The 144,179-nt window shown below is 32.8% G+C and overlaps 2 protein-coding genes across 2 annotated transcripts; one reads left to right on the plus strand and one right to left on the minus strand.

Annotated features, from left to right (window-relative positions):
• The first annotated feature begins 5,142 nt into the window (after nt 1-5,142).
• Nucleotides 5,143-112,483, plus strand: LOC124366109 (putative fatty acyl-CoA reductase CG5065). The gene is made up of 9 exons (XM_046822375.1): nt 5,143-5,313; nt 57,638-57,837; nt 90,503-90,751; nt 101,948-102,093; nt 102,930-103,039; nt 106,882-107,074; nt 110,069-110,317; nt 111,370-111,627; nt 112,050-112,483. The coding sequence occupies exons 2-9, from the start codon at nt 57,643-57,645 to the stop codon at nt 112,201-112,203; spliced, it is 1,554 nt and encodes a 517-aa protein (XP_046678331.1). The 5' UTR covers nt 5,143-5,313; nt 57,638-57,642; the 3' UTR covers nt 112,204-112,483.
• On the minus strand, nt 29,233-37,346 carry LOC124366824. Its single transcript, XM_046823426.1, has 4 exons — nt 37,197-37,346; nt 31,690-31,786; nt 31,211-31,337; nt 29,233-29,773 (listed from the first exon to the last, which is right to left on the minus strand). Exons 1-4 carry the CDS (start codon nt 37,344-37,346, stop codon nt 29,233-29,235), a joined length of 915 nt encoding a protein of 304 aa, XP_046679382.1.
• Nucleotides 112,484-144,179: the final 31,696 nt, after the last annotated feature.

Below are 144,179 nucleotides of genomic sequence, written 5' to 3' on the forward strand. Positions count from 1 at the left end.
CCTGCGCATTTTTTATAAATATTAGCTTAAAATATACTAAATAGAGCTTCACTATCTTATGGAATTATCGAATTAAAGATGCATTAAAATTACTGGTTTTATGCTTTAAAAATTGTACAATCAACTATAGCATATATGTAGTTGGATTGCAAGTTAATATTGAAATAAAGCTTAAAAAATTTGTATTTGATATGGGGATTCTAACTATCTTGTTTATTATAAATAATACATTGTTAAGTAATCCGATTTGGTAATAAGATAGTGTGTTAAGTTTAATGGCGTAGTTCAATTTAAGAAATGTCAGTTCATTCAGGGACTCCATCAACCTTAAACATTCTATAATGATAAAAGTTTTAAAATCTCTCAACTCTCGTTTCAACCTCGCGACTTTTATAACCGTGTCACACTACGTCTATATAAAATATTCTCGGGTCGGTGGAAATTATATGAATGTCATATACCCGGCCTTATAAAAAGTACCCTTTATTAACTTAATTCACCTTTCAGGCTTTATCCAAACCGTGTTGGGACCTCATCTAGGGAGATTGGACTAGCAACATGATCCAATTAGGTCGCTTGATTTTGCCCATTGGTCACATCATGAGGAAGTGTGAAAGTAGCTTCAGGCCTTTGTAGAGGTCCGTATTGACAGGGAAATACGATCTGACACTCGAGCGAGAGTGGATGTGGACAGGGCCGTAACAAAATATCGAATATCGGCAGAGGTTACCTCTTGTGGTAACTTAACCGTACGTTCGCCTGCCTGCAATATGATGTAAGATGGAAGAGAACTTGTGTTGCAATAAAGAATAAACCGATACAACAGAGGAGTATCGGAGGATCCAACAGAACGAAATGAAGGAGTTTTAAATATACGGAGAGACCATTCTATTTTTGCCCCCCAAAATATATAACTGTTCCTTGGATCAAGCGGAACCTATATACCAAATTTTGAGTCTCTAGGCCCTTTCTACCAAGAATTATCGCACAGACGGGCTAATGGGCAGAAAGATAGATGGACATACTTCACTCTAAATTTTGACCCCCAAACTCAAAATGATTCTCCTTTGGAACAAGAGGTACCTATATACTAAGTGCTTTCTATTTTGAGTTTTCTCACAGACGGATAGACAGATAAAGAGTTTATTTTCCAAAAACCGAGGCGGGTCTTTAATAATTATATTATATTATCTACTGTTCACCTCCCCCACATCAAGACACGCCACAAACACTGCAAAGTTGCACTTCAATCTTAATGCTATACTGAACTGAACTCATATCAAATTAATATGTAATGAATTAATATGTATATGAATTTAATATGTATTTTAAATTTTTTAACTAGCCACAATTACTGGTAACAGTGGTTAGTAATATTCCATTATCGCCATGTCTTGTAAAATTGCATTACTGTAGAATAAACTTCATTTATTCATAAAGATACAGTTGTACATTTAAAATTTACCTTCATAAATGTTGATAAGTAATATCCCTTAAAATTGCTACAATATTGTATATGCAGAAATTATATAAAAAGTGGTTTTCATGATAAAAATGTAATAATATAACTGCAACAATCAATAATCAATTCTGTATTTCATTCACTTTATCTTTTATTAAAAATTTACCATTATCAGAGTTTACAGTACACGATTTGCATGTGTAGTAATATCAACTGGTAAAATAGAGAAAACTGTAACCAACTCATAAAACACAAAAGATGAATGAATATAAGAACATTATTGGTACACGTAGTAGAATCCAAGAAGTGAACAGTGGAGTTAAGAGTAACTAACTTCCAAGTTTTCCGGTTCGCAACACGTCAAAGCGTTAGTAACAGAGTAACAATCCTCAGACATCTCGTCCTGGCTGAAACATCGGCCGTAATTATGTTAGCAATGTTTTTATGTGTAAAACGTGGGAGATTGGTACTGACCAAGAGTTAAGAATGGTGTTATAAACTCCGGATGGAAGTCAAAATCAGAATCAGTTAGAAAGAATCATTATACTATATTGCCCAGTAAGTATTGTATTTTGTCAAGAGTGTTCACTTCAGCCCAGTACAACTATCACTAGACACAGAAATATCTGATTTGTCACATCTGGGCAACCCAATGGATATTCGTGAACACATGAATAAAAAAATGGAGAGATCGAAAGATGACTTCATCAATAAGTCTAATTTAATGGAAAGGATATTTCCTGGGATGGGTAAAATTCCCTTAGAGGTGAATAGTTTTAAAAGCCCAAACCTAGGGAAGTGCTATTTCCTGCCCATTTTGACTGTTGATGCTGAAATAGAGAAAACCTCCCTAAAGTTAGCATTAAAGAGATAGTACCCCCTATCTACTACCTCTCTTCATGGTAAATGTATTATAGAATTCCTTCAAGAGGAGGCCCGAATATCCCGTTGCGTGCAAAGTGTCAGGTCTATAGCTTATTTATTTCGCAATAAGTCCTGCTGATAGATCGACAAATACACAATCACAAATATACATTTTTCACCCTCAACAGACAAAAGAAATTGTGTTAGACTTACTCAGTAAGGCTACTATAACCAAAATAAATTATGATAAAATATGAAACTAAAATTCTATTCCACTAGTCAAAAACTACGAAAATTTATGTAACAGCCTTTATTATATTGATTATTTCTATGTTTTACTAAACAGCAGATTGCAGTGTGTGCATTGAAATATAAGTTAAGTTTACAAACTATCCAAATAGTAGAATAAAACTTCCCCTCACACAACCATAAAACACGGGTTTTTATTAGTTATTTGATGATAACAACGAGGTAAGTATAACATACATAGAAGTTTTGAAATCATTAAAATATCTAATTTCTTTCAATTAGGTAAAAAATGGATCATTGCATTAAACAAATGTAATATATATTCTATTTGCTGGTCTTGAAAAATTTATCATTTTAATATTAAAAAACTAAAAGAGATTTCGTGGAGATTTCATGTGGGAAACGTTTTGATGTAGCTACTAATAAGAGAGCTATGACAGTTTGAAAACTTTGACCAGAACCATTTTTTTGAGCATAACAAGTGAAAGACGCAACCATTAATCAAATTAACCACATTAATTAGTTGGTCTTGTTATTACGTACATCTTTGCCAATTTAATCTTTACTATATATCTTATAATTTATTATAATCCCTTCAGAGTACATAAAGCTTAGTACACACGGTATAATGAGGTAAAGATTTTTCCACTCTTTTAGAATTTATGTTTTTAACGCTATTCATTAAGTTTTTATGTGATATTATTGAAAACTTCTGAAAACGATGTACAACCGCATACTGAAATCCTTATGGAAATAATTTGTTACCATACGATTTGATAGATCAAAACACTCTTTTATTTTGTACTGCAATGTCTTGTAGCTAATGCGATGTAACCATTCGCATTTAAAACAACTCTGAACTGACAAACTTAAAGGTTCAGATATGTAAAACTTGTTTGTGCCAGTACAAAAGTTATTTCTAATATTTTATGGGAGTAAATTCAAATTTTTGTTTATATTTTTCAATATAAGAGATAAAAGTACTGGCTAATGGCCGTCATATTCAAATTTGGTATTGGTCATAAGGAAATTACCGTAAGATTTATGTTTGAATAAACGAGAAACTACCTATCGTATTAAAATACATGCGTCATATTGCATAAATTCATAAATGTATCCATAAACACAGAAAGTACACACATCACTTAGAAAACTCGGCATCAGTTTGATTGAAGTAGACAGATTTCTCCTAAACCTACTTAAAAACAGTAGAATATTTACCACGTCAACATCAACATTCCTTACGTATTGGTCGAAGCTTTCCAGACTACCATAAATGGATCCATCGTTACTGCTAATGAATGTCCGTGGAGGGCTTGTATCTAAACGTTTTTATCTTGTGCAAGATACAATCCACAAAAGAAAGAATAAGGCATCGATTCATTGTAGTAAGAGAAAAAATAGTTTTATAAGAAATTATTAAAATATTATGAACCCTGTAAAAATAGTACGACCAATATTCGATCACTGTAAACGTCATAATAAATTCCCCATATCTCAATTTTTTTATGTTCCTTAAACAAATTAAGTGCACTATAGATACATTTTTCATCAGGAATTAATATGAAAGGTTTCTCGCTTTTTGGTGATACGCAGTTTTGAAGCTAATCAAACCAACCTCTTTTCGATATTTCGAGAAGTTCTAGAGTTTGAGTAGTTGTACTGACGTTGAATTTTAAAGTAACACCCTTTTTGAAATATATAGACAGGAGCCGAGCGCCAATTTCCGGTGTATGAGAAAGAAACCCGGTTTCTTATCGACAGAGAAATTATACCTAAGAACAAAATTGTTCGTCACTCTATTTTTGATAGAGGTCGAAATGGAATAGTATCAAAAGCGTTATACATAGGTCTTAACAAACATATTATATTCTTTAAGTAATGAGTTTGAGTGTACGTTATCTGGTTATGAGAAGGAACATAAATATTATTTATGTATCTAGCGAATATTATTTTTAAGTAAACGAAACTAGAAATGTAGAGTCTGAACGAAGACAGACTTGCCGTTTAATATTTTTAACACTTTTGATACCCACGTACCAATTTCGATCTTTACCGAATCTAGCATGGCTGACGGTTTATTTACTTCTTAGGAAAAAGTTCATTGTCGAGTTCATCAAAACCATATTACGTGATTATAAATGTAAAATTGATTCTTGGGTTCTAGACTAAAATTAGGCTTTTATTTTATTTAGGAGCCTAATATAATTATTTGTAAAATACAAATTTGAATGTCGCTTAATTGTTTAGATGGAGTTTTAATTACTTATTTTATATTATATATTTATTATTAACCATTCCCTTAAATAAGAACAAATCAAGATATTAGGATTTAAGCAGTACTATTATACAATGTAATTATTCAGAACATAATAACAGTAAAATGCAGTTACCATTAGGATTAATAAATGTGTAGCACCTACAGACATTACTCATTTCGCTTCCGCGTTAATTTAGATGGATAATTAGCGTACAGTAAGTACTGAACAATTGAGCTTGTGACACTGCTGACTCGAGAAGCAGCGTATAATGCACTGATTAGCGCGCGCACAGTCAGTCACCACGTGTCTCCCGCCTGAGTAAGACCGGTGCATCCGCGGCGAAACGTTCTCACTGACGAGCCTTCCAAGTTTTAACAAGCCTCTAGCAGAACCGATACCGTAGTGTTTCTATTTCCAAGACGTTTTTGTGAAGTGCAACGCCTCGTCTCCTTATAAAAGTGATCAAAAGTTTGTACGGTAAGTAAACACATAACATTGCCGATTTTACTTTTTAACCGCAACTCTAAATTGTAATTTATACAATACAGATATATATACACAAAATTATTTTTCATGTTTATATACAAATTATCTATATAGGTGATCCATTATGTTAGCTACTTTAATAATATCTTTCATCGATGTGGGAAGTAACGTATTAAAATAATACTCTGAGTTTGCAGACAAATATTTATTATATTGTATTTAAAAAGCGTAGTCTATATTAAATAATTTGAATTCTCTATTATCATCAGTGGCTGTAACGTAATACATTTGATCAAATTTAGGAGAGTATAACAACGTAAGATAATTTATCTTCGTTGTTACCTTGTTTAAATTAGGTGTATTGTCCAGAGTAAATAGAGTACAATTTTGATAAGCATATTGTCAATTTAGACCACTACATTACAACATTAAAGCTTCTTGTCCAGAATCATAAAGTTTTATTGAATAATTATAGCAACCCAATAATTTGGATTGTACGCCATTAAAATGATTTTTCTGACACAAAACATTTACCCATTTCACATTATACAACGTGTTATCACTAAGATCCGAAACTATAATAAAATAAATAATAATGTAACAAGTCTTAATATAACTATTTAAAGTAATTTAAAAACGCATTTAAAGATTCCCTGACCTACCATCATTTTAGTGGAAGTTTGCCTAAATAAAGTTTACACAATAAGAGAATACAGTTGTAAAAATTTCCAGTAAAAGTTATAGAAGCAATAAACAAAAGATATCTTAGTTAGGTACAAATATTTAAATCTCTGCGAGAAAAATACAATTTTTCCAAAATAATATATACGTAGCATATTATTTTGTGTAAAAAATTACATATTTGTGTAAAAAATCAAAATATTATTTATTTAAAGAAGATTTATAACATTACTCACAAAACGTCTCGCTTGATTATTATTTGGATATGATAAATTTTCATTGAATAATTTAAATTTTAGTTAACAATAAATGTTATACCAGTGTTGAAATGAAAAAAACCACATTACATGGTATGAATTGATGGTTGTTAGATGTTGTAGAATAGTTTGCGTGGATATTGCCTTTCTTTAAATTGTCAATTTCTACTCAGTCCACTATTATCTCATGCATATGAACTGTAATGACCATAGCAGTAAACATATGAGTAAAAGTAGTACTGGATCAACCAGTTTTTATGACTATAATGTTCACTGCAGCACACACTATTGAGGGCAGCAGCTTAAATAATACAGCCCATGTGAAGGGATAACGGAATCATAGACAATTACCATCGCTACTTGTCTACAAAAAAGAAAACAGTATTTCAAGTACTTGTCTTTTCTACAGGTGTAAAAACCTAGGACATGTGGTTAAGCGTTCGTGAAAATTATCAGCTCCTCAAAGTGTAGGATGTATAATCCAATATTATTTTTGAAAACAGAAATTTTGGTAGAAAATCTAATATTTATCTGAAACATAGCCTAAAAGGTAAGGGAATTACAAAAATCGCTTAAAATACATAAACTTATGAAAAATGTTTAAAATATTGTAGTGATTAAAATTATACATGAGGTTTTTTGTCTACAATTGACACCTAAAGAAGGCAGGTTTTAGTTTTCAAAACAAATTTTATTGGAAATATATACCTCTGAAATACAATAAAGTACAACTATTCTTTCAATCTGTTAATCCTGAATAACATGGATTACAAAAGGGATTATTTCTCTTCTGTCATAAATAGACTTGCAGACAGGCTACTTAAAGAAGCAGGATCGATTCATTACAAAAATATGTAACCCAAGTATACACTCTTATACACACTTTACACACTTATAAGAGGTATACACTTTTAAGAGATTAAAATATATACGATAAGTACACATCGAATATATGGCTTAGTGCCAGCGAATTCTCTCACTGGAGTATAAAAGTAAATTTCTGCCTGTATAGACATATCCGATATCTAATGATATTTAATGAACTGATCAATAGGTTTGAAATTACGTGAATCCTCATTTAAATTTGATAGGCAGCACCGAGTTCAATGATGTGATTTGGCTGAGCGTCAATGAACATTTTTACATTGGTCTTATGGCTAACCATAATAGCAATAATAAAAATCAAAGGAGATATAACTTTGTAAACGTACGGCATTTTAACATGTGACATAGTAGCGCATGTAGGTGCAATCTTGAAATTTTACCTGCAAACTCACCGAATCCACTTGATGTTACGCACTTATAAGCAGACTACGTCTATCTATTTATCGTTACAGAAAATCCATCATCCAATACCATAGAATTTGAAATCCAGATAGAGATCAGTGCTATAACGTTATACGGTTTAATCAAGTCTGTTTACTGGTTAACAATGTGTACTTTGTCATTGTGCTTACTGGAGCTGCCTAATTTAATCCTTCCAACATAATGCGGTGATATAAATAGATGGGGGTAGATAAGTACTGTACTCAGCTACAATGATTTGTCCGTAGGGCTTAGCAAAACGCTTCAGAGGCTTAACAAGACTATTGTGTTAGATTCATATCTCGTGGGCAGAATAACCATCTTGTTAGATTAACTTGTATGGAAATCAAATGTACAAAAGCCTTATTTACTGAATAGTTGCTCTCTTCTCTTATTGTATATCGAATAACAATAGTATTAGTGGTCTAGAACAAACAGCAGACTATGATCTCAGTCCTATTATATTTTACTATTATTACTACATATATTGTATAATTCTTCTAGATTTAGGTGAAGTAGAACAGCATGAATATAGATAAAAAAACATACAATTTTCTAGTTTATATATACTTGTTTCGCTCGAAAGAGTAGTTTTCAAATTGAAAAAATGTTTATTTCATCAAATTATTCGAGTCTTCTCGTTAAGAAGGGACTAAAAAATTATATTTTTTTTTTATTTGAAATGCTATACTCAAAGCAAAAGATGGACATATAATATATGATCGTCTGTGATCTACATTGCCAAAGTATTGCAATAATAATATTTTTTTTTATATACTAGTCGAGACATAATTTTGTTTCTTCTGCCGTCGAGTTCTAGAAAGTAGAAGTTTTAACTTACTATTTTGGATTCTGATAGTCCCAATTGTAATCTAAGTCAAAATTAAATATTTCTAACATTTTCAAAGAATTGGTATATGCATTTTCTTAAAAAATAAATGGTAATAATTTAATTAACAACCACTGGTGATACTGAAAACATAAATAAATTTTTAATTACAGATTTGAAAGTTATTAAATCGAGTGCAATAGAATATTTTAAATATCATACAATCAATGGGTTCTCTAATTTTTAAGATATTCATTAGTAGACGAGTTACACCACAATTAAAAAAATTTGCATTTATCACAAGTTTTGTTATTTGCAATAAAAATAAAAATGTGATATTTATTTATTGTTTAACGTTGAGCGATAGTTTAGGATGAGATTATGAGCATATAATACTAGAGTAATATGCAATTATGTTGAAGGATATACCAGGAAATATATATATATATATATATATATATATATATATATATATATATATATATATATATATATATATATATATAACCTAGCCCGAGTTGTAATATTTTTTTCGTAAAATTTCAGTTTACTTAACAAAAAACATGTTTAATATAACATTTATTTATTAACTATTTCTAATTAAAACCAACAAACTTAATATTTATTACAACATATGCTCATGATAATTTAAGTCAATTATATATGATCATAAGGTTACACCTGGTATTTGCACATAGGTAGCGTGGAAATTTTCCAAAAACCACGTCTTTGCTATGAAGTCTCTAAAAATTATATTCATTACCCTAAAAACTTTATATTTTAGTACTCTGTAATCATAATTTTACCTTTATTAAATTTCTTACTAATTATTTACTACATTAAATTTTACATAAAACGTACGGTAAAATATTTGTACATTTAAACAAGGTGGAATGTACCACATTTAGTTGTTAAATTAAGAATAAAACCACTAAACATACAATGTTATAGGGTCAAACAAAATAAAGAATGTTAAAATCTGAATGTAAAAAATCCGTTATTAAAACAGCTAGGGGAAACATGTGCTACTTCCCGGCCAAGTGTGGCTTACTGTGTTCGTTTCCTATTCTGGTATATCTCCGCTGCCTACGGTTTTTATAATCTGCGAACCTTGTATACCTTGACATAACCTGTCACTAGTTTTTGTTTGATCTACTCCAGCCTACTGAGCTAAATTATTTCACAGTTTTCCTCCTCAAAAAGATTAAAGACTCTCACCGATTGAGTAATACTGGACGGTTATTTTTAGTATTACTAAACAAGGCTGTATTAGAGAAAGAATTTTATTTTATTTGCATGTAAAATTTACAAACTCGTTATCATCATAATTGTATAAATTGTTTTAAATGTTTGTATTTACATCAAAGCTATGATTTGGATTCAGTGGTTAAAGAATGCTTATTAAATATAATTCGTCACCTCACTTGATTAGTATTAGCCAATATAAAAAATACTGTACTCGTAATATGTCTATTTTACGGTGCTATATATTAAGTTATTGATTAAGAAAACAAAAATAAAACAATTGAAGTACGAGGGATCATTGGTAAAGCCTTTAGCCATGGAGGTGTTCTGATTTTCTGATCGCCTTCAATCCCTCGCTGCAATAAACGCAATTCATGTTAATTAAGTTCCTAAATAATATTTCTTCGTTGCTTCTTTTTCATATTTCAACGCACGTGGTTACAAGCAAGCTACAAGTATATCACTATTAATAAAGTTTCTAATATTTTGGACCTCCAAAAAGTATGTCGTACAACTTTGTAAAGACATGGAATTGTTCGCGAAATATCAGAATACTCATTTCGATTCATCTCATGCAATATATTTTGAGCTTCTAGGTCGCCGATTTTTTTGGTTATTTCCAAATGAACATGACTACAGATTCTAGGTGTCATGTGTTGATAGCGTGATATTCTAGAAGCTGCACTAAGAGGAAAGTGGAGCAGTGCTAAACTCAACATTCACAATGAAGTAACCCTCTCTACTATAATAGCTCTCTCTGTTTATAGCGTATTTTTATATAGCTTTTGGACTAATATTGTGTACTCAAATAGAATTTGATAATATAATCAGCACGATAATATAGTACACATGACGTACTACAGTTAATAACGAATAGTCGCCAACGAAATTATGAAGACCGCTATTGCAATAGTATGATATATTATGTCACTACTGAATAACTGTTTTCTATTATTATTTATTTTATTGGACCTATGTGTATTTAACTGAGTCAGCCAATTATTATATTATTCACTAAGCGTTAGTAAAGCCTATCACTCAGAGCAAAAATTCTGTTACGTCTTTATGTCAGCTGAATATATCAAGAAGGGAATACGTGTAGAATAAAAATTTCCCCTGAACCCTCACGTTTTATTACTCTATAATAATATAAAAAATAGTATATTCTTCATTATATCCTGAGCAATGCTTGTTACATAATCTTATATAAAGGAAACCGAGAATTATTATTATTTAAAACATACCGAAAGTAACTGCCTTGTATTTATGACTGATTAGTTTGTTATTGACTCTTCATGTAAATACCAAGAGTAGTAGGTTTTATCTATGATTAATTATTATAAAATGCTTTATTGACTTATATTGGAACACGAAAAGAATATCGAAATTTATTATTGAAAGCTAGTATTTTAAAATTTAGTTTATAGTCCTATATGGGCAATTGTTCTTGTTAATTGTTAAGGTGCATTTAAAAATATTTTGCAGTAGTAAAATATATTTTTTTTATTCTAAACTGTACAATCATTGCGAAATAGATCCACCGTAATTACCATGCATTTAGTTTGAGGTTATGTCGTACATCTCCCGTCGTTGGCGGGAACGATCAGCTGATTTACAGCTTTGTCATTAGCAGCCCTGTGTTGCCAGATTTATGACGCGGCGAGCTTTGTAGAAGCAGACCGTGCATCGGGGCTAGACATGTCGGAATTGTGGAGGGTGGGGATAATGGGTTTTTTATTATCGCGTTTGCTTTAGAATACAGGAAAAGCTTTATTTTAGTCTCAGGAACTATTATAATATACATATATATCTTATACAAGTGTGTTTATTACATATTAGTACATGTTTTATGTACCTTAAACATAGTAGCCTACATATGAATACATTATACAAGTTATAATGTGACCCGTTTTTCGTACGTGTTTATAAAATAAAAGTTATTTTTAGTTTGGCATTTGTTTTTATTTTTGTGTCTATCTTGTATCAAATATCTTGGATTAAAATTTGGTATTAAAATACAAGTACTATTGTATTTTTTTAATTTTTAATTGCTGTATTAGGAGCTCAATAGTGAACAAAGTTGTTGGATATGTCAACGTGTTAAGAAGAAACATGCAAATTAACAAATCTGTAACTAAAAAAAAACTGCATATCACCTTTTTATTTTGACGTTTTTTAATGGAGGTAGGAAACGTTGTTAAAATAATTATCCACGCTTCTTAACCTAGTAAGTGTTTTAACATGCTGTGAAGAATTTGTAACACATAATACATTTTTTAATTTTTTTTAACAGTACTGTACATGTTGTCATTGAAAATTAGTAATGTCCTGGATAATTTTATACTAAAACTTCTGTAAAGAATTACAAACTTAAAACTAATAATTTATTAGTTTACCTTTATGTATATAAAAAAACATTAACAGATAGATGTTGTGATAATAACAATTAAATATGGACAGAAAAGATTTAACCAACATGTGATTTTTACAAGTAGGCAATTTTTTTTCAAATTATAACATTCACAGATACGAGTACATGTTGTATGGGAAACTGACGAGTGAGTTCGTTTTTCAAGTTCGCTTGGTAACTCACTGTAGTGAATATTTTATCTCATAGCAGATTCTTTCACTATGAGTCACATCATAACTTAAATAAATAACTTAAATAGTTTATTTAGTTACTTAATAAGACTCATTGTTAGACAGGTTCCGTGTTCGTAAACAACGATGCATGGCATCTGTATAGCACAAACTACTAAAATATTTCAAATATGTCCTGGTTATATTCTAACCGAAAATCAAAACTATTCTTATTCAGTGCAATTTATGTTTTATAAACACAATGTGTTAACAAGTACTTCTGACTTTCGAAGTTTTTCATGTATTCCAGACGTTATGAACACAATGCATATACTGCTATGGTTCAAAAACATTAATTTGTTCCACACATTTAATAAACCTACTACATTAGTAGTGGAAGAATCTTTTGTTGTGATAAAGATACGTTATTAGTTAATGTTGTTATCTCTCCGCTTTATGATAACAGTGTTTCTTTAGATATTTGGTCTTATTTCTTTTATAATATTTATTCTAATTTAATACACTACTTGCAACGATACCAACTATGTCCTGGAGTCAAGAATTCGAAAGTAAATTGGCATTCTTTAAATACACAACTCGATTCTCCTTGAAGGCGATAGCTGTTTATTCGTAAGAAAGAAATCAATCGTAAGCCATGCTACTTGCCCGAAATTGGTGGGCACGAAAGGGGTGATATAACCAACATTTATGTGTGAAACATTCGATTTTAGGTTTAGTGAGATGGACTATCAGCTGACTATATTTTTATAGCTAATTACGAGTCTCATTCCCAAGTGCACTAATTATCGTTCATTTATGCAGTCATTCATAATTCGTGTAACAGTGTGATGTGAAATTGTGCACTTATATTATACCTAAGATGAAATGTAATATATTGTTTTACACTAAAAGCGGAACATCACTTTATTACTGTTTTTGAAAAATAACAACTTTAATATAGTAATAATATTATACGATGTTCTCATTTTTTAAATTAAATCTTAAACAAGTGGTATATGTGCCATATAGTAATGGTTGAAATAATTATTACCAATTAATTTGCGAACGATGTATATGTTTTGATTAGAAGGCTTGGTTTTATAATAATCTTGAACGCATTAAACTGGTTTAACAAGATATGGATATTACCATTTATGAGTATCACTAGATTGTACTCTCATTTTAGATTTCTCTCTTCTTTATGATCTTGTTTAAAAACAATTTTTATCTCTTTGTTTAAACTCTTTTTGAAAAAATTTATAAAATAAAAGAAGGATGATTTTAAAGGAGATCAATTTTTTTTAAGATTTCCCATTGTATTTGCTACATACATAGAACACAAGTTTCAAAAATTGGAACCTATTTTTTTCTTTAGTTTGCGAAAACCTCAATGCATAAGAATAAGCATAACATATCGAGTGGATCTGAACTCGCCCAGGTGAAATTTGACTACAGGTTAAGCTGTAAACCCGAGGATCCATAGCGATTAGATCAGTGACCGAACATATCATTGCACACTGAACATGCGCTCTGAACCATACTGCCGTACACACCAGAGTCAGTCTCTCGCCTTCTCTCACCAGTGTTGTGCATGATAAGCCTTCAGTAAGGTAACCAGTTCGTCTTGTACTCCCTATATTACCCATGTTACATTTTTGGTACCTTTTACCAAAAGTTAATGTCCTAGAGGCTATTATTATCTAATTATAATTTACGTACTTTTATACAGTGATAACTTGTTTAAATTTTATTTTAGCAATTCAATTTAAAACGCAATTATCCTATAAAGCTTAAAAATTTTTATTAAATATTTAAACATTTTAAATTAACAACAGAAAACAAATTAAGTTTACATTGTTATATACACTCCAAACAATATAATTGAAAACATTTAAAAAGATAGTGTAACATATTTCTGTAAAATTTGTATTTATCCGTAAACAATTTTTTTTTAGTTGACGTAAAATAGTTTTTGTGTTAAAACATCTAAGATTGCCTGCAGCATACAGAAAAATTTTTTTTTATTTTGTCTGTTACCGTATTTAGCCTCTAAAATCTATATTTTATCAGTACAATGTAGGTGCACATCACAGTTTCAACCGGCTTTTACACTAATTTTGTCTATTACCGTATTTAGCCTCTAAAATCTATATTTTATCAGTACAATGTAGGTGCACATCACAGTTTCAACCGGCTTTTACACTAATTTTGTCTATTACCGTATTTAGCCTCTAAAATCTATATTTTATCAGTACAATGTAGGTGCACATCACAGTTTCAACCGGCTTTTACACTAATTTTGTCTATTACCGTATTTAGCCTCTAAAATCTATATTTTATCAGTACAATGTAGGTGCACATCACAGTTTCAACCAGCTTTTACACTAATTTTGTCTATTACCGTATTTAGCCTCTAAAATCTATATTTTATCAGTACAATGTAGGTGCACATCACAGTTTCAACCGGCTTTTACACTAATTTTGTCTATTACCGTATTTAGCCTCTAAAATCTATATTTTATCAGTACAATGTAGGTGCACATCACAGTTTCAACCAGCTTTTACACTAATTTTGTCTATTACCGTATTTAGCCTCTAAAATCTATATTTTATCAGTACAATGTAGGTGCACATCACAGTTTCAACCGGCTTTTACACTATATTTCCGTAAAACGAGTCTTTTCAAGGGCTCCAGTATTGAACTGTATGAATTTTGTTTAGTTTTAGTATATGCATTTCCTTTTCACTAGTTATTAAACAAATTTCTGATCCTAGGCAATACAAAACTAAATAAACTTATTTGTTAATTTCAATATAATCGCACTATTTTACAAACACAATACTATGTAACATGAAAACAGCACAGTGAATGTGACTATTTCTGCTAATAAACATTTAATACCAATGTGACCAACACCAAAATAATAGGTTATTTACTTTACTATATGGCAATGAAAATAATTAATATCATACATGTAAGCTTTTGCTAGGTGTTTATTTGGTAAGGTGGTCTTTACAAAAACCGTTTATGTTATAATACTTTTGAATCAAAAGTGCAAGTATTGTATATGAAAATGTTTGAAATGGATTGGAAAAAAAATTAATAATAAAATAATAATTAATAACTTTCGCAATTATCAACTTCGAGGTCACCTTAAAGGTTTGTGACACGTGAAGGAAAGAACAGTCTTAATTCTTAAACCTTTTTTTAAATTCTTTATTTTATAATGTGCAAAATATCCAAAAACCTTTTACAATTTTGAAATACAAGTGACTGAAGTACTTTTTAATTTCTATATTTTCGGACAGGCAGTCAAAACAACAATAGTGCTATGTACGATTTATAATTTCTCGTATGTATAATTTCTATAAAAAGGAAATAAACATCAATTAAATAGTGAATGAATCAAACTAAAAACTGGACACAAATTAATAAATTAATGAACTAGAATTGGCTGCTGCAGCTGTTATTACAATGTGTGATATTATACCATTTTACACCTTTTTATAGGTAGCGGGAAAAAAGTGAACCACATCGGGTTCTCATTTTTCTCCTAACTCAACGTGATATTTACTGTCTCTATCTACAGCAGCCATTGTCTCCCTACAATAGGACATACTTGGGGAGGTTACCGACGTGGCAGCCTCATACTTCACAGGACCTTTATCTGCTGGCCAGCTGGTCATTTCTATATCTCATCCAGACTTTCAAATATATCCTCTGTTTCCTTTATCATAAAAGCTCAATGGGAGCAGCCCTTGGCAAAAATAGCTCAGTATAAGGTGTACTGTAATTTCCTGAATTATATACGATAATAAGGTAAATATTGCCTACATATCTGCTTGCAATTAGTGTCTTAGTTATTATATTTAACCCCCAAAAACAAAAAAAGAATATTAAAATAGTTTATATTATTATATTTTTTCATTGTTTAAGTCGGAGTTCTAGGTCGAAGTTTTTTTTGTTTCGGTCTTCAGTTATTATTCAATTTTCTCAAACGCTTTAAGGAATGTGATACTTAATTTGAATTCCTATACCAAAATGGGACAATTTACGAAAAACTGGTAAATAAACAGCATATGCTATATATACGATTTTATCCTTCAAATAATCTTTAATACTACGTGAGTTTTTATTTCCATAAGGAAACAATTGATAATTTACATCAAAATAAATTGCAAGCTGTGAAAAATCCCAAAATATTCTAGAATCCGAATATGAAAGAAATTGATATATAAATATTAAAATCATGTTGTTCGTTTATGATAGAAAAGAATTTATTTTCTCAGTAGAACCCATAAACTGCAATAACTTTTCCGATACAATAAAAATTATATCGATTCAGGTGATTAATAGATATTGAAAAACCAGAGGTATACTAGAATTTTAGATTCTCAAAAATCCAATATTATCTTCAAATAGAATCCATTATAATGAACGTATTATCTGTATCAACTGTAAAGGGCCATTATTAAATATATGACTATATTTAATTGAAGGATGAGCTCTTCTTATTGCAAAAAATAATGTTCAAATATTTTATAAAGGAAAACACTCAATTATCCAATAAATTTTATATTTTCACACGAGGCTATCTACATTAAAGATCCCATCGTTAAGTGTGAATCAACAATTTTAACATAATTATCAGCTGAGTAAAACGTAATACAAGATTTATATAGTTAAAAGTAAAATAAAATAAATATTAGTATATGTGTAAAAGTTTGGGTCTAAAAGAATTTAGTTATCTTTAAAGGAATGGTGAATTTTGAATCCGTCTAAAATAATAGTGTAATGTTTTTCTTTATGTCTTTTTATGTATAATGTTTCATAATCGCCGAGTTCTCCTTGTTTATGGACTTGTTTCAATAGTTATTGTTTTTAATACAAGTTTTTAAAGGTGTGATTTGTTTTAAATGCATGTTTGGCAATAGCTGATTTCTCAGTTTGTCCGTATCTACGTATAATATCTTTCGTGTTCCTAAAATCTTTGTTTAATGGTTTTTTTCTAGCCAATGTAAATCAGAATCTTCACAGTTAATTTTGAATATTTCACTTTAATTCTTATCTAAAATTCTATCTTTTGGATTTTTAGATTATTTATTTTATTTGTTGTTCAAAATGTTATGTTCATGTCAACATTTTTCCTAAATATTTTTATTATTTCCCGCAATGCCTATATATTATAAGGTTTATAGATAATAATATATTGAAATATTTTATTACTTTTTACAGTTATTTATATCTGAGGTCTTTAATAGCAAGATGATGAAGTGCATATAAGCCGGACGAGCCATCAGCTTAGACACTGGAACCCTCGTTACTAAGTGTGTACAGAGAACACTACATCAGTGTGCACATAACCTCACTGTACTGACTGACAAGCCAGACTGAGCAAGTACTTGTCATATTGTCTGCATGAACTGGAGATGCATGATAAGCTAGAACACCGCTCACTACCAACTACACTTGGCGAAGTGGATCGGCTGTTCGATTACTGAGATAGTCATATACATTTTGCCATTCTCGTATCTTTTTTACTGATCATTGCATGTTATTAATTTACGTACTGTAAGTTTTTTTTTTTGCTATTGGTTTCAATAGCATTACATTTTTTTAAATTATTTTAAAATTGTATTATTTGAACTTAGTATCATTTTAAAGCTGCTCATGACCTTTAGTGTAGCTTTTATTAGTTAAGTAATTTATATTGTTAACTTCTCATTCTATTTTTATACAATTTTATATAAACCTTAAGTTACGTGACAGTTGATTACTAAACTAATATAGAATTGGAACTACTGTCGACCAATATACCCATCACTAGATCCAAAGATCCAAGGATGTATTAACTGATATTGATGGTTTATTTTTCCGCGACGGTGATATCGTTAAACTGATATCATTACTTTTTAGCTAACACATGTATATTATTGCCACGTATGGAAAGAGCTGTGTTAGTAACATGTTCGTTATTTTAGTTCTCTAATGTCACAAGTAAACGATCTCTCTAATAAATAAGGTGAGATGATCCAAGAAATTAACAATTTAAGTGACAACCTTACTTTTGCTGAGAGTCGCTTTAACGCTCTAAATTCAAATTACAAGGAAAAATCGATAATGCGTGGTGAGTTAGAGGATCAATATGAAAATGATGAAATGATGAAGCGTCTCGGTAGTGAGTTAAATAATTGTAAATTAAAGAACAGTCACTTAAAAGAAAGACTAAAGCAAAATTAAGCACTGGATATGACTGCACTGACAGCGGATTCAGATGAGAGGATTGTTGAGCTGGCAGCTGATCGACAGCGACAATGGTGTTAGAAAGAGCGTTAGAGGGGAGCTGTGGTGTGCGAAGTCGCGGTCGAGGCAGAGGCGGTCCTCAGTGGGAGAATACCTGTTGACGGAGCTTCGAGCAATGGAGAGCGGTAACAGCAATTCTCCTGCACCTGTACTAGTCATGTTACACCATCAACTCGGATAAGTAGTGCATGCAAATCGGTATAACATCTACAGAACAACACTGTGGCGAATAGACAAGAAAGTGACTTTAATAAGGTACTAGTCATTGGAGATTTCCATCACTCTGCTAAAGGTTGTAAGGAAGGAGAGGCATATGTTGAGTTTCACCCTGCGAAAGGATTGTAGACATTAAGAATATATTTCTAGGCTATGTAGGTGTAAGGGTAGCCGCGATCTTAGCAACAACCTCAGCTTCTCTTTTTGGCCTCAGTGAAGACTAACCAAATCCTCCCTCAGCTATGGATCCAGTTTGTGAGAATTTCCTTTGTAGTGACTGTTCTAAGCATTTACCATTGGGGTCTTCTCATTTATCGGGAAATAGATGAGCCGGGGGGGGAGGCCAAATTAATGTAAAAGTTGCGTACCTAAACATGAGGTCTCTAATACTGGGTTTTACGAAACGAGCTCATTCATGCGTGGCTTAATTTGTAACGTTCTTGCTGTTGGTGCAACACTGCTTCATACTGGCAATCCTTCTTACAACAAAAATTTACCAGGGTACAATATGCTGAGGAGGTACCGGAGTTGATATGACGGCCCAATCTGACAATGAGTCAAGTGGTTAAGGTTGTGGTATTGTTTATCAAGCAGGATTTTACTAATCAAAATTGTTTATTTCCTAAGGAAGTGGATCCTGGTATTTATCTTCTGTGTTGTCATGCATTTAAAGGGAAATAGGCTTGGAATTTGTGCCCTTTATAGATCCCCTTGTTTGAGATATACTCTTCTTGATTCTTTACCTCGCTCTTTCTTCGTTGACTTGGATGTTAAAGTAAATAGTTGTAGATAAGATTTAGAAGATAATGTAAATTTTAAAAAGCAACGACGATAAGTATTTAAACCGATTCTGGAGAGAAACTAATTCGATACAAGTTAAAAATAAACCAGCCAGAGTTATATCTTCCTCAGTCACTTTTTTAGACCACGTTATCGTAGACTGGTCGCCTGAGGTCAAGAGGACGAGATCTTGATGCATCATGTATCGAAACCACAGAGGGGTGCAGATGGCGGATCACAAGCTTGTTCACTGCAATATTGTATCTGTAAAGGAAGGACACGTTTAAATATCTGTCTTTTTTAAACCTCGGCTTCCCCATATATCATTTAGTTATAAATTCCAAAATCGATTGCATAATATTGTTGAAAATATAGTACATATACTTGCAAAGCTTAACGAAGTTTACTAATGTTTAAAGTGAGACAAAAAAAATTATTGAATAATTCGAAATATAAATTAAACTTGTATAGAAGTGTTATACAGGGCTTAGCACAAGTCTTTACCCACTAGAACCTTTCACCCCGGATTAGTATTTTTTCCTCTACCTAGAAGGTTAGATTATATACAAAGTCACTGGCACTTTTCCATCAAGAGATATCATACATGTACATACGGGCAGACATTGGCTCTTTAATAATAGAGGCTTTTGTTTCTTAAAACTGTCATAAAACAAAAAAAGCCCCAAATTGTATATGTTTAATAGGGAATACTAAATACTTTATAACGATAAGTACCTAAGTCAGTCTATCCTTTAAACTGTATATCTTAGAAATAACTGTATAATTACTTAATAATTTAATAAAAATCTGCAACTGGCACTTTAATACAGAACGATATAAACAAATTTCTTACAGTGAAAGAATTTTGGAGCGAAATTACGAGATTTATAAAACAAGAGGCTGGAGTTTCTCATTTTGCTGGTGGCGAAGCGTGGGTAATCTCGTTAGTTCTAGTTGGGGAGCACTGTCAAGTTTGCAACGCCTGCCCGGTGGAAATCAAATTAGAGAAACTAACAGACAGCTCCTCCTCCTTGTCGGAGGACACTGACGTTTGGAATTTTATTCTAGGGGTTTTTATCTTACTTATTTTACATGAGAATTGTGTATACATTTTTAAATGTTAGAAATTAAACATAATTCTGAATTTTAATTGAGGAATTTTAGTAGTGAGAATTAGAAATGCAACATATCAACTCTCAGCAATTTACTTTACTTGTATGTAAATTTACTTAACAACAATAGGTAATTTAATACTTACAGGAAATATTGAAAACTAGTAGACCAAGTATAAGGTTTATTAGGAAGGCCTCAGTTTCAGCTATCCCATTAGTTTATGAACTTTGGACCTACGTGAATAATTTAAGAAATTTCATAATTTAACGCTTATTTATGTATTTCTTTCATTGTTGCCATTAATTAGCCAGTATAATTTGCATCGGATTTGTACATTTAATAATTTACTGAATAAGGGCATTTTCACACAATTATTCAACAAAGTTCTCTATTAGTTAATTATAAAAAAAAACAAGAGCATTAAAAATTATCTTTTTTGAAAAAATAATTTCATTTTCGTAAAAGAAATGTAGGAAAAAAGTGCGCTACTTTAGTCACAAAAATTGTTTAACTTTTATTATTGTTTAATATATGTCTTTAAGTATTATTCGGGTAAACAGCGATATGTAATAGGACATAAAACGGCATAATCGTAAAGTTTAGATTCAGCACAATTAAATAGAATTATTAAGATAAGGCAAATAGAATATCTAATAAATGATAAGAAAAACGTTGGTACTTGTGGTATTGGTAATGCAATATATTCCCCCAATTACGGGATAATACTCTCGTTCTTCACAGTATGTGAAGGGTTCGAATGTCATCTGAAGGCATAATTATGATGATTAGAGTGTTAAAATTATTGTCATGTTTTAAAATTTTGAGATCCCAAATAAAGGAAAAGATTGAATGTGATTGATGATTCTTCTAATAAGCAAACTGGATTTATAGATCATTTATACGTTAGAATTTCCTGAATGTATATTTTAAATAAGACTGTACTGTATGCGAAGGGGTAGAAGACATTTTGTATTTACTTTATAACTTATCTAATGAAATGAAATTTCTGGAAACTATTGAAGGGTAAACAGTATAAGTATAGCTATGAAAGTTTAAAATCAGTAAAACATGCACTTTGGCTACACTTATATTAAAATTTTATTAAATTTATATATCTAATAGAACAACATAACATTTTCAAAAAAGTAACTGTTATTTCCAGAGAATATAAAAAATATATAGAGCCATTATCATCCTCGTGGCTGCCATTGTATAGCTAGCGAGCAGCGCTGATGTACAGCGTGTGTGCTTTCGTCGGCTTTGTTTCCTCACAATAGCTCCTGTGAGGTTTCTCCCACGATCTTGTCTTCTCCATGTGTCCATTACTTTATCCTGGTCACTCTTGTCATAGTGACCGTTAATGTTCGTTAAGCCTGGACGTCTCCTGTCTTCCTTATTCCCTTTTAAGTAATTCCAGTAGAGGGGAATGCCAAGTTTTAAGATTTTGCCCTTTCAGCTAAAAAAAGCGTTTTATAATACAATATATTTTTATATACGCTCAAAATGTCTCTCTGGCTTGAATCAATCCACCGGATTTGATCAATTTAATAAAATCTGACATTTTAAATGGCATGTGTAGTTTACATTTTAAAATATCACGGTAAAAAATTTATTATTATTACGTAGTAACAATGTTATATTTTACGAGAAATAAGAAGCATATTTCAATTGAAAATACATTCAGTTATCGTTGAGCAGAATAAAATAAAGTTAGGTATATGTTGAGGGCATAAATCTTTACTTAAAGATAGATATCTTATCTTTGTACAGCCAATAGAGTTGTATTGAAACATGTTCTGCAAAGAAACCTACTAAAGTCACATAGTGAGTAGTGCATACGAGGTGAGTAAATGCCTTCATGGAAGCGCCAAGAGGCAAAATAGTTATGAACAAATAAAAAAAATTTTAATATAATTAGCGTACTAGATATGAAGATTCATTTAAATGTATTGTATGTAAATAACTTGTACCCACAAAGATTTGTAAATGTATAAATAAAATTTTAATGTTCCTAAAACACAACGAAAATGTCAATTTTCTTAATCCATGGTTTCATTAAAATATGATTATTAATAATTGTACAAATAATTTAATGAAATTCTATACATGCGCCACCTTTTTACTAGATTCTTAAATGTCCTAATCCCAATAATATTATTAATGCGAAAGTGTCTTTGTTTGTTTGGTTTTGCTTTTACACGTAAACTATTCAATGATCGTAGTACAATTTTAAATATACATTCATAGGCTCCCTGGGATGAATGTATGCTTATTAGCACTTCGAAAATCGCTCCGGGCTACACCTGACGTGACAAAGGTAGGTTTCTCTGATATATGTATATACATATATTTTCTTAATCAGGATATAAGGCAAAACCAATCATGGATCAAAATGACTAGGAACGAAGTAAATTACATTGGTCGTAATTATATCCCTTTTCACGTATTTTGTTGATCGTGGCAACATGTCGAACCCATTGGCGTCAGAAATATAATTCGCTCGAATCTATTTACGCTTATTAAACTGCTTGCAAAGCAGCGGGTAGCTGCTAAAAGTGCAGATGCAAGAAACTAAAACTTTCATTATACGTTTAAATACTGCTATTAAAGCTATCTCAATTGGGTTTTGAAAGAAGGCTTTTCAGAGCTCTGTCTACATATTTGCTTGATCGAAGAAAAACGGAAAATTGACTGTGGAATAAAAACAGTAATACAGAAGTAAATTAAACAAAAATATACACTCTTAACAAAGTTCCTCGAATACGGTAACAAGAAAAACTTAACATTGGCGTCGAAAATATATCATTCATCCAAACAAGAAGTGTCCATACTTGTGCAAAACCGATGAAATTGTGTGCGATGCCGTCGGTAACTGCTAGTGATTAAATACATAAAGAACATAACATAATTTAAATAAAAGTTTTTGAAAACAATTTAAAATTTCACTATACTATAATTTAACTACGGTAGAATATTTATTAAGCAATTAGATCAAATTTCAACGCTCAACAGTGTTTAAATAGGGACACTCGTTATTTTAATATGAGAATCTTATAAATTTGTTTTAACTTGTTCGTTTATAAATATAACTAATATTATTATATTCCTACCACGTAACGACGCATTGTCAAAGGCAGCAAGTTTTTAATAAATATTTTTTCCATGTTTACTGACAAATATACAATTTTACGTCGGTCTATAAGGACATACTGTATAAGAGTAAATATTTAAAATGTTCATACATTTAAAAAAACATGTATTATAGTCAATGGATTAGGAATAAATAGTCTCCGATAGACGAGAACAATTTCAATATATAATGGATATAATATTCATCAATTCTGAGATAGAACATATAATTTAATTTAATTAAACAAATAATAATGGGCTAAGATTCTTTAAAGTTCATTTGGGATTTGACAAAACTAAGAAATAAAGTATTTAAAACGTCTTCAATATAAAAGAGTGATACAATAGATTTGTAGTGAAAGTATTTGCTGGAATCACTTTTTAAACGTCAATTAACTGGATAAAAAAAAAACTATTCACGAATTCCGGACGCTTTGTTTTGATTGTTAAATCTGTATAGATGAAGATTTTTTTTATTAACGAATCATATTTTTACACATAATTAGTTTGTAAATATTGAATTTTTAATTTATATATATATATATATATACTAGCGGACCCGGCGCGCTTCGCTGCGCATTTCAATAAGTTTCCCGCGGCTTCGCACGCAATTTCCCGTTGAAAAAAGTACACTATATTCACTTATTCATTTTCTATCACATTCTAAACATTGCTGAGATAATTGATAGTCGTTCCTTCGTGAGCTTCTTGGGCGCATTATGAAGGTATGTACCACATTCCTGATACTTCTGTCAAAAAAAAAAACAACTAAGGTTGATTTTATAACATTCTTTATATTTGTAGCCAACGTAAGATAGTAATTATGATATCTGCATTGCTCTTCTGATCAAGCATGAGCATGGTTTATATTAAATAAATATTGCAGTTAAAGGTGAATTTTTACGTCAAATTTGAATTGTATTATCTGGATAGTAAAGTCTATGTTTAACAGTGATTGCAGAAACAGTTTAAACAAAATTTGTCGTTTCTCTTAAGCTTACTCTATGCTTTAAAACTATAAGTGTAGTAATTAAATTATATATAAATATATTTTTTGTCGCATTATATATGTTTACAAAGAACAGCTGATTAAAAATTTGAAAAGACTCTTTCACTTAATAACATATGTTTGCTGCAATGCATTTCTTACGGGTATTTCTGTAACCAGTGGGGCGGAATCCTGAATCGGGAAAGGGATAAAAAGTATCCTATAACCTTCTACAGATCAAGACGAACAAATTAAAAAAAAAAATTAGGCGAATCCGTCCAGCCGTTTGTGAGTGATGCTGTTACACACGAACAGTTTCATTTTTATATAATATATATATATATATATATGCTGATTACAGAAACCTAAAGTGTTAAATGCTAAAATAAAATAAACTCTTTATCCTTATTGTAAGCATTTCTCAATTTATTTTGAATGAATTTGTAGTGTTCTAGGCGTATAGGTTTATTGGAACTAAACTTTTCATGTATTAAAAACCTGATAAACTGGATAATGTTTTAGTAAATAAGTAAGAAAGCAAGTAAAATAATAAATAGTCGGTTCGGTGGAGGCGAATTTACGACAATCGAATTAGTTCTAGTCAGAGTGTGCTGTCAGTATTAATAATACCTGAGTCTAGAAATTAAATTACACCAGCTGACATTTTATTGTTCGTGGTAAGAGCACATTGTAATAAATTATTTCAAAAGTTTGGTTTTCACGTAGGACTTTAAACCCTTACACGCTTCTTCATTGCGGAATATGCCTGCTACTTCAAAATATTCCGATGGCCATTTGGAATAATCTACGGTTTCCGATTGGGAAACCTGGATTTAAAGTTCCTAAAAGATGCTTAAAATGTACACCTGCTCAATGAGAAGACTTTCTTGATCCCTCCACTTTCCCGTCCTAGTTGTATTCAAACGATGAGTATTTCTGAAATGAGTATTTCCTTAATCCAAATTATATTCTTCACTGTATTTACTACCTTTATTTATTTATCAAGGCCAATATTTATTACCATGATTAGTGGACAACCCATTATGAGTCTTTTAGTCTGTCTGCCTATGCAATAATTCCTGACAGATGTAAACCAAAAGAACCAAAAGATTTTAAACTTACTACATAGTTCCTATCGTTTCATGTAAGAACGCTATTGGTTTTGACGTAAGCATTATAGGATAGCCCAACTGTCTATATGGCTGACCATCTACCCGATAAATGTTTATAAAAACGTTCTAAAACTTGGTAAAATGGTTTCTCTAGTTTCAAAAAAGAATCCCATCAATTATATACAGCACACTTTAAAATACAGCACGTCTGACCGTCTGTGCGATAACTCTTAATATAAAGATCCTAGACACTTGAAACTTGGTACATTGGTTCCTTCACCTGTAAAAAAAGAACTCTATCAATTATTGGGCCAAACGGTTAAAGCACAGTAGCTGGTCTGACCGCCTGAGTGATAGCTCTTGATAAAAATATCCTAGGGACTGGAAACTTAGTTAATAAGTTCCTTGTGGGCCAAGGAAACCCCTATTGGTTTTGGTGTTTAAAACAAAAGAAATAGTTGATTCGGCTGTTTGTAAGTCTATATGACAACTCCTTTCCTACGTTTCATGGAAGGGTAATTTAATAGTCCGTTGTACTCATATGTTACGGCAACAATAGTATGGAAAAACACTTCTGCTTCTTACCATTAAAGAAACGAATGCTTTATGTACAACTTGAATATCGAGCTACTCGTTGGACCAGAGAAAGAAAATAAAGCTTGTTTTAAAACTTTCATTTTGCTCGGAAAGTTTTAACATGTTGTGAGGTTATAAAAGAGTAGTCTAATAAATTAATAGTTCATTAAAACTAACGTTACAGTTGTGTACAATTTAAAATTGTAATAGTTAGAAAGATAAAAATTTTTTTTTGACATTTCTACTGTAATTGACTTGTCAAACCGTTGGGCAGAATAACACACAAAAAGTGACAAGGACCCAGCTCAAACACGTGTTTATCTCCATATAAAACGTGAGAAGAGGCGCTCAACTGACTAATGTTCAACAGCTTGGTCGGTAACAGGTGGTCAGTAAAGCACCAGTTGATAAGTTAGCCGCAATTTGCTTACATGAGTGCTGTTTTCTTTGACGTACCTTTGAGATCTTTTGTCTTCGTTTACCGCATTCTGGACTTACAGAACGTTACAGTTCAATTGTGTTGGGGTTAATAAAATAAAATAAAATTCCCATTAAGATATAATTAAAAATAATTTCATATTATTATTAGTTTTTTAATCAGTTGCCTTGCAGTACGAGCAAGTAATTACAATTACAATATAAAATCACTTCAGCCTTTAAATTATACAATTATTCTTATCATAAAAAACATATGAAAATGATTAATCTCTTTGATTTTTCATCTCGGCTACAATTACCGCACTTTATGCATCAAAATTAAGATGCTGAATGAACCACAGTCTTTTTATTTATGGTTGGTTATAAGTATCAATAAACTGTAATTAAACACGTCTTCACCTAGATTATATTATACTTCATAGTCTGGTGTCTCTGACGTCGAATCGATGCAAAGAGTTTATTGTGAGCTTCTTTGAAACTTCCTATTTTTGGATCTCTCCACACAAACATAAATCCAATTCCAGGAGTCATGTTTTTTGTGTTTGATGTTTTTGAGTAATTTCAACCATTTTCCAGTCAACTAGTAGGTACCTTAAGATTACTTTGCTATCGAGTAAAATGTTTTGGATGTCGTAAAATTTCCAATAAACTTTTAAAATTCTGATTGATCAATACTGTTCGATGTATATTAGAGTTTGAGCTACAAGATTTTGTGTTTTATGCCTGCGGACTGTAACAAACACTTGTGCTCCTAAAACACTTACTAGACTACTAATAATGAATTTAGAAGCTAAGAGCCTCCGGTGACCGGTCAGAGAGAATGACTGCAGCGAACGATTGTGTTGCACCATTTCTTCCTTGGTGACCTTGTACTAGGCTTTCTGAGGAACCTGTTTAGCCGTCTAAGGGCGCTCCTACACTGGACCCGTTTTTTTTCTCCCGATTTGACGGTCGGCTCTGTCGGCTCGCGTCTGAAGTAAACAAACACAAGACGCGCAGTGTACCCTCCTACACTGGCACCGGCGGGCCGTCCCGGTAAACGGACGCGTCGGGCGATGCTAAAGACGGATCGGCCGAGAACCAAACCTGTTTGTTTTTTTCGTCCGTGTCGGAGTCGTCGGGCCAGTCGAGAGTCGATGTAGGACCGTGTCATTCCTGTTTATTTAATTTGTAGTCAAGTTTTAGAATAGATTATTGTGCAATGGTAGACAGAGGAAAACTGATTTCGTTAGTGCGCGATTAAAGCGACATTATGGGACCAAAGGGATAAGTTTTTATCACAATCGGGACTTCCGATCAAAGTTATGGAAGAAGTAGCCAAGGAACTGAATGTCCAAGGTAAGTACTGTACAGTTCTCATACATTTTCGTTTTATCGTTTACCTACGTAACAAGTTATAAATTATTGCTCTCAAATTGCAAAACTTGAGCTTTGAGCTCTTGAGCAAAAAAGCTTATCAAGTTCTTTTGTGACATCCTGTAGACAACTTGTCATTTCAGTTAAAATACCTTAAAAACAAGGTAACGCAGTTATTTGGTTAACTTCACAAAATTCCGGAATTCGTTCTCTTAAACCTATTAGGATTTTTGGTATATTTTCTAAAATTTCAAACAAGAAAAATTTGCATTATTATAAAGATCTTACCTTAGCAGTGCTGTACATTGTATGTAGGGACAAATGGGGGTAGGGGTGCCCAGCGTGATTTGTGGATCCACGAAGGTGGGCCTGGATGGTGTATATACCACTGCAGTATATGTTGATGGAGTAATGTCAGAATGATCAAAATAAATAAAGGAAACATTGTAATACAACATTGAATTTAATTGTTATAATCGATTTAAATATGTATAAAAAAACTACAAATCAATATCTAAAAAATATGTAATAATGGTAAAAACAGTTCTTGGAAGCAAATGTTTGTCAAACATAATTATTTTTTAAACTTTTTTTTCAGTAAGCCTACTAATGTTTACTTGTTAACATTGAAGACCATCTCATCTTGCCACGGAACACTTCCTAGGCCATTGAAGTACTCTTTGTAAAAATTTCTGACATCCTTCGCAGCGGTAGTTGCTCTATTATACCGTCGAGTAGTACCTAGATTAGGCCTTTGGTGATGTTGTACGTATTCCTGTAGACCTTTTTCTAGAACTCCTGGATTGACGGTAATATTATCTCTGTTCAATAATGATGTTTTGTAGAAGACACATACATTTGATGATTTTCTCAGCCTTTCCTACTTCTGTTTCGATGGGTTTGCTGAGCAAATTTCCATTTTGAAGTTAAAATGCCAAATGCACACTCGACACAACGTCTGCACCTTGACAATCGATAATTAAATATGCGCTCTTCTTCACTCAAATTTCGTTGGCGAATGGCTTCATTATGTATGATTTTAATGGATAGGCATCGTCGCCTACCAGAACATATGGAATGAGTGTTTCACTGCTGGTATCTATCGGTGAGGGAGCAGGCAAATGTTCTGAGAAATTTTCAAAAAACTTGGATATTGGTGATGCTTCGAAAACTCCCCCGTCGCTTTGCTTTCCGTACGCTCCAACATCTATGAATATGAATTTACACTTGGCGTCGGCTACTGCATGAAGGTTAACTGAAAAAAATTTCTTATAGTTCAAAAACATTGTACCGCTTTTCCCAGGAGATTTTATTCTCACGTGTTTTCCGTCTATACAACCTACACAGTTGGGAAAGTTCCATTTCTCCTTAAATTCTGCTGCAATTTCAAGAAATCTTTGTTTATTAGGCACTGGTAAGTGGACTGGGGCAAGCTGTTCCCACATGCAATCACAAACTTCCTCGACTATTTTTCCGACGGTGTAGTTGCTCATGCGAAATGTTTCGCTCAATGCTTCAAAGGACATGCCTGTTGATAGATACCTGAAACAATAATACAACAACCTCAAAAAATCGATTAAAATTAGGAATAAATATTAACTTCACTTGTTTTAAAACCTATTTTTCAAAACTAAAGACCTACTATCTGCTAATTTTTTTATATAAGTTGTGATTGTATTAAAATATAACTTTACAAGGAATACGCTACTAACTGTGCCAGATAGATTGTATTTTTTTATTGCATTGCTGGTCTAAGTTATAGTTTCAAACTGGAAATTATTATTTCAGGAGACGAAGCACGGAAGACGTGGGAGCACTTGGAGAGATACGTTTCAGGAAGAAAGTAAAAGAAAACAAAATCTGGGTTCCGGAGCAAAACCAACATGGACCTACTTTGAATCTTTAACTTTCTTATTGCCTGTAATGAAGCCACGAGTGACAACTGGAAATCTCCCTGTCTCTGATACGCCTGTCAACACTCTTCTAGAATCTGAGGATTATGCCGATTTAACAGAACATGATGAGACGTCTACTCTAAATATCGACGAACCTGATGAGTCACCAAATGTAGAACGAGCTCAACGATCCGATAACACGTCCACACCTAGTCCTACTCCAGTGAACAACGAGTTTCAGCGTCCTCGGCAAAAGAGAAAGCGAGGATCGACAATACAAAACGAGGCTCTTAATTTGGAAAAAAGGAAAGTCCAGCTACTGGAAGCTCGGTTTGCTGTCCAAAAATCCAGCTCAATGGAGGAAGAGGATGAAGACTTATCGTTTTTTAAAAGTTTGCTGCCTGCACTGAAGAAGCTTACCATACCTTCGAAAAATGAAATTGAAAGCTTCAATCTTCAATAGCGTCATCGCTGAGCTCGAAGCAGAAGAAAGATGCAACAGGCCATACCAATCCGTAAATACTCCTCTTTTCTAGTCCACAATCAGGGAATTTTGGAGGATACAACTTAAATAATCCCTATGCATCAACTTCAAGGCCTACTACACCACATACTGAAACCTGGCCTACCCCTAATGACCAAATACAGACGCCTCCCTACACCAATACCTTCGAGAATCTCTAAGTACAAACATTAACAGATGAAACATATGATTAGTTCTCTTTTTTTACATAAGTATTGTTTAAGCTTTTGCTTAAAAATGTTTGACCGTCTTGTTAGCTAGTATTTTACTTATATACCCTGTTGATAGGTGTAACAACTTTTATTCTCATTTATTACATACATTTTTACAATTAGATTTAATTATTATAATTCTCTTCACGTTAGACAATATTTTGATACATGCGCTCAAATTGTATTGTAATAGATTAACATTAAGATTATGCATTATAATCTTAGTTATACAAATAAACATTAAGAGTCATTAGATTCCATGGGTTATATTTATTTTACATTATTTTACAATTATATTTTGATAAAATAAAAATGTTTTCAATCCTGAATACTATGTTTATTTACTTACCTCAAGAGAATCGATAGCTTTTCGGCAGGTTCTATACAAGTTCTAAAGTTGGACCATTTCTGTAAATCTCCCTTGATGTGGGACAGTATGTAGTCATATGTTTCAACAGGTCCATTCGATAGTATTTCTTGAATTTGTCAGCATGATCACGTAAGGGTAAACAGGTCACATAAAACTCACTTTGGGTGTGATCTTCATTAAACTCATGTACCCAAAACTGTCTCGTGTTTGAATTTAATAATAAATTTCCTGTCTAACAACAAAAAATCCGCTAAAATCCTCGTCCATTGTAAAAATTTCAAACAATAATCAACAACAAAACTTAAACAAACTTCAAAGTGTTAAAGCCACGATCCGCACTTCTTGAGAGCTGACAGAGTACTGAGTTTCTCATCTCTCTGCCTCTGTCGGGTTGAAATACCGGCTGCAGTGTAGGAGGGTCAAATCTGATCTGTCTGATCGGAACCGGGTTGTCGTACCTGACTGAGCGGACCGGCTCCAGTGTAGGAGCGCCCTAATGCGACAAAAACTAGCAGCGCCTCCAGCGGACAGCGACGTCGACTTTGCACCCATCCACTTATGTAATATAAATTATTCAATAGTTTATTCAACACAAACAAGAAAAATACAGCTGCTTACACTGACTGCATTTCTGTCCTGGACAGCACCAACAGTTAGGGTTTTGTGTGTGTGTGTGTGTGTGTGTGTGTGTGTGTGTGTGTGTGTGTGTGTGTCCAACGAGTTACATTTATTTGATAGAAGGTTATTTGGAAGTATAACTCTCGCAGAAACTGCTTTTCTAGACAAAACATTCAGTTTAATTATATAGTAATAAATAATTAATAATGCCGTTATTAAGGTGACAGAGTTCTTATTATAGTAGTACATTAATTCATCCCTCGAAGACGTAACTAATTCTCATGCACCCCATAATTTTATAAGGAATTGTTGCAAAATTTTGTTTGATTAGAATACAACATAAGATATTCGTAATTTTACTACTTAAAAATTATGGAATAGGAAAGGAGTTTCAACACCATTTTAAAATAACAAATACAATTATTTCACGCTATGATGTAATTGAAATTTCAAACTTATTATAGACACTAACGAGCAGTTAAAAACTCATTATTGTTCATTTATATACCAATATTAAGAGTTTACATAAACCTAATTATTTAATTTCATACAGGTTATTATTAAATACAAACATCTTTTAGACTAAGATTTCAATTAATTTCGGATTCATTTCTAATCTGAGATGGATTTTTGGTCTTGCCTTGTATTTAAAAATTGAGTAACAGATAAAATCTGAAGATTAAGCTCTGAAATAAATACAGTGAACTTCAATAGAATTTTTAAAGGTTTTTCAGAAAAATTGTAATATTTGGCCATAAGTTTATTGTCTATCTTTTACTACCATGTAATATCTTGTCTTTTACATGGCATAGCTGGTTGCCCAGTGTCCATGAGTGAGTAGCTATCTTTCTTCCTCAGAAGAAATAAATAAAGTAGCTCATATCTATTAACAGGAACATTATCGGTAAATATAACATTAAAAATTACATTTTCACATGATAAACCCTCCAGCAATGATAAACAACGTGTGGCATTACTATCTATGCAACAAATAAAATATTTTGCAACGCAAAATACAGTCTAGAATGTATCTTAATGATTGAAAAGTTCTTGAAAACTTCACGGGACTAATAAAACTAAATTAATAAAATACTGTTTTGAATTTATTACTGGGTTAATTTTTTTTTTTGGGTTTTTTTGGGTACGAATGAAAGCATTTTCTCGTGTATAAAAACTCATTGCTGGATTAAATATTGAAAATCGAAACAAAATGGATAACGGGAACATGATAACATTACTTAAAAACAATAGCCCTCTAAATGTGACTTTACGAATTTCATCACCCTATGTACTTGTTGTTAAATAGGTCTGACTAATAATTTTACTATTAAAACTATTATAATTTTTTTCGTTTCCAAATTATTCTCATGTAAAATTATGAGTGATACTGTTCGTGTGTGATTTGCGGACACAAATTGTACATTGGACAGGATATGGTTGTAGTTTGCAAAGGAGGGCAAATGAAATAAACAAAGTTAATTTTAACCATCAAAGTGATATTATTGTAGTCATCGGATCATGCTACGTTTCAGAAAACATTTGTAGAGAAAAGGGGCATTCAGTTTAAAAGTGGAACCAGGGGGATATTGTATGGAAAAGTGAGTGTTTAATTGTTATTGCTGCTAATTTTATTATTTTGTCTATACTTGAGCAATTATTCTTTTATAAACTGAAAAAAAACAGATTTAATGTGAGAGTAAGAACTGCAGAGTTTGCTAAAATATTAAAATATGCTTTTAATGTGAAGAGTCTTCAAATCAGTAAGAAGGCAGTTAAAATATTACAGTGGTGATATTTTTATTGATGACTGTATCTACCTCAAACTGTGCACAAAAAATCTGTGTCCTGTGAAACGTATTCCTCGCGAATACAGCTTGAATTAACACTATCCACTATTTATCTTTACCTGAGAATAATTTGAAAGCATTATGAAGACCAATTTATTAGCGGAAAACCCATTCGTAAAAATGAGAAATATCATCAATGAAATCATGCAGTCTTAGCTTACAGTTTCATTAAAATGAAGACATAGCTATGCCTACGGTATTAAGTACATTAAAAGAAAGCTTATTGAAGAATGCAGGAAGAATATAATATGAAGGGAAAAAAGGAGGTACGTATAGGGGTGAGTCAGCCAAAAAATTCCTTGACATTACCATACAAGTCAAACCACCATAATATTGACTTGTAGAAAATTCACCTAATAGAAGCTGCAGCAAGAATAATTAGAAGTGATTTCAAAACATTCAATGCCTGAAATTGATGTATTTCCATCTCCAAAAGACCTCACTGAGGAGAGTGCTTTAGACTTACATCCCCAATACTAACTAAAATAAATGCTAATGTTACAGGTATTATTTGGTAAGGATCTTCTGTAACAATAAGTGAAGCCGGTTATGTCATTATGCCATGAATATGTCCTAGAGGGTTATCATGTTCATTAAAAATAGACCTTACAGTTCAATTCCATTGTGCTTTCAGTTCAAAATACATTGTTAACGTTCTCAACAATCTCGGAATTTCTTTATCCTACTGAGAAGGAATGCTGCAGTATGATGACGTCGCGCTATTATGAATACCAGTGAAAACACTACGCTGCGTGTGATCGTTATACCTTAATTACATTGAAATATTTTTTTCCTAAAAAAATTGAACTGTTAGACACACGGTGAAATATAAGATAGAACTATACTTTAAAAGACAAATATAACTTATTTAGATCCGACAAATTAAATGGTAGTCTTATAGAGTAATTTTCGGACATTCTGTAGATTACATATACATTCTGTAGGAAATACATCATTAATGTTTCAGTTGTCACAAAATGTACCTACTTCAACCAACTGGACCGGGAACCATTTCGGTTAATAACTGAGATGTCTCTAGCACCCTTGCTGTTCACAGTGGTCACTGACAGAAACAATCAGAACCACAAATTATTTCGCTTTGTTGCGTCTGCCTTTCAACCCCCACAGAACGCTCATTATGAATCTTTGTGTGGCCTGGCCTTGTCCCAAAATATTTCTTTTGTTAGATGATATAGACATTGTGAACAATCAAAATCCCTTCACGCTATGCATGAACCCTTCCATTTGTCACTACAAGGTAGTTAAATCTATCACCAATGGAAGAACTTAAACTAATTAGAAAACGTAAGCTTGGATTTATAATACATTTAGTAACCATAGTAAACATACATGTTCACTACTAACAAAACATCCAAAGGATTAATTTCATGAGAATATTTTTCAAAATTGTAAAGAATTCTGATATTTGATATAGATGAGCTGTATGTTTTGATATAAGTACTACATACATCAATATTAACAGTTATATTATTTAAAACTAAACATTTTTTAATTCTATGAAATGCAATAAACTATAAACCAAATTCACTGAAAACACAAACCGAAAAATAATTTCATACAGTTCTTCAAAAGAACTTTCACCTTACATAACATTTTTATACCATTAAAACAGTTTTAGTCTCCAAAAAGTTAACATACTAAGTTAACGATTCTAGCACTGGCTGGAAAATTCTTACAAAATATAGAAACTCTAACACGTAACGATCCAGGGTTCGTTTCTCCAGTGTGGACACTGGATAGGAACTTAAAACAGTAATAAGGACCGAAACGTTCGAAAATACTAATTATAACACAACTAACGTTTGTTGCGTTCGAAACGGTAAGAGTCAGAGCGTCTGCTAGCACGGAAAGTCGCGTAGCGTCGCTGTCCTGAACGAGTGCAATTATTAGAAATACCGAGAAAACCAGCCTAATTCTTGTGTAATACTCCTGTTTGAAGTATATCCGTTGACGTTGTGGACATATCTTTGGTTGACATACCGTCAGAGCCCTGTCGGCACAAGCGCTACAGATAAGAAGCCAACTATATATTTCTTAATGTCAAATCAAGCACGACAACTTTACTTGTAGTGAATTCCTTCACATAATTAGTCTAGCTCCTGCAGTAGGTACGTCCCTAATTAAATAAATTATCGCACTGCTTCAAAAACACTTATTGCCCTATTCTCGTCAGGTTCATCGTTGCTATGTTCCCTTCTTATCCAATTATAAATCATTAGAATCATCACTATTTGTATTTAATAATTTAAAAATGTTCTGAACCGATTGTAGATATGTGTTTATACATATTTTACACACTGGAGTGATATATAAGTCTATTTACTGTATGAAGTTACTGTAGACGTTCACCTTAGTTGCAATTGAATGTCTCGTTGTAATCCATGGATATTAATAGAATAAGGAGATGTAATGATAATTTATGTAATAAATAATATTAAAAGGTAACTAACACATATTTTTTAGTGCTTTACAAATGAGTTGATTCAGTTTGAATATTGAATTGAGGCCTGTACATATATCTTTTGTTGCTGCACATCCAATGTTCAAATGTATAAATAAGAAAATATTATGTGTACACTAAAATGTGCTGCAAAATTAACGAAACATATTATCTGTGTGCCAGTAACAAATTTATGCCACTGTAATTACCATTGCAGTTGGAGAAAATAAAAACACGCAAAAATTAAAAACTAATCAAATATGTAGCAATAAAGTGGGTGAGTCAAAGTGAACAAGAGAACAAGTTTTACATAAAAATAACTAAGCATATATTTCTCAGTGGGCCGAGTGATAGCAGCAACTAATAACACAAAATAATGGTAAAAAACAATTATAGGAATAAATAGGAAGGCACATCCACATACACTAGAGATGTTTTACACATCTCATACACAATACATTACACATACACATAGATACCTGTGTGTGTGTGTGTGTGTGTGTGTGTGTGTGTGTGTGTGTGTGTGTGTGTGTGTGTGTGTGTGTGTGTGTGTGTGTGTGAGAGAGAGAGAGAGAGAGAGAGAGAGAGAGAGAGAGAGAGAGAGAGAGAGAGAGAGAGAGAGAGAGAGAGAGAGGAGAGAGAGAGAGAGAGAGAGAGAGAGAGAGAGAGAGAGAGAGAGAGACTTTTTATCATCCAATTGTCTAACAATTGTCTAACAATTTGCTTATTTTTTTTATAAATATTTAATTAAGAAAACTTTTATTGAATACTAGTTTTTAAGCTATTTCTCAAGAATTATCTGTTACTTTCATATTATGCTATTCATAGATGAAAATTAATTTACATATGTAATTATTTCAAGAAATCCTACATTATTTTTATTCATGAGTTTTTGCGCATGAAAGTATCATATGAATGTGTTTATGTCTATTGTAAGCGTTAATCAAATGGAATTATTATAGAAACTAGAAATAAATATTAAATGTTAATATTATAATTTGTATTACTGTAGTAACAAATTGAAGTATGAACAATTTACTAGCTCTATTTTCCGGGCCTCGGGGCGTAGTCCTGTAATCCAGCTACTTGGAGGCCGGTTGATTGGATCCCCTCTGTCCCCGGGGTTGACTCCTGCGGTTTTCACGTTAGATCTGTGACCGCACTCAAGAAGACGGTTCATGACCGGCATTCACGGTTAAGTCTGCTCTGGCCCTGGGTTCGGCTTAGTCTTGGCTCGGGGTTGCCGGGGCCGAGTGTTGTAAGACCGGTGACGCTCGACTGTGTGTGGAAGCGGGTTTGGCGGGTGGGCTGGGATAAGCCTAGGCGTACTTGAAGAGACCCTCGACCCAATAACATTTTTTAAAAGTAATTTAAAGTTAGAATTAACTGTTGGATCTCTTTCAAAAGCTAATGAAGCAGTGATTTGCTTTGTATTTTACACGTCATATTTTAATATTTCAGTTATTTCATGGATCCAAGAATATTTTAGGTTTAATTTAATTCAATTTAAGTAATTTGTATATTCCATATAAAAATAACTAAAAAGCATTACTACTGTATTATTTATAAATAAAAGTAATTTTGTAGTGTCTTTATAAAAAAAAACTTCATGAATGTAGTCAAATTATAAAATTTCCTGTTTCAATAATTATTTCTGTAAACTTGTTAATTATACTATTTAAAAGCCAACTATGTTCTTCACCAATAGTAAAACAAAGTGTGAACTGTATGGTGAATTGTTTAATAAAATCGTTTTAAAACATAGGTTCCAAAAATTTTAAAATGGGAATACCTGTAATTTATTCCGCACATTTAACAATCTTGTATCCTGCTAAACATGTATGCACATATTGTTAATTTTGGAATTATTGTACACAAATCAATTAGAAGGTTTTAAAAAGTTTTATAAGTTCCACATTATTATAATTTGTAGCATTACATGAACTTATGCTGAAATAAAAATTTGAAAATATAAATATATATTTACGTAAATTTCTAAAATTTAAAGATATAAAATCGAATTTTTAAAGCATCATGACATTTTGTTAATTACCTACACGTGAATCATAAGGTTAGGCTTTTTGAAGGGGCCAATCGGACCAAGGTAGGAAAGTTCTAGGATTGAAACCTTTTTCTACACAATTATTATCATACACTGGAGTTGGATGGTTTTAAATCAAAATCGTAATGGCAGTTCTACATGAAAAATGTTTAACCTTAATAGAGTTCTGGTAATTTTTTGAAACACATGATGGTCCTAGGGATAAAACCATTTCATAAACAATTACTCAAGAAGTTTTGTAGTTATGTGGATCTTATGCAAAATTGACATGAAGGTTATATAGAACAAGGCCCTTCTTGGTTATTTTCAATACTGATGGTGGTTCCATCGGGCCAAAACCGTTACATGCAAACGTTTTGTAGTCGCCCTGTGGTAGAATGTATTTTTAATAAATCTATGCGAATATTTTAGGTACATGTAACAAAGAAAGGTTTTCAAAGAAATAATCATAACGCAGAATTTATACATTCCGAAAGTTAGTAGAGCAGAGTGGGGAAAGGCTAGTTGCTCTTGAAGCTCCTACACACCTGCCTTATAGAGAGTAGGTGCTTCCAGGGAACGGAAGCTGCTAGAAACCATAGCCTGCAGAAGGTGACTCTTACAAGAGTCTTGAGCAAGACCCTTTTATAATTAACTGTCTCAAGCTGGGATGCCATTAGAGCTGCTAGAGTGTGAGAGCTGCCAGAAGCTAGCAACTACTAAAGGCCGGGAGTTTCCAGAGATCAAACATGCCAGAAGCCAGAAGGTCCTGAGAAGTGAGCTCTCTAAAGCTATGTCTGTCAGATGCGAGAAGTATCCAGATTCCAAAATCTGGCAGGGATCCTGACCTGCAAGAGGTCGTAAATCTCAGAGACGAAGATGTTTCTTAGGCCAGGGTATGCTAGAGTCTACCAGAGGTCAAGAGGTCCTAGAAGCAAAGGGCCAGGAACTACCCTACAGGTGCAGGTTAGGATCTACTATATGCAGGGGAATCTCAATGCCGAGACTTGCTAAGAGCTCACATAGAACCAGAGGTGCTAGAGCCTGGAGTCTGTTAGAGGACTGGGCCTGCCATATATCAGAAACACCTTGCCACCGAAAGCTCTCGGTGCATGAGAATTCCCATAATCACCGTATTAACTTTGAATGGACACTCTCAGAAGACCAGAGATTAGAGGTTTTAAATTTAATTGCTAATTTCCTGTGGGTTTATTACAACCAGTTGGTTCAGTGACGTACGTTTCAATGTACCAGGCTAATTAACTGTGGAACTGAGATGAACTTAAATCTTATAGATAGTAAACCAAAAGGTCTTATTACTATTCTTTACTATCGGGTAATCTTTTACCTAATTGAACATATGCTGCCGTTGGAATAATTCAACATTTTGTTCTGCTTAGTCCAAATTAGATTTTGTCCTGAGTGATGCTGACAAACAGCTATATCTTGTGTAAATCAAAACTTGTAATAAAAAACAATAATTACATAAATACGGAATCTGCCTGTTAGGACTTCCAACCACACAGACTAAACGAGAGGGATTACACTCATATGTAAGCTTTTGACTACTAGAGGCTGTGACACAGCTTGACGTTCTCTCAAGGTGGTTTAGATAGTACTAATTATCTCTCTCTCTCATAATGTCTCTTTATCACAGGATCTATGTATAAAGGATCTCATTTACTTTAAAAGCAAAATCATTGCTTTATGCAAAAGGTTTATAGCATCGAGTCATGTTTTTATGCAATATTTCCGTTTCCTTGAGCTAATGAACCCATAAAATGTTACGTATGGTCTTTATTTGTTTGGAATGTTTAATAATATTGTTGAATGAACATCATAGTTCATTGGCCGATTAAAACTTTTTATTGATGAGAGATGATTTCAAATGAGAAAAAAATTTTTGTAAATGTTTATATTAAAAATTTTGAACACTACAAGGATTGAAGTCTACCCAATTTCATGTATACCCTGAGAAGTAACCATGTACAACGTACGGCTACAACCAGACCTCAAGTAAAAACTCTCTGTTCACACTTTTCCCTTCCACTCTCCATTTAAGTCTCTATGAATAGTTACAGCCCAGAACATTTTATTTGCTGCATTCATTCTAGAACTTCACCATATTTGGCCATATGTGATAGACATCATGCCATGACTGTAATGAATAAAATTGCAAGTGAAATTTTATAAATTAACATTTTATAGTTAAGCTTCCAAAGCAACTTTTGCAAAAGTTTTCTCCTTTGGATTCGGTACTTTTTTCTATAATCATTTCCAATTGACACCTAAACCAAAAATACCCATACTATATTTGATTAATACTCGCCAAAGAATAAGAGGGCCCAGCCAATTACTGAATTCACTCCTCCATTCCAGAACCCTCCTCTAATGACATATTATTAGACTGAAATCTTTTGGTAGTCTTACAGTTACATATTGAAACACTTTATGCTATTTCGTTTTAGATATACACAGTACTTAAATCACTATGAGAATGAGAATTTTCCCATTATAGCTTTAACCCGTAAGGTATGAAACGGTAAAACCGATACTTTTATCATCGAGATACAAAATTACACTTTTATTATTCATGAACGATCCATACTCTTTACTTGAAAAGAAACACACCCTTGTGTACCTTTCAAGTCTCTCCACTCTCGTTGAATGTTAAGTGTTTCTTTATATGAATATACAGATATGTCGGATCCCCTATATTTTAGTCCCACTTTATCCTTTACACAAATGTTTTTGACTAAGTTATTTCATTAAAACATGCAATTCGGTAGCAATTTTTAATCACGTGGCTGTCGGTATTTTACAAATAACACACACTTGGTTTTAGTCTAGACAAATTTGACTATACATGTTGTAAGGCAAGTGATTCTGATATAAAAAAAAACTGAAAACGTCCTCTGGATTAGTATAAAATAAGCCAGCAGTAGTAAGTGCTCTCTACCATCACGAGTGGCCATTTATACTTACCACAATAGAGCATTACAGGTGGCTTGTAAATAGATAATTATGCTCTACATTTTAATTAAGGGAGGGGGGTAGCTTTTCTGTTCGTTATTATTAATATCTAGATCATATGCAGTCGTAAAAGTATATAATTTATATACTTTTAAACTCTTGCTTTTTTCACCTTTTTGTTAATAATTAAAATTTTGTTACAAATAGAATAGTAAGTAAAACTATATATAATATCTTGGTGAATATAGCATTGGTGAAAACATCACGAATAAAATCCTTTACAAATTCATTAAGTATTCGTGTAGAAAATAGTTTTGTATAACAAAGATATTATTGATTCTATCATCTGTAACAGTTTAATGATTGCACAAAAATGATTTCTTACTACTATTCTCTCAGTTGACGTGGGTAGAAATACCTTTGGACTTGGGACGTCTGTGAAACGATAGCACCGAGGAACTTGGTTGGATTAAGAAGGATAAGAAGTATCGTCAACTCTAGGGTGGCATATTTAATAACAACCACAGCTGAGTGCTAGGCTGTAATCTTTGGACTAGTGGCTCTTTAATGAACCTCTAGTCCCAAACTCTTCGTCACACCATTTTCAATTCAATAATAATCTCCTAATTAGATATTGATAAGAAATCGAATAACTTGATGTATGTATGTAAATCCAACTTGTCACAAAATGTAACTCTGCAAGTGACTAAGGTCAGTTAGGATGTCACGGGAGCTATTCTCTAGATTTATCTCATCTGGATATACTTCTCACCTATAAACACCAAGATAGTTTTCCAAGCAAAATATATCTACAAATATCTATGGTAGAGCCGATGGCAGAGCGTTATAAGATATCGGAATGTGAATATGAGTTAGAGAAGCAATTTAAAATCCTGTCTGTTACTGTACGTTTCATGGGTACAATCGACTTTGTACTAAGACTCGGAGAGGCAAAATAACAGGGTATAGATCTCTCTTTAAGAGATTACGTCAATAGAATTCCAGATCTTTTCCCTATCTGCATAACACTGAGTGAGCTCTTTGCGAACGAACTGATATAATTAAATATGAATGTTCGCCATATTCTGACGAAAGCAGTACTCGCGCGGTTACAACAGTAACTGATATTTTAATCAAAAATTATAAATTGTCCATACTCTCCGTGCACACTATTTTGATGTCAACCTCTCGTCTTATAGATGCAAACAAGACGTTTTGCTTTTGTTTTAAGTTTCAAAAGAAATTATTTGCGTCGCAAAACGTGCTCCTCGGAGTTAGATGGGATGGTTTGGGCTACCCAGGATCATCTTTGCAGTTCTAACAACCTATCTGATATTAAAACGGTATTGGTCGAAATAAAAAAATAAATAGAAATAGAAATGTTTAAATCTTGCAGTTTGTGAAAGATTTAGATACTAATTATTTTACCAGCTTTCATGTTTAAATGACATGGTTTCCGTAAATGTTAGATGTAGTTTAAACATTTAAGTATATTTGAAATGCTAGTGTTTTAGTCAGGGGCTGCTTATTCTGTTAAGGTGAACTGTAAATTTACTTAACAAATTCAAAATATATGCAATAGTAAATACATATTTCCATGAGTACACACCAAAACACCGTAGACAACAAACAGGATACCTTTAAAAATTTATTTATTTTATAAATCGTACACTTTGATACAATAAGTGTTTTATAAACAAGGACCAGCCACAAACCTGCTGTTTTTTTTAATTAAAATATCTTAATATTATACAGCCAAAGTCAACTGAAGTTTATTATTGGACGAGCCACAAAACTTGTTCTAAATTTTATTTTAATAAGATGACGAGATGAGTGATAAATAAATTGCCAACCCTATAAGTATAATAAATAAGAGAACTAATGAACTAAATTAAATATAGTTAATTCTCAATTTTCCTTCATTTTCGAGTTACGTATATACATTTTTAAAGGGATATGTATTATGATGTTTGTAGTGTTACAATAACAACTTTAAACGTTAAATATTGGAATTATATTTTCATTTTTAACAATTTCATTGTAGTTTACAGTTAAGAGTATAATCTACTTAGAATTGTTGTAAATCATATCTATAATATTTTGTCTGGCAGTATATGGCAGTAAAATACTAATATTTTGGTTTGTAAACAGTGGGAATAATTTGAAATGTTTCTTATTGGTGCATATTCAAAAATGATAAAAGTGTCCTATCTAACTTCAAAAACACAGAGAGTAAAGAAAACTCCATAGGTAAGAAAACGTAAGGGGGACTAATTACATAACTACAAATTATAACTTACAAGTTTTGCTCTAATTAGCGACTACTCTTGATTCATTTAGAATTTAAGTTGTATCTAGTCCGTTCCGTACTCTGAGTATAAGTTACTAATAGAGGGGTTTGTCAGTTACTATTATGCAATGATCTGCATGAAACCTACTTACAACTTTGAGCAAGTTGAGCGTTTGCTACTACTTAATAGAGTGAACTATATTCGGCTAGTTTTACTACTGATTACCTTATTTTAACATTGGTTACATTTACTTACAACTAGCTTATTTCCATTTTAAATTTAGTTGTTGGTAAGTATATACACTATTCTAATGAGTTGATGTTATATTAAGAATTTGTGTAATTTAAATTAGAGGCAGTTCTCTAAAGTTAAACGATACTCGCTGCTGTTTTTTTAATACAAGGTAGGAGTAAGACACTCCTTATGATTCCAACAAAGGTAAAGTTAAAATGTCTCAGGATTGTATTCATCCTGTTTACAAATTGATTTATTCTAAGGTGGTCGTTACAAACCTGGTGACCCTTTAACAGCGTTTATAGACATCAAACTGGATGTGGTCTGTACACGAGTAGAAATAATACTCGATGCAAAATAACAAGTCTTCAGGTCAGCTAATTTAAGAGGTATAATATGGAAAGATACACAAAACCCTTTGAATGATAGGCTTCGCTAATGCCTAGCTAATTAACACTAAATGGACATAACTTTATCAAACATTAAAATAGTTTAGATCCATCAATTATGCTTTGAGTATTGTTTAGAGAAAGGTTGAGTATTGTGACATAACCACTATTTAAACTTTGCTTGCTTATTGCACTATACAAGTACTAATAATCATGCTTCACAAAAAACATAAAAACCTCTGTAATATAAATAATATTTTGCTCGATTTGCAAAACGTATTTCGTTCAATTCACTCCTTTCACAAAGTAACATGAATGAAATTTTAGCTCAAGAATAAAATGTGCCTTTGACACGTACTGATTAATCCTGAGCGCGTTTTCCAGTAGAAAGGTGATTTACTATTACTCCAGATTGAAGCGTGGATGGCCGCCTCTTACCTTACGAGTTAAACGTTTCAGTGCAAAACTAGCAAATCGCAGTTATGACATCGAATGCAAATGTGTTTTTTACTACAAGTGGGATTCCGGCGGTCGAGCGGATTACGACAACCTCGTTAAGCAGTTCATTGGTGACACACCATTTTGAATAATTCTAACCAAAAGGTTCATAGTCCGATTACCGTTTAAACAGTTAACCTCAAACAATATTTTGTATAAACTATCCAATGTCCCTGGTATAGAGGGTTCAAGAAAAAGCAGTATTTATGGACACATCAATATATTCTTTTCCAGTCGCTATTGTTAAAAAAATGACTAATCTTTACTTAAGGCTTTTGGTACTGAAACATAAACAAGATTTGTAATACAGAAACAAAATACACGACTCATATTAAAAAGTAATAAATAAAAGCAATAGAGTTTAAAAACTTACACATTCTCCACTCATTAAAAATGGAAGAACATTTTCAATTGATGTTCACCAAGTTCTTAATTTGCGATTTATAATTTAAATAAGTAGATGTTTTTTAAAACTCCAAGGTATGGTGGGCTGCTGATACACTTGCTCCCTTATTTACGTGTCAGACAAAGGATCATAATTAAGATGAGTTAGTTCTCATTCAGTTGGCGTAGAACCATCAGTTTCAGTTATGTCACCGGACGACCTACATGCTCGTTCTGGTTAAGAGAAGGGGCAGATTCATCTCGCGGTAGCTTAGAAATTTCAGTTTCGTTTACTTTGCTGGGTGGTGAGTTCTAGTGTTTATTCTGATAAGGTTAAAATACCCTTGTAGCAAGCTGCCGACATCTCGTCGGCAAATTAAACTTAACCAACCCAAAAGCGTTGGCTTTATTCAACTCGAACCCTTTAAGGTCCCTATTATTGCTGGTTATCACATTGCGTTTAGTAAGACCTAAACCAGGATTCAAACAAGATGTAAAGATGTACTAAGAACGGTTCGTCTTGGATAAGTGAAGAATCTTTCGCGTGCGGTTCAATTAATTGATGTTGCACAATAGCAATCGCACTAACCTTCAAAATTTTGCACTATATTTAAAATTTAATTTACTTATGTAATGTACTTATGTTCCTTTAATCCAAGTTCCACTATTACGTATCTACATATTTTAAGTTAGATGCCATTAACTCACTCCCTTCGTTGGGTACTATTTTAATACCACGGTTTCTTGTTAAATCGAGACTGATAAAACTTCCCCAACTTCCTATGTTCACAGCCAGTGACAAGCATAAAGTTGATTGTAGCCCCCCCCCAAAAAACAGCCCAATTAAGGTTAAGAAAAATTCCTTCCCTTAAGAAGCAACAGGTACTGTAGAGACAAGTTTATATTGTATTAGGTTTTCTACACAATAGCCTGTAGTGCCCTTTAATTTTGCAAATAATGCTTTTCTTTGACTGGACAAGAAGAGCGACGGTGTATTTTGTGTCCACAAAAATAATATTTTATAAGACTAATTACCGGCGCATGCGTACTACTAGCCATTTCATAAGTATCAGATAAAGACCTGTACTGCTAGTTACAGCACATGCGTACTCATTTTGGGCAGGACAATGCGCCTGTGCGTGACGAAATTTAACAGCGTCCGCACGCTGAGTCGCTTCCTCCATTCTGAGCTTAGTTTTGTTTTAGTAAACGCTGACGAATATGAGATGGCAATATTTGATAATGAATACATCAACTAAACATTCATCACGATGCTGATTGGCAGCAACGGCCGAAGAATAACATCATTAACTCATTAATATAACACTGGGATATAAATATCGATGCTTTACCGGATTGTTGTTTTCGTTCAGAATCAGAAGTCTAACTGAATCTCAAATATCTAAATGTTATTATTTATGTATGTTTTATATAGTAAATGCATTAAAAGATTACTTGTATTGTCACTAATGTACTCAAAAGTTTTAACGAGATGATATTTGCAATAATTCTGAATCTGTCTGCGTTTATGAAGGTTTAGTTGACCAATCTTTAGAGTGGCTGCCCAATTCCATGAAACAAAATCTTTGTTTTATTCTAGAGACCGTCTATTATAGTGTTCGTTAAAGGACATAAATGCAAATATGATGAATATCCATCAGGATAATATGATCATCCATCAACAGAACATTCTAAATATTTGATTTGATATTGCCATAAATTCTTGTCGTTTTGATAAATAAATTATGCTTAACATATTTTAATTATAATCATAATTTATTTCTATACTCTTTATTGTAATTGTTGTTTATATTATTGTCTAATTATTACTATCCTCATGAAGTTTACATTCTTGCACATAGACATGCACGCAACATGCACACACGCGCGCGCGCGCGCGCGCAATCGCAAACACACGCACACACACATACACATTTTTAAGCATCACTCATAATTATTTATTCATTTCTTTAATATTTTATCATTTTTTCTATAATTTGTTATATCATTCTTTATCTATTATTGTTATTGTTACCATTTTATTTATTATTATTTTTATCTTAAAATTTATGGTGTTGTTACTTCTGTTGACTTCCCTGTATAATGTATGATGGTTATTAGTAAGTTAGTAATGTCTTGCTATTATCAGTTTATTTATATTTAATGTATAATTAAGTTTTTAAATGTAAGCCATCTTGTGGAATTTATGTTTTGCAATGTATATTTAAGTGATATTATATTAAGTATACTTTATAATATTTGCATGTTAAAATTATATTGCCATGGGTGTAAATAAATAAATTTATTTCCACTCTCAAAGGCTTAAACAACACTCACGCAATATTTTTGTGTAACATTAGCTTGATAGAACGTGTTTGGATTAATATTTATAATCCGTGAAAGCAAGTTGCGTATATAGTAATTATGATGAAAATTATTTAAAGTTTAAATTATCTCATACTAACGTTTGACCAAATGTTTCAATAGTATAAAACCATATTAAATATATAAATGAAATGAATATAAACCGCTATAAAGAAATATTAAGCTGAAAGTTGGTAATTTAATGTTAAAATCAATCAGCTGATATAAATTTGGATAACTGGTTCAATATAGCTGCCTGAGAAACATCTTTTCCTTTAATAGGCCTAATTGGTTGTTTTAAACTAAACAAACTCATAATACTCACATTAAAACTTAGGAAGACCTTGATGTAAAGCCCTCTCTATAGTCAGATAGGAATGAATACCAAAAAATTAAGAACTAGAGTTTACGGGATTACGATCGATACTAAATATTAATTTTTTTAAAAGATACCTAAACACACACCAAAAATATCCATAAATCTTTTTTTTATAATATAGGATATAACACATTTTGGTCAAGTGTGACTAAAAATAATATTATAGGTTCTCATAAAATCCAATTTGTCATTAAAAAGAACCTATTACTGGAAGAACTAAAATAACTATTAAATTATTATATTTTACTAACGCACTGTATAAAAGAATAAAATTACGATTTGAATCATATACTAGGTAAGAGCAACCAAAGCATACGGATTTTGATCAGAAACCGAAAGAGTAACATCAGAGTGTACCAGTTCTTTGTGACTTAGGTACAAATTACTGTATATCAAGCAATCCCCATCGCAGCGACTCGTGTTCATGAGGACTGACATACATGATTGCACCCAGTCATTTGCGAGAGAGAATCAATCAGTCACCGAAAATTATCACTTTAATCATTTGCTTTGATGTTGTTAGCTCTACAAAGCGGGGATATTATTAAAAATAGTAGGAAGTACTTGCAAACTGGCAAGATATTTGAAGTCAACACGTGACGCTTTACTAATTTAATCTCTAACCTTTAATAGTCTTTGAAATTCATCTACTTTTTTAACTATCACTTAGTCAATAAGTATATCCTTCATTTTTGGATCACGGCTACTACCATACTGGGATATGAATAGCATGGAAAATTAAGTAACTTGCGCTATATTTCTATAACTTTTAAAAAGGTTTAATTTTAGTTTGAAATATGGGATTTGATGTAAGAAAAACTCTAATAAATAAAAAAATTGTCATATTTACTTCGAATAATTTTCTGATTTTAGAATTTATAGCCATATTGTCACGCCCAACAGGTCCTTAACCACAATGTAAATGAAAAGAATAGTAATTGAAACTGTAACTAAATTTTCATCCGGAATTCTTTTTTAATAAATTTATGAGAATTAATACCTAAGAGCACTGTGAAATACAGCAATTCCATAGTTCTAGGTTTTAGTTATATATTAAAAAGGATTTAATATCAAACCTACAGAGTTATTAAATCGTCACCGTATATTATATATTTTGAAGTCGGGCAATTTTAAGAACTATGATTGAGTGATGTATCATTCTGAAATTTTTTAGAAAATCCATAATGCATCGTGTTATTTTTTTAATAACACCGTATTTAACTATAAAAATAGTTTTTTCCTTGGAATCGATTTAACCATCTTCAGTGTTATTCTATACATAAATATAATGGTAATATAAGAACGCATTTCTTGTATATGAATTAGGTAGGCAGTTGCATTTTCTTTTTTTTTTGGAACACAAAGGTTTGAAATTATGAAACTGTTTCAAGTACAATCACTAGCCAAAGCCCAACATCATATGTATACAAATTTAAAAACATACTTACGTTACGATTAGTGTAAAAATTATTAACAAAGCAAGTTTTGATAAAAAAGAAACCTTTTTCAAGCATTATATTGAGAAAGCATTAAAAGTTTTGTTTTACCGCTCAATTCTTAAAGATTTGCCAAAGAGTTAATGTTCAGTTACCAAAAATTCATTTTATTCACGATTTATATTTTACACAAATAGATGTGTCAATATAATTATCTAGTAGCTTTAATGATTCTTTAGAACTAATGTTCCTTCTAACCCCATGTCGTACAAATAAACGGCCAATATCATTGCAGCGTCTGCAATTCGGTATCCTAACAAAGGTGAATCTCTGTGTCACAGTCAGCTGTAGCCAGAGTAATAAGTATCTTTGAGAGAGCTTTGATTAAAATCCTATAGTAATATGAGTGTATTCACTACCAAAAAGCTGTAGCCTGCGATGATTACTTACTAAAATACAACATTTACAAATAATTACAGAAATATACATTTCTATATCTTATTTGTGAAAGTTTAAACACTATATTTTATACAGATGATATGTATTTAATTGTTTATACATCTAATTGAATGCAATTTGAAGTTTACGTTGTTGATTCGCAACATATTATTTTATATTTTTTAATGGACAAGTACTTTAATGGTTTTGTAAGAAACACTCTAAATTTTATTTTCGACCTAATGTCTTTATTTCACTACATCTTCATTGCATTAAAAACACCTAAATCATTTAAAACAGTTTTTCTCACGTTTCCGTTTATCTATATGGAGTTAGGTCGAACATTTATCAAAATTTTTAAAATTGAGAGTTTGAATTTATCTATTACAAAGATTTTTAATAATAGACGTTGGATAAAAAAGATTTAATGAATAAAATATAAAGAGATTTACAATAAAAATATAAGTGTGGTTTATTAGTAACTTGCATAGAGGGAAAATCCTTCCACTCGAAAATCTGGAGAAAACTACATTCAACTTTTTTGGTACTATCGATAACGCAGAATATCCAGAGTCACTTCAAAGCAAATATTTTTTGAATTATATATATTTTTCGTGATGATTAAAATATGATTCTTATTTCAGAATACTTACATGACGAGTACGTAAAGATTTGAGGTTAAAGATGTATTCTATTCACAGGAGATATTATATGATATTATACGATGTACACGAGATTTGTGCATGAAACTCCTTTGTGTTATTGTCAGGAAGATAATTAAAAATGTTGGAATAAAATATTGTGTTCCTGTTAAGAAAATCTTATTTTACTCAGATTACGATTCAAAAATATAGAATGAATCTAAAGGAAACGCCAATCGATTCGGCACATCAACCATGGTATCTATGTACCAATCACCATAAACTATGTTATTGTGAAAGAGTATAAGAATTGTTTACACCAACGGCAATACCCATTAAATTGGAGAAACACTTTTAATTGGAATTCGTTCAATATTCATAGTCACACCGTCACCATTGGAATAGAAATTCCTACTTATACACAAATTTAAAACAGTTTGTTTTGATTATTTCTAAAGGAATCATGTATATCTATTGAACATTTAATTGGCAATTAAACGTAAATACAAGATAAATAAATTTTGAAGTTTTTCCTAATTGACGAGTTAAGAGCTGCCATGGATTATTATACGTGACGGTTTCTGTATAATACGAGTCAATATAATTAATATTCACACAAAATAATTATGTAATGTATTTCTTTAAGTGAAATTTATAGCCAAGTACTACAGAAATGCTTAAAAAAGGATTATATTAACTACATGAATATTTCATCCCTTACTTGTTCACACGAACAGAGAAAAACAACAGTGAATACCTAATACATTGGAAAGAAAAAGAATTATGAAAGAAATAAGTAAGTTTATGAAATGAAACTATTTTTTATAGCCTGAAATCATAATAACTCATTCACAGCAAAACAATCCCCCGATTTTTAAAATAATTTTTGTTATGTAATGGTTTACACAATCTAATATTCAAGTGTTTGTAAGACTAACAAAGATACGAAATATAAAAAGTCTTTTGCGGAATGTTTGAAATAGAATGAAATTTCTAAACCCATTTCTATTTTATCTGTCATAGCTTAAATAATACTGTACATAGGGAAACTGTAATTGCTCCTAACAAAAAATGTAAAAAACCACGGACTAAATAAAGTAAATTCTTAATTTGCTTAAAGTTTTGTGTCAAATACCTGTAGAAACACAAGAACGATAAAAAGTAAACTTAAACAGTGGAAAATGAATATTCCTGTACTAGTGCCGCACTGAATGTAATATGAGCTATTTGAATACTTTAACAGTTATCGTATTTACAGTCTCAATAATAAGCATAAATGTATCTAGAAGTGTACGTACATAAAATACACTTTAGTCACTAACATATTCATAATTCATAATTCATATTCATAATTCATAATCTCTTTATTGCGTGTTTGACAATATGTAACATTGTATTGCAATAGTCAAATGCATCATAAAATATATCCTAACTACACATTCACTCACAGTCATACTTACATCTCAGCATTCTCACGACACAATCACACAGACTTCGGATCCATGATTTTCAACCATCCCAACGGCTCGTCATGAATTCATCAATCGAGTAAAACGCTTTAGACACCAACAGGCGTCTGAGACGAGTTTTGAATTGATTGAGGTTGTTGGAGTTTTTTATATCCTCAGGGAGCTTGTTGATTAGTCTGACACCCACCTGCTGAGGGAGGTGTTGCGATAATGTCAGTCTGCGTTGATGAGTTCGCAAGTTGTCCCTGCCACTAGTTTCATATTGGTGAACGTCCCTGCCACTTATCAAGGCACATCTTGATCTGCAGTACACGATCACCTCAAAAACGTAAAGGCAGGGCAATGTCATCAATCCCAGCTCCCCGAAAGATGCCCTGCACGACTCTCTATAATTCAGTTTTAAAATTATCCTGACTGCTTTTTTTGGAGCAAACATATACGTACGTTTGTATACACACAGTGGAGAAGTTACGTGCTGCTATGTATTTTCCTTAGTTATTATCTTTGCGTGTTTTATTTTCAATTTTCATAATATAATATTATAATAAAAAATCATAATCTCCTTTTCAACTATGTCTTGTAGTAAGTTGTTGAAAAGGGAATGGAATATGTTTAAATTTATCAAATTTTAGATTGGTAATAAAAGATTTTAAATACTACATTCCATTGTTTAAATTAAAACCATAAAACTATTACGTATTCGTTTGCTCCAGAATGTATTGAATTATTGGAAATAGTAATTTGTGTGGGCGATTTTGAAAGTCTATATGATCGCCAGCTTCTGCTGTGTAAATAATCTATAATGAATAGTCTATTATATGTTTAGCACTGCTAACTCTATCACAAAAATGCTACTGAAAAAACATTTTTAAATATCAAATGTTTCATTTTATTTTCCTTATTTTACGTCTAGGTATAAGAGGCTGAACTGAAAATAATGTGGTCTACATCGAGGAAAATTACCTGAAGTGACAGTGACTTCAGTTTACTGTTCGAAACTGCCTCGTTTTATTGCACTTCTCACTGTTAATGCCCGTCTGCTGTCAAGTGTGTTTTGGATCGTAAATTATACAAAATAGAACTCGTTAAATATATAAAACTCTGATTATAATTTCGATAAAAAAATGTGGTGCTAACTTGCTGTGTTCGTAAAAATTTGCTTATGCGTGGTAGTACTTAGGAAACATTTCCTCATAAATTCGAATATGACCCCCCAAAGTTCCAAAGTTTCCAAAGATTATGGAAAGAAACTCTGCGGCTAAACAGCCGAAAAGTGAAAAAATCATATAAATATTTCAACTGAGTTTGTTGGCCATTTTTATGCCATTTTGTTACATTATATCAACCGGTTAAACGTAAAAAGCAGTCACAACACATGTTTTTATAGGCCTAGGAAAGTGGTCTTAATTAAATGCTGAAAACGTTGTAAACTTGTTACAATCAATAAAGCTTACTATCTGGATCGATTTTGTAGGTATTCATTACGTATATATGCCGTAAGCGTAATTCGATCACAATGAACTAGTGAATAATATCCTTAAACAAGTTCAAACTCCGTATAAACCTCGATCTTACCAATTTATTAGCCACAGAAATTTCTCAGTTTAGTGTGCCATTCAAATTCCAATAAGGAGGCCTTTTAAAATATAATCAATCACTTATCTGCTATTAATCGACTAAAAAAGTGTTCAGGATGCGTTTTCAAATCTTTTTGCAATTACAATTGTTTTTTAATTTGAAACTGGTTTTGATTACTTACATACGTAAATTCATAAGAAACAGGTCCTAGTATTATTTTAATTGCGAAAGTAAGTTTTATTGTTTACTACGCTTTACGCGTAAAATATTAAATCGAGTTTACTAAATTTACACATGGAAATTCTTAGAGTCCCTGATTAACTTATAGGCCTATTCATATTTAAAAACACTTCGCATTGCAACACAACGGTCTCTAAAGTTGTGAAAATTCCCATCTTGTTTTGTCAAGTTTCATTACAGCGAACAAATAATAACTAGTACTGACGTCAACGTAAAATGCTAGTACAATCGGCTGAATACTTTACGAGTTAAAGCATACCAAACAAACAAACTCACTTTTGAATTAAAAAATAATTTAGTATTAAACAGCCTGTTATGTAATTAATTGCCATGTCTAAACACTGCTATGACAGCAAAACCATTTAATGTTTAATTCATTTATCAAATACTTCCAATTTGTTTATATTTATAGTGTGAAAACATATAGTGAGCTTTATAGTGTTTTTAATACTTATTTCAACCTTTTATACAACCTATATTGAGCATAAAATATCAAGATAAGAAAATTAAAATTTGATCTGTACATTTTAGCAAATGTTAGGTATACAGTACTAATAGATTTTATTTATCATGGCAACAAAGAAAACGCAGAATTGGAGTCGAAGGACAACTTTAATCTCTTTCTAATAAATATACTACTTTGCATACAATTTCGGGTACGAGTCTCAGGTAAAATAAAGTCAGACAAAAAAATCATACATGTTGTTAAACATTATAATAGCTTTGCAAATCAAAATCCATTAAAAATAAATAGCCTAGTAATGAAAATTTCTATTGCAAAAATTTCCACTGTCGTTTTCAAGACAAAAAAATATGTTGAGTGCCTTTACAGTTACAATTGGCTATCTATCGGCTCATTGATGATCCTAGAGTTTTCATTAAATAGAAATCCTTGCTGCTGCTTTATCTCAATGCACACGAGTTAACATTGGTTTGGGACTGAAAGGCCTTCTATAATGTTTCAAGTAGTGGAATAAAGCAATAAATCTTAATTAATGTAGTTTTATACTTACATCTAAGCAGGTAAAAATCTTCTTAGTTGGTTGTCACAGCTTCCAATATTGATATGCAGTTTTATAACAGTTTTGCTTTGAATAGTCAATAGTTCATATTATTTTAGGTTTGTTTAAAAAAGATTAATAAATAACTATAGGAGTTTATACCACATATGTACACACACACACACAGGAATCCATACAAGAAGAAGAAAATACACCCATACAATTTTGATAACTTACAATAAACATATATAAATTAATAGATTTTAAAATTAAGATAAACTAGCAACCTATTTTAGAGTTAAAATCGACATAAAACAAATTATCATACATATAGGATAGAAATACATAAACTATTGTCACAACATGTTAGCATTTTGTATTTTAATTCTTGCATTTTTAATTTTAAAACTTTTATTCAATAAAAAAGAAATTTCCTACCAATATATGATATTATAAACTTACTGCTTGATTACGAAAAATGAGCTTTATTTTCAACAAATTGGCGGCTTTTCAAAACCTTTAGCGTAAATATATTGAAAACGACACATGATAAAACGACATTACAGCTATACAATTTAATCAAATACAGCGATACTAGGTAAAATTAAATAGTTTTAAAATAATGGAGATAATGAACTTTGAAAAAAGCTAATAAATAAATAATATTAACTACCATGATCCATGTAGTAGTATTAGTACTAATAGAGAGCCATGAAAATCAGCTCTTAGACTTTTAATTGCTCTAATCAGCTGATATTGTAAAGTAGAGAATTCATTTAATAAAAACAGTTTGGTTTTTGTATTGGTTTTGTTTTTATACCCTTAATATTGGTTTCCAGTTTCATAGCTTATCCTATACAGTCTAGAAACTGAAATCGGTTATTTAACGCAACGCTCTATAATCGGTTATTTAACGCAACGCACTAGAAGATTTCTTTTAATAGCAATAAAACTTAGACTTTTAGGCATCATTAAGGTAGGAGTACGCCGCACTTTATGTCGCTTAAAAAGCTACGCTGTGGTTAAATGCAACATTTAAAGTCTCTAGCTCATTTTATTATTGACAGTTTGATCGACATACGTAAAAGAAATGTTTAGATCCTGTGGCCAAAAAAATTGCGTAAACTTACTGAGTGACAAGGTACGCTCAGCCTAATTCCGTGTTAGACATACACCATCATATAATTCATTGCTGTCTATGTAGAAGTAAAGTTTCATGCAAAACGATGCCTATAGATGAAATTCTCCAGATATCTCGTCACATAAAACATTTACATATTCGTTAAACGAATTGTGTGTAAACTCAGCGTTTAAATGATTAGCAACGTTTAAAATGTTTACAAACCGTTATAATTACAAATGATGTTGCATGTGGTGGGATAGTTTGGCTGCACGTGTTAATATATCCAATATTAAAATCTCTTATGGATGTTCGGTCTTTGATTGTGTTATTCTGTAATTTTCTTGTAACCATCATTGTTGGTAAATCTTACGACCAATGTTAAATGTCTGCTAACACCGGTCAAATCCTATGGAGTGACAATGTACATAATCGAAATAAGCGATTCAGAGAGAAATGACATTATTCTAGCCACTCGAATTGTAGGCTTTGATAACGCTCAGACAATAATCTAACAAGGGGTTCATGTCAAGACAAGCGTTTAGCTATTTAGAACACTGTAAGGTAAACAAAGGATCAATAAACCTCGAGAAAGGAGAACAATCACCTGAATTGCGTACTAATTAAGAGGTAGGAACGGTAGATACAAAGTAGACCGTCCAAATGGATTCTTTCTCTTAAGCATCGATTCAAGGACGACGACATTGTCCACTTTTTTCAAGCCACCCGATGTCCCCGTTGCGAATACACCCTAGTTACGCCACCGAAAAGTGAAATCTGGAAAAAAACTCAACAAAAACTGGCCCAAGTAATCAGAGCATTCCTGGAGTTCAGTGGACGTTCTTTACATTCTCTCCGTAAGAATTGTAGGAAATTCTACCTCGCTCTTGCTCATCTTTACAGTTTTATATCAGAGAAAATAAAGCGGGTTTCGTTATTTATACTTGTAAAAATGTACTTAAGTTAATAGTTTTATCCAGTATACAGTATATTTATTGTAGCACTCTTCGATCCTCACTTACGTCAAATTAAGTTTTAATAATTTGTTACAAAAATAGAGTCTCAAAAGAATAAACAATTTAAAAAATTCTATGACACCTACTATACATTTACCTCTAATTGAAGTTATTAATTGACATACCTTTGGAGTTTAATAAATAAGCATAAATTTGTTAAAATCATTTGAATTTTAATAAAAAATCCATTTTAATATCACAATAACACATAACTAATTACCATAAATATAAAAATTATTATAACTTTTATACTCTAGTGGTAACTAAAACTGGTCTTGAAATTATTCCTTACAATTAAATCTGAAATTAATAAAGTCTGTTATAAATAATAATATTTGATTCTTTGAGTTTATGAATGTCTTTATAAGAAGACGGAGCCAAAAAAACCTTTTTAGAGGAGAGGCTAATCCACTTTTGAGCCTTATTCTGCCCGTCCTCATGGGCCACTGGCCTGTCCGAGGATCTTATTAAACAAAATAAGGGGAGACGCCATACAGTACAAGATCGATTGTACTGATAAAAAGTGCGACGGTCACATACAGAACTTGGATCTGCACTATTTCTAAATCAGACCCAAAATCCAACGTCTTAGATAACTTTGACATCGGCACTCTCATAATTAAACTGATAGAGCTGGTACACTAATCGCTAATGCTCCTGGGAAAGCCGATAACCAAAAGGTGAAAGATATTGGACCTTGGATTATTGGTTCAGTGCCTGTCTGTGACCAGTACCATTGACTATGTAATTTATCGACTCTCTTCATTATTCTGTTTGATAAAATCCTTCCACAGTGGACTATTATTATTGGCAGAATAAAGGGGATTATCCTCTTCTTGTTTTTACCAAAGAAATAAAAGCATGTAATCATTAATCAGAACCTAAAACGCACCACACAGAATTTAAAAACTCTAACACCTCCTAGTTTAGATATTAGTTCCATGATATTATTTGTAGTTACACTAACGTAGTTCCATGATTTGTTCAGGTACTATGAAGTCTGGGGATATAGCAGAGTGGTATTCAGGAAGAAGTATATTGATCACTGGAGGTACTGGCTTTATGGGAAAGGTGCTCTTGGAAAAATTGCTCAGAGCTTGCCCAGGGATCAAATGCATCTATATCCTATGTAGAGCCAAGCGTGGGTTCTCCCCGGCTGCCAGAGTGAGCGAAATCGTTAAGTTACCGGTAAGTATTCATCATGTGACTTCTTACGATAAACATAACAGAGTAGAATAAACTTATAAATACTTATATGCAGTTAAAAGTATTACATGACTACAAAGGATTTTTAAACATGTAGTTTGAAAATTAATATTGATTCCCATGTTTTATTTGAGTGCAGAAAATTAAAATATGTGTTAAAAACGATTTCGGTTTACAACAAAAATGATCTCTCAACCAGATATTTTGTAAATAAATAAATTATCAACCAATAATGTAAAGAATGATACCTACATTTTAAGTGGTATTCCATGACTTATATAAATATTGTATTTGTTAATTGGTGATTTAATTTATATTACAAAATTACTACTAAAGAGATGAAACGCGTTGACTCCATTTACAGCATTTACAGCATTTAAAACAGAATAGAGTAGCATAAGAAATATATTTTTGGTTCAATTCGATAGGTGCATCAAACTTATTTAAACATCATAAGCATCAAACAAAATAATTTAAAAGAATACGTCTCTCCACATTCATTAGTTAAGAAATGTGGTTAGCACAGTATTAACAGAGAGTGCGTCTCATGCACAAGCGCAAGCTCAATTTAATGACAACATTTTGTTAATTTTTAAAACTTACTTTTTCATTTTGTTGAAGAATTAAACTTCTCACCAATTTTATTATCAGTGATAACTTTAGTAAAAAATATTTTTTAAATCCAAAACCTACCCTTTTTATACCTGTGCCTGTTATAGTATCCTTAAACGATAACCTGTATTTTTCAATTGCTCTCATGTCACATTTCTAATTAGATCTGATAGAAAGCTAACATGTTATATTTATTTTTACAACTTAATTTCCAAAAACACTTATTGACAAAAATATACTAACATGTAACTAGAAACAGGATGTCGCAGTTGCCGACATACTAGCACGTGTCTCCACACAGCCCTCGCTTTTACTCAGTTATTTTGAATTCGGGAGTTTCTGTCACTCATGAGTATAAATAACAAAGGAAATGTACAATATGAATATATTTCGAAAGACTTTTAATCTAATTTTATCCATGTCGCGCGCTTGTTAAATGCGAGGACTGGGTTTAAGGTCTGGCAGAGCAAATACTTTTTAAGAATGTATATTGCATTGACACCATAAATATTTATTCTTAAAATGTATTTGCTTTGCCAGAAACTAAACCCAATCCTCTCATTTACCCAGCGTGCTGCTTGGATAAAATTAGATTAAGAGTAGTTCGAAATGTATTTCGTCTTTATATTACACATTGTATTTTTACAATATATATATATATTGTGTACAAATGTCCTGGCGGAAATCGTGTAACTCGTTGAAAGACGAGGATTATAAGGTAAGATTTACTTTCTAAACCTCTTTATGTTATATGAATCGAACAAAAGCTATATTTAAATATTTATTGTGCGTTCTAACCATGCCGTGGAGTAATCTGTATTTCAATAGATTTTAAAGTCACAAAATCGCCAAAATTAATAACTACAAAAGCAAAAAGAAACACTACAAGTATACCATGTTTATTACTAAATGTTCCAGGTATAAATAAATGATTAGTAGATTCAGACGACACAGCAGGGTTAATTATGACTTATTAAAAATTGAAATACTTCATATTTCAATTGCAAAAACCAAAGGAAGGAGATGAAAACAGATTGGCTTTTATGAATAACAAGCTTCAGGCATTGAGGAAATTTTCGTGTACAAATATTGGTATTTCATTATTCTGGTGTACGTTATGAGACCTGACAGGCGCATGAAGTATTGCCAACACTGCAGGATTAGATTTATCTTTACAATATGATTTTGTTATTGTTGAGCTTACTCAGGGAATAAGTTAAATGTTATTTGAAGATAGTAATTTAGTTATGGATAGGGTTTTTATTACTTTGTAAATCCAATTTCTAAATTCAATACTCTATACAGCATGTCTTACTATTTGACTTCACGAATATAACAAAATTGACAGTTTCCATTGGTATTTATGTTTATTCAAGCAGCAAAGCAATACTACTCACAAATAAAGTCTAATGACTAAAATAAGAGAAAGGTTATTTGTATCATGTTAAATTAAATCTGTCAAGGTACGTAATTACATTGAAAATAAATTGATAATTCATTAGTTTAAAATAATAATAGTAAACTATTGCACATTTTGTTAATATGAGAAATTAATTCTAGTAAAACATAATGTTTAAAAAAAAGGAAACATTTTAATGTTTTAAAAAAGGAAGAGCTCTAAGGTTTTTTATATCGAAATAATATTTTATTTGATTGTTTATATATATATATATATATATATATATATATATATATATATAGTGATTCAATGTTTATTGAAAAAAGTAAATAAGGCTATTGCCATTTATACAAATTTAATGAAAGTAAACAAAAAGTCGTTTGACAGGTATTTGGTCTTCTAATCATATGTTAGTTTAGTTATTTAAATGCATATGTGACAGATACGGCCAAATACAATATAATCCAATCGTAAACAGTAAGGGCTTTGTGGTGTAATGGTAGCACATTCACCCGGCAAGTGAGAGATCCGGATTCGAGTCCCGGCGGAGCAAGTACCTACTTTTTGTGATTCAATGTTTATTTGAAAAAATTAAATAATGCTATTGCCTTGTATTCAAATTTAATGAATGTAAACAAAAAGTCGTTTGACAGGTATTTGGTCTTCTGATCATATGTTAGTTTAGTTATTTAAACGCATATGTGACAGATACGGCCAAATACAATATAATTGAATCGTAAAAAGTAAGGGCTTTGTTGTGTAATGGTAGCACATTCACCCGGCAAGTGAGAGATCCGGGTTCGCGTCCCGGCGGAGCAAGTACTTTTTTTGATTCAATGTTTATTGAAAAAATTATATATATATATATACATATATATATATATATATCTATATATATATATATATTATTTTTATTATAATATATTGATTTAAGCTAAGAAAAACACATGTTACGCTACTAATATCACAAGAGGGCTGTATTAGCTCGTTTCCTTATTGAAACGTAATTATAATCATGAGATCCAGTTTCATTAATACCCCAAGTGTAATTATTATAAAAATTATGATTGTATTGTGCCGCATAGTGCAATAATATTCCAATAATCCAGTTACAATGTCGTTACAGATACAGCTTAGTATCAGTATTTTTCCTCATTAGTACACTATTGTATAACGGAGTTTTGGCCGAAGAGATAGAATATAATCAACGACAAGTTATGGCTCAGTTTTCCTTTGCTTAATTCTTTATCTTAATTTATATATCTAATTTAAGTGGTTATTTCGAATATTTTTTTGTTGTTGTAAAAATTGTATTCAAAAAATTATTTCACTAACTAAAACAATTATTCTTAGAGATTCAAGAAATTGTAGAGATGAAGAGGGTAGATTTCATTGTGACGTTAAACATTTTTTACCGTATAATTGTGTTAAATGTCCAAAATCGTATTATCCTTTCAAGTCATTAATGGACAAAAACAAAATATAAAGGTACTGAAATTTCATATAATAATTATAATACTCTCGTATTAAACAGTATTACGTATAATTTTACGTAAGAAAGTAAATTGTAATTGTATTATCATTAAATTATGCAGCATCTAAACTATATTGTAAAGCAGTAGCTTCCTGAAATTGAAAAGTCTGAGAAGTTGACTTTGTCCGAACAAGAAAGTCAGCTGTTTCGTCTTATCTTTACACAAGGGCAGTCACTGAGATCAAGTTTACTGAGCATCCATCTGCAAATCTGTATTTTACTCAATATTCTTCTCCATCTTATTCCTATACTACATTTCAGTTGCTAGACATATTAACTTTTCAAGAACAAATAATTTGGAGTTTAGGAGTATCCATACTATTGAATGAGCGCAAAAATAGAACTGTCAAAATAGCAAACGTCAACCAAGGAAACCTCAATAAATGTTACTCCGACTAATAACTGATAGTACAATACCTGTGCAATCAAGTACTACACAGATAAGTATAACTGGTAATTGGCCTTAAGTAAGGAAAAACTCGGTATATGCCCATTCTCTTCTTATTAGGATGAGGTTTGGATGAAGGGTTATAGAAATAAATTCAATAGATTATTCAATTTATGAATATCATACTCTAACCAAGAATTGTAAAATTTCAGAAATATATCGTTTTACCCTAGTCAGAAAAATTGCTAAACTTTAATAATTAAAAAGGGCTATTCTTTGAAGCAGTAAAACTAAATGTGATGTATATTTACCATAAGTAGACTAATCTTTGCATAAATATTTGATTTAATAACCATTAATAATTTATAGTTATAATATTTTACACAAAACATTTTATACCCTAATTCCTAAACGTTATAATTAATAATAAAGTTAGTTTAAAGATTCTGTAGTTGCGTCTTTATCTTTTTATCTCTACTAACTGTACATTGATTAAACTAAGCATTGGAAGTTAAGGAAAAGAAATTCAAAATTAATTATTCAGTATATTTTTAGGTTCTGTTAAGAAAATAATGTAGTTTTCTCGTTCGTTACTATTTGCTACTTATATATCAATGTTTGCCTTTATGTAAACAGATTTTATTATTTACAAACTAATTTATTTAATACGTATACATTATTTTAACTGTTAAAAAATATATAATGGCACGATTAAAAGTAGTTTAGCAGTCATTAAGGGCGATATACAACATTGCATTGCCATTCTGTGTAAGAAAGACAAGAATAGCGCCGGGGAACCATATCTGAGACAGCGAAATTGCTATTGAATTATCTGGCTGTAAACGTATTGTCTGCGCCAATAGTAACATAGATAAGAAACCCTAGCTCTGGATCTTTAATTTTTCAGAAATAATTAAAATTGGCCTCTGTACTTATTTAAAATCACATCATTGATTGCCATATTGCTATTTTGGAGGTTTTGGAATGTCGTTTAATATAAACATCCTCTTACATTATATGTAACCGTAATTTAATATTATATATTTCATAGTTGATTATTATTGATTAATGGTCATCATCCTTAGCTTCTCAATTAATTTTCCGCTGAATAACAAGGAAATGAAAGGGATGTTCAGTTTAAATAACATACCGACCACTCCTGAGAATTGATAGTATGGAGGAACCTGCGCTACCAAATTCCGTCTTGCATTCGTAAGCGCATATAATTTCAGGGTAATCGATGAATAAATATGAAAAGTGTAAAACATTTTTGTATCAATAAATCTATTTAATTGCGATGGAATCTCAAAATAATTTCAAGTACAAAATATTTTTTTAAGCTAAATAATTGTTCGAACATCGTAAACATTGCATCGTTCAGCGAAAAAAATCAATATAACACTACGTTTCGAGTTCTGCATTTTTATTCCTTCTTCAGGTGAGTTGGCCCTCCAGTCTTCTCCAGTTTTAGGTGGTTGGTCGGTGAATGCAGACCTATTATGACCTGTATTATGTAGTTTAGTTTTAAAAAGTAATGTTGAGTTTTGTTATTATTAAATGCATGTTTTAGAAATAGTGAAGTTGACACACAAGATGGTGGTTGCGATTGTTGACTTGTGCGTTTCACAACTCTTTCATATGATTTGTATGTTGTAATATAGGTTTGAATTATGTATTAGGGTATTTATTCACCTGAAGAAGAGATCAGATAGCAGATATCGAAATGTAGTAATGCTGATATTTTGTATCACTGAACGATCATGTTTCTTTCAAAATCCTTCCTTCGCCAAAAAATAAACTTCAAAGAAAGCATGAACATTGCATTCTAATTTTTAAGTTTACAATTCCTCAAAATTTATAATAATATTTTAATTCATTGCATGTTATTGAGATAAATTATTGTGATCATTACGTACAGTAATTTGTTCTACGTCATTCCCCATGAATACATGGAGTATCTACTCTCATAACAAAATAATAATTTATATGATTTAATCTCTGTATAAGTATTCATAATAAGTAACGCTACAGTATATTTTAAAGCATTTCTTAAAAACAACTAGGAAATATCAGTTGATAGTGTCACTATTAGGAGTATATTTTAAGGCTATTCATAAATTGTTGAATTTCTCCATTAGTATGATAAAGAAACAACTTTTCTGATCTCTCGTACCAATAAAATTCACTATAGTGCACGGCCACAACAAGAGGGATGGTAATTGCCTCCGGGGGCCGCGCTCCTAATGCTTTAATATCAAGAACTATTACACAATATCATGGAATGTTTAATAAAACTTAAACCATGTGCGGGAGTAGGGAGAATTTAGATTTTATAACTTTAGTTTTACTAAATAATTGTGATATTCTTTTACTAATTTCTAACAAAACACCACAGTGCAGGGTTTGCTTAGATATTCATGTTATTATAAATAAGGATAATATCTCTATACAACTTAATAAATAATTAGAATTCCCATACTAAATGTCACAAAATCATGTTTATTACAAGGATAAATATTATGTAAGGAACATAAGAGGTATTTACATGTTATTATGCAATGGTAAAGTGCAATTCTTAAATAACCGGTAACCGATAAAATTTACCGTTACAGGCGGTCAATTTTATCGGGCAAATCAAGAATAGTAGGTTTCAATTAGTTCATTGCAATGCTAATCAATAAATAATTAAAAACAGTTTTTTAGAAGAGCCAATTCAAATAATTGCCTTATATTATTATTATAAGTAAAAATAATATAATTTATAATGTAATGTATACCGTGTAGCAGGACCCTCTCTTCTCTTCTCTATACACCTAATTATACAGGCTAATCCTTTGAAGATTGTTTACACGATCAATTTATAATAAACAATCTCCTTGATAATTTCTTTTATTATTTGAAGAAGAATATGCTATACCACATGACACCTAATAGCTTACGCTAAGATTAGATGCAGAATTTAATTATTTTTTTGTTGTATTTGAAGTAAAAATGTTTCCTAACGCCCGTATAAATTCTATTAAGCGAGTTACCCCATTATCTAACTGGATATTGCCTGTATATAAATTAAACATTATTAAAAATTTCCAGTGTACAGATATGTTGGTTTTTGAAATATTCTGCAGTTAGACTAATAGACATGAAATTTTTCCACCGTTTGGATTGACAGCCTTCATTAACACTAAGCAAATAAACGTCAAACATAAATGACTTTTGTATATGTACTATGTTCCATATAATAAAACGGATTCATATGGACGTTCAGATGATAAAGGAAGTGTTTTCATAACGTAACTAAACCCCAAAATAACCGTCAAATTAAAATGCACAATCCAACTTCAGATCAGATAATCAAACTTTATTTCTATAATGTATTGCTTCTAATCATTTCTAATGTTTCGTCAGAAATGTAATGAAATACACTGAATTAGGTTGTGAGTAAATTGTCTAAATATAAATGTCTGCTCTTTAGTTTTTATATAAATTCGTAGTAATTCTCTAAACTTATAGCAATATTTTAAGTGAAGTGTTAACAGATACAAATGTGATATTATATCCAAATACAGTTTATAGTATTTACATCTTAATCATAAAATTACACAACCACTAATAATTAAAATGTATGCCTTTGCTGAAACCGTTAACAATAAGGATAAATACGTTAACAACAGGCCAAACTTGTTTCTATTGACACTAAAATGAACTGTCGAAGTTACAATATTATATTCAGCTAAACCTTTAATTAATTATGGACCAATTTCATTCTACCAGATTTTTGAAAAACATAATTTGAATGCGATACAACGTCTTATTCGTAGAAAATTATATTCCACATACGTCATTGAACTGATTGTGTAACCCTAATGTAAGAATATGTTAACCCTCATTATTATCCTTGACTTGACGAAGGTTTTAGATTGAGTTGATTACGGCTGATACACTTCATAATGTGTTATACTATTTAAAAATTAATATTATTTTAATTAATAAAAAGTGAGTCTCAATATAACCTGTTATAAATTCATCCACGGTCTCATGCGAACAAAAATAGGCTCATGCACAGTAGCATATATAAGATCTGGTCCCATTGGAAATTAGAAAATCACAAAAGCATATTCTGAGAGTATAAATGGACTATTTTTCAATTTTTACGTCTTTAATATTTAAATTTTACTACGTTTTACGTAGCATTATGTTCAGCACTGCATTTAGAGTAAAATATCTTCCGTTTTATTTTTTAATTTAGGTCGAAAGCTTTAAACAAAGCCATTCTGCAAAGCCACGTGGATTTAGTGTAAATAAAAATGCTTATTGAGTGTAGAAAATACAAACAGATGCTAAGGGGTGAAATAAGTACACTGAGCCGGGGCTCAGTTTGGACAATTTATTTTTGTCTATTATTTTTTCCCACCTCGGCCACTCTTGTCAGTCGGTGGGGGAGAGTCACTCCGTCTGAGTATTGATTTTCTGCCTGGTTGGACTGTTTGGTTGAGGTCAGCTGGTTGACCTTGACTAGTTTACCGACCAGCTGTTCACCGGCACCGGCACCCGGCTACTGTTCGGAGCGGTCAGACACGTTCGGAGAAGCTACTGCGTTGCTGTCTGTTCTCTGCTCGTCCCGTTCCACATGGCTGGCTAATTCACCGACTTTCGGCAGGTAATTGTCTTTTTCACTCTCTTTACACTTAATTAGTTGGCGGTTTTTCTCTCCCACCCAGACACATATTTTCGTTGATTAGTTATAAGTAGTTTATATATATTATTTTGTAACTGGTGTTCCTCGTGTACGTGTTCGTGTCGCAAAGTGTTCTATCCTGTCTTTCGTACGTTCTAAATTTGTTTAATTTATTTACTATGCAAGTTAAGTTTTTATCTTTCGCTCTTGTGCTTTCTAACTGATCCGTTCGGTGAACGTGAACGAAATTATTTTTTTCCGTGTACACACCTTGTTTTTTATTTAGTGTAAGCGAGACGGTACAGACTTTGCAAATTTTTGTTACCTCGTGTTTTGTGTTGCGTGCATATTGGGGTGGCAACATCCATGATTTCAATTTTATTATTTAATTATTGCTTTTATAGTAGCGTGAACTGATTAGAATTTAATTATTGTTATTTGGGAAATAATGTATTGTTATTATTTGTAAATTATATAATTATTATTAGGCCTACCTTACTATTAATATTTAATAGCAAAATGTAAATTATTATAATATTATAATATAATGATTAAAATCCAGCGAATTATAGTTACAAGTAATTGTTATCACGCTAATCATTTAGTATGGCTGTTCTAGCCTATAAGTAAATGTTTTATATATTTGAAAATTTGTTTTGTTTGTAATATTTAATATTGTCCACCAAGTAGTGTATCTTTTAATACTTGGTGTCTTGAGTTATTTTTTAGGAAACAGTTTTTTCAATACTTAAAAGGTACTGTTAGTTACAGATTGTTATTTTTTTTAATTGTTAAATTTAAATATTTTATTATACTTTGGCAAACATAATTAAGTTTTTATTATTTCTCGGGTTGTAGTAAAGTTGTTCTGAATATCTACTGGTTATGTTGGGATTCTATAGGGTCCCCGTGAGTGCCGTCAGCGGGACTGGTGCGGCGAGTCTGCCCGAACAACTGAAAAATTGAATGCCCGCGCCCTGCCAGCGCTATTGGATCGGCATCCAACCGGAGTGTAGTGCTCCCATTCATTTCTTCTGTAACAAGGTTGGATTAAAAATGTTTTTTTTTTACTTCTTATACTGAACTTGCGAGGACTGGGGTGCAGGGAGCGCTGCCAGATGTTAGATCTGGAGGAGGGCCAGTACCTAGCCAGTATTTATTTTAGTTAGTTACATGACCTGAAGGGGAGGATTTCATCTTTAATTCGGATTCGTGGAGGCAACTAAGCCCCCGCCCTCCTTCGAAAAATTGGCTTTAAATATATTTTTTTTAATTTCGGCTACAAACTTGAAACAAAATTACTTTTCAAAAATAGTTGGGCCTAGAAATTCTACAACCTTTTTCCTCCCCTCAGTTCATAAAAATTACCAGTTAAAATTTTGCTACTGCCGTACCTGATATATGTTATTTATAGACCAAATTTCTATTTATTGTGTTATTATTATATTATTTATTTATTATGTTATTGTCATTATTGGAATTATATTTATTGTTGTTATTTAGTTTTTAAGTTACGCGGTGCACCGTGGTGCTGCATAATTGTATTTTGCATGGAAATGTTTGCCACCTACTAATTATATTTCTTGTACTCGAAATCTTGTCTCGTTTTTGTCTCTTCCCACTAGTGGCATGTGATTTTTTTTTATGATTTGCTCCCGAGTTTGGGAGGGGCACGCTTCGAGGCCTCCTGTTTTTTTCACTAACTCGGAACAACACATACACATTCATACATCCGTATCTCACACGAAAATATTGCTATTTAAAAAACCAAAATTTAAAAATTCATGGGCACATAAATACTTCGGCATAACTAGTTGTCCGTTAACCTTCTATGAACAAGCGACTGAGTTAAAAAATAGCGAGATGCAAAAAGTAGCAGTTCCTATTGTTGTCACCTGACAGTCTGCCATCATTATCATTAGCGTTCGTTAAGACTCACTAGTTACTCGTAACGTTAGGTATTTATTTAATATCGTATTAAAACCATATGGATGTAGCACTAGGTTTATTTCATTTCAATGGAATCCACCTAGCCAACATTGTAATTTCTTGCAGTAGCTTTATACCTCTTCTATACCTAGATTACGTAGTGGGATAGTTTATCTGTAAATGTAACCTAATATAGATAAGAGGAAATTCAAATATTTATTTATTTATTTTATTCACCAACGGCATACACCATTTTTACACTATTACAAGACAAATAATAAAGATGGCCAACAAGTGTAACAAGATTAAAAATAAGTATTAATAATTAAATTATGAATAAATTATGTGGGGGCAACTATTATATAATAATGGAGTTCATGCAAAGAAAGCAAGCAACAACTACTATACTATGCAAGCGAAAACAAGAGTTTAAATGTACAATCATTAGAAAAATAACTTTAGAAAAATAACAATAAGTTAACAGTATAAAAATAAGCAGAGAAAACAAGCAAATAACTATAGTAAAATATGTTACTCCAGGGCTGTCACGGCCGTACAGAATCCCGTGGATGGGCCACACCACTCAGGTGGGCTTCGTCTACCCATCTGCTATGCCTGTGGGGGGGTGAACAAGGTCATACTCGTCGGGAGTGTCCTAGGAGATATCGCACTGGTCCAAAAAACTAGATCAAAGGGGGGTTTTATCTGAAGTTCCCCCGAGGTCTAAGAAAAAAATTTCAAAAAAATAGTACCTTTGCGAAAAATTTGATTAATAGTTTGGACACTACGAGCCTAGCATAAAAGGGAAACCTACGGCTTAGGACAGCATCTTCGGTGTGCCCTTATATCAATATCTTAGTGGGAGACTCAGTGCATAAGGCCCTAGTTGATTCCGGGTCAGCCCTGTAGCCTCATCTCTTCCCGTCTTTTTGAAGCCATTTCAAGGTTAGGTTTGGTGAAGCACACCGAGGAGTCTTCTTTAACTTGCTGGACTGCTTCTAATTCCCCTCTTCCAATTTCGAGGAAGGCTTCAATCAAGTTTAAGGTTGAATGTTTTTCATGGGTGTGGAGCTTCCTTGTGGCCCAGGACCTGAGCATGGACTGTATTTTGGGGGCGGATTTTATTCAAAAGACTGGTTTGGTGCTGGATCTTCAGGCGGGCCAGTCTTATTTCAAATTCAATCGGCGAGTGTCAGTCCCCTTTTCTGATAAATTCAAATCGACACCGCAGGTTGGTGAGGTGGAGTGTGAGGAAGGTTCTGCCCCTGGGGACCCGTTCGGTCACTTGGATGAGGAGCAAGCTGGGGTTTCTCCGTGAGCTTTGCTCAAGATTTCCGAGGTCCTCACACCCAAGCTCGGTTCTACCCATCTTATTGAATATGAAATTCGTCTGACTGACACTCAGCCAGAATGCTCCCACCCATACAAGTTGGCTCCTCCACAGATGGAGGTTATGCGTGGTATCATCAAGGAATCTCTTGGATCAAGGAGTTATTGAGCCCCTCAAACTCATCGTATGCCAGTCCAGCGTTCTTGGTTCCAAAGCCTAATGGAAAACATCGTATGGTGGTTGACCTAAGAAAACTTAATGCCAAAATTGAAATAGACTCAGTGCCTCTCCCCGATCTCCATTCTGCTTTTGATTGGTTCGGTAAGGCCAAATTTTTCACTATATTTGATTTGAACCAAGCATATCATCAGATTCCGTTGAAGAAGGAATCACGTCCTCTCACGGCCTTCTGTGTTCCGTGGAATTTGTATCAGTACCGATCTGTGCCTATGGGGCTAGCTGTGGGGGCCCAAACGTTAACTAGGTTGCTTGACTCCACCATCTTCCACGATGTGAAGTTCAGATATGTCTTTAATTATCTTGATGACCTTCTGGTCTACAGTGAGTCTTTCACGGAACACGTTTAAACATCTTGAGGAGGTCTTGGTTAGGTTGGGTAGGGCTGGCCTTACAGTCAATCCGGGGAAGGTGTCTTACGCCAAGTCTGAAATATCGTTTCTCGGTCACCTCGTGTCGTCTAGGGGTGTATCTATAGACCCTGCCAGGACCCAAGGCATTCGGGATTTCCCTCCTCCGAAGGATGCCAAGGGTGTTGCCAGATTCATCGGCATGGCTTAATTTCTACCGTAGGTTTATTCCTGACTTTGCCGAGGTGGCCGCCCTCTGAACACACCTTAAAGAAGGAAAGACGCAAAGTTCGTTTGGGGTGAAGATCAAGAACGTGCTTTTTCAACTGCTTAGGGAGGCCATTATCCAACCTCCTGTGCTGCGAATACCGGACTTTAGTAGGCCCTTCATCTTGCAGACTGACTCCTCATCCTGTGCTGTAGGAGCTGTGCTTTCTCAAGAATTCGACGGTGCTCGGCAACCTATAGCTTTTGCATCTAGGACTTTGACCCTTCAGGAAAAGAAAATCTTCTATTTATGAGCTGGAGTGTTTGGCGGGTCGTTTTTCGGCATGGATAAGTTTCGGAGGTTCCTAGAGCATTCCGAATTTCTGCTGGAAACTGACAATCAGGCTCTTTCCTGGCTATTGGCCCATCCTCGACAAACTCGGGAAGATTGGTCGCTGGGTTGTCAAAAATTGCGGCCTTTAAATTCCGGGTGCAGCACATTTCGCGGCACCCCAAAACGTCGTCGCCGATGCTCTTTCTAGAATGTATCATCTACCCAGCGATCCTGTTTGATATCTCAAGCACCGTTGTGTGGGACTGTGATGTTGGATTTCCCTGCTGCCTTTGAGAGTTTTGGCTCTCACCAACTTCAAGACCCCGAGTTGTCAAACATCATTAGTGAGCTCCAGGAGGGAGAAGCCCACTCTCCTTACTTCTTGTCCAAGGGTGTCCTCTGCTGTCGTGCCCGACGCGGAGGTGGTCCCCAAGATTGTTCTGCCGAGTGCCCTCATACCGATGGTCTTTTCCTATTTTCATGTTTCTCCGTCCCGTGGGCGGTCATTTAGGGATTCACAAGACCATCGCTAAAATCAGAGATAAGTTTATCTGGAAGAGTATGGACAGAGACATTGCTGGTAGAGTACGAGCTTGTCATCTTTGCTCGGTCAGTAAACCAGCACAAAATACCAAATTAGGACTTCTTTCCTCCGAGGTGGCGGAGCGGCCTCTTGAAAAGGTGTTCATTGACTATGTGGGACCCTTTCCCCGTAGCAAGTCAGGGAACACCTCCCTGCTTGTCGCTGTGGATGCTTTCTCTAAGTTTTGCTGGTTGATTCCTCTTAGGAAGTGCCACGGCGTCGCTCACCGTCAAGGCACTCAAGTCCCGCCTTCTACAGAATTTTGGAGTGCCCGCCACCCTTCGTCTCAGACAACGGCACACAATTCGTGTCGAGAGGGAGTTTCATCGCTTCTGTTTTGGGCATGGAATCAAACATGTTACGACATCTCCTTACTACCACCCCCAGCCTTCTCATGCTGAGCGGTTCAAACCGCAATCTCAGAGCCGCCCTCATCGCTTATCACGCTGAGAAACAAACTACCTGGGATGAAAACCTGAGCTGGCTTCAGTTAGCCTTCAATTCTGCTCTTCACGAAAGTCATGATTCACGCCTTTCCAGGTCATGTTTAGTCGTCCTCCTTCTGATCCCTTGTCTAATCTCTGGAGTCTGGATAGTCTTCTACCAGTGCCTGGTACTCCCAATGTGAGTGACACTTGGGAAGCAGTCAGGGTTAAGCTCCTACAGTCTAGGGAAAGGGTGAGGAGAAAATTCAATAAGGGACGTATTGCTAACCCCTTCCAGGTGGGGGATCTTGTCTTTTGTAAGGCCCATCCGGTCAGTTCGGCCGTGGATAAACGGGCAGCCAAACTTTGCTATCGGTGGACAGGTCCTCACCGGATTCTTCGTTTTCTCTCCCCAGTTACTGCTGAGTTGGTTGATCCCGTATCGGGGAGGTTGTGGCGGAAGGCCCACGTTTCTCATCTGGAAGGCCTTCCGTGGTGATACCTCTGGTCATGCTCTGGATACTGGTGCGGCTGGGGGGTGTCCGGGGACTGATCACCCCTGGTTTTCCCTGTTGGTGTCGTTTTACTCTCTTTCTATTTCTTCTTTCTCCAAAGAGAGGCGCCTCTCAAAATTTCAGGAGGATCGTGTTTTGTCTGCCTCCTGCTCAGGACTTCGTTTTCCTGTTAGGGTTCTCGACTTCCCGTTTCCTGTGCCAGAGCTTGTTGGTTCTTCTTTCAGTGGGGGAGAGGTTTTGTTTGGGGTTGCACCCTTTTTAGTGGGGGAGGTTTGAGCCGGGGCTCAGTTTGGACAATTTATTTTTGTCTATTATTTTTTCCCACCTCGGCCACTCTTGTCAGTCGGTGGGGGAGTCACTCCGTCTGAGTATTGATTTTCTGCCTGGTTGGACTGTTTGGTTTGAGGTCAGCTGGTTGACCTTGACTAGTTTACCGACCAGCTGTTCACACGGCACCGGCACCGGCTACTGTTCGGAGCGGTCAGACACGTTCGGAGAAGCTACTGCGTTGCTGTCTGTTCTCTGCTCGTCCCGTTCCACATGGCTGGCTAATTCACCGACTTTCGGCAGGTAATTGTCTTTTTCACTCTCTTTACTTAATTAGTTGGCGGTTTTTTCTCTCCCACCCAGACACATATTTTCGTTGATTAGTTATAAGTAGTTTATATATATTATTTTGTAACTGGTGTTCCTCGTGTACGTGTTCGTGTCGCAAAGTGTTCTATCCTGTCTTTCGTACGTTCTAAATTTGTTAATTTATTTACTATGCAAGTTAAGTTTTTATCTTTCGCTCTTGTGCTTTCTAACTGATCCGTTCGGTGAACGGAAATTATTTTTTTCCGTGTACACACCTTGTTTTTATTTAGTGTAAGCGAGACGGTACAGACTTTGCAAATTTTTGTTACCTCGTGTTTTGTGTTGCGTGCATATTGGGGTGGCAACATCCATGATTTCAATTTTATTATTTAATTATTGCCTTTATAGTAGCGTGAACTGATTAGAATTTAATTATTGTTATTTGGGAAATAATGTATTGTTATTATTTGTAAATTATATAATTATTATTAGGCCTACCTTACTATTAATATTTAATAGCAAAATGTAAATTATTATAATATTATAATATAATGATTAAAATCCAGCGAATTATAGTTACAAGTAATTGTTATCACGCTTAATCATTTAGTATGGCTGTTCTAGCCTATAAGTAAATGTTTATATATTTGAAAATTTGTTTTGTTTGTAATATTTAATATTGTCACCAAGTAGTGTATCTTTTAATACTTGGTGTCTTGAGTTATTTTTAGGAAACAGTTTTTCAATACTTAAAAGGTACTGTTAGTTACAGATTGTTATTTTTTTTAATTGTTAAATTTAAATATTTTATTATACTTTGGCAAACATAATTAAGTTTTTATTATTTTCTCGGGTTGTAGTAAAGTTGTTCTGAATATCTACTGGTTATGTTGGGATTCTATAGGGTCCCCGTGGAGTGCCGTCAGCGGGACTGGTGCGGCGAAGTCTGCCCGAACAACTGAAAAATTGAATGCCCGCGCCCTGCCAGCGCTATTGGATCGGCATCCAACCGGAAGTGTAGTGCTCCCATTCATTTCTTCTGTAACAAGGTTGGATTAAAAAATGTTTTTTTTTTTTTACTTCTTATACTGAACTTGCGAGGACTGGGGTGCAGGGAAGCGCTGCCAGATGTTTAGATCTGGAGGAGGGCCAGTACCTAGCCAGTATTTATTTAGTTAGTTACATGACCTGAAGGGGAGGATTTCATCTTTAATTCGGATTCGTGGAGGCAAACTAAGCCCCCGCCTCCTTCGAAAATTGGCTTTAAATATATTATTTTTTTTAATTTCGGCTACAAACTTGAAACAAAATTACTTTTCAAAAATAGTGGGCCTAGAAATTCTACAACCTTTTTCCTCCCCTCAGTTCATAAAAATTACCAGTTAAAATTTTGCTACTGCCGTACCTGATATATGTTATTTATAGACCAAATTTCTATTTATTGTGTTATTATTATATTATTTATTTATTATGTTATTGTCATTATTGGAATTATATTTATTGTTGTTATTTAGTTTTTTAAGTTACGCGGTGCACCGTGGTGTGCTGCATAATTGTATTTTGCATGGAAATGTTTGCCACCTACTAATTATATTTCTTGTACTCGAAATCTTGTCTCGTTTTTGTCTCTTTCCCACTAGTGGCATGTGATTTTTTTTTTATGATTTGCTCCGAGTTTGGGAGGGGCACGCTTCCGAGGCCTCCTGTTTTTTTTTTCACTAACTCGGAACAACACATACACATTCATACATCCGTATCTCACACGAAAATATTGCTATTTAAAACCAAAATTTAAAAATTCATGGGCACATAAATACTTCGACATACTAGTTGTCCGTTAACCTTCTATGAACAAGCGACTGAGTTAAAAAATAGCGAGATGCAAAAAGTAGCAGTTCCTATTGTTGTCACCTGACAGTCTGCCATCATTATCATTAGCGTTCGTTAAGACTCACTAGTTACTCGTAACGTTAGGTATTTATTTAATATCGTATTAACACATATGGATGTAGCACTAGGTTTATTTCATTTCATGGAATCCACCTAGCCAACGTTGTAATTTCTTGCAGTAGCTTTATACCTCTTCTATACCTAGATTACGTAGTGGGATAGTTTATCTTGTAAATGTAACCTAATATAGATAAGAGGAAATTCAAATATTTATTTATTTATTTTATTCACCAACGGCATACACCATTTTACACTATTACAAGACAAATAATAAAGATGGCCAACAAGTGTAACAAGATTAAAAATAAGTATTAATAATTAAATTATGAATAAATTAGGCTATGTGAGGCAACTATTATATAATAATGGAGTTCATGCAAAGAAAGCAAGCAACAACTACTATACTATGCAAGCGAAAACAAGAGTTTAAATGTACAATCATTAGAAAAATAACTTTAGAAAAAATAACAATAAGTTAACAGTATAAAAATAAGCAGAGAAAACAAGCAAATAACTATAGTAAAATATGTAAATATTAACAGAAAAATAAATATATATATATATATATATAAATAACAATGTAAAGATATAACAATAGACAAAGATAACAAGGAATAAATATGTATGACAATAACATCGTAAACTAAATGACAAACTAACAACAAACTAAATTATAAACGTAGGACATTGGAGGATGAGGCAACACCGATCAGGCTTTCATCAGCAGCAGCACGCCGAACCGCACCCAGGGCTGCAACAAAGAGGTCGACTGATGAGCCAATGTCGTTACCGAAACGCATGAGTCTAGGTATGGGACTAAATCGAAGATAGTTGATCCCAGCATGGTCAGGCTCGAAGAGGCGCTGATGTCTGGTGGATCTGGCAGGAACGCGGAAGTTGATTGACTCCAGTAAGAAGGGGCTGCTGACTTGGTTATTGAGGAGCTTGGAAAGGAAGATACAATCCGCCACCCTCCTCTTGCGCTCAAGACTCAGAAGACCATAAGCAGCTGACACCTCATTGACTGGAACTTCACGAAAGTCAAATCCCGCACGACATCCCAGGAACCTTACGAAACGTCTTTGCACTGACTGGAGATGATGAATCTGGCAGAGCTGATATGGAGACCAAACCACAGAGGCATATTCAAGCAACTGGCGGACAAGGGACTTGTAGATAATCGTAGAAGCATGGGTATTCAAGCCATGTTTTGAAGAACGAAGGACCAAACCAAGCATACGAGAGGCCCTGGCGCAGATTTGACTGATGTGGGGACTAAACTCAAAAGAAGAGTCAATAAAAACACCAAGGTCCTTGATGGTATTGCATCTCTCCACCCGGTCGCCATCGAGAAAGTAGTCGGCTACCACTGGATTTAATTTCCTATTGAACGTCATCAACTTGGTCTTGGAAGGATTCACAGTCATATCATTCACACGACACCAGTCAAAAACATCGTCAAGAGCATCCTGCAGAGACTGGCAATCATTCCGAGATGCAACCTTCACGAACAGCTTGATGTCGTCCGCAAAGAGAAGAAAGGGAACCTTGATGGCATGTATCATTGATAAAGATTGAAAACAAGAATGGTCCAAGGTGAGACCCCTGTGGAACACCAGAACTTGCAGTGAAGCTAGTTGAGACGCCAGAACCAAGGCGCACGGCAAGTTGACGATCGGTAAGATAGCTGCTGAACCATTGCAATATTGTGCCAGAAAACCCACAAAAAAAATAAAGAAACATTCGTATAATAAATGGTACAATATTGCAATAAACATATAACCCCTCTTTATCCCCACTAGCTGCAAACAGCGGAAGTGTAAAATCAATATTTGGGGACAAGGAACTAAAATTAGTGTATTTTGTTGATTGTAATCTTTTATTTTACTTTGTCACTACCCTTATCGGATACTTTACTGTTGGAACTGATTGTTACGTTATTTAGGTGTATGAAATATAACATATATTTCGCTTGAACATTTTGCCATTGAATATAACACATATTTTAAAATCTCCGTCTCTGAGTTATCTTCGTCAATTAGTACATTTTTACCTACAGCTTGGTAATACTTATAAAACTGACTAAAACTGTAGGCCTTGCCATGATACTCCTGTCCCGGATGCAAAGGAGTAAATGAACTGACGCAAACATCACAACAGTATAATATAGTTAGAGGGTACAAAATCAAAATATTGAGAAAAAAGGTGACTGAAACAATATCTGTTAATGAAAAAATATTGTATAGTTGCTTTACCTCTGTAATGAAAAGTTAAGCGCAGTGGTAAGGTTGCAGTTCTAGTGGAGCGGCAACTGATAAGATAAGAGAAGACGGGCAACCCTCCGGCACTTTCTCCTAAAAACTGCCCCAATAGTAATATAAACTTGAAACATAACTTCCCTACGTATCAAATAACGCCTTGTACACTTTTACGTAATCCAAGTGACCACAGCAATAATGGCACGATTTCTTTGAAATAATTAAATTATGATCGTAATTTCAGTGAAACGTGATGATTAACACTATTATTACTTAATAGAGTAGCTAAAGATTTTTGTATTGTTTTGTAGGTCATCAGTATGAAAGAAATATCAGTTTATTGTTATTCATTTTATACAAAATACCTGTTAAAACTCTTATTATCTTATTCATTTTAATCTTACTATGACATTCCCTAAAATTCTCATACAACTCTTTAAGTTGTCTCAATGATTTATTTAAACCTATTTACGTATTAGACCTATTAGTTGAATCTGTATAATAAATGTTAACAGTAGCATTTTGTAGCAGAAGTTTCTTAGAATTAAGCTTAGACTCAATACTATACTTATCTGTATGAAACACACACACACACACACATATATATATATAGATATACATATATTTATATATAGATGATTATGGTTGTTCATTATTGTTATTTTTTGTATGTAATGGGTGCTAAAATAATAAGTCAACTATCAACATGATTAGGACGATTTTTATGCCATCGTTATTACTAATTTACTATCGATATTTCCCGCTGATATTTGGTATTGTGTTCACAGTATGATTAATGTCCGTTATATGAAAACATATTTATTCTCTAGAATATTATATATTATTACCTAACACTTAGAATACCACAATTTCACCCGTAAAATAATAGACAGACATTTGGGGAGCTATCGCAACCCCAAACTGAATGAAGTGGGTAATAAGTAATACATAAGTATATAAGGAACCGGTAACACACTTCGACTCCAGTCACATCCACTCAGAAAATGTACATTCCAGTAATGTGAAACCAATATTCCACTGCCTTGGAGCAAATAAAGTTCGGGTCTTTTGTTACCTGTAATACGTTTATTCTGTGTCCTTTGTTGAAATTGCAGTATTGGTAAATCGTTGGTGGAGCATATACACGTAAAACTTGTTGAGTAAAAACTTTGTAACATATTGCGATTAAAAATGTATGAAAAATTGTACTAATACAAATTAATAAGTATCTTACGTGCATATAGCCTAATATGTAACCTATTATTTTACATTATAGCTATTTTTTAACACAACACACACACACACACACACACACACACACACACAGACACACACACACACACACACACACACATATATATATATATATATATATATATAATTTCAATAAACATTGAATCACAAAAGTACTTGCTCCGCCGGGAGTCGAACCCGGATCTCTCATTTGCCGGGTGAATGTGCTACCATTACACCACAGAGCGCTTACTTTTTCCGATTCAATTATTTTGTATTTGGCCGTATGTGTCACATATGCGTTTAAATAAGCAATGTTTAAATGTTTTAAATGCGTTTTATATATATATATATATATATATATATATATATATATATATATATATATATATATATAGGGATTAACAAAAAATAGTAAAATAGTACAACAAAGAAACAAAATGAATAGAAATACATAGAAATTTATATAAATATATAAACAAAATGTAAACACTCTAATGGTAAGGATGTTAACACCCAAAATAATAATGATGTAAAATGCATAACAAAATATTTCCCTGATTTAAATTAAACAATTATTCTAATAGAGGCCCACAAAATCCTTGAATCTTCACCAATAACAAAAAACCTATTTTCAAAACCACCCAGGCTAGTATTTGGAAGATATACTAACCTGATAAATCTTCTGGTACGGCCCAAATTGACACCTACTGAAATTCAGAAAAGAATACAAATATATAAAGAGAAACGATGTAATACTTGCAAAATTATAAAGTCTTCCAATTATTTTACAAGTAGTAAAACAATGAAAACTTATCCCTATTAGAAGGGAAACTAACTGTAAAATTAAATATGTATTTTATCAGGTAACATGTAAAAATGTTGCAATGGATTATGTTGGATTGATAACAAACCCATTGCATATAAGAATGAATAATCATTGTTGTTCGTCTTTATAACGACTTGGATTGTTGATATTACTATTCCAGAGTATTAATATTTAAATCATCAATAATACATCCAAGACGATATAAAATATTTTTTGATTAGTAAAGATTCTAGTGAATATTAAGTACAATGTATTTCTAAATTTGTTAACTATTAAATATTATCTGGTTTGTCTAAAATAAAAATCACAGTTCTAAATAAAAAAAATGGATTTATTTTTAACTGGCAAAATAATAAGTTCAACGTTTCAGAATTTTTATCACTCTATTTTCCACAAAGAATTGACAAACCTTTTTGTAAATTTAAAAATTCCTTTGGCAAGAAATAAAAATATTAATCAAATATATGAAACTAAAATTCAGAGCTCTCTTCTAAAATAAAATAATAAAGTTTTAAAATAAGAATGAAATACCACTTAGAAATAATAAAAATAAAAATGTTCACTTATAAGTTCACTCAAAATTCAAAATAAAAATTTCAACTTCTCTTTACACTATTTGAACCTTAACTTTCAAGTCTCTGCAATTCAGATTACAAGTCTCTCTCTAACAATTATTAAGGTTCAATTAATTTTCAATTAATAATTCACAATAAAACAGTTCCAGTTAAATATTATTAAATTACTACCTTTTCAAATCTCAATTAAAGTTATCAACAAAGTTCAATTTTAATTCACTTCTCTTACAAGCATGAACCAAATGTAACTTGTATGATTCTATTATGCTCTATTGTTCTTCGAGAATAAGTTATTCAGATTGCTCTGTAGTTTCTATGAATTTAATTTTTTCCTATAAAAAAGACAACAAAATTAATTTAAAATCAGATCAGGATGACTATTTCAATAAAACGTACAATAAAGTGGTGCTTACCTCAAAATCACTCGCGGAAGAAAAAATTTAAGAAAAACGGCGCACTGCAATTAACTTTACTCACGAAAATAACCAAAAAGAAGGGCGAAAATTATGAGCGGGCGCTTAAATACTTCCCTTTCCAATCACCTTTGCAGGACATCCGTGGAGCTCTCTCATTGGTCCAGCTGTATCAAACCAGGAGAACAATACTCACAATAAGACAAGTTCTAATCAATTCAAGGCAGTCAACCTGCCTTCCTAACAATTTAAAACTACTAGTGCTAACTTGCCAAAGGATTACATGTTCGATTTTACCCTGACATTTCACAGTCTAATCTAAAATTAAGTCCCAATATTTCGATCCCAAAATTTTTATTTAATTTAAGTTTTAATTAAAAAATAAATCAATGTAGCTTTAAAAACGCTACATTACTCCCCCTCCTTTACTTCTAAATACGACCCTGCAGTTGATAAAAGAAATTTAACACCAATTAGCAATTAAAAATGTTTTTAAAACGTACATCATTTAGTTACCCACCAATGTTTTTGGAACAGACAGAACAGTTACACAAATAATAGTTGGCCGTTATCAAAGGAATGTATGTAGGACAATGACTCGAGATAGCGAACCCTAATACCCTCATAATTCTAATTTTACTATATCTATAGTTGACCAGTCGTTCCCAGTCCAAGGAATTTTGTCCTTTCCGGTCTCCTCCTGTCGACGTCTATGTATGGACAGCAGCTTCCTCAGTCAGTGAGTGCTCGTCTTCACGGTCCCATGTGTCGTCCCTTGGATCCGTCGTGTAGGTCACCACCCCTCGCTGTTGTAGCCGGCGCGCCGTCCGCGGGTGTGACCAGTGATAGCGAGTGTTGTTCCGTATCTCACCTCCACAGCATTCCACATATAAACAAAACATTCTCTCTTACTATGACATAAGTCCCCTTTGTCACCATTTATGTCGGAATTTCAGAGCTTGTCTCGTTTCGTTTTCAAAAAATTTTAATTTTTATCCAACTCGAAGATTGCTCATTCTTTCCTTCATAAACTTTATTAAAATATTTAAGACCCTTTATTTAATTACGAACACGTTATTTACATGGGATTACAGGGGAGGGGTTGACCTAAATTTCTTTTTCTTTCATTCATACACTATAAACAAATATCAACATGAAATTGGACACACAAGAAGGAATGTAAGTACAACAATAATATAATGTCTATATTGATATCAGACAGTATAATGGTTCTAGACACTATTATTAAATACTACATTTCTTAATTTTAAAGTCCTGAGGCCATGTAAATTATCCTCTTCATGTAAATATTTATTTATATGTCATAAAAATCCCCTTTTTCTTTTAATACCTGAAGGAAAACACAAAAACCTGACTTGGCCTATGGTTACTCAATTATGACATTTTGATATGGGTTTTTTTAAATTTTATGCTGAAAGAAAAAATCCTCCAATTGTTCTTAACTGTCCAAGTGTTCCAATTAAATTTCACTTAAGCGGGTCTCAAATCTTGTAAATGCACTCTTTTCAAAATTTTCAAGTCCTTGGTGTGCTGTATTGAGCCGGTTCAATACCTATATCTCCCCGGCTCATGTGTGTTTTATATAGTGTATGTGGGTGTGGTTTATTGGCTGCAGAGCCCACTGACCTTTTGAAGGCGTTTGGCCTTTCCGGGAGAGTGGTAGAGACTCCGAGCCGTGGTGTACAAGTTAGGAGTAGCTCCAGTTTTATATTTTTGTTTAATTAAGTGTTTTATTTAGTTTTGCTGAGCTGTTCTCCTTCTAACATGTGCGGCTAAGTTTACGGCCCCTCACTGATGAGGTCCAGGAGATGAATTGATTTTCTGCTGTCATCTCTCCATCATGCGTGGTCGCAGAGAACCTTCGATTTTGCGCTCTGCTGAAGGACGGCCACCATGATGGACATTTCTACTATTCAACATCTGTGATACCCTGCTCATATTCTTTATTTATTTGTTATTGTTATTGTTGCCATTTATATAGTTTATATTTTGTTATTTAATTTTAAGTTAGTTTTAGATATTATTTAGTTATTTCTTGGATTTCATTAGGAGCCCGCCCTTAGCCGAAGGATACCGGGTGGAATTGGCATTTCTTGTTTCAAATTATGGCGTTTCTAATTTTTGTATGCAGGTGCACCTGATAAGGATTGTTTGAGGAATATACTACTGCAGGCACTTTTTATTTTTTTTATTTATAGTATATATACTTATATATTTATATTGACTAGATAGGCCTATGTTGTGTCTTAGTAAATGAACCTGAGTATGCTGACCACGGTGTTCTTTTTTTTACCTAGTTTAGTTTTGATCCGGCATCCCGTTCGCCACCATGGGCGCGCGCTTCCCTGATGGTTTGCTGTGGGTGTGCGAGCGGCGATGTACGGTTTCAATGGTAGCAGAGCGTGGTTAGCTGCTCTCTCAGCTGTCTCTCAGTTCTGGTTTTGTTTGTTGGTGTAGGTTAGTGTTAGGTAGGGGGAGGTTAGAGTACACAATTTTTTTTCATTAGGAGCTCGCCCTAGCACAGGATACCGGGTGGAATTGGTTTAGTGTCTTGCTTCCTGCAGACTTACCCTTTGCAGGGAGCAAGGGACTCTAAATTGCTTAACCGCTAAATTTATCTAACTGTACTCTACTTCTCCCCTATCAATGTGTTGTTTTGTTATATTTATTGCTTCTGTGTTTGTAGGTTGTGGTTAGTGTATATTTGCAGGGTATCCTTCTATTAGGTAGCAGGTATTAAGTTCTTCACTTGGACCTCGTCAGTGTAAGCCTTTTGTGAGTTGAGTCCACTTAGGTTACTAAGTAATTGTTGCGTACGCTTTGTTGTTTATTGTTGTATTTATTTGTCTTAATTGTTTGGTATGGCGTTTTCCCTGGTGCCTGAACATCTACGCAAGCCCGAGTTGGTTTTTGAGGTCCTGGCGAGAGGACAGAAGCCCGAGGGAGATGTGAGGGCATTAAGGGCTCAATTACGGGCTTGTATAGCGTTGGACCGCAGCTGGAATGCAGAGTTCCAAATTAACACAGAATTTGAGTTTTGTAAAACCCGAATGGAGGAATTAGAAGACGATATTAATTTTGAGTCACTTCCCATGTCCGGGTCAGCAAAGGCTAGATTGGCATCTCAGCTTTTACATTGGCGTGACAGAATAGTTTTACTTATGTCAGCTCCTAGTTTAGACTCTGATATTAAAAGTTGGGCTTTTTCGGCCAGTAACAAATTAAAACAAGCCTTAGATGGTTTGAGTGAGGTGCGCTCGGTGAAAGAGAAGGGGGTACTATTTACCGCTGTCACTCCAACGGTGGTTCCCACTACCATTACTTTTGCTAACCATCCTCCGGCTCTTTCTTTCGAGCCTCCCAGAGTTACTATGTCTCCGATGGGTAGTGGCCCTCCTGAAGCGGCTGGTGAGGCATCATCTATAGTTGTGCCTTCCTTTTCTAGCTTTGGCAAACTGCCCCATCCTTTGGGGAGTGTTTTACAACACTTCCCCAGAGTTGATGGGCTTGACACTAATTTACTTATCCATTTCCTTCTGGAAGTTTTTAAGCTAAGAGAATTTCCTGGTATGACAGATGCCATGCTTATGCAGATTTTAGCGCAGTTTTCCTTAAGGCCGCTTTTTGATCGCCTTCTAGACTGCCTTAAGAGAGGTGCCACCTTTGACCAGTTCCACGCCGAGATCTTGGAGTTCTTTGTACCTGCTCGGGTTAGGGAGCGCTTGCGGGTGGAACGCGTTTATCGTCCTCAGGCACCAGACGAGACGTTGAGCCATTTTGTCGGGGAGATACGGGATGTAGCCCGGGTGTTGCGCTTAAGCTTGAGCGAAACGGAGTTGGTGAGCCTTATTTTGGAGGGCATTAAACCTGAAGAACGCTCCCGTTTGATTTTTTGTAGCCGTCCCGCATCTTTTGCGGATTTGGACCGCCTCTCCATCATCTCTAGAGGGGTTCAGGATGCGGATGATCAAAGGGAGGCCATGTCGAGGCATCTTCCTCACTTGCCTCCGGGGCCGGTCCATGCTCCGGTGCAGTCTGAGCCAGCAGCTGCTCCTTCCCGTAGGCAGCCTCCTACCCGTTATGGCTGCAAGCAAGTGGGACATATTAGACCGTTTTGTCCACTTAATAAAAAAAACTAGTAAGCTTGCGGACGAGTAAGCCCGACTCGTGCCGTAAAGGTAATTTTGAGGGCAAATATGTACCTGATTTTGATGGTAAAGGGGTAGCTGGTTTAATGCAGAACAGAAAGAAAACAGAAAGAAATAGACTTGGGGACAGTTATCATCGTTGGCCGAGAGGGGAGGTTGCTGCTCTGGCTGCGCAGGGAGTAAGGGCTGCCCGCTCAACCTGCCCACAACTGGATGTACTTGTGGGGAATGTGGTGCAGAAGGCCCTGGTTGATTCTGGGTCAGCACGCAGCCTGATTTCTTTGTCGTTTTTTGAAGATCTAAAATCCTCTGGGCTAATACGGCAGGTTGAGCCTAGTTCACTTATCTGCTGGACTGCTTCACGCACACCTTTACCTATTATCTGTAGTGCCCAGATTCACATCAAAATTAATTATTTCTCTTGGGATTGGAGCTTTTTGGTGGCTAAGGACCTGACTTTTCCTTTCATCTTGGGAGCAGATTTTATCGGAAAAACTGGCATGATTTTGGATTTGGCCTCCAGTCATGTTTTCTTTGCTTTCGCCAGGTGGGTGCTCGTTCCCTTTTCAGATGTCGAGTCTCGTGGGACTGCTGCCTTAGAGATGGAAGATAAGAGCTTGACTCCTCCTGACCAACTAGGACATCTTACGCCGAAAGAGGCTGAGGACATAAGGCAGATTTGTTCCAGTTTTCCTGAAGTCCTAACTGACAAACTGGGCACGACCAATCTCTTGGAATACGAGATTCGTCTTACAGACACCCGTCCTGTACGTTCCCATCCATATAAGCTTGCTCCGCCCAAGATGGAAATTCTGAGAAATATGATTGATGATTTACTTAAGAGTGGGGTAATCGAGCCGTCTTGCTCAAATTTTTCCAGTCCAGCGTTTCTAGTGCCGAAACCTAATGGGAAGTCCAGATTGGTCCTGGATTATCGAAAGCTCAATGCTCAGATAGAAATTGACTCCGTGCCTCTCCCCGATTTGCATTCTGCTTTCGACTGGTTTGGTAAGGCCAAGTATTTCTCCATTTTTGATCTTAATCAGGCATACCATCAGATTCCTCTAAAACACGAGTCTCGACCTCTCACTGCCTTTTGTGTGCCTTGGAATTTGTACCAGTTCACCCGAGTGCCAATGGGCTTGGCTGTGGGGGCCCAAACACTCACCAGACTCCTGGATTCTATCTTTCATGATGTCAAATTTAAGTTCGTGTTCAACTATCTGGATGACCTGCTTGTGTACAGTGAGAGTTATGAGGAGCACTTGACTCATCTAGAGGAAGTTCTAACTAGGCTGCGAGAGTCTGGCCTTACCGTCAATCCTGAAAAGGTGAGTTTTGCTCAGCCTGAAATATCGTTTCTGGGTCATCTTGTCTCTTCTCGAGGTGTTTGTATTGATCCAGAGAGAACCCAGGCAATCAGGGAGTTTCCTCCTCCTAAGGATGCCAAGGGGATTGCCCGTTTTGTGGGAATGATAAATTTTTATCGTCGTTTCATCCCCAATGTTGCTGAAGTGGCGGCCCCTCTGAACTCTCTTAGGAAAAAGGGTGCCAAGTTTGAGTGGGGTGAAGCGCAACAGACTGCTTTTGAGCAGCTGAAAGAGGCAGTGATGCAGCCTCCAGTCTTGGCTATGCCTGATTTCAGTCGTAAGTTCGTCTTGCAAACTGATGCTTCCTCCTTAGCCGTTGCTGCTGTTTTATCGCAAGAAGTAGATGGTATCCGGCAGCCCATAGCTTATGCTTCACGCACGTTAACCCCTTGTGAGAAGAAGAGTTGTTCTGTTTATGAGCTGGAATGTTTGGCTGTCGTGTTTGGAATTAATAAGTTCAGGCGTTACCTAGAACATAAAGAATTTTTGTTGGAAACCGACAACCAGGCACTTTCTTGGCTCCTTGCCCACCCCCGTCAGCTCGGGAAGATTGGTCGCTGGGTAGTCCAAATTTCTGCCCTTAAGTTCACAGTGCAGCACGTGCGAGGCACCCAAAATATCATAGCGGACACTCTGTCACGCATGTATCACTTACCCAACGACCACCAGAATTTATCAGAGCCGCCATGTTGTGGCGTGCTCCTAGACTTTCCTCTGGCATTTTCGGACATTGTTCCACACCAACTTAAGGATCCCGAGCTGACTGCTATCATCAATGAGCTTAAAAACGGAGGTGCCCACCCTCCTTATTTTCTGTACCGAGGTGCTCTATGCTGCCGTGACAAGCAGCGGAGAAAACCTAAGTTAGTGCTGCCAAGCTTTCTTGTACCGATGGTCTTTCAGTATTTTCATTCTTCTCCTGTGGGCGGACATCTAGGAATTCATAAGACCATCGCGAAGATTAGGGATCAGTTCATCTGGAAAGGTATGGACCGGGATATTGCAGTTCGAGTACGTTCTTGTGAACTGTGCTCGCTAAGCAAACCCGCTCAAAATACCAAGTTGGGTCTTTTGTCATCTGAGGTGGCGGAAAAAACCTTTGGAGAAGGTTTTCATTGACTATGTTGGGCCTCTCCCGCGTAGCAAGTCCGGAAATAAGTTCCTACTTGTTTGTGTGGATGCCTTCTCCAAGTTTGTTTGGTTGTTCCCATTGCGGAGTGCTACCGCGCAGCTCACGGTGCAAGCACTTCGTAACCATTTTTTTCAACACTTTGGAATCCCCGCCACCTTCGTTTCCGATAATGGTTCACAGTTTGTCTCCAATATCTTTAAAAGAATGTGCTTTGGGCACGGAATCCGCCATGTGACTACTTCCCCTTTCTATCCTCAGCCTTCTCACGCCGAACGGTTTAATCGCAATCTTCGATCTGCTCTCATTGCCTTTCATGCGGAAAATCAGACCACCTGGGATCAACAACTACCTTGGATCCAATTTGCCTTTAATACGGACCAGCATGAAAGTCACAAGGCGGTACCTTTCGAGTTATTATTTGGCTTTCCGCCAAACAACCCTTTGGCGAACCTTTGGAAAATTAGCGATCTTCTGCCACCTCCTGGTACTCCCAATGTGAAAGCCACTTGGGAGGCAGCCAGGCGGAATCTCATTCGGGCTAGGGAGTTAGTAAGGAGGAAGTACAACCGAGGTCGTATTGCCAATCCCTTCCAGGTGGGGGATCTAGTTTACTGCAAGGCTCACCCAGTCAGTTCGGCTGTGGATAAAAGAGCTGCTAAACTTTGCTACAGGTGGACTGGTCCCCACCGCATCTTGAAGTTTCTGACTCCGGTGACTGCCCGACTGGGAGATCCTCAGTCCGGGAAGATTTTCAGGAAGGCGCACATATCCCATCTGAAGCCTTGCCGGAGTCATCCGTGATTTCTCTTTAGTCTGTGCGGGAGGGTTTTAGGTCCAGAGGCCTGATCACCTCTGCTCTTTCTTCCTGATCAAGGTTCCTGTTTTCTTCTTTGTACCCACGCAACTCTTGGAGTGATTTCTTGCCTCCAACTGGATTTTCTTGGTTTTCCTTTCTGCAGACTTCAGGGTTTCCGGTTTATAATTCTTCAACCATTGGGGGGGAGAGGCATTTCGTTTGGTTCTTCATTTTGAAGAAATTAACAGAGGGGAGTTCCTCCTTTTGGGGGGGGAGTCTGAGCCGGTTCAATACCTATATCTCCCCGGCTCATGTGTGTTTTATATAGTGTATGTGGGTGTGGTTTATTGGCTGCAGAGCCCACTGACCTTTTGAAGGCGTTTGGCCTTTCCGGGAGAGTGGTAGAGACTCCGAGCCGTGGTGTACAAGTTAGGAGTAGCTCCAGTTTTATATTTTTGTTTAATTAAATGTTTTATTTAGTTTTGCTGAGCTGTTCTCCTTCTAACATGTGCGGCTAAGTTTACGGCCCCTCACTGATGAGGTCCAGGAGATGAATTGATTTTCTGCTGTCATCTCTCCATCATGCGTGGTCGCAGAGAACCTTCGATTTTGCGCTCTGCTGAAGGACGGCCACCATGATGGACATTTCTACTAGTCAACATCTGTGATACCCTGCTCATATTCTTTATTTATTTGTTATTGTTATTGTTGCCATTTATATAGTTTATATTTTGTTATTTAATTTTAAGTTAGTTTTAGATATTATTTAGTTATTTCTTGGATTTCATTAGGAGCCCGCCCTTAGCCGAAGGATACCGGGTGGAATTGGCATTTCTTGTTTCAAATTATGGCGTTTCTAATTTTTGTATGCAGGTGCACCTGATAAGGATTGTTTGAGGAATATACTACTGCAGGCACTTTTTATTTTTTTTATTTTTTTTATTTATAGTATATATACTTATATATTTATATTGACTAGATAGGCCTATGTTGTGTCTTAGTAAATGAACCTGAGTATGCTGACCACGGTGTTCTTTTTTTTACCTAGTTTAGTTTTGATCCGGCATCCCGTTCGCCACCATGGGCGCGCGCTTCCCTGATGGTTTGCTGTGGGTGTGCGAGCGGCGATGTACGGTTTCAGTATTATATAACTGTTCTCTGAGATAATAATCACAATCTTCTATGGTCCGTCAAATTTCCTATCCAATTTATTTCTGTGTCCAGGTATTTTACAAAACACTTCATCATTAATTTTAAACTTTCGGTGGTTTCTATTATAGGGCCTTAACTTCGAAATTTTATAAACTGTTTATTTAAATTCTCCAACGCCTCCGCATATTTTTGACATTTTTCCTTTGGCACTAAATTTTCAAAAATTGATTTCAAGTTCCACTTTAAATCCAACTCATTGTTAGGTTTAAAATTAAACATTAAAGAATATGCGATATACCCAGTACTGTCATTCACACACGAGTTAACTGCTTGTTGAATTTTACTTAAATCAGAGTCCCAGTTCCTTTTGCAATCACTATACAAGCAAGTCAAAATTGAATTTAAGTTTCTTAAATATCTTTCAGATTTGTTACCCTGGGGGTTGTACGGGATTGTAGTGATTAATTTCACACCCCATTTAAAAATATTTGCCCTTAACTCCTCGCTGGTGAAGTAAGTAGCGTTGTCGCTCACAATAATTTCCGGCAAACCAAAGTTTTTAAAAATATTACTCTCTAAAGCTTGCAACACCTTTATATATATATATATAATACGTGTACGCACGCCGTTCGTACGCACAAGCCGGGAGCAACAAACACACCACAGTTGAGCGGTATCGGCTGCTTGTTGCTCCAGGCTTGTGCAAGTTAACCTTTATAACGTGGTGGTGCTCGCTTGTAGTAATGGATTCATTTTGCTTGTCAAAGATTAATTTTTACACTCCATCATTTTATAATCAATCCCAAAATTTGTTTCACATAAATTTTTCTCGCACATTTTTCATCACATTTCCAATATTTTTATATATTGTTCCAATATATATATGTTCTTTTTGTTTTTGCTTATCTTGACAGATTTTAATTTGTTGTTTTTGTTAATATTTATGATTATTTATTATTGTTGTAATTTTGTTTATAATTTTATTATAGTTATGTTATTATATCTCTATATATAGATATGTATCTGTTATTTATCTTTAGGGTTAATTATCTGTTTAATGTGAATTATTGTGGTGGAACACTGGACTGAACTGGATTATATTGGAATGTGTTGATATTATTACATGTCTTCTTGATTTAAACATGCACAATGTAATTGGGCGTGTAACCTGTATTGTTGCATGTAAATAAAAAAAAAATAATAGTACCTAATTCAATATAACAGATTTTTCCAAAGACAGCTATAATTATTGGACACCTATGTGACCATAAATGACGTTCAGACGAAAGGTGGCAATGAGAGCAGTGAAACATATTGTATTGTATTTACATCCACTCTTTTTATCTATCTGTTAGATCTAATACACGACTTAAAATGTATCAAATAGACTTTGGGATTTGTCAAAAAAGATAATATTAACATCTACTCTCTTCTTTACTTCGATTTTAGGGTCAAATATACAAGAAAATTAACATACATGTGTCATAATAATAGATAAATAAAAAATGATGATTTATATTTTACAAATGAGTGCTTAACTTATAACCTGAAGAGAAAGTGCACAACACTATTTAGAGTTCATGAAAAGTCAGATTACTAATATCTCAATTAAAAATTGTCGATATATCTTGAAATAAAAGCCTAAGTCGAAATATATACCTGGATGTCTGTTCCAGCTGTTCGACCGTCTACGCAAGGAGAATCCAGGAGTACTGAAAAAACTAGTGGCTGTGGAAGGGGACCTAACTGCTCAGGATCTGGGACTCCGCCCAGACCAGAAACAGGTCCTAAACCAAGAGGTCTCTGTGGTGATCAATGGAGCTGCATCTCTCAGGTTGGAATGGGGGCTAAAGGCAGCGGTAGAGAGCAACACCTTGGGAACACTCCGGGTCTTGGAATTAGCGGCGCAGATGTCGAAACTTGAGGTAACAGATCGGAAGCTTTACTCCCTTACTGTGATTTTCAGTACATAGTAGTCAATATACTGCAGAAAAGGGAGAATTGCTTTTTATAATCTGAAGCTTTTAATTTGAAATCAAACATTGATCATATTTAATTTAATGTGTTTACTGTTATTGGCCAATAAAAAAAATCAGTGAAGAAAGGTTGCCATGAATATAATAACTATGGATTGAATGAATATGCTATGCCTGGAAGGTCTTACGTCGGATAAATATGTAATATAAGAAGGAAGTAATAAATATTATTAGCAAAACAAATATAAAATCGACCTATATCCTAATTTTGATCAAGTTTATTATAAAATAAATCTTATATTAATTAAAGGTAAATTTGATATTATTAAGTTAGGACTCTCCCACTATATGAATGTTAATGTACTAAACCATGTAATTATATATTACAATAATATTAATTTATTTTTTAAATAATTTAGAAAGTATATTAAAAAATACTTCCTTTTAATTTACTTACTACTATTAAACGTAGTGTTTCCAGTGACGTAATTTATTAATAGTTTTAAGGTACTTAATATAAATTCTAGAAAACTTAAAAAGCTATATAAAACTGAGCCTTCATCGTGGTGATTTTAAAATACTATTTTTATGATACTTTAATAATAATAAAAAGCGTGTATGAATATCCAAATATTGTTTAATAACGCTGGATAACAGTGATTTTACTTCTATTGTTTGTCCAGCCTGTTCAGTTCAGGGAGCTAAGTTCAGGTTTGGACAGTGATTCGTCATAACTATGCCGGATATTAATCTGGCTACTCAGTGACAAAACTCATTAGCAAAAATTAATTTGTAAAACTATCCGATCACAATATAATTTCCATTTTACTTTATTTTAATTTTTTTTTGTTCAAACTACGACAGCCGGCTGTGTTGTGGTAACTAATAATAGTGATTGCGTTTTTGAAATGAATGCAAGTGATTTAACAATGATAACTAACCTCTAAAAGGCAAAAATAATCCTATTTTAACTTATTTTCCACGTCTCGCTCGGTGTACTAACTCATTTTACTGTAAACTATGTACAGTATATGTGTAGATACTTAATACAATATTAACCAAAACCAGAGTAACGGTAATTAAAGTAGTAAGAACACGTTAGTAACGATAATATTTATAAAATTCAGTAACAAAACAATAATATATACTGTAATAAATAAATGATGAAATAATAAAATTATAAATAAGGTTATGGTTGTATATATAATATATAAAAGTTCATGTTAAACACAATGAACACATTTTATCTGAGCACACAATTTAAAAACCCAACATTTCTTTGCAACAAAAGCCAGTTGACCAATTTAAAACAATTTGTATTCAATGAATTGCAAGTCTTAAAGAAATTTGTAGTTGATAAATATTTAGGAGCAAGGTATTTGAATGAATAACTAAACATTTCTCATCCACTTTAGAAATTATTCGGAACCATGTTGGACGTTACGGGTAGAGTGAAATAAATTTTGGTTCCCTTCACTCTCATATTGAATTTAAATAGTTCGTAACAACTTGTACAAAAGAAGATTTAATAAATCTTAGGTTTACAATAACAATTATAAATATCCCACCCCAAAATGTATTTTAATACTGCACCCTGGAATGTACGTATTAGTGTATAATATAAAGTTTTTAATAGTTCTTCAATAAAATAGTTGAAAAGTGGAACTTTCTTAGTGACATGCGTAATTTCTTATGAAGGACATTTATATGAAGTTTCTATGTCAATCTACTATCAAAAACTATATTAAAACATTTAATGTTACTGACCTTATCCATCTGTTGACAGTTGCAATCATAACACTTTTGAAAGGATCATTAGCCATAATATCTTACAAACAATTTGAAACACCATAGGAAATAAAACCAACCCATTAGCAAATAAAAATGCTTTTCCTTTACAGTCGTAAAGTTATAAATTTGAAGAGATATTATCAATTGTTGCTTTCTCCCAGTTACGTAACTATTGAACCAGCTTAAGGTGGAACCTAATATACCGGCTGTTTAAGTTTATTTATAAGCATTATGTGGAGCTTCATTAAATATTTTATAATCTACTAATTCTAAAGGTTTTATAAAATAAAAAATACCAGTTTTTATTATACTAATTTTAAGCTACTGTGTATCAAGTTAGTTGTATAAATGAGAGAATTGTTTTAATTCTTCCCTAAGTAAACCAAAACTGATCTCTTTCCGACTGATTTATTTTATTATTTAGGAAGGATAATATTAAAGAAAATTGAAAGGAGGCTTATCGGCTTTATGAAAATACAATGTTCTGTTTGAGGTTTACTGGAAAACTCAATTTTTACAGTTCAAATTGATATTATGCACCAATGCAGAAGCAATAGAATTGATGACATTTATGACTAATTCCACAATAAAGTCATCAACACCAGAAAGTTTTTAAGTTCTTTTGAAACTCAAATTATCTCGTAACCAGTAGCAAAGATAGGATAATGAGTGTAGTTGGGCTTGTTTGGTTGTTGTATTTGTTGTTGGGACTGTTAAAGGTCGGCTCTCACTGACTAGATTATTCTGTACTCTAATCTGGCAATGACATATCTCTTTGGAAACCTCCCTTGCTTCGAAGATTACTGTCCCACCATACAGCCCGGTTTTAATAACGCATTTGATTGAAAGCTCACCACAAAAAAAGATAAGTCAGCCCAACAAAGAAAAAACTTAAATATTGAAATTGTTTAAATGCCTATTTAAAACAAATACATGATCTAAACATATATCAGTATGGTTAGTAGTTCCAGTCGAAACATTACCCAGTGAAGATAATTCACTATTACTCATAGTATTGAGTTAATTTAGAGTTAAGTTGTTACCTTCTAAGTATTTAACAACTACATTCAGTACGCTATTATAATACTTCCAGAATTACAGAACTTACAATCCACATCTTTGGTCCTGAGTGAATTTAAAATTTTTACTGGTTTACCTGAATTATACAGTAATTACTTAGTTTTGTGTGTAAATAATATGTTAATGTGGCCATAAACATTGATCGATTTTTCAGATTAACAGTACTTATTATATAAATCAAAATCACATCGATAAAAAATGTAATGCCTAGTCCTGATTAAAACTACGTTTTTAAAATTGCTTTTATGTAACTTATGACAGTATATATATTAGCAATTATTCCCTGTAGATGTAAATTACGATAGATTCTAAAAAGAAGAGTCAATAACGTGTTCTAATATTGAGCCTAAATACCAGCCTTGTTCTCTTTAAAACTACAATGATTCCTTGCATTCTATTCTCCAGAAGCTTAAGTACCAATATCTGGAATTGAATGAAGTCTTTAAAATCTAAACTAAAGGCTGAATTTCAGTTAAAAGTGTTTGTTTTATTTATACACCAAAATCTTAACAAGGTCTTAGAGAAAAGGAAATTAAATAGTCTTTATTGTAATGCCATTTTGATTATTAAAATATGCAGCAATAAGACCAGATATATTAAAAAAGAGTTTCCAAAATTATTCATATGTGTATAACACATTTAATTCGGAAACATATAATTTGTATTTGTGTTCTATTAGTTTTCAATAAATATTGCTCATTTTAGCGATAGTGGTAACATCACATTAATAAAATGCATAGAGTCTATGGCTTCACGTTTGTGCAACAGGCTACTACTATTTATAAATGAGTTACTAGATAAATGGCGTCAAATGTTTAAAACTCGCAACGCAAGGTAACTCTCACCACTGTAGTCTCTTTTGCCTTCAAGAAAAGATAAAAAATTACAGGCTTATTTAAGTATTCTTGAAACAGGCAGCCTCTTCTGTGACCCTTTAGATCATCCATCATTGTAAGCAATATATTTTCAAGTACGTAAGTAATTATTATCGCAAGTACGAGTATATACGTGAGTAATTATTATTTTTAACTGTTGTTTAATTTGTTTCGTACTAGTAACTCTATTATTTCGATAACTCTGTATTATATTATTTTACTCTTCCAACTTTATTCCATATAGTGAAATATGTCTAGAAAACCAATACAATACATATACAGACTCTCTTTTTGTAAAGCAAAAGTGATATACAGTTATGAAGAGTTATAGATATACAGGGTGTTCAGCAACCATTCGAACAAACTTTGCCACATTGTTCAGCAGGCCAAAACTAACAAATAATGCAATATAACAGGAGCCCTATTTCACTTCGTTTAGCGTCTGTCTGTCTGTGTGTGTTTTTTGGGAAAAAAATTACTACTCAAAAACCACTTAAGATACAGAATTCAAACTTAAAATTTATGTTAACCTAGTGGTGGTCATTTTCAGGGAAAAAAATAAAACAAATATCTCATTGCATTTCAAAATGGCGGCCGTTCAAAATTTTCAAATTGTATTAGCTTTGAAACGGCTACTTTGACAACAAATTCACCAGGCAAACGTTTTTTAGCATATTTTATTACCAATTCAACAATTTTTGTTTCAAAAAGATTGAATAACAAATAACTGAGTTACAGCACCAAACGTAAAAACAGGTTAAATCCATGCATTGCAAGTACGTACAACAATGTAGTGGATTTTTACGAATAAACATTTTAAGGTTCTTTATTAAAATACTGAACAATTATTATAACCTAAAAAAAATATTACTATCATTTTTGTTCCATTTACATTAATCAATGTGTTACACACACACAAATAAAAAAGAAACAAACTATTCACAATGCTCTTAAAAATCAATAGCATAATATTACATGAAAACAGCTGACCAACAATCAGCAACCAAATCAGGTGTTTTAAATGAAGAAAAACTAATAAACAAACTATCAAGACATTGTTGAGAAAGTCTATGTTATATTGCATTATTTGTTAGTTTTGGCCTGCTGAACCATGTGGCAAAGTTTGTTCGAAAGGTTGCTTGACACCCTGTATATTGAAATTGGGACAGACATTTAAACTCTGGCTAAACGTCTTATCATACAGCTATATGTTGATGGTCAAAGTTGCAAAATGGATGGGAACTACATATTATACTCTGAAAGACATAATCTACGCCACAGTAAAACTGGAGTTGCTGCAACAGTTATATGCACTTGTTTGCTATAAACAGCTTTTGTTTATAGGTGTTTGACTTTCTGCCGCTTTAGTTTATTTATGGGAACCTGGCTGGTTCTAAAAACACAGCAGCAACGGATTTAAAAGCTTTTAACTATTGTGAAGTTTTATATTTTACTACACCAAGTAAAATTCACAGAGTGTGTGTGTTATGCCTCGCTAAAAGCACAACATAAGTTGTGGAAACGACTTCATACATTTTGAAAGAAATTGCATAAAATAATCTATGCAGTACTAGCCACGGCTTTGCACTCAATTAAATAGGCTTTGCACGATGTATAATTATAATTCTGACGCGAATACTGAGTTAGCTTAGTTGTCCCCCACAAAGAAAATTTTAAATGTACAAGTATTAAATTTATTTAGTAATTAGTCTTAGTACTTAGTACTAAGAATATACATACACAGATATTTTAAGACAACTAAGATGGCTTTTTAACAGTCTTTAAATTTATTGAGAGAGATTTGGCGAGGAAAAAGCTCAAACGAACATTTAAATCGATTTTTTGTTTGAATCTATTTAGACGAATACTACTTCAGGTTTCAGTAGTCAAGTCCGAGACAGCGTCACATAACAGACGCTGCTATAAAAGCGAGATGAACTGGAGATAAACTTAACATTTAAATTGAATCAACCATTCCTACTGTAGATACATATGTGCAAAAAACTCGGTTGCTCAACCGTGATTAGAGATCGAATGCATCGTGATTAGAAATGTCGTAGTGCACTCAATTGCGTACCTGATGAGACTCTGAGACTGCTACTTCCACTATTCATTGATTTCTCTGATGTCTAAACGATGTAAGGTTCGTTTTGAGCTTCTCCGTCTGGGACTTTCTTTGGATCTCTGCAAAAGAACATGAATCCAGATTCCAGTAGTCAAGTATGAAACAGCGTCAGATAAAAGGACACAGACGCTGCAATAAAACAAAGGTAAACTGGATCTAAGCCCTACAAAAATATATGCACATTTGTGTGTGTTTATATGCAAATAAACTGTCAAAAACATTTAATTGTTTTCGTAATATTTAATTATAACAAGAATATGCATTCAGGAAATGAGACATGTCAAGTAAAACAGAATCCGGTTCTGGTTTCAGATTGACACGAAGACAGGCTAAGTTAATTACAGTTTATTCGTTCGATCGTAACAATAATAAAAATTTCTCTCTGAGTACACTCACTTCTCCATACACAATAGACCTCTCTTTTTTACTGTCGTTACCGATATATCAGCAGTTAAGTTTACCTGCTTATTGTACGTTTTTATAAAATTTATATATTTACTGCAGTTTTATTCCTCGTATGTAATTTTATCCGCCTCTTTCGTGGTAATTATGAATTATTACATTGCCTGTTTAATATTTAACATTGCCACGTATACTGCCATGTTGAGGCAAGACCAAATGTCTTGATGATACTAACATTATTAGGAGCATCTCTTTATCAATTATTTTGGTTGACGCCGCAATTCATTCTGTTTAAATATTCTGTTTATAGGGCGTTGCATAGTGCGTGATTGATATGAGCATTAACCAATTACTTCACGATCTTTAATATTTGGAGCACACGAAGTTTGTGATTTGTTCATTGGATAGAAAGTCTTTGCATTTTCACAATTTTAACATACCATTTCTCCCTCTGCAACTGGATTACTCGGGTAGATTACCAATGTTAGCATTAGTGACAGCTAACTATGGTCGGTACATACTCGTACATTTCTTATGGTAACTAGGTAGTGGGCTATTGGTTAATCATTTACAAGAAAATAAATTCAAAGACTACATTCAACGTATTTTTCGATTCCACCATATGTGCGAGTTTTGTTTTTTGCAAGCAATATTTTAGTAACATCTGCAAACAATGCTCAGAAAAGCTAATGCAGTTAAAATTTTTTATATGATCTAACACCAAAGTTTATTTACTCTTTGATTAGCTCTTGAGCTGCTAAAAAGAGAGCTTTCGACCACCTGTGATAAGTAGAAAACGAATAAAGTAATCTAAGGCTTTGTAAAGGTCATCCAAATTTTCTTTAGCAAAGAATAAAAAACTTAAATACAGCATTAATATTTAAAATAAGGAAAATAAAACCATCAGTAACCATCTAAAAATAGATATTATGGTTTCTTAACCATTATGATAATATTAAAGAACGATATTCAGACGGAAATGTCAATGAGTATGGTGAGCAGGACATTAGGAGCGCAGGAAGCAAATTAGGCTCATAAATTAATAAAATATGGTTACAACAGATACGAAACATCTCTAATTACAGCTCAAACGGGCTAAACTATTTATAATATTCCAAACAGAAGTTAATAAGAATAATTGTTTCCTAATTTATGTTTGATTGTGGAAACAGGATTTAATAATGTTGTTCAAAATATTATATACTTATATACTATGCATCCATACACCTTGGGGTCACAAATAATGCAATACCATACTATGATACTAGTACTTGCAATATATTACCATAAAATCCAAGTGAGTGTAATAAAAATGTAGAATATGTCATTAGGTATAAAAAATGCTTGTTTTTAGCATATTTAAAGTTAAAAAGTTGTAATGAGCGCCATTAGAATATATATTTATGTTAATATCATAATTAAACTCGCCTTGTTATCATAAACATTTCAGCTAATTTTGGTATAATTGAATATAGTATTTTTTGAGATAATCTTATTTGAATACATACATACATACAGATGGGAATTTAAGCATCGGAGACCAATGTTCACATGGTAAAATATGTATGTCTTGAATTGAGCATTAACGTGGTATTCCTTTGTCCAGAGATTAATGTGACACTTTAGATGGTTCTTAAAACTTAATACGCCTGTTATCTGGGATTTTTTCTCATCTATATAACCATATCTTTTCCAAAGCTTAAGAGGCCGTCATTTTTTATACCTTATGAGATGTGAAATACAGTCTTTTTTAATTACCTAACATATTTTAAAAATGTATTGTTTGAGTCCACGCTAAAATTTGTCGATTAAAAATTTGTGCTTAAATGCAAAAAGACTCTTTCTTACAACTTATTACTGGTTGATACTGACTAATGTACTCATCCGAGCTATGTTAAAGGTCAACCTTATTTAAATAATTGCGGCAGATAGTTTACAAGCTCCCGTCATATTTCATAAGCACATACGTATATAAACATTTTTGTTTTACGGTAGTTTTGGATTACATGGGTCATGATCGACGAAAATAAAAAGCATCTTTCAGATATTCTCTAAACGTAATGCTTTTTCGTACATTTCTTGAATTTAACAGAAAATACCCATTTTGTATATGATAAAAAATAAAGCTAGAGATTTTCCAAATTTCCTTGATTTTAGTATTTTATTAGTTTGTAATATTCTTGATCAAAGATTTTGTCAAAATTTCAGCAGACAGAAAATATGCGTTTCCGGAAGATGCAAACGCTTCCAAAACATTTACCATTTACATAAACAACAGGTTTCTGCCTCTCAAGTATTTAAATTTTCGCTACATCTGCATTCACATCGAATAAGCATTTAATTTTAACGCTATTATTTCTATTATATCTATTAATTTTTCGGTATTGTTTTGTAACTATACTGTAGTTCCCAGTATTTGAATTCCTGGTATAAACATTATTATTTAAAATTTGACGTTTTTAGGGGTAATTGTATATAATTATGGAAATTATTACGTACTAGAACATATTAATCAGTCCAAACATCAGTCGTGTAGTCGTGAACTGTATTACCACATTAGTGGACTGACAAGGTCAACCCTCAATAATGGTTCAATAGCCTGTGCGCGGTTAGTCTCATATATGACCTTGATATCATAGCTGGCTGGGATAAATTGTAAAAGTTTTTATCAAATTTAGCAAAATTTACTATGAGAATTTTGAATAGGCCACCAGAGTGAAACGAGAGAATGTACGAGTATGCAGAGTAAGTTATATTAATAAATATAATAAATACCAATAGCTAAAAGTGAGAATCTCATAAAAATACAGAAAAGATTTATAAATTTGGTACGTTACTTTTTTACTTAAGGAGTGTAGAGAGATCCGAAAACCCCCTTTACATAACTTTTTGATTAGTTTAACTGCACTTAATTATGTAGTTCACTAATGAATTATATCTATTAGGTAGTTTGACAGGAGAATATGCTCCAAAATTATTTCAAAACTTTTTTTAATAATTAGCAATTCATCATTTTCAAATTAAAGACAATTTAAAACAACAATACTTCTACTGTTACATATGTAGATTAAATTTAATTCACAAAGGTTACACAAACACTTTTGTTGTTAAATATTTCTCAAGAAAGGGTGTTCTTCTTTAAAACAAAATAGATTAAATTAAAGTTAACTTATTGTTTCAAAAATAAAATGGAACTAAAAATTGATCTTTCTTATAAAACACAAATAAGCTAAAACGTATAACTTAATCTAAATAACATACTTCTCTCTATTATAAACCAGGCTTAATATATATGAACTAAACACTTTCTGAAGAATTCTTAGTTCCATTTGTGATAAAACCTGTTACTATTGATATAAACTCAAAGTTCAAATTGTAATTTAACTATGCTTCCAAAATTTATTTTTTTAACTATATCTTGATGTATAAATGTTGACTGTTGTATACTGTATGGTTATTACGTGTAACTTTTAAATAATATTAAAATGGAATTTACTTAGAACAATACTTGCAACGACCTTTACTGTCTTGAAAACTTTAGTTAATTATTAAATAGAATCTAATTAAATGATCCCTGTAAAAGAAAGATAACATTAGTTGACACCAAAACTCCCAACTCAAAAATCGTAATTTGATTATAAAAGAGCTACTTTCACAATATCTCGCACAGGACCTTAAGGTAAAAATTTAAACGAAACCCGCTAATAATAAACCGCAGATACTAAAAGATATGCCGATTAGCGCGTGTCGGAGGTTTTCATAGCGATCCCTTCAACTAACCATCTAATTATAAGCAACACCTTTGATTGGCTTCCATCTATCCAATCACTGGCTCAGAGAGAACAAAAGTCAACTCTCATTGTAAACTCGTTACCAAAGTAGGGTATCAGAAAAACCTGCTGTATTATTGTACCTTCCTACATCTGCCGGCAATTGCTTGAAAAATTACGTATTTTTTACCTATATTTTGACATATTTAACTACATAATAAAATAATTTCGTATATAAATAAATTGTGATTTGCCTACATAGCAAATGCTTCAGTAAGTACTTCTGGTTCTACTCCTATTAGCCCCTCTAAATTAACTATATTGTAGCAAAAGTGAGTATATAAAGTTTTATAGTGAGGAACACTAACACAATATTAACTTTTTGATAGTTAAAAAGTGCATATTAAGAATGTGAAGTGTAAAAATCATGTGGCCAAGAAGATAGGCTTGGAAGTTTACTGAGATTGGTTATGTCAAAAACGACTTATTTCACAAATGGAACTGACAATAACAAGCTAAACTGTGTAGGAGACACTTCTTTTGCACTTAAGGATGACAGGTCATGTGATGTGAAAACCTCAGGATTATAGTTGCATATCAATAATTCTTTTCCTAAGTAACGAAAACAATCGACTGCACTTTACCAGATTCTATGCAAAATTACAAGAGTGTAAGTATATAAGGAAATAGTTATGTTGAACAAAAGATACGATTAAGAGAAATACAATGTATATTATATACTCGTAGATACAGAAAAAGTGTACACTACAGCAAATATAAAGGTATACAACATATTAAATCTAACGCATTTTGCATATGCTTACAGAGTAAAATTTATATTGTAATTAATAGTTGATGATGATTTAACTTATATTTGAAGTTTTTTCTGTCTAGTTAAAAATGAGAAATCGCCTTTTTTCTTGAGTATCATAACCACTTTTGATTATTTATATATTCATTATATATAGCCAATAGAGGCTAGGTTTCTTTCCTATGCCATATTTGACTATAATAGACTTTTTAAATGAAAAGAACAAAGAACATTTTTTTTTAACTTAAGTTCCAAGCATTTACATTCCAGACACCAACATTTACATTCCAGGCCCTGGTGCACTTGTCCACGGCATTTTGCCACTGCGAGTACGAAACTCTGGAGGAGGTGACCTACCCCTCCCCAGCCAACCCACACGACATCATCCGCGTCTGCCAGTGGATGGATGACACCACCCTCGAGATCATCACACCCAGGTATACAACTGGTTATGATTACTAGCACGTCTCAATCTGTAACTCTCCATGAATATTTCATTTCAGATTTTTAAATTCATATTTAAGAATATTAAAGTTACTTGTATTGATTGCAGTTTTTAATTAATTTTTCACAAGAACGTATAACTTACACATATGATTTGTACTGTTGTACTGTTTGTGCTATTGTACTGTTTGGTACACTACACAAAAATCATTTCTGTGGGATACTTATGATAATAGATCTTTGCCATAGAACCAATGTTTGTGTAATATCAAACTTAGGACATAAATTGTTGGATTGCTGATGTTTAAGATCCGTGTTATGAGGTAAAAAAACAATAATTTCCTGACCCAACTAAAGTAATATTAACTGATTGTATTTGAGAAGTATTAAAAAACTATGTAATAAAATCTGAGTTTATTATAATTATTAGAACATTTTACCGTTCTAGATTTGAATAAAGATGTTTTTTGTGACTAAATTGTACACTACGAAAAAATATATAACATTTTATTACTATCAAGTAACTATTAAACTGGCTTATGAGTAAATTAGAGTGTGCGCATACCTACTATAAAAATGTTTTCCAGCGTTTAAAATGTTCATTAGAATTTTAGACATTTTAAATATTCAATAATAGTGCTGAATCGAATATATTTTGATTGAAAGTAAGAAAATACTTTGTAAGCTAGAAAACTTCAAAAGAAAGTTGTACTATTTTAGTTAAAACTTTACTATCTGCAAACTAGGACCGTGAGGACCCAGAGAAGTTTAATATACGTTTTCTATCGTCTTGGTATGTCAATAAGGTTTCCCACCCTCTCTGTTATAGGCTGCTGGGGCCCCACCCTAACTGTTACACCTACTCCAAGAGACTAGCCGAATCTTTAGTGAGTGAATATGGAGCTATCATTCCCTGTGCCATCGCAAGGCCGTCAATAGGTAACATATGCAAGTCTGACGACTCTTGAGTTTCACCCTCCGTATTAAGATTATCAAAGTGATCTATTTAGAACATCCATTGGTTCTAAGAAATAACACATATTATTTGTTCATTAATGTAGCATCTTCCTTCCTGAATGGATTATTATACTGCAGTGTTTTTGTAATATACTGTATTTTCCTAACCATAAGAAATATCCAGCATTCACCTACAGACATCCAACATATTAAAAATAATTTGAAAAACTACAGCGATCTTTATTGATACTCCTTTACCACAGACCAACATTTTCAAAAAGTGTAGTCCGTGTGCGATCCTGCTGAGTTTATTATAAAGCTATTTAACTATTTTCTCAACGGTTTTTTTACGTTCTAGGGCGCTAATTCTCAATTTCAAATTTGTTGCCTTATTACTCGGAGGTTGTACATTTAACGATGCATAACACTTAAATGTGTTTACCTTGTTTAGTTTTCACCTTGTAAATTGAAAAGTAAAAGTTTTAAAAGGTAAAAGCTCTCAGTAAAAAATGAAAGTTTGAGAGATATGAAACAGAATTCTACGTTCTACTTTTGATTATTCGGTCCTTGTACAAACATGTTGAACTGTTCATTTCTATCTACTAACAACCAAGACATAGACATAATTAAGGTTTTCAAAGAAAGCTAAAATTAAACACTCTTTAAACAGTGTTCGAAATCTACTCATTAAAGGTTATCGGTCTTTCGGGACACAAAAGAAAATATAGTAGAAATATTATTTGGTACAGTAATAATTTTAATTTATTTAATTTTAATTCATATTTTTGCTCATTAGAGTATAACTACGACTACAAATAAAGGCATATCAGTGTTTGAGATATTGGCATTGTTCGTAGGAGAAAACTGAAGGTTGTTCCACTATTTAAAAGACTTAATAGTACTACCCAAAATTATTTGTACAGATAGCCGGTATTCTAGCAGTTTGTACTTCTAGAGCTTACGTGAAAGTTCCTTCAAAGTATTAAACTATTGTTTTCTTTACTGAAAAGTTTTTTTAGAGTATTTATATTTTACGGGAGTTCTAGGCATTCCATTAGTTAAATCAACGAATCTTTATTTATTGTCATTTCCATGATAATCTTTGATAATAATTTAAAAACTGTTGAGAGTAATTAAAGTTTTTATTACCTGTTAAAATGTATTCTTCCCGCATAATCGTGTTTTGGTTCAATGCTGCAATGTAGAGTTTTCCTTACAAGTAGGACACTATTTTGTTAAAATTATTAAAATAATAGAAGTTTAACAATAATAGTGAAACTAGTATTTAAATACAGCAATATTTAAAATCAAGCACATCATAATATGTTTGCCATATAAAACATTTGGGCGTTTAATATATTGTGTTTTTATTTTTAAAATGAATACATATTTACAGTTTATAGTAATATTTATTTGTTAATGTAACGGTACTTGTAAATAATTTAAAAAATTTAGAGTTGGTCCCAAATATTGTCTGGTTAGTTGAAATCATTACTGAATTCCTTCAATCATTACTAAACGAAGGAAATCAAGCAAAATGGATATTTTATGAAACAATGCATCCTTACAGCTCAACGTTATTGAAATGTATGTGGATAGGCAAAAGGGTTTCAGCATGGCCGCACCTTTTGTGTATGACTTGTGAATAATGGAGCAGTTTATTATAAATTCTCTCACTTTGAATTCCAGTTTATTGTTGAGAATCAACACCTGAATTATATTATGTTTTTTATGTTTCATAGTTGGGAAAGATGCTTCACTCCAGTATAATATTTTGAAACCTATAGCGAGGCTCCTAAAATAATAATAAATATAGTAAAACAGTACAGACCACTAACCTGTTTCTATAATAATAATTATATAAACGTTAGTGAATCACTTAAAGTACTGGCAAATTTAAATTCTTTCTATCCACACGATATCTTGAGCATGAACTGACATATATACTTGAAATATTCATGAAGATTTATTTCCGTATAAACAACAGATTGTTCTGTGGCGGGACCATTTCATGACATAAAGCTGAGTGTTAGAATATTACGTTGCAGAATAAACTATTTGTTCTTATGCTGGGATAGAATTAAATTTATTTGTATTGCATCATGAAAAAGACGTTAAAACACCCCTTACGAATCGATTTTCAAGAAAAGCTTTCTCTAGAATTTCTGGAGCTGCAACGTGAATTCAATTTAATAATACAGTCATATTAATAGATAAGGAATTATGTGAGGGTCTGCGATAGTAAACAACTTGCAACAACTATCTACTAGTTTTGAAATGTCCCTAGTGCATGTAAAGTGTTAGTGACAACAATGCTATTCCTTGCATATAATTACTTTTATAACATTGTGAAATTAATGTTTTTCTTAATATTCTTCTCATTTATAATGTACTTAGGCATTTAAAAGTATAGTTCACGCATGATTATTTTCTATTAAATCTTTGTAAACTATTTAATTAGGATGTTTTAGTTACACTAAACAAAAACAGTTTAGGCATGGCCTTGTAATATGTGATGAATCTTTATTTTATAAGTTATAATTTAGTTAAATACAATAATATATAAATCTAAAAAGTTATATCCTTTAAGCCCAGACTCAAGGAAAAATCTTGGCAATTGTATGAGCGTCAGTTGAACTTTGCACTTTAAAATTTAAATATACGAACACCAATACACTTTGTGCATATTAAGTCTGCAAAGTTAGTTGCACATCTTGTAAATATATCCTTTCCTTATCCTTCCGTTATTTCAAGTAAGACTGAGTAAACTACCCGTTCATTCATTGTGACTTTTACAAGTAGAATAATAGAGAAAACAGAAATTCCTCAAATATTTTCCAAACGATAATCTTATTGGTTAGCCAATCCAAAAAATTTTAGATATTAAATTTTTTTGTTTCTGAACCTCCGTTATAAATTTTAATACAGTTTTAAAAACTGAAACTGTCTTCTTGATTAAAAAAAGGTAGAATATTGTTTATTGGAAAAATTGGAACACTGTTATAAGACCTAACTTAAAGAGGAAAGCTGTGAAAGTTTGCACATAGACACTCATAAACGGTTGGCTTCCTTCACATTGTGATACTGCATTTTAACACTAAGTGCTTCAACAAACCATTCTTTAAAGAGTACAGCCCGAAAATCCGGAATTAGGCATCTTAATAACTATCATAAACGATTACTGAAATATTGTATTAAATTACTACTGATTTTCCACTTATACAGGGAGTAGATGTTTTGTAATCATAGTAGAATTGGACTCACAAGAATATCTGCATACTTTCTTCAAAATGACATCAAAGTAAACCTGCTCTCTGACACGTAAAATATGTTAAAGCGAAACATTGCAAGAGCTACGAGGATACCCTATTTGACTGAAAACCAGTTTCTGAGACCTTTTGTATATATTTTCTTGATTGCGGCAACAAATTAAACTTAGCTGTGGAGGCGGAAACACGAATAATTTCAATCACAAATGCTGTAATGCGCTCAAAACTTGATATAAGTGTTATTCCCTAAACCTTAGAGTTTTTCCAAACCAGCAATACATTATTATTTGTTAGGTATTTACTCACAACGCAAAGTCCCAAAAAGTTTAGAAATAAGAGCGAGAATAAATTTAATTAGTTTGAATTGAATGTCGATGTCACATATGTGAACACATATTTAGTCCTTATATATTGTACTTAACGAAATAGACACTCCTTATTATTAATGAAAGATGAATTAAACTACTTACCTGTCCACATTCATTACCCCTTATAAGTATCTTAGTATTAGATGATTCCAAGTTTTGGCTAACAAAGTTTTTGATCTGCCCTCAGTGACTCCAGCATTGCGAGAGCCTATGCCAGGATGGGTAGACTCCCTGAATGGTCCAGTGGGAGTGGTAGTAGGGGCTGGCAAAGGCGTTATCCGCTCAATGCTCTGTGGAGAACACAACAAGGCCGAAGTGATACCTGTGGATGTGGCTATCAACGCTATCATCGCTATCGCCCACAAGCGAGCCACACAACAGTGAGTATCAAAACAGGCATTGATGATAATGATGATACAAATCATCACCAAAGTCTAGGTGACTACTGGGGATGATGCTATCAACGATGTCACTCCCAATCATGCTACTCAGCAATGAGCACGACAGGTACAACATTGATATTAATGATGATAATATACTCGTACCAAGGTCGATGAGATAACTGGGGATCTGGGGATGATGTAATCAACCCTATAACCGCTTGTATGACCGCGATATGTATGGCATTGATTTAAATAATAAAAAAAACTATGTTCAAGGTGACAACTGGGAACGATGTTATTAGTGCTATCGGTCAAAAACAAGGCACACAGATGTGAGTATCAAAAAACGTACGTTATTTCTGGTAATGATCATTAATATACCACGGTCAAGGTGTCAACTAGTGGCGATGATATTAGCACTGCCGCTCTCCCTCCCATCCTATCACTCTCTCTCTTTCTCTCTCTCTCTCTCTCCCAACCCTAAACGTTATTTCCTAATACTACACACTTCTCTCTGTTGCTCTTCGCACCCTAAGGCCTGAACCTAAGACACCGAGCGGGAACTTACAGACTCTTACTTACTCTACCACCTTGATTTGTCACCTGCCTGTTGCTTTATATTTTTGTTCACTAGTCCATAAAAGAAATTAAGTTATACCAACACATTCTAAACTGAAGATATAGCAGTAACAAATGATATGTAACAGTATTTTCAATTGTAGTATCACTAAATCAAGGAATACAACATTTTCCAATATATATTTTTTATTTTGTGCAAGGCCTTTCTGAATCAAAGATTCCATCATGGGCACTTCACAAATTATCACAATTAATAATTTGTGAAGTGCCTGATGATGGAATCTTTGATTCAGAAAGGCCTTGCACAAAATAAAAAATTATATATTGGAAAATGTTGTATTCCTTGATCTAGTGATACTACAATAAACCGTTTTTTCAAAGCTCCAAGATTCTACAATATTTTCAATGACTAAAGATAGTAAAATTATATATGAACTTTTTTTAATTTGAGATATCTAAATAAGTTTAGAATCACATATGGACGTCATACCTTTGCCTAGTTTACAAAGTAATGCACAATGAGTGCTTATCGGATTTGTAATAACAACCCTGCTCTGCAGAGCTAACTACATCAAAGGCAATAATTAAGATAATAATTTTCGGTGACTGATTGATTCCCTCTCGCAAATGACTGGTTGCAATCATGTCTGTCAGTCCTCATGAACGCGAGTCGCTGCGATGGGGATCGCTTGACAAACAGTAATTAGTACTAAGTCACAAAGAACTGGTACACTTTGATGTTACTATTTCGGTTTGTGGTGCGATCCATTAAGCTGTGACTAACTACTCGGTTGGTTGTATACAGATTTTTCCATGTATTTAATTCAAATCGTATTGGTTGTTTAATTTTTTTTTAAGAATGATTTGATAATAAACTCAGCGTATAAAAGAAATATTTTATTGTGCCATTTATTACACATCTTGTACATTGTTTCACTAATATTAACATTACAAAAATGAAACCTGAAGCAATTAAAACACCAAACTTATCTTTAATACTACTACTTTTTCATTATCTGTAATATTTTTACATTGATTTTTCTTCGAATCAAGCCCTCTAGATCATTTAAGATTACTTATTTACTTCTGTTTTTGTCAGTAAGTTGTGTAAAACATAGAATTTGTTACATTAGTAACTGCATACGTGTTTATTGTATATTCCTAGAATTGTTAGATAAATTTTATTTTAAAATGCTTTTTATCAGATTTCGAATATTATGTTTAGATACCGGCATAAAGTATAGTAAGAAGAATGTATCTAATCTGAAAACAAGAACCTAGGCTTTATAAAGATAAAAATGTCCTTGCTTTGTGTATTTGGTTGTACACTGGCTTCATACCTACAAGAATTATTTTAAATCTAGGTGCACCACACATGGCTTTAATTCAAATTAATTCCCAATACTTCGTTATTTGCTCTTCTGTGATCTCCCCGTTCTGTTAGCTATTATTGCTATATTTCCGTGATAAGCAACATAATAACGAATAACATACTGAGGTATCAATAGAGAAAAGAAAAGAAGAACAATGAAAAGGCCGTCATTATAGAACAATATAAATCCTAAATCGTCAAGGAGGAAAGGATATTTTTTCTTTCCTGTAAATGAATGTAAATACGAACCTGAGCAACGACTGAAGTAACAAAATTTAAATATACTGTTTTAAAAATAATATGTTGCACAACATTAGTTTACAAAAGCGATGTTGTTCCCAAAAGGTTATCTAGTAATCCCAACAAAATGTGTTACATTCAATATGAATGAATGAATGAATGTTTATTCCATCAAATGTACATGAAATACACTTAAAAATGACAATAGTAAAGCACTAAACAGAATTGTTTTGAAAAATAAAATATTTTACTAGTTATCTACCTACCTAAGATATTAATTGAATAATTAATAAGGAATAAAGCCTGCATGGGCATTCAGCCTGTGCGCAGGCTTCAGTTGATCATCCGCCACGATAACTTAAAATGAAGACCTTGATACCTTTAATAGCATTTAATAAATAGAATGTGCTAGAATTTTGAACATAAAATGTATAATTTAAAATAAAAGAAAGAAAACACGATTTAATATAAGAACTGGCTTGTTACGTTTAATAAAAAAATAATTCAGTGTTACTATAATAAAGCAATGTTTATATATAATAATTCAACGGCATCATATCATTGTGTTTGGCCCAGCGGAGATCAATTCAGCATGGTTCTATGTAGTAATAGTGTAGTAGTGTAGTGTGTACTAATGTAGCGTCTATTATGAATGGTATATATCCAAATCTTTATTGCTGATTACCTCAAACACATACTAAGCAGAAAACTTCTTATAATTATCAAATTCAGTTATCTGTAGTGACCATCACATACTATTAAACTTTCAAAAATAAATTACAAACGGCTAAATATTCCAGTATGGAGTTAGAAGATCCGGTGCCCGCATACAACATATCTTGTGGCGAAGTGGCTCCTATAACCTGGGGCGAGGTTTTGAAGAGGGGAAAGAGTTTCGGCTACAACTACCCCTTTGAGAGTATTCTCTGGTACCCGAATGGCACGATAAGAACCAACCGCCTCATCCACGGGCTTGTGGTTATCCTGCTCCAAGTCCTGCCTGCCTACTTCATCGACTTCCTCATGGTGCTCTTCCGGCAGAAACGATTGTGAGTCGGGTTTCAAACATAACAGTGTCTTAGACAATTACAATTAGTATAGTGTATGCGCACTAGTACAATCATATTAGCTTCCTGAATAGTAAACCTACTGTAACGAATTTATTAAAATATTGAGGGGATAAAGCTGACACATTTTATTGAATTAATATAAGTTTAACATTATAGATTGTTTTATAGATTGAGAAAAATCTGCTAGACGATTTCGTTTGTATAAAATATTAGATTGTTTTGATTACATTGACACAAGAAAATGTTTTTATAATATTTTTATCAGCGTTTTCAGTGCAGAGCGTTTTTAAAATATAGCTCCTCTTAAATATTGCAAGTTAAGTGTGTTTATTCTCCAAACATATATTCTTTCAAAGATTGAAATTTATCTGCTACTAAGTATATCAAAATGACAGCTAAAAATTAATGGAGTTGTATCTTCTACTAGTGTAATACCCTCTGCCAATTAACTGTAAACATCTAAAAAAATACGTAGTAGTTTAAAAAATTTAGAATTTGTTACATTGATATCTTAAAAATCAAAAGTGTTAAATCAATTGAAGGCTTCCCTAATGTAAAGGATTTTAAATGAAGTTATTCATTATAGACTTTTTCTCCTCGAATTCTGGAAGTTTACAATGTTGCTTGTTATCCCCATAGATGCAAAAATAAATATAACAAATATATATTAAAAATATTCTGCCACTATTACTTTCTTAAAACTAATTACTGTTGTTGAGTGTGTTCTCCAAAACATCCCAATATAAAATCCCTTAATATAATGTATTACATGCATTTCACTTATAACAATTTTAATTTTTTTTGTGAAATTAATTTTTTTCCAAAGTTTTCTAGTAAGAAGGAAGGCCTGATGAAAGCTATGTAACTAGGAAATGTCGCATAAATGGATCGTAATAAATATTATGAAGTTACGAATTCATTGACGCCTGAGTTTCTTAGTTCAGCTATCTAAATTCAAGTACATAAGAATTGTTTAGTCATGTGATTTTGTTTATATTCTGCTTAATTTCCATGTCTCTCTTGTGAATAAGCATGGTAAGAGTGCAAAAGCGGATCTCTGTGGGGATGGAAGTTCTGCAGTACTTCACAATGCGCAACTGGCACTTCAAGTCTGACCGCACAAGAGCACTCACCGATGGTATGTCGGAGAGAGACAGGCAGACCTTCTTCCTGGCCAACGTAGAGTATGACGTGGATGAGTACCTGGTCAACATCGTGTTGGGGGCCAGGCAGTACTGCATGAAGGAGCCGCTCAGCAGCCTACCTACGGCCAGGAAACACCTGATGTGGTGAGTTTCCCCATGCAGTTTTTCGAGGTCCAGCAGAAAGGATTTACAGAGTTAGTAGATGTTTTCCTTTCAACTGAAAGTATTTAAAGCGTACCACTTCATAATTTCTCTGCTAATATTTATTTAATACAATTAACGTCATACAAATTTAATAAATTGTGCGTTTAGTTTATGTGTAAGAGTTAGATGGAATTACATGTATGCTGTAATTAGATATAATAATATATTTTATTTATTTAACCACAAATGGTTTTTTTAGACAAATTTATTTTTACTTTCCATGAAAATTAAAAAAAACTACAAACTAGACAAGATTTTTCCAAACTGACATATTTTTAGATTGAATATATCTAAAATTTGAAATATAGAACAGGTATTTTTCATAGTCATTGTGATTGATGATTTATATTCTTTTTCCACAGGCTGTTCTGGCTGGACTGTGCTACCAAGGCGGTGCTGGCAGTTTTACTAGGATGGCTACTCATGGGTTGGATAGAGACTACTCGCTCCTTCCTGGACTACTCAGGAGTGCAGCTGCAGAGGATGCCTTTTATCAAAGTGTTCATACCTAAGTAGTTGGTCCAGGAAATACCCAATGCTGCCTAGGCTATTTGTGATTTGAAACATGTGTACTATACTATAACTTTGGAAAGAATGTAGTTTTTAGTGTTTAGACGTACGTATTTGATAACTGTTCTTTGGATAAGCTAAAAACAACTTTAATGTTATTTAGCTTTTATTAATTATATAATTATAAGGGGTATTGAATATTATAAAGCTTCCAGACAAATTCAAAAATTAAATAATTAAACCGTCAACTGTATAAAGAATTAGTAATAGAACTTATTCAGCAGCACTTAACTTTGTTGTTAGTATAACTACCGATAAGTAAATGTCTCATAGTTGAGGAGTAGTTAGTTTTATGTAACATTAAAAATTAAAACTTACACAAACAATAGAGTCTAAAAAATAAATATATTTATACTTAAAATGTTATGGTCTGTTTAAATAAATATTTAATTTATAAAGATTTATAATTTTTCCTTAACCTATAACATGTTATTGAATTAAATTAATTCTTGTATAAAATATGTAAATATGTAGGTCTCAGGTTTTGAAGTGAAACAAGTGCACGATTCCATTTACTGTACAGTTTCTATTGTCACCGCATCTCCATAGTTGCAACTTATTAAAATAAAGTTGTCTACTTTTCTCTTTTAAAGTAAATCCTTGCCAATTTTTAATCTTGTAATTTCCGACCACAAAAAAACTCAGTATTAATTACTGCTAACTATTATTAAACATTTAATTATAATTTGGACTGCAGAATATTTTTCCCGTCACAATCTTCAAAAAATTAAGCAATTTTACTGGCCTATACATCAGCTTTTAAGTTTGTAACAGCTACTCTAAGTACTCTAAGTAACTGCTCCGGTGCCTTTCTTAAATTTGGCTTGTTGCCTCTATCGAGTTAAAAAATATACTCGTATAGAGAAAAGGTATAAAATTAATTAATAAATTATTTTAGGATAAGTACTTTTAAGAAAAATTCAGAGGACCGGTCGGGGTCTCCAGCTTCCATCAAATCTAAAGAAGACAATTTAAGAATGGGGCATTTCATGAAATGTGTCAAAGCACTCACTCTCTAAAAGAAGTTGTCTTTCCCCAGCACCACCACAAGATGAGATTCTGTACCAGGCACGTGAGGTAGATGAGACCAAAGAGAGATTCATGGAGGAGTGGCAGTGGCAGTGGCAGCGGGTAGGCCGGGACTCTTGTCCTTTCTGAAGTAGCGTCTCTGCAACAAGCAAAATGGCTACTGGTCATCAGTACGTCCAGCCCCAAGAGGGGCTATTGTTGCGTTGGGTCGTGGGGAATTGTTGATTGTGTGGTTTTAATTTCGGTCGGTGAAAAGTAGTCTTGTAGGTTGGGTAGTGAAGTGAAGTGGAGAGTCGTTGGTTTTTGTTGTAGTTTATTCATTCTTTTAGGGTGGGTCGTCTAGTATTACCTTCAGTTGGGGGATTTTCCACGGATGGACGGCTTCCCTGGTTGCCCACTCACAGATGTGATCCCACGTGGATTCAGCTGCTGCTGCATACATGGCTCTCGCCTGGCCAGTGATGAATTCGTGCAGGCTGGGTAGTCCTGCAGACCGTAGGACGACCGTGTTCCTGACGAACCATGGTGTGTTCGTCCATGGAGGAGGTTCCAGCTGTCCACACTGACTGATAGTCCACGTACGCGGGAGAAATACACACACTTTACTACGCACAACGGCTCACATACTCGTTTTAGGGTAGTTTAGGTTCTGTTATGTTCGAAGGTACCTTAAATTCCAGATTTACGCAGGAATAACTATATATCTGCGAAGAAAAACGTACACCAGATTCAACCAAGTGTCTTAATGACTTCAGCCTCCGTCTATTTTACATTATTTATTTCTTCCAGTGAGAAATCTCAGTTACAACGCAAATATAATGGAAAATGAAGCAACAGCAAAGAAAAATGTAATATAATAGAATGACAACAAATAACAAGAACAGATACTGTACTATATTAATAAATTAATTAATTTACTTTGCCGCTTATCAACTTCAAAAGAAGCAACAATATTTATAGCAGTCAAATTCCCGATACGATAAAACAGAGAATATAAAGTGTAACAATACAGTAAAAATACATTATAAACTTAGCAATAACAAGACACGATGGATGCAATAAACTTATAAGAATAATAATCTAACTAAAATACGACCTTTATCATTAAAATTTTAAGCAAAATTAATACAATTTAAATTAGAAAATATCTAAGCAGTATATCTGAACTGTAAGTTTCTGTCTTAACAGTTGTTCAAAGTTTTACAATTTAATTTTCACAACAATCAATCCTGGTATAAAAATAAGGCCAATAAGGCTAAGGTATGTACTTATCCGTACTTTTTATTTGCAAGAATTTGAAATTCGGCTAAAAGTATGAAGGTCTGGTGCTACATATTCACAAACATTGCTTACGTGATCATCCCAGGTCAAACCACTGTCAAGGTTATTGCCAAGAACTTAGCAGATCCAGCTTCCCGAAAATCTATAATATAATGATAAGTTATGAACGTTATTGTTAATTTAAATTGAATGCAGTTGAATTGGTAATGGTTAGTAATTAAGTAATTAGCATTATTTTTCAGTTGAATGTTTATAAAAATGAGCAAATTAATATAAAATAATGGGGCTAGCTAAACTGTGACCTAATTTGTTCTTGATTATAACCACCCATGAGTCAATATTCAGAAGTGTATTGTGTTAGTGCAGAGACAATAATGCCGTCAAGGAGCTGTAACGGTGACAACACCGTAATTGGATTATTGGAATATCGTTGTATTGTGCAAGACAATACCGACTAGGATAGGAATTGATTGCACTTGGTACTTTAATGAAATTGGATCCTATTATTACTACCTAATATCCACAGAGAAAATACGCTACTGCGGTCGCTCTACTAATAATAGCTTAGCCGAGAAAATAGGATATTTCCCAGTATTGTTTTATAGAGTCATGTTTGTTTAATTTAGTAAAAATATATATAAAACCAACAAACATCTGTTTTTTTTCTAACACATAAGATTTGTTTTAAACAGTTTCAAACATAAAATTCTACAATTAAGATTATGATTTAATAATAAGTGCCTCTCAAACACTGAAGTACACAAATGAATGTTTAATATGAGGTGCAATAAATTATCAAAGAATAAAGATAGAAATACAGTAACTTAACATGATCTTTAGTATTAACTACCATAAGTCTACATCACTTTTCCCATCCTAGAAGTTGATAGCACTTGATTAAATTTTATGGAAGTCTTAACTTTACCCTGTTCTAAACTCGTAACATTCAATACCTAAAATTTAAGGAAGAACACTAGTTAAGCTAAAATCGGGCTTCAAGTAAAAATTTACAGTTTACGTGTTTCCTCTCTTTAAATATGTTTTATCGGTTTAAACCTCAACCAATTCCTTTATTAACCTCTTTCTTCCTTGTTCTTGTGCTTGGTCATATTTGGAGATTTTGCTTGATATTAGCCTATGAATTGTGATTGATTAATCCATAAAATCACAACGCCAAGTTTTTATAAAATAACATTCACCAACAAAGCTACCAGAACAGTGTTGGTTTTAATGGTTTTCACAATGGGATTTTGGTTAAAATCAAGCTCTTTAAACAATCTCGATTATCACATTAGGCTTAGAATACCCATATAAAATTTAGTTATTATTCATCCAACAATCAGAGACTGAAGGACAATGAATTTATTCGCTACTTCCATTCCATGATGTCCCTTACTATTTCATATTATAGTGTTTAATTAAAATCTGTTTAAATATTTTAATAAACTAATATTTTAATCAACCTATAGAATTACTAAATCCCTTTTCGTAACGTTGCTTAAATATAAGATATATTAAATATAAATTAATAATAATGGTTTTACTGTAGCTAAACTCGAGAATAACAGCTTTACAAGTTATACACATTTCATTTTAAATTTATTCATCACATTCGGTTCCTTATTCCGCCTATAACGGTGAAAAATAGTAATGCGTTATATTAATATAACAATATCTGAGATATACAAATTTCTGAGTTTGATTTATAATCTCTCCTTCGATTAGTTTCTCTTCAGTCATAATGAATTATGAAATAATTTGAGGTTCACCAGTATAAGTTGCCTGAGGCATGTTTGATTAGTTTGATGATAACATCGCTTTTTATGTAGAACGGTGAGACACTGTAATTTCAAATTAGAGCGCAGTCAGAAGTCTCTTGCCTTATACGGTTAACCAAGAAAATCCCGTTTCGGTACAAAACTAGCGAGTCTTATTTCTGACACCGAATGCAAAAGAGTTTCTTATAAAAAGCGGGATTTCGGCAATCGAGCACCAACTACGACTACCGTATTAAACATTTATTGACGATCCACCATTTTGAATAATTTTTTCAACATTAACACCACGATACATTCCTCTCTAAACCGCTATATACGATATTCAGCTAAATTTCTCCATATCGTAGGGCAAATTCTGCAGCCCTTCTACTAAAATGCCACGGGTTTGATTTTTGGGGAGATAAATAAATAATTCCCACGTTGGTTTGCAACATTTGCCTTAAAACATTGAGCGTCATCTGCATATCTGTCAGGGGTCTTACGGGTTCTATGAAAAGAGGTATTTATTATCATGAAAAATCATTTCTAGTAAGTTACAAAGTTACAAATTGGGAGCTGCCTGCGCTGTTACATTAGGTAATGTTTTCTTACACATTCCATGCAAGAAGCAGATATTCTGCGTACGTACTCTGTTTGTACCAAACAGGTTACATGTAGGACAGAATTCAATCAGCGTGAGAGGCTTCACGTTCGCCTCAGAATCGACATCATACGAATCCCAAAGGATAAACGTTTATGATTTTTTTTATCCAATATAGAGATGTAAAAGTTAGATTTTCACAACTAATATAAACCGTTTAAGTTGACACATTTGAAAGATGTCATCTATGCAGAAGTTATCACACAAAGCAACAGACACTGCTATAAATTTTGATTGTGTACTGTATCGAACCAAAAGAAATCTGACGCACTCTTGTGTCAATTATTTATTAAAAAAATTATGTAACATCTATAACTTCATTTTATAATGGATGCCTTATCTCACAAAATCAGTTTTATAGCTTATATAATTGAATATCCATGGTCATTTTTGGCTATATTTATGCATCTAAATACTATGACTAACTGGAACACTACGATGTTAAGTATAGTTTAGCTATTAGTTTAGATGCCGATTACCGCCTTTGTTACCCCAAAGTCACTTAGGCTTATTCTAGAGTAGCATTTTATTAATTGGAAATTTATCCAATTTATTTTAAATCCATGAAGTAAATTATTTTGACTCTGGAGTTCCACAAACTTTGTCCAACTGATACCAATAATTAACTTGAACAATTATTGTATTGTACATCTAAAACTTTGTAATAGAGTTCCTAGTAGTAACTGGTAGAGATATGTTTACTGTTAAATTTGCTCCACGTATTGTTTTGTTAATGTTAATATCAGTAAAACAATTAAGATGTGTAATAACTGGCACAGTACAATATTTTTATAAGACGCAATGATAAACGAGAATGAAAGAAATAAAAATACGATTTGAACTAAATACAAGGAAAGAACTATATTATACCAACCTGAGCAGTCAAAGCTTATTGGTTCGCAACAGAAACCGAAAGAGTAACATCAAAGTGTTCCAGTCCTTTGTGATATACTAATTACTGTATGTCAAGCGATCCCCGTCGCAGCGACTCGCGTTCATGAGACAGGACTGACAGACATGATTGCAACCAGTCATTTGCGAGAGGGAATCAATCAGTCACCGAAAATTATCACCTTAATCATTGCCTTTGATGTATTTAGCTCTGCAGAGCTGGGACGTTATTAAAAATATGATAAGCACTCAGGGAGCATCACTTTGTAAACATGGAAAATGATATGATGCCCACATGTGACACGGAACTTATTTCGAGATCTCCAATTTTTTTTAACTTTCATATACATTTTTACTATTTAGTTATTAAAAATCTCTTACATAACCCTTTCTTTACTGATATAGCTTTAGTTTATAATGTATTGGTATAACTTAATTTATTTAAAGAATTAGTGATTTAAAATATAAACCCTTGCAATGCAAGTAACAAACAAAGGTACAGTTAGTGTTTTTTTTTTAGCAATATTTTCATAACTGTTTTTTAATCACTGGTCTCGCTAGTGTCGAATCCAAGTGACTGATAATATTTCACGTTCAGTATCATACACGCTACTTAAGTTATAAGTTCCCACACATTTTCCAGGGTTAAAGTCTTCTGACTTCTGTTAGGGTGGGAAAGGGAAAGATACAAAATGTACAGTATTAGGAACAAACGTTTGGGCCTGAAGGGCCAGGTAGTCGCCTTGCACGCAAGGTCGTCGTCTTAGAAGCGCAATAACTTGTATTAAAACTCGATTGGTATAGTTTTTGTAGTTATCATATTTACAAATCTATACCTACCAATCGTTTTATGGAAAATTTACAAATAACAGAAATATAGGTTTACTAACAAGGAGAAGATCCGGCTGGCCCTAGTCTTCTGCACTTATGTGTGTGTGTGTGGACTGCGTGTGTGATAGTGAAAACTACCTGGAGCCCAGCTGCAGTTATTATTTGTTAATACTATAGAGTCAATTCAAATCCGAAAATATTGGTACTTTTGTAGAATCACCAGCTTTATCTTCCACAGTTTTGACTGACAGACAATGCAACATTTGATCAGTATTTGTTATAAAATCATCGTTTGTAAAACGTGTTGCAATTCGTAAAGTAAATTATATGAACCAGGCATTTGGAAACAGTCTTTCTAACCACCAAACGTTATCAACTGGTTGGGAAAGCTACAACACAAGATATGCTTCGCAGATTATATACTTTCAACAGTGCACTTGTAACATTATAGAATATGAGACGAGATGAAAGCAAATCCGCATTGCATAAGCACAAAACTTGAGCTTTTCTGATATTTCTAAAAGAAGTTTTCTCAAGAAAGGAATCGTTTGACAGACTTGCGAGTTTGGGTGAGTCTTAGTGGAAGAGAATCAAAAGTGTTAAAAATATGGAACGATACATTTTTCTCAGATTGAAGTTTTCTAACTTACTTCATGGCCATCATATTCATAAATAATAATTATATAACCTCAGACAATAAGGAGAAGAAAGTAAAAAGGCGCCATTTTAAGAGTCTGTACATAGATATTTGACATTTACATGTATTTGGTACTGTGGATGTTTTCGGCTACGAAAATACAAGTTTTAACGCAGATTTACATTTTGTAATATCACATATAACATTACTATTCTTATGGGAAGTTTATAAATTAGTGATGAAAGCAAAAAAAATACATTGGAAAAAACACAATAAACAACGTACATAAACAAAGTGGTCGATAAGAACTCAATCACAACTCAGATGAGCATAAATTTGGTTTAACATTGGTAATGTGCAAGCAGAAAAATTTGAAATAGATGTTAATTCGATAATATAATAGCCACAAACGTTATAAAAAATAACAACTGTCGGGGTGCGAGGGGCACGAAATAGGATACTTCACAAATTGTACTGCGGAGCTCGTAATGGGCTCTGGGAACAATTATTGAATCCGTAACGGGATTCGTAGCATTCAAATGATTAATTAATAAGAGCATACGCAGTAGAATGGCACTTAGCCATTGCTTCAATTTGAGTATCAAGTAAAGATTTTATTACAGACTTACGGATAAACTTAAAATTAATTCAAGTTATTAAGACCAAATTTTATAATACTAGAACATTAAACTCTTGAGTATTTTTATGTTTTCAACCTAAATAAAATGTCCAATACAAATAAAGGATAACCAACTAATTTGACAAATAAATTCACTTGTTCCAAAACGTATTTCTAAATTTCGGAATATGTTTGTGATTGGTTTACAGTGTTTAAATAATAATATGAACATGACCATTGAGTTATACACTACTATGAAGAATTAAAACTCTTCCTCTCAAGTATTTCAAACATTTCTCAAATTGTTCTTACACAGTATCCAGCACAGTGACTAAAGAATGAGTCACTGTATGTTCGTAAAAACATACAATTTCTTTTAAGTTGTTCTTGAACCTAATAGAACAAATAAAAATAGGTTTGGTTTGTAATAAACAAGTTAAAAATTCTTAGCCACCGATCTGATATATACATATTCCGTCTCTCTTTATCACTTGTAAGATGACATGAGGAACAGCTACTTCCGAGTTTCGTGTCTTTGTCCCATCTCACACCAATCCACAATAAGCAAAACCGTACGTAAATATTTCATGATTGTCAAAATTTATAGGTAATATACATCCATACTATGCATTAAAATTTTTTGTCCGCTTAGTTTTTTCATATAATATGAAACTCAATACCTGCTACTTTATTAATGAGGTTTAGTTAATGGAATTCGGATGTAAAAGGTATACAATTTTGCTTGGGATATGTTTCGATGTGACTGCATCATCATATTCTTGTTCTTCATGTTAAAAATATTAAGTAATCAGAAGGCTCCTTAATGTAACATAGCATTTAACATATTACAAATCGTAAAAACACCCTATACATTCAACAAATGAAAAAACTAAATATGGCCAGAGCAAACCCATTTTTAATATGGTGGACTAGGTTTAGACTTACACGATTTGTATAAGTTGTATTAGTTATTTTTATTTACTTTAAAAGATATATCTGGGTTATCCATACAGTACAGTTGCATGTTTGAGTCGGCTGCGATGTGTTAAAAGCAAGAACCTAAATCTTTTGCCCCACATTCCTCCATATACCCTGTGTATAAAAACATCTTCAGTTCCAGCATCAACTATTACGGGAATTCATTTTATTTTAATTTTTACACAAAATAAAGAAGAGGAAGGAGATGAACACTCGTGGTTACTTATTTGGCCGCGAGATAGCAGTTCGCATACAACATTAAAACCGCAAATTGAGTGATTTATGTCCATAAATGTATAATAAATGCTTGTTTAAAACTTTGTGCCATGCTACTGTAGTTTTGGTTGCAATAAAAGTACAGAATTTCATCCCATTCGGTATTTTACGACTTGCGAATTCTGCATTTTCTAGTTCGACATCAGGTTCTGCGCTGGTATTACTGATTATGGTGAGATTTCAGTCGGAAAATGTAAATAACAGTCATATATATCAGCATTTGAAATAGTTTTATTACTTAATCACCACACTGATATTCGTAGAAATACGTCACCTATAACTAATATGAAAATATTAATGTAACTATATGTTTATTATGTCATTACAGCTTTATTTTAATTTACATTAAGCTACTTTTGTCTAGACCAACTATGAATGGTAGATTGGACCATAAGTAACAAGTAAATTGAAAAACTGCTTACTCCACTTAGGGAGACTAATAAACTGAACAGGCCATAAGACTACCTGATCACTATTACTTAAGCAATCAGTCCACCTTTATTCACTTAGATTTATAGGAATGTAATAAAAATTAATATTTTATGACTTGTTAAAAAACTTCATTATCCCTTTACCACTTGAATATCTGGTACAAAAATCATATTTATTTATTGAAATTTTATTTTTGGAATGACAACAGATAAACTTAATAAATCTCAAGAATAATTGTCAGTATAATTCGCTAGTAGCTTTTATGTTCAAAGATACCACAAAACCAATAATCCTTCCAAACCCATGTCGTGGAAAACAGACATTATCAATGCACTATCAGCCAATCTGTTTCCTAATAAAGGCGAATATCTGTGTCACAGACAGCTGAATCTAGTGTAATAAGATATGTCTCAGAGAGCTTTGATTAAAACCCCAGTAATATGTATAATCATTAACTAACACCTGTAGCTTGCGGTGAATATTTATTGAAATAAAACATTTATAAAAATAACTGAATATTTTATTTGCATTTATACACAATATCCAATAGTATATTATCCAAATATTGTGTGTTATTCCGTTATGTCCCTTATTTAATGCAACTTTAAATTGAAATTTTTCTTTGCAAACCTAATGCTTGTTTTAACATAAAGTCTAAGATAAATACGTTTCATTTTATTGTCCATTTATACTAATAATTATTTTTCTTATTATGTCATGAATGACCTTATTATTGTATGCATATTGCGTGTACCGGATATAAATATGCATCATTTTGTGTATTTAATGATCATATTAATTTGTTTTCTAAATATTTAGTATTAGTAAACTAAAGTATTTAACAAGCCAAATCAAGTTTGCTATAGATCTGCCAAATTCCATACATCGACATGAAACATCGTCAACCGATATTGCTTACACAAATATTAAGCTTCATGTAAAATTTAGAGCCTATATTTCAGTTCATTGAGATGTCTTACAAACACACCTACACAAATAAACCTATTATCAACCCTTATGTGTTGGCTTTGCTAACACTCAGCCTATATTAAATGTATGGATAGGTAAGTATAGTTTTGAACAGATATAATCATGTCTGTCTAATTTTTTTTACAATTCGAATACACCAATTTAAAGTTAATGAAATTATTATTAAATAAGTATTTTTCTGGAATGTTAAAGTTGGGAAATAAATGTATTTGTTTTTTCTTGTCTTAAATATTAAAATAATATTATGTTTCTCTATTTTAGTACATTAGAAACTGTTTTTATGTTATCTCTAAAATCACGTAAATAGCATGTATCCAAAGTAAGATGTATAATGAGAAAATATTATTATGAGGTGACAATCTACTTCAACATAAGACAAAATAGTATTGATCACATCATACATCTTCGTTTATTCCCACGGATCATGTAGGACCTTTCCTATATCGTTATTAATTAGAAAATCGTGGAGAGATATAATTAGATAGTATTATAATCAAGAAATAGTTTGTTGTATTTAATGTAATTTCTGGTCGAATATATTAAACAATTGAAAACAATTTCTTTGTTTCTGATGTCATTAGGGAGTAGTTAAACATTTCTGGTCCAAATAAAGACATTTTTTAAGTATAAATTTATCTATTGCAAAATTCTTTAATGAGCTTTAGATAAATATGATTTATTGACTAAAAATATTTCAGTTTTTAAATAGGGAAATATAAGTATGATTTGTTAATAACGAGCAAAGAGGGAAAATCCTTATAATCTGAAATTTGGAGAAATTGAAATTAAAGCTTATGGTACTACAGAGACCCCCGATATCCAAAGATACTTCGGGCCAAGTATTTATGATTAAGTCTGTTTGTTTATAGCGTAAATTTTACTTCATAGCGTATTGTTGGCATGAAGTTGATACGAAATATTATATGTGAAATAAAAATCGCCTTGGCACATAAAACCTGGGCTCTGTGTTTACCAATTACTGCAGAGTGTATTATTGTAAAATAGAGTACAAGAATTTTTGACGCCAACGCTGAAAACCATTAAATAGGTGAAAAACTGCTAATTGGGGTATGTTCAATATTCGTATTCACACCGTCGCCATTGGAAAGGAAATTCTTTTTATACACAACTTGAAATCACCGTAATTTTAGTAATTCCTATACGCCTGTATTAAGAACTAAATTGTTTGTTGAAATTATACATAGACTAGAATCGCATTTTACAATGTTTATTACATAAAGATGTTACAGATACAGATTTAATTGATTTTCATTAGAGGAGGTTGTCTGCATTACTATATTTTACTAAATATAATATATTATTGGCAATAGATTTATATATTGTATTAAAAAAAGGGCAGGTTCACGATAAGTATCATGGAAACTGTTCTTCCACGGTCGAAGCGACAACATGAATGTTTCATTCTTTCCTACGGATGTTATAAAAGCAGGCATAAAAAAAACTTGCAGATTTTAACATGTTTGTGTTTTAAATACAATACGAAAACACGCTGCCAGTTCCGTAGTCTAGTGGAGACGACAGTAACCGAGACCAGCAACATCAAACGTAGCTGTTCCTTGTATGGGTGACCTCTTAGCGATCCTGTCTTTGCAAGCAGCCCGTCTGACAGGACTTAGGTTGGTTCGGACTTACACTTTCCGTTTGACAGGTGATGGTTCGGATTCACTTTTATGCCGCTGGTACCATGGTTAGGTATTAGACATGAATCTATGGTCCCAAATTTAAATAAAACATTCATTACCCTTTAACACAAAACCGTAATAAGAATTTCAATGTTTTAAAACCGCAAATGGATTCTTCATTAATGTAGCTTATAAACTAGATGCTATGGCCTATAAGGCTATAGCCTATATAAGCAAGAAAAGAATTAAAAGGTCGTAACAAACATTTGAATTAAAAGTAGTAAGTACATGAAGTAATAAAAATATATTATTCGCCTTCCAATTGTGTTAAATTTATAATTTTATTACATTCGTGAATAACATGTAACGCAGCAGCTTATGATATCATATATCGTAAAAAAATGTTAAATATAAATATGGTGTCAGTGTGACCATTTTTTTAGTGTAATTACAATATTTTGGTCAGTTAGCACTGCTTTAAGACTTAATAGAATGTTTAGGGTCGCTGTATAATTGATAAATGTGTTCTTTCATTTTAATAACATGGGTACAGTACTTTAGCATGTATATAAAGTATAACTGTAAACATATGTTTCAATTCACATATTTTTCTGTTTTTGCTGATATCCTTTGCATATATTTTTAAACAGTTTATATTGTTGATGGTTTACTTATGTAATACACTTCACTGTGCAAATGTTTGTTAGAGTTATGAAGAAACGAAATATCAAAAGTTTTTTTGAAAATTAATCTTTGTAATAGAATGAGAATTTTTTAATACCGTTCTGTTTACCCGGTGAGTTCTAATAGTTGAAATATCACTTTAGATATAAATTGCGGATTTGTACAAAAACCCTTAAAATTTGTTTATTTTTTATTTTTGCTTATTGTTTTGATTTAAGTATATTAAAAAAGAAGAACATTTTTTAAGTGGGCATGTCAAATGAATATTTCTGGACTAATGAAATACCATATTTAATATAAACTATTCACATTATATTACAAATACATGCATACATTATGTATACATTCCAGGTACTAACACTTACACGTTTGTATATACACGAGTAGAAACAGTGGAGTGGGTAATTATTGTTAAAAAATAATTGTGAAATTTGCCATATTTTTTGGTCTTTGTTTTTATTTATTATTTTATATCATACCAGGTTTAAAGTACAAATTTTATTATTTTTTCAGACATGTCTTGGAGTTTTTTGTTACAGAAAACAATGGAATATGTTTATATTTTTATATTTTACAGTTTTATACAGATATTTAATGTGCTAGTAGTACTAATTAGGCTATTAAAATTAATTTTTTAAGACGAGGTATTGCCCTGAGTAAATAATGTGGTCCACAACGATGAAACTTATCCTGAAGTGACAGTAACTTCAGTTTACTGTCCGAGACTGCCTAGTTTTATTGCGCTTCTCACTGTTAATGCCCGTCTGCCGTCAAGTGTGTGATGGCTCGTAAATTACTGTATACCAAATAGGACAATGAGGAAGCTTAATCTCAACCGACAGTGACTTTTTTCAAACTGATTAATTACATATGTAAATCTCATAAAAACAAACTATTAATATTTATAAGGTTATATTATTTACCCAATTGTTCTGGAAGAACTTAAGAGGACTATTTTTATAATTCTTTAAAAATTAATTAATGTGCACGGAAGTCTTTCAAGATAGGAAAAATATAATGTGAGAAATAAATTGATCATATCCTATTTAATCCTTATGATGTCTTCGAAATTTCTAAAGACTGAAATCCACCAAAATATTGACACAGCTGATGATTTATATCGTTATTACGCGAAATTACACAATCTTCTTTTATGATTAACCAGGTTACGTACTTATAGAGTGAAAATTTAATTTCGGCTCCTAGACAATATAGATTGTGTATATTACATTCAACAAAAATCCGTCCTGTTATCTTACCCCAATGCTTATGAGTTGACATTGGTTTGGGACTGATATGCTCTTTTACAATGTTACAATAAATTTATTCTAACACACATCTAATTACCAAGACAAGTTTATCTGGGAATAGCTTCTTAGGATAATGTCAAAAAACTCAATATAATGTTACTAAGCAGTTCATTTTCAGGAATAAAAATCACACTATACTGGGTGCCCTATAGCTATATAGCAACCTTTTTTGGTTTTACTTATGGATCAAAAAAAATACAACATATCATATTCAAACTATTAAAATCTTAATAACTGCCGAAACAGCCGCCTTTTTGTTTCATATTTTTAGTATTCAAGTAATTTGTTCAATAATGATGTTCGTATCAGTATATAATTTTATAACGTAAAGGCCTCATAACAGAAAAGTATTTACGGTTTTATTTTCAATATCTCGGAATTGATTAAACATCAATCGTAAATATCTTTAAAATAACACGTGTAAATCTGCGTTTATTGAATTTTAGTCGGACAGTTTTATTACAGAAACAACGAGAGCAAACTTTATAAAACATTTTTGAAAAGTAAGTGAGATATTTTTTTTCAAAGCCAAACAATAAAAATATGAACTGTCATTACGTAAAAGCACTGATAGTGAAAATGAGGAGTTTAGATTTTAGCTGTTATAATCAGCTGATATGACGTTACGTTGTTCGAGTGTGATTATAATGTACTAAACTACTGATGGCGAGAGAAAAGAAGAGACCTGGCCCGTGCCGGCGCACAGCTGTGTACTAGTGTGTTGCCGAGCGGTAATTTCAGGCGCTTCGCCCCACAGCCAACCCTGCGAATTGTTTATCCTGGCAATGGAGTTATTTGTTTTCAGTAATGTGGCATTCCTGCACAGTGTGACTCATCTTATTGTGACCACGTGCACCACATTGAACAGGAGTACTGGGAGAAGGACGGCATCACGGAAGACGCAATAGATGAGTTCGTCATACGACTAGGCGAAGATGACGATGATAGTTCCAGCTCTGACAGTTAGGATGACCCTAATGACCCTGAGTCTGATGAAGAATTAGCCGTACCATTGCCGATGGACCCTGATACAAGCAAAGAGAACAAAATGTTTTCTAAATGAATGTGAACACACTTGTTTAACTTTAAATGTAAAATAATGCGTTGTTAATTTCAACATTACTAACAGTAAGTTTTTTATGTTATCTTCCGAACATGCTAACCATTGGAGGATTAAACTGTGTTCTCTCGGTTTCATATTCAACAATTTACAACTTTAGCAAAATGTAATAAAATTATTTTCTTTTGACGTGGTATTTGTAAAGCTGTTGAAGCAAATTTTTTTATCCAATTACAAATGATCCTATTTTTTTGCGTAAGAGGTTTTTTGTTTACTGTATATTCAATATTGTGTTAGTCAGTAAGGTATCAATGTTAAATTTTAAATACATAAAAGCACTACATTTACATTATACATATATGAACATTAGTAATTGTTATCTTAGCAATAAAAAATCTTCAATTTTAGCAATTTAATCCTTTAATTATTGTTTGTTTACAACCACTGTAGAGCCTAATTATTAGAATTTATTACAAACATAAATTCTGCTCAATTTTAATTGATCAAAACAGTACCGTCATTTAAATTATCTTATAAAACATAACAATTAGGCCGCAAATCAATCAAAACAGTGAAAAAATAATGGAATTACGAAACAAGGCGCGGCAACATACTAGTAGTAGCGCCTGCAATTTTTAGATAGGCCAGTATCCAGGTCTCTTCTTTTCTCTCGCCATCAGTATTGCAGGGTATAGGATTATTTTGATGAATAGGTTAGTAGAGATAAGGGATATCCTGATTTATGAATCCACTACTTACAAACCAGTACTTGTTACTTAAACAGGTCGGTAATTAAAATTAGTTTTTAGTGAAGAACAACATTTCTTTTGAACACATTAACAATTAGGCTATATTATATCAACAAAATAGGAGTACACCACACCACTTGTTGCGTAACAGGATTCGCTGATATTAATGGCAAAATTTTAATTTATAGCTTATTTTATTACTACCGGATAGAATGGCAAACAGTTACACGGAATATAATCCTTTAATTATTGTTTGTTTACAACCACTGTAGAGCCTAATTATAATGTCCACGGAATATAATGTCCAGTTCAAATATGGCGGCCAAGCAGAGCAGTTGTCTCTATCGAGCTCCCATCTAAACTTAGTTTATTGTTATGTAAAGTGAGTTTCAGTACACTGTTGTGTTTTATTTTGTTACAGGAGGCTATTCAAATTAATTACGCAGTTAGATATTGGATAATTGCCTTGTGTAAAGTGAAGTGTTATACTTGGACTGGAAGCCTACTACAACATAACCTCAAAATGTCGACCTGTTCAACTTGCAGTAAATCAATCACAAGAACCCAGCTAAAGATTCAGTGTAATGATTGTTCAAAACCATTTCATGCTGTGTGTGAAAAACTTAGTAAGGTGGATGTCGAATTTTTCACGGGTGATGGAGGTGCAGTGTGGCGGTGTGCACCTTGTGCGAAGGAAAGGCGGACCAGCCTACGTTTAGAGTCTAGCCTAACACAAGGCTCTTTGACCTTGGAGGATGTTATGAAGGCGATACAGGACCTCAAGGCTCAGCAGGTACAATCTTGTAAAGATTTCAATAACTCTTATGAAGCCTTAAACTCTAAAGTAGATGATAGCCTAAAAGTGAATACAGACCTCTCTGAAAAGTTAAGTAAGTTTATTACTACAATAGAGAGACTAGAATCAGAAAATGTGCAGCTCAAAGTAAAACTGCATGCCCTTGAGTCTAGGCTGGAAGAACAAGAGCAGTATACAAGAAGGAATTGTATTGAAATACAGGGTGTCCCTGTGAGAAATAATAATGTAATGGACACAGTCAAGGATGTTGGCAAAGCTCTTGGGATGGAGATCAAGGAGGAGATGATAGATGCTTGCCATACATTGGGCAAGAGGAAGGATGCTGAGGGACCTCCGGGAATAATTGTAAAATTTGTACGGAGGACTGATGCTGACAACCTTTTAGCAAAACGCCGAGCCAAGGCCCAATTCTCAACTAGACATCTCAACCTGGGAACTGACAACCCTGTTTACCTGAACGAGTCCCTGACGCCAGCGAGGAGGATGCTCTTGAAAAAAGGCACGAGACTTTCGACGGACCAACGGATACAAGTGGCTCTGGGTGAGAGGAGGCAAAATCCTGATGAGAAAAGAAGACAACGGACCAGTAATAAATGTGAAATGCCAGTCTGACCTTGATAGCTTGTAAGTACAGTATTTATGTAAATAGTATAAATAGGAAAATAATTGAGTTTAGTTTTTATTGTTTGTTTATTTTTTAGGTTCTGGGTAATTTAGACCAAAAAAAATGGGTTAGTTGTTTTGCACCTAAATATTCGTAGCCTTAGAGCAAATTTTGATTCGTTTTTGGTTGAGATGTCCTTGTTTTCGTATTTACCGAAAATAATTATCCTGTCGGAAGTTTGGATTTCTGAGACAGAAAAAACATTGTATTCAATTCCTAATTATAGTTTAATTTTGCAAGCAAATAAAAAATTCTAAGTCTGGTGGCATAGCTATATTTATTAATGATAGCATATCAAATTTTGTAAGATATCCGGTGAGATTTGTGTCAGCTGATGTAATTGATTTTTCTATTGATGTTATGGGGACAAATTTTCATATTATTGCTGTGTACAGACTACACAGTCATACTGCTAATGTATTTGTCAATGAGCTGCAAACTTACCTACGAAAAAAACCATATTAGAGCTTGCAAAAACTTAATGCTGATAGGAGACATGAATATTAATTTATTGGATAAGAACAATTTAGTCATAGATGAGTACAGAACAGTATTATCGGAGAACGGAATGGAATCTTTTATTAACGAACCAACTCGCATAATGAGCGGTCTCAAACATGTATTGACCACATTTATATACGCATACATAATAGAAAAAAATATTGAAATTGCAACAGAAGTTATAGAAAACGGCATAACAGATCATTGTATGACAGGTGTTTGTTTACTTAGCAGTGCACCAGCTGCAGATAAGTCCAAGATCAATGACACTCCCACCTATCGCATCAACAATGATGAGCTACTTAGATTATTAGATAATGCTGATTGGAGCAATGTTTTTGATACGAGAGATGCCAATGTGGCCTACAACCATTTTCATGAAACCTTTAATACTATAATTGAACAAAGTAAATATTCTGTCGTTTATAAGAAACAAATCAAGAGATTATAAACCTTGGATTAGTACAGAAATATGTAAAAAGATCAACACTAGAAATCGTCCTCTGGAAAAAATTTTAAAAACAATCCAAATAATGAACAATACTGCAACACTTATAAAGAATTTAGAAATAATTTACAAATAGAAATAAGAGATCTTAAGGATAGATATTATAAAAATTTGTTTGAAGAAAATCAGGGAAATTCCAAGGGGACTTGGAGGGGTTTTAAACGAAATTACTGGCCAGAAGACTAAATATCCATCTCCCATTATATTGGAACTGCCCAACCTAAAGATAAGTGATCCGCAGGAGGTTGCAAATGAATTTAATAACTACTTTCTCTCAGTGGCGAAAAATATGTGTAATGATATTAAAAAGCCCGATAATATCAGTAAAAGTCCTTTGAAGAATAGTTTTGAGCAAACAAGAATGACTCATTCCATGTTTTTGACGCCTGTAACTGAAAATGACCTTTCAAAAATCATTCAATCATTAAAGAGTAACACTGCACCTGGCATTGATGGAATGAGTTCTAAAATTGTTGAAAGAAACTTATAAAAAAATATGTACATGTGCTAGTTTACATTATTAACCTAACTTTTGAAACAGGAGTATTTCCAGATAAACTGAAAGAAGCGGTCGTAATTCCAATCCATAAGAAAGATTCAAGGTCAATGTGCAGCAGCAATTATAGACCAATATCCCTTCTATCCACAATGTCTAAAGTATATGAGAAAGCAATTAAAAGAGAGGCTTATTTCGTATTTAGACCTAATCCAGTTCTTTAGCAAAAATCAATATGATTTTAGGAAAGGAATCAGTACTGAAGTAGCAATCGTTGACTTTATGGAAAAAGTTTCACATGGTATAAATAATAATGAAAAGGTTACAGGGTTGTTTTTAGATATTGCAAAGGCATTCGATACAGTTAATCACGATATTTTAATGAAAAAGTTACATGATTGTGGTATAAGAGGAATCGTCTATAAATTATTTGAAAGCTATCTGAAAAATAGAAGGCAGAGTGTTAGGGTAAATGGCCATTTAAGTGGTTTTGGAATTATACATTGTGGTGTTCCTCAGGGGTTCGGTGCTCGGTGCAATATTGTTTCTAATATATATAAATGATCTCTGCAATGGTAAATTCAAAGGGCAAATTATATCTTTTGCCGATGATACAGCCCTAACCTACATTTCTAATGACATTAATATAATAGAGTATCAAATTAAATCTGATTTAGACTGTCTTGGATGGTGGTTCATTGAAAATCATATGATACTGAGTGCTGAAAAAACTAAATACATCAACTTTGGCCTAAGAGGAAACGAATAATTTATCAATGGAATTACTTATAAGTGCCCTGATTGCTTAACTGAGGCTAATGAGTGTGCATTGTACTGTAAAGAAATATGTGGAAGTCCGTCAATAAAATATCTTGGAATTATTCTTGACTCTGATCTCAGTTGGAAAAACCCACATTATGACCCTCAAAAATAAAATAAATAACATATTGAGAATATTTTATTTTGTTAAAAATCTGTGCAATGGGCTACTTTGAGAATGTTGTATTTTCTTTAGTGCATAGCAGACTACAATATGGATTAATAAGCTTGGGTGGGGACTTATGTCACAAACTTAAAAACCATTGATAGTATTGCAAAAAAAAGTTTTTAAGGATAGTATGTAAAAAACCACCTGACCACCCCATCATCTCCTTTATTCTGTCATCAAAGAATTTTCAATTTGAGGCAGTTATATGTTTTCAAAGTATTGAAATTGTTTTTTGTTAAAAGCCGAAACTGTAATTCAATGGTTGTATATAAACAGAAATTACGAAGCTCAAATGATCTCTATGTTCCGAAGCCGAAAACGACCTTTTTACTAAAACATTTTGCTTTCTTGCTCCAAAGTTTTATAATAAGTTACCTAACAATATTAAAGAAGTAAATAGTTTTGAATTTATTTCATAAACTAGTCAAAAAACTGGGTTTTTGGAAATAGAGAGTATTGAGTCTCTCTTGTTCAATATTGTCACTTAGTCATGATGTATGTGAGATTTTATTTAAAGCCCTATCATGATTGTTTATAAGTATATTGTATTGTATATTGATTGAACTAATTGTATGTACTATGAAATAAGAAAACTTCGTCTTACCGTAGACTAAATTCTCACAGCACAAACCACTGCACTTATCAAACATCCAAATTTTAACTAATCACAACACACTATAACACTCAAAACACAATCACATAATCATATAATGTATCACATAATTTTAGGTTATTATGCATTATCTACTCAGGACAGGTTGTGAACAGTTTGAGGTTGACGGTTCCAAAATAATTATCTTATCTATCAGCTGCTGATTTCTCAGTATGGTCAGGGAAAGATGGGGAGGGAACAAAATCTTATTGAAGTTACGTAGAAGAAACTATAATTTATGTTCACACAAAGCTTTTATTTTGTACTTTCGAAATTAAACATTGTTCCTTTTCTATTCCTGTTTATTATTCTCTACAAATAGATCTTTAATTCTGTAACCAATTTAGCCTATAACAAGATGTAATTTTAAGCTTGTGGTGTACCAACTGTATCTGAGTTTAGATTATTTAATAAATTTTGTTTCTTTGATTATTTTGTAATAACTTTCTGCTACCGCTTTTACAATGTAAATTGAATGTGTAATTCTCCAATCAGGCTAAGCCTTGGAGATTTCTCTTTCTCTTTCATACAAAACTATTGGTTAATGTACATAGTGTATCTATTTTATTTGTTATTTGTCTAATTTTAAAACTATAGTCTTAAGTTTGTAATCAAGGACAGACTGGTATTATGAATGAATTGTGTATACATATATATGTAAAATGTAAAAGAAAGAAAGAGAAATAAAGAAATTATTATTATTATTATATTAATTTGTATATCCCCATAAATCAAAAGAGAAGTTTTGTCAACTTATTGAGTAACAAGCTTCAAAAAAGTTTAGCCAATATCTGTAATTAGAGATGCACCATCTTAAAATTTACTTTTTTCTATGTATACGTGAAGCTTCATTCAAGATATTGTCTCGAAATCTTTCTCCAGATATCTCGTCACACAATAAATTCACTTATTATTTCATCGAACGGATTGTCATATCAGTGTTTAAACTGAAATAATATACACATCATAAATGATGTTGGATAGTTAGGACATGTTCGTTAAATATTTCACATAAAAGATCTTATCTTTGTACTAAATTTGATTACAACATTATTTTTTTTATTTTCTCGTTGCTACTACGGTTATACATAAGACAAAAATAAAAATATTTGCTGATGCTCAGCTAAATCTCATTGAGTTGCATGTATCATAATAGATCTGATAATACCTCAAATGTACATAAAGCTTCATGCACGATTTCAAGTCTATGGGTTTGTTCGCTTTTGAGATATCATGCAAACAATCATACAGATGGACAGACACGGAGATAGAATGATAGATCGAAATTATTTTATTTCAGTATCTAGTGTGTTAGGCTTCGCTAACACTGAATGTGTCTCTGAGTTTAAGACAACATATAGATATTAAAACTTATTAGAACAGTATACAAAACAAAAGATTAATAAAGGATTTGAATAACAATAATTTCTTGGCTTGATAACTAATTAGGAGTTAGCAACTGTAAATAAAAAGTGAAACGAACTGATGAGTTTTCAAACCACCCGATGCCCCGTCGCGAATACTACTATTTACGTCACCAAAAAGTAAAATAAGTAAAAACGTAAAAATAACTGTCTCACGTAATCAGAGCATTCCTGGTGTTCTGTGGACATTCCTTACATTCCCTCAAGAAAAATCTTCTGCAGTTCCACATCTCCCTTGCTCATCTGTACTCTTTTATATCAGAGAAAATAAATTTCTCTTCGTTTTGAATACTTCAAGGATTATATAATACTTTAGTTAAAATATTAATTAATATAGAATAATGTTATTGTAGCACTTGTGAATTCTCATTATGTTATTTTTTTTTTTACAAAATCATATTCTTAAAATGATAAAACAAATTACAAAACAGATACTATACATGGCATATATTACAGTGGATCGGTAGTTGACTTTAAATTTCAATGCACTTCAATAGTTTAACACCATTTTCTTACATAATTTTATAGAAATCCATATCATTTTATAATAATAAATAGCTAACTAGTACAAATATGAATTATAGTAAATTATTTTTACACTGCAGACTTAAAACTTGTCTGTATTCGTGAAAGTTATCTCTGATGTCAATAAACTGTATTGTAGCTTTTGTATGGTTGACGTTATACTGGGTAAAAAGCCAATGAAAAGAAATGTATAGATCTTTTTGAGTTAGTATAGTTCTAAGCGTTTCCTTTACAAGAAGACGTGGTCAAGATTTTACACATTTTACCTGATAGATCTGATTTTTTAAATTATACTGCTGCTATGAGGGTCGATAGCCAAGCGGTCTAAGACATCGCAAATTGGATTTTTGGTTCTGAGCTAACAGATAGCATGCTTTTAAATCCTGTTTGTTATTGAATCCTGTCTGTTTTCAGACGTTTTTATTACACATGTATATAATTAATAAAGATAAGATTATTTTTTATAGGAAGATGACATACATTTGAAAAGTTTTTAATTATTATATTTATGTAGCTCTTTATAAAAAGAGAGGTCTGGGTTTCAAATCTAGTCAAGCAAGCACATTTTAAGAATATTTATTTATTGAAATTACATTAAAGTATGAATGGTGGGTCAAAAATATATGTATTGTGATAACATTTCACAGCGCTATTCATTTAGCTCATTTCAAGGTAGCGATTCCAATGAAATATTTACTTTTAGACAATTTTAATTTATATAAATTTAGAATTTAGGCTAAAGTAAAAAGATATAATACATTATTTTACTGTTTTTTTTTAACAAAATTCATGGAATAATCTGTGTTGTGAATTAATTTAATCTAGCTGAAATTTAATACGTGTAATAAAATTTTTATTACTAATTAATCCATATATGATTAAATGAATAGTGCAGTCACACCAAAATTGTAGGTGTAGTTATGCGTTTTGAGAAATATGAATGATTAATATTTCAGTTGTTAAAACTGAAGGAACAATATGAAAACGGAGAATGGGGTTTATGAATAACAAGCTTCAGGCATTGAGGGAATTTTCGTGTACAAATATTGGTATTTCATTATTCTGGTGTACTTTGTCAGACCTGACAGGCGGATGAAGTATTGCCAACACTGCAAGATTAGATTTATCTTTACAAAATGAATTCGATATTGCTGAGCTTACTCAGACAATCAGTTTAATGTAATCTGAAGGTCGTAACTGTTGTTATGGTTAGACTTTTATGACCTTACTCATTCCAATTCCACAATGCAAAATATAGCTCAACTAATTATTAAGCTTCATGAGTATTACTAGGATGAAAGTATCCATTACTTATTGTTTATTCAGGTAGCAGAGCAATACTCGTCACTTATATAAGACAATGAAAGTGTTAGTAAAAAGTTTAAAAAATAATTTGTAACATTCAAAATGAAATATATGGAAGTAGAAATTGGAATAGTATTGAATTTATAAATAATTAGTTTATAGTAAAAATAAATTATTCTTAATTTATTTTTATTAGAGGTTTTTTCTAGTACAAGGAATTAAAATGTTGGATGAACAAAAGTAAGAGCTATGTGGTGTAATGATGAACATATTGAGAGCTCAGGGTTTGATTGTCGGTGTTCAATTCATTTATAATAAATTATACTATTGCAAAACATAATTTTGTTTTTAATAATATCAAGATATAACAGGATATATTAACTGTGTAAATTAAACCATTTTGAACATACATTTATTTATTTATATCATATAAGCATTGATATTTCGGTTCTTGAGTGAATGTAAAGAAGTAATTAATAACATGATTAGATTAGATAATAAAACAAATTACCTAAAACGTTTACTAAACGTATTACAATAGTGATGTTAATAACAAATCATTAAAATCAATTAGAAACACTAGACGGCATAATTTAATTATTATTCAACTGAGCAGTGGAAAATGATGGCGTTTAATTGGCAGGCGAATAAGCTCTTCGTAGCTCACTTTCACATCAATTATGCCAACTTACCCAAAAGGCACATGCAAGAAATGCAGGGGAGGTATACTTAAAAAAATCATACATGTCATCTGTAGCTATTTATAAGCTCAAGAATTTCCTTTAAGAGTAAGCAAGAATTGGACATCAGCAACACTCATTTTTGATCATCCTATTAAATATGTAAAAATCATCAATGGTAACTCGAGAGTATCTGTCAGTTCCTGAAGAAACTTTAAATATTGAATTATTTTTATTGAACAAAAGTTCCACTAAAACTTGTTAATAACATCATCTAAATATTTTTACTATGTTACTATTAATGATACGAGTAACAAGGATGTCACGCTACTGATGAATATTACTCAAAGCAGTGGAATTTTAGAAAAATAAATTATATATAATTAAATTATAGTTAGTTCATGAAAATTGGATTGGGGAGTGTACACTTATTTTTTATGGATTAAACTTCAGAATGGTTTAGGAGGATGGTGGTTTTTGCTGATTTTTAAGCCAAATCTTTATTTCATTATATATTTTTAAAAGCTCCTTTAACACCTTGTTGTCTTCGGGATGGAATAGATAACTCTATGTGTTTAAATAAGTTGTCAAACCTAACTACTACTTTGGTAAAAACATTGACTGACTTGCAAAATGAACCCGGTTGAAACTGAGACAACAGAAAACACAACAAAAAAGGATTCCGATCAAAATATCATTTACCTTTAGTTAATATTTCCTTAAGAAATGTAACGGGTTGCGCTGTATTTCCTCATTTATAAAAAACAAACGTGTTATGAAATTAATTAATCTACCACAAGGCTGTTAAAAAAGCGGAAACTAATAGAAAGAACCAAAACAAAAAATACAAATATTCTATCAATAACAAAGAGCAAAGGGCATGGCTGTGATTAGCGTGATTTTCAACGACAAACGTAATTTTATAATTATAAATTCTTGTCGCAGTACAGGAATTTTTTCTCTGAAAGTAAACTATTGTCCGCAACGCAACCTTTGGATTAAAGTATAAAAATATGAAACTATTAATCTGTCCTTTGATCAATTAGTACAAACCTTTTTCAGCTTTCACACTTCAATACAATTTTTGACTCGTAAATAATAATATCATAATAATAATACCGTCAGAGAAAATTAAAAGAGATTGGGAACCACCATTGTCAAGGACCTGCATACGATGGGTAGCTGAGAATCACTTCAATTTTATTTAGGAGCCTTATGGTTGAATGTAAAACGGGAAATTATGATGTAAAATTGTGTTTTTAATTCTTTGATTGATTTATTTCAATGTAACAGAGAAAAAAACCGGATTGTGTTTATACAATACAAAGTGGCTCTCAGTTTCTAGACCAAATTGTGTATCTAACAGTAATTAACTTAGTAACTTAGTTTGCCAGTATTCAGCAAAATTTTTGAAAAGCTTTTTCTTATAAGAATGCTTCACTTTTTGGACAAATACAATCAGCTCTCAAATGAACAGTTTGGGTTCAGAAAGGGTAAATCGACAACCGACGCAGTCGTTGATCTTGTCGATATGATTGTAGAGGGGATTGAATGTCGGAACCACACAATGAGTGTGTTCCTGGATCTGTCCAAAGCATTCGACTGCGTTGACCACAATATACTGCTCGAAAAACTTGAGTCCCACGGCATTCGAGGCGTGCCTTTTAAATGGCTTAGATCATTTCTAAGCCACAGATCCCAAGTTGTCCAGATATCAAATAAATCATCCAAACCAATAGACCTTACATATGGAGTCCCCCAGGGGTCTATCCTCAGTCCTGTGCTTTTCCTGCTTAATGTCAACGACATAGAATCATCGCTTCTGCATGGAAGAACAATGCAGTTTGCAGATGATACGACTCTTTTTTTCAATGCAAGATCAAGCGAAGTTTTGGAACAACAGGCTTTTGTTGATATCAACAACTGTGTCCAATACTTCAACAGTCTCAACCTCACAATAAACTCTTCAAAAACCAACGTTTTAAATTTTTCTTTGCGCACTGCGGGTAACCAGTGCGGACCTGCCATCTTTATGGCTGACTCCGCACTGGACGAAGTCTACTCTTCAAAATTCCTTGGAATGTACCTTGATCGAGGACTGACATGGAATGTGCACATTGATCATGTTTGCGCCAAAATCTGCTCAGGCATCTTTGTTCTGAGGTCTTTAGCAAAATACTGCCCGAGTCAGGTACTGATTACGGCGTATTATGGCTTGATATACCCCCACCTGGCCTATGGAGTGATCCTTTGGGGAGCTTGCGCTAACACTCAGTTCCAAAGAGTTTTCAGACTCCAAAAAAAAGCAATTCGAATCATTGCTAAAATCAAATTCAGAGAGTCGTGCAGGCAAGTTTTCAATAAATTGCAGCTGTTGACTCTGCCATGTCTCTACATATTGGAAACAACTATGTTTTGTGTGAATAAATGTACCTTAACCAGAGGATAAGACATACACATGTATGAGACACGTGGCAGAGCAAACTACCGAACTGGTAGACACACAGAACGGTGGTTTATGAACGCCTGCCTTCACAAGCGGGTGAATTATTACATAAAAAGTTCTGCCTTAATACAATTTTAAGGACACCAAATATTTAAACGCACCGTTGGCTCAAAAATAGTGGAAAGCATACAAATACTTTATTTACTATGATTTATAATTGCCTATTTTATAGAAAACTACATGGGTACTAATTTTTTTAATACAGTAGTGCTATTCATAAATTACTGTAACTATAAAACTCTCTTAGACAATATCTTGCCTTTGTTTGTATTACTTACAAAGGAAATAACCCATTCACACGGACGTGGTACGCTAATATCCGTGGGTTATGTTTAGGCAGTTATGTGTTCCAACGCTGGAGCTGCATCACGTAACTTTAATTGTTATCGTTCAAAAAGGTACCTACATTTTTATTCCACAGATGTCACTTTTCCCATGCCTTAATTTGTAGCGGTTGGTCAATTATCTACTGTGTCACTAAATCGAAGCTTTTGCTCAAAAAATATTCTTTTAGAAACATTGTATTTATATATTATTGTAATACAAATATATTTAATTTAACTAACAAGCTATATATTATCACAACAGCGCTCGTAGCTCATTTTCTCAATCGAAACTAATTATAATTAAGCAATGCAATTTCATTAACACGCCAAGAGTTAGTATTAGACACAATTGCAATCAATCCGTATCTTTTTCGTTATTGTACCGTACAATGATATCAATGTTATGTTAGTTCTATGCTATCCTATTTCATATTTCAATAATCCCTTTAAAATACTGTGCCAGTTACAGCTCATTAACTATATTATTGTCTTAATAATACATTACTGTATATCGTATTTTAGGAACGAGGAGGAGGTAATAATCAATAGCAAATTATGTCACAAATTTCCTTCATTAATTATTTACCTCTTCAGAACCCTACTTTTTGTTGTTCCAATTACTGTGGTTTACATTGCCCAACTACTACACGGCTCCGGATGCTGATTAATTTGGCCTTGAAGGAACTTCTTTCGTTCTTACTCAATTTACAGGAAAGCTATACCACGTTATAACCTTATATATAATATTATAACCTATAAAACTAATAACTAATAAACTAATAACTAATAAATTAGTTTTTCTCAATTCCATTCTGTCTGAACTGAAAAAGTAACATTTTATACATGTATATTCCGCTTTATAAGCATATTGTACAGTTTCAAAACCGTACAACGAAATCATTAACAAAATTAAAGAAAAGTGTATTTAAATAATTGCGTTTTTTAAATAAAAGTAATATGTAGGCGAATTTAACGAAGAAGGTTTAATCGTGTGGTATAGAATTATTTAATTATAAACGTTTAACTGAACAGACGGTAATACAGCAATGGCCATTTATAAAGATAATTATGTGATATATAGAAGTATTAACACCTTGTTTTGAGGATTGAAATGTAACCTGTTCTTTAAGTGTAAAAACCTCGATTGAAAAAAAAACTATAAACATTAAAAGTACAGTATTGGACCGCCCCTTTAAGATTCATAGTGCTCAATTTTTTATGGCGTGTGTGTGACTTGTTGTTTGTGCTTTATCTCCTTTGCAGTGACATCACCTCAGCCTATTACAGTAACGGAGCGTTTCTACATTTTTTATTATTACGATGTTTATATATTAGTGTCTTAAAACCTAGACAATAGGGTGTATTCAAATTCTCGTAACGTATTTTTATATTTTTTACTTTTTGTAAGACACAACAATGGTCAAAGTCCTTAATTATATAATCCTTTCAATAATTTATTGTTAAAAACAAACTTAAAACAAAGAGTGGTAATGTTATCTAAGATTTGTTATACGCACGAAAAGTTTATCCTTATTTTATGTATACTAGTATTAATTAAAAATAAAATTGTATTATACTTAAACTGATGACCGTATTGAAACTATTTTAATCCAGCAATTAAAGCAGTCTTAGGTGCGAAATTTCAACTCTCTAAGATGCTCTCAACATATAATATAGTGAACCCGATCAAGTAAGTCAGCTGTTTATTTAATATTAACTTAAAGGCCGTCTCAGTTGTCAAGTTTACTGATAATCATCTTCAAATTATCGCTAGACCCAATATTCCCTTCTTCTTCCCACACTAGATATATGTTACTGTTTGAAATTGCCTAAATTATAAATAAACTAACTATTTCCCCAATAAATTACAATAAATAACCGATAGTATAATACCTGTGCAACTAAGAAATACTAACCTCAGATAGGGGCCTTTACTAAGGTATAAGTAAGCCAATCCTTATTATTTTGAGTGACTGCTCTGTAGCTTGAAACTTATTGGTTCTTTAATATTAATCCATGAAAAGAATATTTTTCAAAGTCTCTTCGATGGTTTTGTTCCGGAGAAATATTAAATGCAAAATATTTAATTGGTATAAATATTTAGCGAATAGACAAATTTTATTAAAATAGTACACAAACTAGTAAGAAATCGCTTTGAAATTTACAATTTTTCTTCTACTTATTAGTTAATGTACAATTTAAGGTAACATAATATGATTTATTACTTGAAAAATAATATGATATATGTAACACAAATGCATAATGGACGAATTCAAAGTTATCTATTTATTAGCAGTCATTAACGCCGATATTGCATAACATTATTGTCCAACAAGACAACAATAGAGCTGAGGAACCATATCTCAGACAGTGACATTGCTATTGGATTATCCGGCTGTAAACCTATTGTCTGGGCTAATAGTTACATATATTATAGTCGCTAGCTTGTGGATGTTCCCGAAAAGTATTTTTAATGACATATTTGGTTATTCAGAATCTGTTCACAAAATCGCCGTTGTGCACGTTTTGGAAATGTATAAAGATATATATTCTGCTGATTTGTAACATAAATTTAAATTACATGTAAACTAATTCATTATTATAGGTTAATACTATCCATAGCTTCGTAGGTGATTTCCTGTTAAATAATAAGAACTTTCAAAGAGATGTCCTTTTTAAATGGCACACAATCCATTCATGAATTAGATTGCCATGGATGAATCTGAATTATCATCAAACTACAACTTGCATAAGTGGATATCAAGGTGCGCCTTAAACATCTTGATGATCAATGAACAAATTAAATAAATAAAAGTAGCATAAAAAATTTTTTTTCATTAAACCATTTACTACTTTGATAATACTCTCTGCCATTTAATTTAATAATATTGCTCAAAATTCTTGCTAAACCAAAATCATGTTATTGTATTATAATAAACATTACATTCGAAATGTACGTGTGTACGTTTCATGAATATATTATTATATTTAAAGTATATGGTATCGCTCTTGAAAATTATCTTTAACCGAAATATGTTAAACTGAATCTATCTCAATACATTATTAAATTTCCTTGAAATTTTACCAAAAGGAACCGCTATCATAAGAACACTGAAAATGTTTTGTTCTTGGTCCTTTCCCATAAATCTCTCCTATCATATGTAAATTAATTATTTATGTTATTTAATCTCTGTACAAACGTTTATAGAAAGTAACATCACAATGTATTTTGCAAGCATTTAGTTTATGAAGAAAGCAAACAGAACTAACTAGGAATTATTAGTTGATAAGTTTGATTAATATGAACATATTTTTTGGTTATTCAATATATTGTTGAACTGTCGTCTTTTTCATCCAATTAAACACGATTTTAGATTTCGTACTAATAAATTTTACATTTATTCAGGGCACAACAAGAGAAAAGTAAAAGTGCAATCCTTCAGGGTGCTATGGCCCTTAAATGCTTTGATATAAAAAACTACTAAAAAAGTACCATGGGATATTTAACTCAATCACATATGTGTGTAAGAATTTTTTTATTTTAAAATTTCAATACTTTACTACCATAATTGAAGGAATTACTAAATAATTGTGATAATTTTAGTCTTTTATAAGAAAACCACAGTACAATGTATGCATATACATTCACGTTATTATAAATCAAAAGTACAAAAAAAATAAATTTTATGATACAGAAATAAGTAAATAATTTCTATTCTTATGTAAATAAATCTAAGAAAATTAAGTTTATTACATGAATAATGATTGTGTAAGGTATGAATATAAGATGTTTACACTTATATTACTATGCATTTTAATTTAGCAGATGTTTTCTTAAAGTAGTAGTATTACATTTTTAAAAAAAATCGGTAACAGAGACATAACTTAAGACGTATTATTCGTGGTCACTTTTATCTGGACAAAACAAGAATAAGTAGGTGACAATAAGTTGGAATTAGTAAATCAATCAATTAAAATCATAAATGGTTAAAAGTGTTATTTACAATGAATGTTATCCTTATTTTTGTTATTATTAATAAAAATAATACCAGATCTTAAAAAGCTTATCTGGTTCATTAGTTACAGTTTTTAGTTAAGCCTGAAGTTAAAATTATGCTATCTTGGGTGAAGAAATACAAAGAAACATTTGACTTGTATAAAAATAAAGTGGTTAGAGTTTTAAGGAAAATACCAATCCAGAGGTAAAGTTGTACCACGCAGTGGGTCTTAGCTGTGAGTATTTAGAATTTCTGAATTGTTTGTCTTCTCTTTCACTTTCAGAGAGTAAGTTTCCTGTGTATTATATATACACAAATATTTAACAAAAAAATGTTATATCTCTCTTGAACCAACACTTCTTTACATCTCCAGGAAGGTTTACTTCTGTAAAATAACTCGGGAAATCGATGGACGTATTTCTGTAAAACACCACAGAGCGGCGTATGAGAGCAGGCATCACGGACCATAAAAGGGCGAAGGTAACGGACCTAAAATCGATTATTATTTTACAAGATAAGAGAGTAAACAAGACAAATACGAGCCTAAAATGATCACATACATGAATTTTACCAAATTCAACCCAGAAAGTGCTGTTGAAGCAGTAGCTGACTGGGAGGGAGCGATGCACATTGATAGGTTTGATAATATTGCACATGCTCCAATCGTATGTAAGAGAATAACCAATAAAAGGCGCTGTGTAAAA

This window comes from Homalodisca vitripennis, chromosome 7, assembly GCF_021130785.1.
Source record: "Homalodisca vitripennis isolate AUS2020 chromosome 7, UT_GWSS_2.1, whole genome shotgun sequence".
In the NCBI taxonomy this organism is placed as follows: domain Eukaryota; kingdom Metazoa; phylum Arthropoda; class Insecta; order Hemiptera; family Cicadellidae; genus Homalodisca; species Homalodisca vitripennis.

What these genes read in the sequence shown, in the direction of transcription:
- LOC124366824 (XM_046823426.1), bottom strand. Translation starts at nt 37,346, where the DNA reads ATGCCGGTCATGAACCGTCTTCTTGAGTGCGGTCACAGATCTAACGTG. An exon ending in AGGCCCGGAAAATAGAGCTA is followed by an intron (nt 31,787 to 37,196) that starts GTAAATTGTTCA and finishes ATATTACATAAG; the next exon opens with TGGATGGGTGCAAAGTCGAC. An exon ending in GAGCCGGTCCGCTCAGTCAG is followed by an intron (nt 31,338 to 31,689) that starts GTACGACAACCC and finishes GACAAATTCAAG; the next exon opens with AAATACTATCGAATGGACCT.
- LOC124366109 (XM_046822375.1), top strand. Translation starts at nt 57,643, where the DNA reads ATGAAGTCTGGGGATATAGCAGAGTGGTATTCAGGAAGAAGTATATTG. An exon ending in CGCAGATGTCGAAACTTGAG is followed by an intron (nt 90,752 to 101,947) that starts GTAACAGATCGG and finishes TTTACATTCCAG; the next exon opens with GCCCTGGTGCACTTGTCCAC. An exon ending in CTCGAGATCATCACACCCAG is followed by an intron (nt 102,094 to 102,929) that starts GTATACAACTGG and finishes TCTCTGTTATAG; the next exon opens with GCTGCTGGGGCCCCACCCTA.